This window comes from Talpa europaea, assembly GCF_964194135.1.
Source record: "Talpa europaea genome assembly, chromosome: 2".
Classification (NCBI taxonomy): domain Eukaryota; kingdom Metazoa; phylum Chordata; class Mammalia; order Eulipotyphla; family Talpidae; genus Talpa; species Talpa europaea.
In genome coordinates, this window is record NC_140068.1 from 10,237,417 (window position 1) to 10,358,962 (window position 121,546).

The 121,546-nt window shown below is 47.2% G+C and overlaps 1 protein-coding gene across 1 annotated transcript; it reads left to right on the forward strand.

Moving 5' to 3' along the window:
- Positions 1-12,956: 12,956 nt before the first annotated feature.
- Positions 12,957-103,409, forward strand: SNX9 (sorting nexin 9; the record flags this gene model as incomplete). Its single annotated transcript, XM_084228029.1, has 18 exons — positions 12,957-12,968; positions 48,534-48,620; positions 52,683-52,757; positions 54,179-54,304; positions 69,421-69,586; positions 70,702-70,852; positions 75,247-75,331; positions 77,533-77,658; positions 77,779-77,896; positions 86,315-86,445; positions 89,311-89,414; positions 90,571-90,674; positions 91,916-91,993; positions 97,061-97,137; positions 98,143-98,232; positions 100,348-100,462; positions 101,759-101,850; positions 103,362-103,409. 18 exons carry the CDS (start codon positions 12,957-12,959, stop codon positions 103,407-103,409), a joined length of 1,785 nt encoding a protein of 594 aa, XP_084084155.1.
- Positions 103,410-121,546: the final 18,137 nt, after the last annotated feature.

Here is a 121,546-nt window from a genome sequence, read left to right on the forward strand (position 1 = left end):
GCAGTTGTAGCAAATATTATGTATAGACACTTCAGAAGAAAAGTGGGAAAATGTTTCAATTAGTTGCATTAGAGTATGTGTGAATTTCATCTGTTTTTTTTTGTCCTTTGCTGGTATTTGCAGTTTATGACAATGAACAGGTATTGTGAGGCTCATTGCTGCCAGCTACAGAAAGTTTGGGTGGCAGGTGTGTGACACTGAAGTGGCAGAGATTCTGCTGCTGCAGGGGTAGCCATCAACTGATTGTTCGAGGCCCACCCACACAATGGAGAGTAATCTGCTTTATTCAAAATATAGTACTTTAAATGTTCATCTCATCTGAAAATATCTTCACAGCAACATCTAGACTAGTGTTTGACCAAACATCGAGGCACTGCATGCTAGCCAGGTGGACTTCAACATCATAGCACCCAACTGCTTGAGCCCAGGGCACATGCTGAAGTCCTGACAACCCAGGTGGCAGGGATGGGGGGAACATTCGGTCCCATGGTAAGCAGTGGTGCTTTGTACCCCATCAATGCTACTCACAGTGGTTTCCCCAGAAGCAGGAAGGGACACTAGGTGCTGCACAGCCTTAAAAGGGGGCAGTTGGCAGGCTTATGCTTATCAATAACAAAAAAATATGTATGTTTCCTTATCAAGGGACTGCATGCTCAGCAGCACACCCGGGGGAGCTGGAGAGAACATGAGTCAGGTCAGCATGGTTCTGTGACCAGCAGCTCCTGCACCCCCAATGTGCTTAGCTTCCTGCCTCTTCTATGTTAGGGACCTGCATCCAGTCCACCCAATCACCCGAGCAAGATGCCTGAGCTTCAACCTGGACCTTCCTTGAGTCTCACCCCCCACACCCAATCAGTGACCAAGATTTATCATCTCAAATGTCCATCCTCTTTGAATGGATGACCCAGATTTTCATCCTTTCTCACCTAGATTATGGCCTGAATCTCCAGTTGATCTGGTCTCCACATTTCCTTCTCAACCATCTGTCACCATCCTTAACATGCCCCAGAGCTGATTTTCAAAACAAACAAACACTACACCCCTGTTGTTGTGAGTCTGGCCCATGTGCCTGCCTTCATGTGGGTTCCCAGAGCGTGGAGCCAGGGAGCACCTGCCCCAAACTGCCAGGTGTAGGGGAAACTTGACACCGTGTTCTGGTGCATTGTGACAGACAGAGATGCCAGGATGCCCTGTATCCACCACAAATGGGGACTGGACTGTGACACCAATAAAAAAGTTGGGAAGTAGGCAATATTTTTTTTTAAAAAATTTTATACATACAAAACTGGGGTACAGGCCAGAGGTGCAGGGGGTAAGAGGATTCACCAGAGACAAAGTGGGGAGCAGAACAGGCAGCTCCACTGAAATACACTGCTGAGGGGAGCAGCAGGGAGTCAGGAGAGGTCTGCTGCGCCATGTGGGTCACCTCCCTGGCCGGGGATCGAACTCATGCTACAGAGGATGCGGAGAGCTTCATAGTGCTGTGCTTAACCCCTTGTGCCACCAGGGAGGCCCAGAAGTAGGCAATTTTAAATGAATCTGCTTTTCCCACCTAAGGAAGTAACATAAAACTTAGATTCACTCCATTTTGCTCAAAGCATTTTTTTGGATAAACATTCAATTTACAGTCCCTGCTGTATAGTCTATTGTCTAAATCAATGTTTATGTTACCAGTCTCTTCAAGTGTTCATTTTTCATGTGTTCATTTGCAAATATAGTCCATCATTCAGCAAAACTGTATTGAGTGTCTCCCCTGTCAGGCTCCAGGCCAGGCTCTGACTATACCCAGATGTGTAAAAAAAAGTCCACATCTTATAGTTTAACACAAACATCAGTTTTTCCTGGCCAAAGGCCTGGAGTTGGGCAAGGGTATGAGTGCCTGCCACAGGGGCACACCCATGCCACAGGGAGTGTGTGAGCTGAAAGCTGTTCTTTGGACATTTTATTGGAACTCCAAACACCAAAACAGGCAGTAAAAGTATGTTTATCTCTTTTTATCAGACTATTAAGAAAGATGAACAGCCAAAATAGTGTTGGCCTAAAGTTGTGCTTCTCTACAACTCCTCATCATTCTACCAAGGAAACTCAAAGGCATCTCTTTCCCTTGGCTGCTTCTTTCTGCTCTGCTTGGTAAATCCATCATCTCGGCTTTTTCCAGTCTCTTGATTTCCATCCCCCTATTTCTGCAATGCCACAGGTTACTGAGATGTTCTCTTCAACAGATGTAACAGTTACTCACACTCTCCAAAATATTTGATATTTGTGGAAAGAAGTGCATGTGTGGAACATAATTCCTTGGGTATAATTTGGGTTATACAATTTTTAGTGGAAAAAATAAAGAAAATATCCTAAAGCTTCTCTCAAAATACATGCTGATGTCCATCTGTACCCTCTCTCTACTGGTGAATCTTAAAATCAAGTGAAAATTGGTAGCTGGTAACAACCAAACTAACCCTCTGTTTGTTTAGGGGTAATAAGGAAGTGAATTGTTTAAATCAGTTAACAAACATTTATTTTCTTTCTGAAGCTTAAGCCAGATTGTCATGGCAATAGAACGTTTAGATGATCTGAAAACTGGGACAGCTGCATTTTTGGACACAATTTCCTCACATGGTAATCTAAACAAAATATCCCTTCTGGCTTCTTCACTGGCAAAGTCCAGTGCAGCGCAGGCAAAAATGCTATTCGTGATCACAACATTGAGTCCAGTTGTAGGAGATTAAATAGCTTCCCCAATGGAACCAGATCTAGTAGTTAATCAATCCCCTAGGGATCTGGTTCCATGGGTTGTTTCGACTACCTTCCACCACACCCTCGCGCACTCTCCTACTCGCCAGCCCTCACTCAGCGAGATGCATCCTTACTATTCTGCCTTCTTGGCCTCATCCTGTGCTTCTCCACTCTAAAAGAAGGCTCTTCCTTTCCTTACCATCAAAATAATTCCTCTCCATCCATAAAGACTGGAGCAGTTGTCAGCTCCTCCTGGAAACCCCCTGTACCATGCAAGCTCACAGTATTCCTTCTCCACCAAAGAACAAGGACTCTTCTTAAGCAGTCCAGGGAATAGGAGACCCTTTACTACTTCATCATCTTTAAATCTTGGCTATTACAATATCATTCTAACTGATCTTGCAGTCATGAATCACTTTCTTCTAAAAAGCATTCTTAGATTCACCAGAATTATTGTTGTAAAATAAATTTGATCTTGTTCCTCTCTTGTTTAAATCGTCACTTGTAAATTCTAGAATGACAAAAGATCTAAAACTCAGATATCAGAAACAAGGCATTCAGACCTCACTTCCACCTTATCACCTTTCCATAAACACATAGAAACATTGAAAAATATATAACTAAAATTGTGCATAGCTGAGTTCAAAAGCTCCAGGTGTTAGTAAGTCTGAAACGAGGTTTCAGATGTGGGGCGAGCAGGCAGGAATTAGAGGTGGATGTACACCAAAAATACTAGGGATGGGATCTGAACAGTCAAGTAAGATTAGGAGGTGTGTTTGGGGCCAATGTGAGGCCAGGAGCCACAGCTGAGATGCTTAAATAAGACCCTAGTTGAGCTTTCCTTTCATTAAAAGAAGCCTAAAAACTCTCCTTGCTTTCCCAAGAAAGCAACAATAAAATGCATCATGCCTAGAGTCCTGGGAGGTAAAACATCTGCCGTGAGATACTAAAGTTTCAAAGCTAGGCCATGCAAGAGTATGGAGTTGAAAATTACGATAACTTCATCGGGAGGGAGGAATTTCCAAGATAAACTTGTATGAAAATTATTCTCCAATTGGTGAAATCTCTAGTTACTGAAAAGAAAAAAAAAAAACTAAACTAAAGAAACAAGCTCACCAAACAAAAATCGTAAACCACAGGCAGAAACAACTCACCACAGATGCAATAAACAGAAACATTAACAAGAACTTGTAATGATAATACTAGAATTGGAAAGCAAAGATAACACAACAATGCTTAAAATTCTATTTTAAAAGATAGAAATCATCATCATCATCATCATCTAGAAAGATATGAAATCATCAAATTAAGACAGTGTGACCGGACAAGATCTGAATGGCTCTTCTAATGTTAAAGACAGTTTTTGAGATACAAAATTCAATCAGTCAGTTAATGGTCAAAGGAGAGAAAAACTTGGATCGTCCATAAATTTCTCAGAACTCCCAACATGGAGCAATAAAGAGATAGGAAGAGGGGGGAAGGGCAAAGAGACTCAGAAGATAAGCCATCCCCCAAGTCCATCAGTCAGCTTTCCCGCCTTTTGTGCTGGTTACTAAATCACCTCTCTACTTCACGTTCACCTTCTTTGCCAGCTCCATGAAAATGGATCTGGGCCCGTTGAATACTTTTCCTTTGCTAGACAGCTTGATGTTAAATGGCGTCAAAAGACAGCATGGGGAAATTTTGCAGAAGGGGAGCATTTTTCTTTTGGGGGGTGGTGCTGGCAGTTGGCATGGCATGCCCAGCCCGGAGCTCCTGGGTGGGAGCTGGCTCAGCACCAGGCTTCTGCATCTTCTCCAGAGCTTACACGGCCTGCTGCATCCCGAGGCCAGAAAGCTGCTAGATTATTAAATTATACATTTGGGTTTAGTCTCTTAAATACAGTGATTTTATACTCAAGCTGAAAGTTTATTCTGCTGCTCGTCTAACTGATTTTAAGTCTGCAAAAGTGACTTGCAAATATAAAATTCTTTGATTTCAATTAAAAACTTATAATAAAAAGGGAGCTTCCACATAGCATTAAAATGTTGGAAACTCTACCTCTTTAAGTAAATACTCTGTCTCTGTGCCATACCATGTAGGAAAGAAGTATGCTTTGACACCCCTCATTCCCCTGACCCACTTGGGATTTCCTACCGGCATCTGCACCACATGAAGCTCAGTGTCAGTCCTAACTGCAATCCCTCCAGAGTCTATCCCTTGGATATGTCACATCTTTTCCCTGTTCCATTATTTCTTAATCTTTAATTTCAAGCCTAACTTCCCTCTAGAGCCCTGGTCACCTTTCCAAATAGCTCCTGAGTGTTTCCATCCAGGTTTTCATTCTTAAGACACTGTCAGTTATACACGTGAAACCAATCTAAGGTATATCAATTATACCTTAATAAAATTATTTTAATTAAAGAGTCAGGTTTGACACAGCTGCCTGGGGGTGCTAAAGCCTGGAGGTGACTCCTCCTGGGGGTGGGGAGGAGGGGAAATAGGACAGATGAGGCTGCCTAGCCAAGGAGGAAACCTGATTATATGGTGGCTGAGGGATAAGACAAAAGCAGCCAAGCAATTATCTGACCTCGGGGTAGGAGGGGCTCTAGGAAGACCTAAGAGATGTCATGAGTCTGTCTGGTCCATATAGCCTCTGACATTCAAAAATGATACAGGGGTCCTCCCTGGTGGCACAAGGGGTTAAGGACAGCACTGTGAAGCTATCCGCAGCCTCTGCAGCATGAGTTTGATCCCCAGCCAGGGAGCTACCCACATGGTGCACCAGACCTCTCTGTCTTGCCTGCTGCTCCCCTCAGCAGTGCATTTCAGTGGATCTGCCTGTTCTGTTCCCCACTCCATCTCTGGTGAATCCTCTCGCCCTTTGCACCTCTGGCCTATACCCAGTTCCTGGTACAGGTTTGTCATCGCTGCTCCCCTACCCACTTGCTACCCTCACTTTTAGGTTGCTGGGCCATAGCCACTAAAATTTCTCTTTTCAAATACCATGTTGGTCCCAGTGATGCAGGAACTCAGCTGCAGAGGAAGGAAGTCTGATTTGGGGCTCCTCCCTATACCTCATTTCTATTAATGGTTTCATGCTTCTCTAGAAGAGTTAATGTGTAACCTGCCAAAAATAGTACTGGCACCCAGTGTGTGCCAAGAAAACGCCCGTCATGACCACTAACTAGCACAGGAGGCAGCGCTGCCTCAATGCTCCCTCTGCACAGCCAGAATGTGCTCAGAGCCCCAGGCGCTGCCTTCACCATGTCTCCTATGCTCACTGCCTGAAACATCTATGATGAAACAACACGTACAACATTTGAGGATTTCAGTCCATACACTGTGGGAGGGAGACAGTGTAGGAACAAGAGGATTGTGGGTTGATGGTTTCCAGAGCTGGATGAGGGGTACATGGAGGTTTATTTTATAATCCTATTCCCTTTTTTTAAAAAAAAAATATATATATATTTTTTTTATTTATTTATGCATACAAGAACTGGGGTGTAGGCCAGAGGTACAAGGGGTGAGAAGATTCACCAGAGACAGAGTGGGGAACAGAAAAGGCAGATCTACTGAAATACACTGCTGAGGGGAGTAGCGGGTAAGACAGAGGTCTGCTGTGCCATGTGGGTCAGTTCCCTGGGGCTAGAACTCAGGCTGCAGTGGCTGGTGATAGCTTGATAGCGCTGAGACTTTAACCCCTGCGCCAAAACCAGGGAGGCCCCAATCCTATTCCCTTTTGAATGTTTGAAATCCTCCATAGTAAAAATAATGCAATTAAATTCATTCACCTGGAAATTCAGTTCCTGAGGAGAATGAATTTCTCCATAATGAAAATAACAACAAAATATCATTCACATGGATTCTTTCCTTCTTGTCCCACTTTATAGACATTGAGAGCAAGAAGGTAGTTGGCCGGTGGCTGTGCCAAGGAGCCTGTCCTTGGTAGCACCCGCCTTGCAGGCTCAGCTCCTGACTTGTCATCACTCAATCATGGCTGAGCGCCAGCGGGGCCGATTCACACGACCCCAGCTCAAGGGAGGGATAGTTACTTCCAGATTTGATTTCTTCTCAAATGGAACCTGTACCTGCTGCAGGCCCGGGTCACTTGAGTCCTTTTGCCAGCAACTTCTCTCTCTCTAAGCAAGATAGGCAGAGTTCCTCCGAAGCTTGGAAGCAAAGTGTGTGGGTGTGTGTATGTGGGGGGGGGGTATGTCGGAGGGAGGGGAGGTAATCTTGCTCTGCATAGGTTTACTGGCATCTGGCCAAGAAAGTGTAAGCCTTCTGATAGCAGGCAAAAGCCAGGGGTACCCAGGAACCCCAAACTGTTAAGAGGGAAAGCCCATGTTGCCTATTTGAAGCCCACCTGTGAACATAAAAATAATCACACTGATGTGCCAAATATTTTTCATCCATGAGAGTTTCAGAGGGAATAGAAAGAAGGAGGAGTAGAGGAGAGAAGGGCTTTGAAATGCAGACTCCACATCAAAATCTGAAATCAACCACCCCCTGTATGCAAATAGGTGCTGGATGTGATGATAAAAGGCAAGAGTCTCAGCACGACAGCATTGTAGGAGATTTGTTATTGATCTGAAAACCACAATGAGAAAGTGGCCCCCAGGCTAAGCCCTGCACGTACATAATGAGTGGTAACTATTGAGGATCTATACTACTCTGGTAAAGATACTTTCACTGACTCTTCCCAATAAGCCTGAAGGCAGTATCACTAGAACTAAGAAAATTGAGACTCAAGATTAAGTAACCTGCTCAAATTCACACAGGTGGCAAAATAAGCTTTGAGCCAACGGTTGTCCAAGTGGAGTGCCACCTGGTCACCACTCAACACTCAGCAGTGGGTGGTCTTTTTGGTCAGAGGCCTGGGAAAGGGCAGGAACCCAAGAGTCAGAGACTGTAATTTGCAATGTCAGGTTCTAAGCTCTGGTGGCAGCAGCAAATGCCATGTGCTTGTGTTTAGCAAGTGCTGTCATTACATTGCCTTCCACGAAGAAGAAAGAGAGGGTGCTGTGTGCAGGCACGTGAGGTGGGACTTCATCCTTCAAAGTCAGTCTCAGCAGCCTGTGACATGAGCTAGCAAAATGGCCTTTGCTACACCCACTACCAGTCACACGTTTGTGTCCACTGCTGACTGTAAATGTGTCTCTGAGGACTTAGACCACAGTCTGTCCATAGCAGGTCAGAGAATGAAAGCAGTATCTTGGGGGGAAGTTTTAAAGGCCATCAGGGGTGCTGGAGGCTGAGTGCTCATGCTTAGCTCACCTTACATTCCAGATAAGTCATCTCCCCATTACTCCCTGTTCTCAAGCTCCCATCCCAGCCTTCCTTCTGGGGATCAGGGTTACCCAAAATGAGCAAATCATGCTAGTACAGAACCAAGATCAAACTGTCCCTGTGGCAGCCTGACCTTGCCTGCCCTCTGCTATCTGTGCCACCTCTGCTATCTGTGCCACCTCAGCAACCTGCAGCCTTTCCACCATTTTCTACCATCACTTTCCCAGTCCTGGACACTGTGGGACACTATGTCCCATTGGTATACATGGAATGTGTCTGCCAGACAGTGGAAACAGATGTGAGGTAGTCAAAATGGAACAATAATTAAAGCCAACCAATTAGCCAAAGCCAGCCAGCCAAAACAAACAACAAACCATACAGTTTCCGACATGACACTGACTACCGTACCACCACATCTGACCTGGCCTTTAGCGGACTCTGAGCTATCAGAAGATAAGAACAATCTAATTTTGACTTGTAACTGAAACAAGAATTATAATTAATATTTACTGAGTATTTATTTGCTATGTATAAAACATCGAGCCAAGTCCTTTGAGCTTATTCTCTCATTTAGCCCACCCAGCAAACCCAAGAGTCCACCCAGCAGAACCAGGAGGCAGGTATGATTATCCCATTTGCAATTCAAGGAATTGAGGTTGAGAGAGAGAACGTAATGTACCTGTGTGCACATGGTTGGTAAGTTACAGGGCCCACACAAGTAGGCCTGAACGTCTGAGCTCCTAAGGAAGAAAGAAGGAAAAAAGAGAGATGGAAAATGAGCCAGGGACTGGGTCTGGGTTTTACAGAACTACCAAAGTTGTATCTAAGACACGTCAAGATTTTAAAAGAAGAATTTTTAAAACTATCATTTCAAGGTGAAAAAAAAAATGAGTTCAGGGCTAGAACGCTTCCGAGTCAAACACTGAAATCATCATTAAGTTCTGCAGTTAAAACCAAGGGGCTTTATCTTGGTAAGTGTATTGTTACCAGACAAACCCAGGACAAGAGTTGGCGGCTACCCTTCCTATCTCCACCACCCGTGTCCCTAGGGGAGAGTTCCTAGAAATCCCCCTGCTGGGCTCTCCCAAGGCAGGATGAAAAGAACTGCGTCTTTGTTTTGCTCTGCCTACGGCCCTTCTTTCTTTTGAAAGTGCAATCTAGTCATAACCCAAAACAGTATAAAAGTCAGTCCATTTCCTCCCTCATCACTTGTGTTCTCACCCGGTGAGTAACAAGAGTCTCGCGCAGCAGAGGCAATAACGGCATTTGGTGTTTGCCAGGTTCAACGCCGGGGTTCTGCAGGCCACCCACATGACGGGGTGCAATCTCAGATGAAGCCTGTCAAGAGAAGGTGGTAGGTGGGGAGGAAGAGAGGGGCGTGGATGAGCGATCAAATGAAAGCAAAAGACCGCAAGACTGACCCCCAGCTTGGCCCAGAGCTCTTTAGGAAAACCCTGTGCGAGGGCAATTTCCAGTTTGAGGGAAACTGCTGTGCACCCAGCTGGGTTCGGTGAGGCGAGATGGAAGGATGTCATGTTCTTCTAGTCTTCCAGTGTGGGTGGGTGGCTCCTGCTCCCGTAACACAGGCGTTCTTGTCCTGTGGTTAACAACGATGGTCTTGGCTGTCACAAAACTACTGCCAAACCTCTCACCTAAAATATTTTTAGTTGAAAATGATGTGGTTTTGGAGGCTTTTGATAAGAGAAGTGGACACTTGTCCCTGAGCTGGTTAATTGTGTGGCCAAGTTTAAGACTGCTTGACTGGCCTTGCTTCTGTGCCTGTAAAGGAGGCCAGTAGCATTTTATAATCCAGTGTACTTGGTAATGGACAAAGGCCAACCAGTAACTGAAATGTACCTAAGAGACATGTGCTTCAATGATAAGTCACACCAAGGAGATTTGAATACAATTAAAATCTTTATTTATTACCTTTTAATCATGCATTGGGCACTACAGCTCCAGTAATTACTGCTAAATGCAGTGGCCTTCTTGTCACATACACCAGTCAAATCAATATTAATTCATGAAATACTTTCATATGAGGAATAACACCGCTGAAGTCTATTTTTTAAAAAAAAAAAAAAAATCTTGTTACTGAATAAGAAAACTTGGGCAAATTTTTCCATTCGTTGAGTAACAGTGAGTGACCGTGGTTTCCAAAAGCGGCTCACAGAATCTTATATGGTTCTTGAAAGTAGACTCAGGCAAATGCTATCTTGCTTAATTTGTGATTTGCACCTCCTCTCATGTGGCCCTTCATTTCACAAAGAACTAGTAGGAGCTTATCTGAGGGGTTGTGCTGGGAGCTAGTGAGAGACCTGGGCACTGAGCCCTCTCTCCTTGAAGCAGGCAAATGGCCCCTTGAACGAACTAAAACTGAGATAAGTTTCCAACGGTGAGGAGCCGGGACTGTGAGAACTGATAGCAACAGAACTTGACTTAGACTGAGGGCCTGGAAGACTCCGGTGGTGACAGTACTGCTGTGACTTTCAGGGGGGTTCTGGAGGACAGCTTTGAGACGAGTGTGGGGTCCATCCAAGCAGGGGACCCCCGAAGGCTGCACTGATCACATGATCTACTAGCTGGTTCTCTCCATCCTAAGTGTGACGTCCTGAGGAAGGAGGAACCAGGATGTTAGAAGTAAGTTCATTTGGTACGGAAAGGACTGGAAACCAGGCCCACCTGAGGATTGATTATACACTAGTGATTGCACTGCTGGGTCTGCTAAAACTATGTCATAGTGTCTTGAGGACCTCGATAATGTGTTAATAGGTCTGGATTTCACTTTGATTTAAATTTTTGTATTGATTTGCATTGACCATCCTGAGTTTGGTGAGCTCCTGTGACTTCTGAAGATGAAACCAGAGCTACAGAAGTTGATCAACCAGGAAAAACTTGGACTCTCTGACCTTCTAGCTTTCTTGGTGCCAGATGCTCAGGATGACTGGCTGCCCAGAACTTGTCGAACAAGCATGCGGAAGGGCCCAGGTTGCAAGCCTAAATACAGGCAGCTGGGCCCAGCCCTCAGCGTTAAAGGAATGTAGTAAACTCATTACTGTAGAATTATCGAGGTCAAATCCTAGCTTTTTTCTAATACTCACATGCTCTTAGCCAAAGTATTTATTAAAATGTGAACTCATTTTTAAGGTAAAGTAATATACATGGATTTTAAAATTCGGACAATAGAATCTGGTGATCAGGAATTTTTCAGGTATATACAATGTATTTTTATATATTTTTTCACATATGACTTGTACTATATAGTTTTTTCTTTTGTTTCGAATGCGTAGAACTGGGGTGTAGGCCAGATTATGGGTGGTGAGAGGATTCACCAGAAATAGAGTGGGGAGCAGAGCAGGCATATTTACTGAAATCCACTGCTGAGAGGAGCAGCTGGCAAGACAGGAGAGGTCTGCTGAGCCCTATGTGGGTCAGCTTCCGGCCTGAGGATGGAACTGTGATAGCTGTGATAGCTCTGACACTTAACCCCTAGGCCACCAGGGAGGCCCTACACAGTTTTTTTTTTTTAACCTTTATTAATAACTGTTAAAATACATCATTTTTTAATTAAATATATTGTATTTCACTTGTATGGATGCGTCATTTATTGAAACAGATCTATTAACAAACATATAGGTTGTTTTCCTGTTGGGGTTATTACAGAATAATGCTTTAGGGAACATCTTTGCTCACTTGCGCAAGTCTTTCAGCAGGATAAATTCCTAGAAGTAGAGCTGCTAGGTCCAAGGTTATGGTCATTTTCAAATTTCATATTACCAAATCGTTCAAATTATTTAAGTGAGGCTCGACTCCTTCATGCCTGTAAGCAGTGGACAAAAATGGTTTTCTCAGAGAATTCTTGTAAGGATTAATCGAGATTAAGGCGTGAAAAAGCCTAGCAGGCAGCAAGCTGGCTGTGCATGAATGTTAATCTCCAACTAGAAAGATAGCGCCTTATGAATATTACGATGACTATAGATTCAGCCAGGAGCTCGGCAAATACAAAAATTGATTATAGTGAAATTTCTAGCGGTCAAATAGGATATTTTCGAGAAGACACACGTTTGAATTAACTCTAAACACCGATCTCCTGCCTGATAAACTAGGTATGACGGTCCCTCTCTGGACACATAGTCCGGGCAGTAAAAACAAAAAACTCCAGACATCTAGCGATTAAGTTGTATCTCCTAATCGTGTCTTTCGTACTTGAAGGAAAATCCTGCAGCCCAGCTGAGACACTCACTGATGAATAAAACCCCCGTATCCGACTCTGAAGAAAATCCTTCGGACCCTCCCAGAGTGGAAGCCGGCAGAGGTCTCCTTTTCCACCTCGTGAAACCTGTGGTGTCCCCAAAAGCTCTGGGGGCCGGGGGGTGCTCTTCCAAGCCCGCAGCACGAAGGAGGTTCCCGGGGTGTCTCGGCGCGCCACCCCCCGGCGCCCGGGCCCAGGAGCCGGCGGCGGGCTGGGCGGCCATGGCTCCCCGGCGTCCCGCGCGTTGACGGGGCGCGCGCGCCGCCGCCGCCCCGGGTGCCGACCCCGCGCCGGGGGCGTCAGGCCGCGCCCTCAGCCCCGCCGGCGCGAGGCCCGCAGCCGCCGCGGACGGGCCCCGACGCGCCGGCCCGGCCGGCCCCTGCCCGCGGCGGCCCCGGGGGTCGTGACCCGCGCCCGCCCGAGGTCACCCCCGCGCCCGGCCGGGCGGCGGCGGGGGGGCCGGGCCGGGGCACCGGGCGCGCTTCCGCCGGCCCCGCGCGCGCCGCGGCCCATGGGCGGCCCGGCGGCGGGGGCGGGGGCGCAGCCGGGAGTTTCAGGAACTGGAGGCGCGGGCGGCGGCCGGAGTCGCCGAGCGCCCAGCGGCCGGGCCTGAGCGCCGACTCTCGGGCCGCGCCGCCGCCGTCGCCCTCGCCGCCCGCCCGCCCGCCCGGCCGAGCCGCCCGGCGCGGAGAGAAGCGGCGCCATGGCCACCAAGGTGAGCGGCGCGCGGCGGCCGGGGGTCCGCGGGCGGGCGGGAGGCCGGGGGCCGCCGGCGCCCCGCGCGGCCCAGACACCCCGGCGGGCGCGGGGCGCGGGGGCCGTTGCCCGAGTCGGGGGCGGGCGCGGGGGGGGAAGGTTCCCGCCGGCCCGGAGCTCGCTCGGCGGCGCCGCTGGGACCCCGCCGCCTCCCCGGCGTCCCGCCCCCGCCCGCCGGCCCGGCTCTCCCCGGCTCTCCCCGGCCCTCCCCGGCCCTCCCCGGCCCTCTCCGCTGCAGGCCGGAGGCAGGCGCCGCTCGGGCGCGCCGCGCTCCCGGCCGTTCCTCTCCAGTGTGGGCTTTGCCCCTCCGGGCGGCCCTTCCCCGCCTGAGGGGCGGCGGGAGCCGGCGGCCGGGGCGCGGGTGCGAGCGGAGGCCCGGCCGGCGACGTGGCGGAGCTCGGCGGCTGCCGGCCGGGCCCGGGGGCGCCGGGGCCTTGAGGGGCGCCTGGGCCTTGGGGTCCGCGGGCCCCTCTGCCAGCGCGACCTGCGCCCCCCGCCCCGCGCCCTCCCTCCCGGGGCTGCAGCGCGCGGCCGGGAACCCCCGCGGGCCCCCCGTGAGGGGAGGCGGCCCTGGCGCGTGGGAGCGCGCGGCGCAAGGTCCACTTGGTGGACATCGCACCTTCCATGTCTCGTCTGAAAGCTCCGGGCTTCCGTGGGGCGGGTGAAGCCCCAGTGTGGCGGTGGTCGTTGGGTTTGGTGGAGGAGAACTTCTGTTTGCGATGAGAAATTGGAAATCCCTGTGAAAGAGCAGGTCGTCTGAGTCTGTCTGTCGGGGGCAATGTTTATTTTTTTCAAAGGAGAGTCTCCTGGGAACCTGTTGTTACCGAAATAATTACCTTGTGCATGTATTATTGGCGAGCTCTTCTCGGTTTTATTAGATGTGCCAGCGCTGGCCACCTTTTTAACGCATCATTTTGTGTCGCTCTTTTAAAAATAAGTTAAGCCAGAGATTTCAAAGGAATTTGATTTGGAGGCTTGTTGCCAAACCGTCCAGAAATTACTAATAACTCGTCCTAGTTGACACTCATCTTGCAACCTTAAAGCTGTTTGTGGTAATTATCTATGGGGTGGTGGTTGGGGTGGCGGTGTTTTGCGCTCTGATGTACTGATGCATGTTTCACGTATTGTCCTTTAAGTGCGCAGCTTACCAGCTGGCTATAGTAGTGAAAATTTTATTTGATAGTTAAACCTGAACTCAGTTTTCCCATTAAATTGAAAAGGACAGTGGCTCTTGTACAATACTTGAGCTGCACGTGCCCTCACCACACTCAGCCTGGAGTGCGTGTCAGCACCTCGTTTATTCCGTCCCCCTCTCTAGGCTGGTCCAGCCTGGACTCAGGACTCGGTTTCTTTCGCAGTTCCAGTGACTATTGCACATGGGACTCATCTCCACATTTGTTTATTGTGACAGACCACTTCCTTTTCCTTTTTTTTTTTTTTTCTTTTTTAAGAGGAGAGCAAGGAAGCACTTACTTTGAAAGGATCCTTCCTGCGTTTTCTGGCTTTCCTACTTCCTAGTGGTTTCTTGTCAAACCAAACTCTCATAGTCTGCTTGTCCTCACTCAGTAAACTCGTCCTGGCTGTCTCCCTGCCCTTCCCACCCTTTGCCCTTACTTGCACCTGAGTTTGGGTTCTTTATTCTCTTTCTGTAATTGTGTAGGTGGGGAGAACGTGCTCAGGGAGGAAGACATCTGACTTTTCATAAAATTGCAGACTTACAGAGCATTTAGGCTCACTCTACGCACATGAGGGGCTGAGAAGGAAGCGTGGTCATCTGAGTATTCCAGGTGGTGCTGGCCCTGCCACTGAGTTGACCAGACAAGGACTCCAGTTCTCTCTGCGGTTTCTTATTCTTGTTCTCTTGCAGTTTGCTTTAATTAAAAAAACAAACACACTCCATTGGTATATTTACAATAGAAATAGTCTTTCAGAAGAAAAACTTTAATTAGATAATTCTTGCAGTTAGTAACTGTATATTTAAAAGGAATTATTTGCTTTTTTTTTTTTTAAGGGTTTTCCTCTGGAGAATGCTGGGTTCTGTTTTAAGTGCACAGGCCTTTCTCCTTTAGTAAATACAGCCAAAGGCTCCTGTAATAGAAGCCTCAGAAGGTTGTAGTTTAACAGTCATGGGGGGAACTTAAGGTTGTCTTATTTAAAAGATAAAATCTTGGGGAAGAAATTCTCCCCCACCCCCATATATAGCAAAGAGATATGAAGAAAATATGAATGGAAGTTAATCCAGAGCTATATAATTCAGCTGTGATTTCCCCATCACAGCTAACCTTTGATAACTAATTTGGATCCTTTCATGCTTACATAGTCACTTTTAGGCCTAATCATTATAACAAGATCCTAGTAGTCCCTGATGTTACTTTTTTTTTTCCTACCACCACCATCTAAAGTTATATATTTGTGTTACAGTGCCTAACTGGTTAAATTAAGTAGAGGTGGAATGTTGAAAATACTAGTAGGAAATAAATTCTGTTCCATGGTAAATGGTGAGAACAGTTTAGCAGGCCTACTTTATGTAAGCCTAGCCTGAGCAAAACCTCTTTATTTGAAAATAGAAATATCTCTCTAAAGGGCTGTAAGGATTAAAGTGGGTTTTGATAGGTGTTTGTTTGTTTTTCACCATTCCAGTTGAACAGTAATATTTTTTCAGATGTCTGAAATAGACTGGGCAGTATTTGAATAATCAAAAGTTCGATGACATTTCGAACATAAACTGATTTCTTATTAAAGAAGGAATAGAGCTAAAGAGCACAAAACTTTGTAGCATTTTCCCACTATGCTTGTTTTTATATTGACATCTCAAAATTATGTCAGTGTTACTTTGATTAGCCATTTATAATTTTATCAGGTTGCACAGGCTGTTGTTCCTTTCTTATGCTGTTCTGTGCCCTCTTCTCCCCCCCCCCCCTTCTTTTTACAGCTTCTCTCAGCTCCAAGCATCACTCCCCCTGAGGCCTTTCCCTTCTTCCTGAGCCTGGTGCAGGGTCACACCGCGCAGACATCCCGCGCAGACATCCCGCTGCCATTTTGCAGGGATCCATGAGGAGGGACTGTCCCCACAGCAGGCGGGCGTCCGGGAGGCTGGGCTAAGCGTGTTGCTCATCTTGGCGTCCTCAGTGGCCAGCACAGAGGCTTTTGATAAAGGATCCCTTCGCCTTTGGGGTTTTCTTGCCTCTCTTCCTTTAAAGACCAAGAAACTAGCCTTGTGAGATGAGTGTTAAGAAACCCTCTCCCACTGTGAGCTGTTGTTCTTGCACTTGTGCATTTTTTGTAAACATTTTTTTAAGTACACTTTGGGAAAGGCCCGGCTAGGCTATAGCACTGGCAGTGTTTTAAAATATAATAATTCCGTTTTACTGATTATCACATGGGAATACCAGGCTGATGTCTTAAAGAGCAAATTTCATACTGTGGAGACTTTCAAAAGAGGTCTCTTTAACCCCGGTGGGATTTTTCCGTTTATCGTTTGGTTAATGATTTCTAACTTAATTGCATTGTGATCAGAGAATCTGATTGTGCTAATACTATACCTGCAAGTTTGTCGACACTCACTTTGTACCTAGTGTGCAGTTCCCATAGTGTTCACCTGTGCACTGAAGGCTATATGTTCACACGTGTGTGTCTATATCCCCTAATTGGTGCGTGTGTGTTCTGCACATGTCCCTTATATTCACTTATTAATTATGCATAACTCTTATCTCCTCTGACTCACCTTTTGACAACTTGATGGAGAAGTTAAAATTGTGGATTTAAAAAATTTGGTTAATGTTCTTGCTCCCCACTCTGTCTCTGGTGAATCCTTTCGCCCCCGCACCTCTGTTCTACACCCCAATTATGCTACAAAATAAATAAATAAAAATAAACATGAAAAATTTGGTTGGCAATTAGTATTATCTTCCAGATTGATTGAACTTTTTATCATTACGAACTGACCCTCTTTATCTCTAGTCGTGTATTTTTTCTAAAAGGAATTTTGTCTAGGGCCTCCCTGGTGGCATAGGGGTTAAAGTCTCAGTGTTGTCAAGCTATCACCAGCCAGCGTGGCATGAGTTCCATCCCTGGCCAGGGAGCTAACCTACATGGTGCAGCAGACCTCTCTTGTTTGGCCTGCTGCTCCCCTCAACAGCATATTTCAGTAGATCTGCCTGTTCTGTTGCCTGCTGTCTCTGGTGAATCCTCTCACTCCCTCCCCTGCCCCCACATCTCTGGCCTGCATCCTAGTTCTTATATCATAAATAAGTTGAGTTGAATTTTTTTTTAAATAATAAATTTTATTTTTATATTCCCCATACAATTGCAACCCCCCCCATTCTGACCCCAATCCCTCCCCTCCCGCCCCCCCACCCCCCAAAAAGTGTCTCTGGTTCATAGTTTTTTGTTGATTTTGATTTTCACTTTCTTATAGTTATTCATTTTCCTGGTCCCTTATTTAAGTTTTCTAGATTCCTGCTATGAGTGAGACCATCCGGTATTTTTCTTTTCCTTTCTGGCTTATTTCGCTGAGCATGATCCCTTCTAGCGCCATCCATGTTGCTGCAAATTGCATGTGTTTATCTTTTTTGAATGCTGAGTAATATTCCATGGTATATATGTACCACATCTTCTTGATCCAGTCACCTATTTTTGGGCATTTGGGTTGTTTCCAAAGCTTAGCTATTGTAAACAGTGCTGCTATAAACATAGGGGTGCAGGTGTTCTTTGGAATTGATGTTTCTGTGTCCTTTGGGTAAATACCTAGGAATGGAATTGCTGTTATCAGGGAAATGCAAATCAAAACTACCATGAGATACCATCTTACACCAGTGAGAATGGCACATATTAAAAAAACTAGCAACAACAAATGTTGGCGAGGGTGTGGAGAAAAAGGAACTTTCCTGCACTGTTGGTGGGAGTGCAAACTGGTCCAACCACTATGGAGAGCTGTGTGGAGATTTCTGGACCTACTAAACATAGTTGAGTTGAATTTTACCTTTTTATCTAGTCTGCAATCTTTATGCTAGAGAGTTTTGTCTTTCAGCCGTGTTTACTAATGTTTTTGTCTTTCTGGCTACCATCTTTTAGATCAATTAGTCTCCTGCTCCTCCTCTTTATCTCACCTTTTTTTTTTTTTAACACTCTTAACTTTTTAGAAGATCTGTTTATATGACTTTAATCATCTCCCCCAATATAGTCAGTTCTTGTCCAGTATTTCATTTTTGTCTTTGCCACCACAAATTAGATATTTTGTTTCTATGTCTAAATATATATATTTTTAGTTTTAACCAAATTTTACCATCTCTTTGCTTATAATTCCTTCTTACATTTCAGTCCTTTCTGGGGTAATTTTCCTTCTGCCTTAAAATGAAGCCTGAAATTCCCATTCAGGAAGATTTGGTAAATCTCCTATGTGTGAAAATGTATTTTGCCCAGCCCTTGAAAGATATTTTCTAGTTATAATGGTCTAGGTTGATGGTATTTTTCTCTCAGCCTACTTATAGGTACTATGTCTCTGTTTTCTCCCAAGAATCTAACTCTGTAGTATGTTCCCTTCTAGGTGGTTTGCACCTTCCCTCTGTGCCCATTTTAAGACCTTCCCATGGTTTCATCTCAGTGCGCCCTTCTGTGGATTTCGTTTACACAGGTTGAGCAATAGGGAGTGTGTGTTCAGTCTGAAGATGGGTGTTTCAGCGATTTCTAGTAGAACTTTCTGTGGTGATGGAGAGGTCCTACATCTCCAAAGACTGAGATTGTAGCCACCTGCTGCATGTGGTTAAGGAGAACTAAAATGTGATTAGCAACTGAAGAACTATGTTTTAAAATTTTCATTTTTCTTTGAGTAGCTAAATGCAGCTAATGGCAACTGTATTGGGGGTGAAAGTCTAGAAAATTCCGAGACTATTATTTCATGATGGTGCCTTTTCCCGGAACTTTAATTAGGATGAAAAGATCCAACAGACACCTGACTTCCCAACTCTCATCCTACCATGTTTCCTTTAGACGTCATTCTGGGTCTTTTCTTCAGTTCTTACCTCCCATTTGCTGTTCTTTCTTTAGTCAGGCTTAGTCTGCTCTTGTATCCACTCAATTAATTTTCAAGTTTGTTTTTTTTTTAAGTTATTTCTTTCAGATGTGCTTGTTCATCCTTTGCAGTCTTTTGTTCTTTGCTCACATTTTTATAAGCATTTTAAACACTCATGGTTTGCCTCTTTTAATTCTAATATCTGAAGTCTGATTCAGCCCTCTGTTTTTGCTCATTCTCATGGTGCTTTGTTTTCTTTGGTGTGTTTTTTTTTCTGAGTTGCTGTTTCAGAAACACCATCAGTAGTTCTGTCACCAACTACCCCAGACTGTGTGCACCCCAGACCTGAGAAGGAAGAAACGCCCCACTCCTGCATGTCCCCACATTCTTTTCTTTCTTGTGGAACCTTCCTTCACTCACCTCGGGTGACAGCCTTTTCTGAATACTGACTCTGCTGTCCTCCTGATGTAGCACCACTTGTTGATAAAATGCTTCCTTCATGGAAACAACCTGTGGCTCGGAGTCTGGCTTTCTGAGCAGGAGTGACCCGGTTACGTCAGTAAAACTTTTGCACAACAGGTTTTTCTCTTTTATCTTTGTTTTGAGGTCCTTTGGCTTCCCAGCTTGTTGCTTAATACAAGCCTTGTGAGCACTGAAACACTCCAGGATTTGGAGGCTACTCCTGGGGTAGACATGTTTTTCTCCAGGGTTCTGCTTTTACTTCCCCTATGAGCTCTCTAGAGCCTTTCTTTTTGTGCTGACTCAGTGGTGTGTTTTAAAGAGTATTTATGTGAGTCTTTTGCTGTTAAAATTGTATTCACACTCCAGTGTTTCAGTCTGGTGATATTTCATTGTATTAGCCTGCCATGCTTTCCTGAGCAAAACCAAAATCAGTATTTTTATAATAGGCTGCAAAGTGAGGAAATAGAATATGGACACATAAAGTTTGTTAAATCTTTCTTTGGAGGGAAAAGGTGAAAAAGCAAAGTTATTAAGCATTTTAATTGAAACCAGTAAACAATCAGAAGCACAGATTCTGGGCATTTCATATTCCACTTGATATTTTTCTTCACACACCCCCCCCCATTTTGACCATTAAAAATGCAGGATGGGTTTAGTCCTTAATCATTTCTAGGTACTGCAAGTACAGTGCTTGAGGATATTATTCAGTATGACTCAGTTCTTCTAAGCTATTTTTAGTATCTGAAAATGGAGTTACCTAGTGTCATTACCTGCTGAGGTAGGATTTAAAAGTCACCTGTTTGTGGTTGTTCATTAAGTCTTAAGAACATAAACTTTAGGGATGAGGGCAGGAAATGCAGCTTTAGTCTGGGAATCGTTACCATTGTTATTCACAAATTCCTTCATTTGAACTTATTTTGAGCTCAGTGCCAGCTTTTCTGCCCCTAGGGATAAGGTGTGGGAGGCGGAGGCCTAGAGGGCAGCTTGGAACGGTGGGTGGGTCCTTAAGGTGAAACTTCCCAGGGCTGGGCCTCCTGCTGCCGCCTTTGGACCAGCATAGCTTTCAGAGGAGCTAAATATTGAAATGTCTGTTTCCCCCCCAAATTCATGAATTTTAACCTTTATTCCATCACATTAGTCACTTTAAAAACACAATACATCTTGGCAATCTTCAAGTCATACTGTTTAGGAGGGTCCCTGGTATTCAGGTTGGCAGACCTTTCAGTTGCTCTTGTGTGCCTCCTATGTGTGGAGCAGGATAAAATTGGAATCCTCCCTGGGAGAGTTAACATTAAAGAGCTATTTAAAATATACCAGTTAATTGCAAGTTTAAATGTGTTTTCTAATGCCAGTCCCTGACAAAGCTGGAAAATGGAGATGTGTGTTCACAGAGGCTGTCCTCTCCCAGCCACTGCACCTGGGGACTTTAACCTGTTTTGTGTTTCTCCAGATTTTGAAAAACAAATATTTATTGCATTTATAATAAGGGAAAAAAACAGATGATTGGGTTTTTTTAATTTATTTAAAAACTTAGTCATTAGCCAGACCTCTAGAGCAGATTCTTAAATTTATCCATATTCTGTTTTAAATTATACTAAGATGAAAAAAATGTTTTAAATTATTGCTTATAAATAGTAAGTGGTGCTCCAATAGCAAAATGCTAATGTATAGAAATCCCTCTGCTAGGAGGTGCAGTAAAAGAAAGCAAGTGTAAATAAAAAAAAAAATAAAAAGATAGGCAGAATAGGTTTCTTTTGCTTGAAACCAAAATAGCCTTATTTTGCATAATAAAAATCATTATGTTAAAAAAAAACTTCATAAAATTCCTACAAACTTTTTGACTATCCAACACTGAGCCTGGAGTTCTTAAAAATTGCTGCTTGTAAATACATTGTCCTTTTAGCCGCCACTGCACACTTTACCTGAAGGAAAGGCAGCCAGTCCTCTGCGCAGCCAGTCCTCTGCCTGGGTCGTCTTCTCTGTACTCAGCCACCTTCGTTAGGTTTCAGAGTCCAGAACTGAATATTGAGACGTCAGTCTTTGCGTTTGCGAGTCAGACTCACTCACCAGAGGTGCAGTGTATCCAGTGTGCTTATAAGCAAAAAGACTATAGACAATAGCGGCCTAGGGTGGAATCCTCAGTTACAGTAGATACACTAGGTGGATTGTCTTAATCATTTAAAGCCAAGATGATGTAAAAAAAATATTTAAATTTTGATAGCACTTAAAGCTACTCTGTTCCAGTTTTTACTACTACATTGTACCTGTAATGCTGCAGTTTAAAACCCACCCCCATCCCTTTTTCACATTCTGTTAGGTTTTATTTACGTGCATCAAATTTTGTTGATGTGGTCCATTTGTTTACAAGACGATACAACTTGGGGAGTGTCCAGCTTTATACCTCAACATGCACGCGCCTCCCTCGCCCTCTACCAAAGCTCCACACTGCTCATGCTCTAGCACTTCACCCCCTTTCTTTCAACCCTCATTCCCCTTTTTGATAAGTGAAACCGTCTTCTGCCCTTTCTGAGGTTTGTATAAACTGTTGCTTGTATTGGGCCCCTGCTGAAGCGGTCAGGATGCCTGATGGTCGTGTGGCCTGAGCTTTGGGCATTAACAGTAGGTAGAGCTTCTGGACCCTCGCTGCAGCAGAGTCACCCACAGGGGCTTGTCAGGTCATGGACGGCCGGGCTCTGAGGAGGTGGGGACATTTCCACCAATTCCCAGGTGATGCTGATACTGCTTCATCTGCCAGGGAAGATGGAAAGAGAAAAGTCAGCACCTGGGTTCTGTCCATGGCTCCTCTCTAAACTCTGCAGACTGTAGTGTTGGGGGGAGGGGGGGTTACAAAGTACGCTGTATGCAGTGAGTACTTGTTTCTTGCTTAAAAGACTCTTAGAAGAGGGCCTCCCTGGTGGCGCAGCAGTTGAGCGCTGGGCTACGAAGCTGCCCACGGCCTCTGCAGCACCGGTTCGATCCCCAGCCACCAGCGAGGGTCCCACATGGCGCACAGACCTCTCCTGCCGTACCCTCTGCTCCCCTCCTCAGTATACTTCGTCAGTCTGCCTGTTCTGCTCCCCACTCTGGCTCTGGTGAATTCTCTCACCCTTCCGTGCTTCTGACTGTACCCAGTGCTTGTATAAATAAATAAATCTTAAAAAAAAAAAAGACTCTTAGAAGAATAAAACCGTGATCAAGAGATGCTGAAAATCCAAAGATTAGTACAGCATTCTCAAATAAAGGCTGTTTGGCTTCTTATCAGTTTGTCATCTCAGTAACTCTTCAGTGTGGCGTTACTGGTCACCTGTTTGTGTGCACAGTGGCTTCGGCTCTACAAAAGTCTGAGATCACAGGGTGGTAAGGTAGGTTCTGCGCTTGCTCACTGCCTTCCTGGTTGCTTTTTAGGCAGCTTGAAGTCGTGCTGTACAGCTTTGCATGTCATTACATTTCACAACAGTCAGTTCAGATTTATTTGCTCCTTATAATGTGCTTCTAAAGTGGTTGTATAATCAGAACAATTTTTAATTTACAGGGGGGATTACTGTGTAAAAGAAATTGATTTTTAATTTATAATTCAGATAATGATATTTGTGTAAATTCAGGTTATCTTCATCTCATTTGTAAGGTTGGTACCTATGCCTGTGACAAATTTGAATTTTGTCAATTTCAAATTGGACACCTCAGAGAAGTAAAATGACAAATATTTGTTAAAGCCAGAGAAAAGAAGAGTTCCTCAAGGAGAAAAAGCTATCTTTGAATAATTGATTGGTCTAGGGCTCATCCTTCTGAAGGCAAAAAAAAATAGGTCTGAGATTAAGAAGCCATCCATGTGCTGTCAGTAATAAGCACTGCATGTCTAAATAAGGGTAATACAGACAAATAGGAAATCCTTGTGGGCCTTTACACCTTTCAAAGTCTTTTTGTTGGATCCAAAAGCAGCATGTGCTGTTAGTTATAGAAGGAACACGTTTGTCTTTCCCTGCCTGTGGTTAACATTACAAATTATTATGCATTAATATCAAGGAATATTTCTGGGAAATGTTAAATATGCTGCCAAAAATAAAAAACTCCATTTTCATTCAACAGTCCCTCCTAAAACTTGCAAATGCTGTAAGTGAACAATGCAGTTTCCTATTCAGGAAGAATTGACAACCTGATGGAGGAAACAGACACTATGACCTTTGTGAGACTCCACATGTTAGGGGTGCTGCTCTGATGTGAGTCCCTCTATTTTTTGCATTCACTGTCACTGGAAACTTGAGTAAAAATGATTTTATGTCAGTCAAGAAGCCACAGTTTGGGGCCTCCCTGGTGGCTCACGGGGTTAAGCACAGCACTATGAAGCAATCCGCAGCCTCTGCAGCACAAGTTCTATCCCCAGCTGGCCAGGGAGCAATCCACATGGCGCAGCAGACCTCTCCTGTCTCGCCTGCTGCTGCCCTCAGCAGTGTGTTTCAGTCAATCTGCCTGTTCTGTTCCCCACTCTGTCTCTGGTGAATTCTGTCACCCCCACATCTCTGGCCTGTACCCCAGTTCTTATATGCATAAATAAATCTTTTTTTAAAAATGCTTAAAAAAAAGCCACAGGTGGAAAATTTTAGGTAAAAATACTAATTTCATTCTCAGACATACATTAGTCCTGTGTAGAAAAGGATCATTCCTCTTCTTGGGTAGGGTGGTGAGTGGTGTTACATAAGGGAGGTTTGGTTTGAGGCCTCTCTGAAAGAGTTCTTTTATTAGAGGGAATGTCCTTGCATCAAGATAGGACATTTTAAAGACAGCATAAATTTCCATTCTCCCTAGTTGTGATCTAAAACTTTATCATGGACTGGTGACGCTAAACCACTTCGGGAACAGGTGAGCAGCACTTGCGGTGCAGATGGCCTATTTCTGTCTTTTATCTAATTCTAAATCCCCAGGGCCGTGGTCATAGTGTTTTGGGATGATTAAATGGATCTGCTCCTTCAACTTCCAGTTTAGCAGTTTAGTTAAAATGTCTGGAGCTTTTGATGTGCCTGCTTGGAAATAAGTTTATGCTAGATTAGGGATTCCCAGCTGGTGGGCTTTCAGGGCAGTCTTTAAATCTATTATAAATGAACACACTTTGTTAGACTGTGTTTCCTTTTCTCATTTGCAACACTGTCTTTAAAATGTGTATAAATTATCTTACTAATAAAATATAGCTACATTTGAAAATGCTTTTCACTTCATCATGCCTTTTTGCTGTTAATTTCTCAGTGAATTGGACTTTTGCATGATTACTGTGTGCAGGGCCACGTCTGTACCGAATTAATTTTGAGGTTGGTGGCATTTCTTTGACTCAAGTAGGTCTGTAAAATTCCACTTCATTTATTAGTTTTGTATTTCCTTTCAATTTTACATGTAGAAGAGAGATTCTGTCGTGTTTCCATTTAGAGATGCAGGGAAGGTAGATCTGTGTTGTGTGACCATGAAGTTGCTGTGTCCCGTTGCAGAGAGGGGGCTTACGTCCCAGGCAGACACGACTCTTTTACTTTGGAAAGTTACCTAATGCTTTAGTTTCCCCGTCTGTAAACTACAAGCAAGAGTAGGAAGTGGGGGCATGTCCCATTGCACAGTCCAGGTGGAGAAAGATGCAGAACGAATAGAACTTTATTTTTCTGCAATAACTTACTACTTATATCCCCACCCTAGTAGGCAGTCGCACTAGAGTCTGTTCACAGGCCTGCTCTCCCAGGGAGGCATATAACCTGTGGGTGAGGATGTGTACAAAATGCACGGCCTTGGGGTTCCTCATCTTTGAACTCACCTCCCTCTCCCACAGCACGGAGGTGTGGCTCCACACGTTTAGATGTGCCCCCGCCACTTGGTGCTGTGCTGTGGTGGTGGCGCCCTCTCCCCAAAACCCCTACATCTCTGTCCTGACACAGACCTGCGATGTAGGGTCGACCTTGAAGATGTTGGGGCCGGGACAAGTCTGCTGACTGTCCTGGGAGGTGATGTATGTCCCTTTCTGCCTCTTATTTGTCGAAAGTTTGTTAAACCCGGTTTCCCAAATCTGGGTGTCTGGCCAGTTGAGTTCGACTCTTTGCCATTGCCTCTGTGTGCCTTGTTAATTCTGGTACATTAACTTTTCATACATCAAAACAAGATAAAAAGTTGTTGGAGGTATAGAGGACAAACATGCCAGCGAAACCAGAAAGCACGTTTGCTCCTAGTAGATGCGTGACGACTGCTCTACCAGGTGGAGCGTATGTGACCAGTCCCCAGCAGCACCCCCACCGCATGCTCTCGGGGCTCCGTGTTGGTTTGTTGCTTCTGGAAACTGTCAGCACCCATGCTGGGCCTGAAGCAGTGGGGGCATGAGGAGCACAGCATTGGCGGTGAGGATTTAAAATCCCTGCCCTCAAGCAGGTGGTTTGATAGAGAGTGCGTGGAATGTGTGCACACATGGAAGAACAGAAATGTGACTCCCAAATTAAAAATTAAGGGCCTCCTCGGTGGCACAGCGGTTGAGCGCTGAGTTGTGAAGCTGCCTGCAGCCTCTGTAGCACCAGTTCGATCCCCGACCACTGGGTGAGGGTCCCACATGGTGCGCAGACCTCTCCTGCCACCTGCTGCTCCCCTCAGCAGTGTATTTCGTCAGTCTGTCTGTTTTGCTCTCTGCTCTGGCTCTGGTGAATTGTCTCACCCTCCTGCGGTTCTGACTGTATCCGTGCTTGTATAACTAAATAAATAAATGTTAAAAATAAATAAATAAATAAATGCTTTCTCAAAATTAAAAATTAAAAATAAATAAAACCCTGCTTTCAGACAGAAATCCCTGCTCTCCTGCACCTCACATTCTAGGGGAGAGAGGGCAATAAACAACATCAGTAAGGAGAAAGATACGGCTGGGAAGGAGAAGATGTGGTGGTATGTGAACGTGGGTGCGTGACAAGCACACAGTGTTAGATGGGATGGCCCAGGAGGCCTCTGAGAGGTGGCCCTCAAGTGATGACCTGCAGGGAGGGAGCGAGCTGGACTTTGGTGTTCAGGGAAAGGGCATCGCCCTTGGGTGGGGGGAGCAGCACCTGAACCTTGGAGGAAGCCCAGGGCCAGGTGGCCTCAAGGGGGGCCTGGGTGGGTGCACTGAGTGACACCTGAGACCTTTGTAGGTGGGGTCTTGACAGACCTAAAGGAGGGACATTTTCTTTAAAGGGGGGAGCTTGTGTTTATTGACCAAAGCTGACTGCAGGGAGTTGATATTCTGTTCACTTTTATATTGGGCTGAAGTCTTATTTCATCCCAGTAAAACTTAATTGTATCTAATTAAAGTCACTTTAGCATGATCCTGTGTTCCACTAGCCAGTCAGTGAGAGCCCTGCAGAAGTTTGCTGTTCTTCTCCAAATGGCTATGGCCTGGTCCAGTCAGTCAGTGCAAAGTAGTCTCAAATGCAGTTTTAATAATCTCTAACATGTAGGATTTTTTATTCTATCTGATGGAAATTTTCATATCTTGTTTACTGGTTCTACTAAAAGTAAATAGATACACCTGTCAGCTCACCTGCCCCTCAGCTGTGGCATGGCTGCCCAGCTGGCATCTCTATTGACTGATGTGCACTCAGACAGTAAGTAAAACATTTCCAGACTCTCAGATTTTACACAAATATAAAATATAACTAATACAACTGACTGTTTTTCTCTTCTAATTGGAATCTGCTGGCTAAAGCAGTTTCTTGTGTAAACTTTCCGAAGCTTCAGCAGTTCTGAGAGCAGAGTGTAAGAAAGCAATTGACACAACTGAGAATTGGGCTAGAATATTCTTCTGAGCTTAAGAGAAGTGTGTCAGGACCCTGGCGTAGGACTGTGAGATGCAGTAAATTGTTATTCTTTCTCCAGTTCCATGAAGTGATTCTTTAATGTGAAGTATATTACTGAAATGCCATGAGTTTTATGAAAATGCCATGTCTGAGTTTTTAAGCTATCCAAGCAGTTTGGCATGTTTAATTTTAATTTTAAATTTTTATTTACAAAAATTCCAAGCATAAAGATCCGAGCAGGTCAGTACCATGCAACCCTCTGTACCTTGGCCTCGACACCACCAACTCCTGGCCGATTTTTCTTCTTGCCTTCCTCCCCCATATCCCTTAGCCTCAGTGTTTTAAAGCAAATGACAGACTTCTTTCATGACACATATTTCAGTATATGACCAAAGGTAAAGACTTAGATAAAACACATGATTCCTGTTATCACGCTTAAAAATCAAGGCTACATCCTAATATCTTGGTAAATCCAGTCTGATGAGCTGCGTTGTAAACGGCGCTTGTAAACTAGGCATTTGCTGTGTTTATGTTGCTTGATAGGCAGTAGGGCAAGGTCCATGTCATCCGGCCAAGCCCGCTGCGGAGGCGGCGATACGGGCACTGGCTGCGGGGGTTGACTCGCCAGCGTGAACTTAAAGTAGGTTTTGCTCTGGGTCGTTGACCGTCCCCGACATGCCCAGAGTTTCAGGGCGTGTGTGTTGCTGTCCTCCCGTCAGCTCGCTGCGCTTGGCAGGGTCCTCGGGAGACAAGGCCCTTGGAAGCCTTTCTGTGCGCTTAGGTGAGCTGGCAAGACAAAAATGCTTAGAAGCAGATTGAGACGAGGGTCAGAGGTGACAAGTGACCTGCCTTTCACCTCCTGGTGCCGGTGGTTGAGTCAAAAGCTGGTGAAAATGAAGATTGAAAAGGAAATACTGCGACCCTCATTTTAACTTAAAATATATAAATGTATGTTTTCTCACCGTTGCTTTGGTAGAAAACTAAGATGTTTCTTGGCATCGCCCCCCGAGCGCTCTGAGCTCTCTCTCCCGGCGCGGTGTGCCGTAGAGCTTGCCTGGGCTTTCCGTCCTGGGTTTCTTCTGAAGAGCTGAAAAGCTGAAAACCAAGTCACAGCGCTGAGAGGATAGAGCCCCAGATTTAGAGAAAGTTATCGCACCCCATTTGTCTTAACTGTTGTCTCAACTACGCTCACTCTGACAGTGAACTGCTTAGCAGCTTGTTTTCATCAGGCCTCCTCAGGCGTCTCCCTTGTCTCCTTAGGAGCAGCTACTCTTCTGTCACGCGCTTGCCTCGCCAGCTTCCGCGGTGACCCGAAGCCGGGCTCTAGCGGGAAGTGCACGGGCCGCCCCGGCGCGCCTGGATCAGCTGGGGGCCTTGCATCGCCCCTGTTTCCAGGGACCGGCCCACTAATGTGCGCGGGTCGACACAGAGCTTGGGGACCCTGGTGCGGTGCCCGCGGCTTCCCCTGTCCTGCCATTTTACTTTCGCCTGTGCTTGGTGCTTTTTATAACTTGCAGCCGGAGTAACTAGGTTTACTCGAGAGCCCGTAAAGACGTAACGACAAATAGTCTCTCTCTCAGGTGTTTCGTGGTTTTAGAAAACAGCTGTGGGAGACCATAGTCAGTAGAAAAACCTAAGTGGCAACTCAGGCAGGCTGGGCGCCCACCCCCAGCACCCTGATCTGCTCCCTGCACCCCAGGACGCTCCCCCCCCTTCCGTTGTAAGGGTTCCCTTTCCCGTGAGCATCTGGGGCTCTTCCTTGCTCCTTCCCTCCTGGCGTGGTGGACATGCAGCAGCTGTCTTCCGAGGGCCGACTGAGAGCCTCCAGGCCGCCGGGCAGGCCCAGGCTTCACCACCAGACTGCGTTGTGGTCCCAGCGGCTCTGCACCTCGGCTCGTGGCCCTCTGCAGTGAGTCACTCTGCCTCTGTGATGTGCCAGAGCCTCTCCTGCCCCTTTTCTAGAGGACGTTAAACTCACTATAAATGGGGGATAGTCCTCAAATAAAGGATATAAACAGAGGTCACCCTCCACTCAAGTGCTCATTGCTCCGCCCCTGAGCAGCCCCGAACTGGGCTAGACCCCGGAGTAGGACTGGGGCCACCTCTCCTGGCTCTGGGGGAAGAGGAGCTTAGGACTAGCCGGGCATCCCTCAGAGGAAAGGAGAAGGCGTGGCCGCTCTGAGCACTCAGTGTGGGTTCCCGCAAGTCTGGGGGCTGAGACAAGTGTGACCTTGAAAGGATTTGGCATCTTGGAGTGGGGGGAGGGGCTAGATTCTTAGGGTAGAGTTAGATTATGGAGTGTTTTTAATGCCAGGGAAATGAATTTGAACTTTCTCCTAGGTACAAGTTCTAGATGTGTGACTGGAGGCCTGTGTTGTCCTGAATCGCTCACAGCTGTGTGGAGCTGGCTGTCGGGAGGACAGGTGGTGGCAGGGGACCAGTTAAGGGGCCAGGATGTGGTCAGCACTGGCGTGACGGCGTGACTGCGGCGCAGGCGTGGGGCCACAGAACTGGGTTAACATTCCAGCTGCTCCATTTGTTGCTCCTTCTGCCTCAAGTCGGGTCACTCAATGCATGTAGCTTCCATCAACTTAGGGTTGTTTTGAAAACTAAGCAGTGACATAGTCTGTGAAGGGCCTCCCCTAGAGGTGGCCAGTCCCACTCCACTGTCTTCCCTTTTCATAGTGTTTGTTGGTTTGCAGGAGGGCTTACCTGGAGGCTGGCGAATTTGGGCGGAGGGCCCTTTCCTGCTGAATAGCAGGTGTCTACGCGCCCCCCTCCCTTCACCCTGCCCCCAAACAGCTTCTCTGGCTCCATGAATCCCTGGTTTTGTGTTCTTTTCTGATCCCTTGGTTGCTGTTTGGTCTTATATCTTCATTTCTACCCATAAGATTCACTCTTCTGTTTTTAATGTAATAGACTTTAAGTTCGTGCTTCAAATTCTATTTTATTTTGCTGACAATTTTCTTAGGCAGTTTTGTTTCACATCTTTAGCCTTACAGTTGTGATGCTGTAAAACCAGTTCTATGCGAGTTTTTACTAGCTGTATGAGTCCAGAAGAGCAACTGCCCTGAAGAGGACCCGCTGATAAGAGTAAATCATAGTTAAGAGTACTGACTTGCGTCCAAGTCCCGGCTTAAAAGAGGTACCATATTCTCCAGGTGTCTCTGGTGATGACTTTAAGGAGAAACATCACTTGAGCAGCTTAAATTTGAAGACCTGTACAGCTCATTAAGTGTAGTAGGTCTTTACTAGAATATAAAATATTCTCATTCTTTCAGTAGACCAAAAGGGACTTTGCTAGTCGTCTAGCGTAACCCTGTTATTCTTCATGTGTGAAAGCCTAAAAAATAAATACCCATTGTCTTTTACCTTATACAGTAAATCTCTGGGTTTGGTGGGGTCCTGAGTGATGAAGAATTATACTTTCAGGGTAATCTTTTTTTCAAAACCAGGAAAATGTCTAATACAAAAGAAGAACCTTGAAAGGTGGGCAGGCATAGTCCTTTTTTATGCTAACTGAAAAAAAAGGTGTCTGAAGTTTTCATTCACTCAGTCATTGAGCTTCTGGCAGAGAGGACAGGGAGGAGCTCCTGGGAGAAGACTGAGGCCAGGACACCTGCTGAGAGGGGCCACTTCCCACTGTGCGTCCAGGAAGGCAGGATGGCAGCTGCACCACATGTCCCACATCTTCTTTTTCTGGTTTTGGTCGTGCTTGCTTCCTTAATTTATTTTTCAGTATATTCATAGGTTATGTAGTATATTTATATATAAATAAAACATCTTTTCTCCCCCTCCTAAATGCTAGGATATTTGCAGGACACGGCAGGGAAGGCCTGCAAAAAATGAGCATTCATTTAAACACTCCTTCCATAGGTGTACGCAAGTGTACAGTGTGTGCTCTGACTGTGCTTGTGTTTTCACACTAGACTCTCAGATCCCTGGAGCTGGGCCTCTGTACTTGCTGCCCCCCCCCCACCCCTGCCCCAAGCCTGTCCTTCATAGGCTAGCCCTGTGCTCAATGACCTCCCAAAGCGATTTTCCTTGACCACCGTATTTAAAGTGGCCCTCCCCCGCCCATTTCTCCTCACGTCACCAATTTTTCTGTTGCACCACCGCTCCACCTGGAGCAGCCTGTGGTAGTAACCACCTGTGTGTCTCCCCCACCCCCACCCCCGCAACATACCGATGGTGTCCAGTCAGCAGCTCTAGCAATCATGAGGATGTGGTGTTACAACTGCCGGTGACACCATTAAGCAGAAAAACCTCTAGGATATTGGGGAGAAGGGCAATTCTTCCCCAAAGGCATGGTAGAGATTTAGAAAAGTATAATTAAGAAATGTTTGGGGCAAACATTGGCATTTTGCAAGAACCTGAGATCTGTGACCACCTATTAAAGGTATTGGTGCTTTTGAGTCTTTTAGTGGGTGCAGTAAACCTAGAATTAGAATGAACAAAGTTTTCATCTCAAGAAAATAGTACTTCTGTAGTTTCAAAACTGAAATAGTGAAATTAAACTTACTTGGAAATGGCAGTGAATGCACCAGCTGGACTGTGAGCACCTGCTGGGTGGCCGCTGCCGCGTGTGGGGTCGCTGGGCCCACGGTCTGCTCTGTCACACCTCTGGGCCAGGCGCTGCACTGGGGCATGGAGCAGGAGCTGAGTGTCCGAGCCCGCGCGCCACAGCAGAACACGCAGAAGTGACCCAGTGTGAATCCAGCGACTGGGGACTTCTGGCAGCCCTTGGAGGGCCAGTGACAGATTCAGGGATTAGAGACTGTGTCCCACAAGGGAAATCTACACAGACACTTGAATGATGACCTGGATTTTGTCAAGTGAAGACAGGGATGTTCAGATTGGGGGTTCATCAGGACACAGATGGCAGGCGCCCTTGGCAGGGTGTCATCCAGGGACACCTGTGGGTGAGGAGGGCACAGACCTGGGGCATCACTGGTAATCATGGGGGCCTGTCTCCAAAACAGCCCAAGAAAGGGAAGAAGAAAACCAGAGGAGCCTGGGAAGCGTTTGAAGACGAGGAAGTGGGCAGGACAGCAGGTGGTGTGCGGCCAGGGCACAAGCTGGGTGAGGGCGCAGCAGGGTCTGTGTGGCTGAGCTGGAAGGCTGGGAACCCAGGCAGAGGCGTCCCACCGCAGGAGGGCGGGAGGTGGGCCAGGCCTACCCCGAGCACCGCAGGCGGAGAGGGACAACCTGGGAGGGGCAGCACGTGTGGACGGTTAAGATGTGAATTTCTCACATGAAGAGAAAGCATGAGCCAAAGGAGTATTTGGGGTTGAAGGGGGACTTTTTTCCTTTATGATAAAGATGTGATAGACATGCGTGCTTTTAATGCTAGTGGGAAGGAGCGAGCAGACATGTGTGAAGCCTCGTTAGAGAGCCTGCGTGTCTTCCTTGCGCTGGGGGCGATGCCTGCAGGGGAGACGCCGGAGCCTGTGCAGTGGGTCCTGAGCTGGGTTCTCGGAGTCTCCCCCTCCCCCCTTCCGGTCCTCTCTCCCTCTCATTTTTGAAGTTGGAGCCAAGGTCATGTGCTGACATGTAACACCCCAAAAGTGCCCTAAAGCAAACATTTGACAGTGTGTTCTTAGTGTTAAACTCATCACATCTGCTCTGTGATCTTTGCTACTGAGTTTGAAGTATTTGGCTTTCTCTAAGCTCCTGGCAGGCCCTTGGAGAGTGTCTTCATTTCTCCGGCTTCTCTCACTGCAGCGCTGCTTCCCCGCTCTAGGCTCCAGGAGGCTGTTTCACGGGAGGAGGAAAGTGCTGTCAGAGCCATTCATTTATTCCCCACAATTACGCATTTTAATGTGTTTGTATGGTCTGTTTTTAATTGTGAAATATACATAACATAAAATTTACCATTTTAAATGGCTGAATTTTAATTTTTAGATTGAAATGTTAACTTCTGTGACGTGAATACCTTCAGTGTTGTGGAACCACCACCTCTATTTCCAGAGCTTTTTCATCCTCTCAGATAGAAACTCAGTGTTGTTCAACAGTAGCTTCCCCCTCCCCCCCCCGCCCGCTGCCTCTTTTGCTTCCTGTCTCTATGAAATTACCTATTTGAGGTGCCTCGTCTAAGCGGAGTCAGCAGTGCTTGCCCGTCCGCATCTGGCTCACTTCACGGGGTGTCTTCTGAGCACGCCCACATCCCGGCTGTGTCGTTCCCTCCGGCCTCCTCACGCCTGAGCTGCGGCTCCTGTGCACTTCATGTGTTCCTCTGTTGACGGGCACTTGGGTGCTTTCGCTTCTGACGACTGTGAATAATTGCCCTATTGTTGAATTGCCTTGTTTATTTTGTAATGTTTATTATAATAAGTAATGTTGAATGTTAACCTTATCACAGATGATAGAATTAGTAGATACTGGGTCAGTTTCCACCGATTCCTTCTCTCCTCCTTGGGATCTGTTTCCCTGCCTGGTGAATTTTTTGGGGTTTTTTTTGTTTTGTTTTGTTTCTTTGTTTTTAAAGATTTATTAATGCATGCAAGAACTGGGCTGTAGGCCAGAGGTGTACCGGGTGAAAGGATTTACCAAAGACAGAGTGGAGAGCAGAACAGGCAGATCCACTGAAATACACTGCTGAGGGGAGCAGCGGGCAAGACAGGAGAGGTCTGCTGTGCCATGTGGGTCACCTCCCTGCCCGGGGATGGAACTCCTATTGCAGAGGCTGCGGATAGCTTCATAGTGCTGTGTCTTAACCCCTTGCACCACCAGGGAGGACCCCCTGCCCGGTGAATTTGGATTGGATCCAAAGTGAATTTTACCTTTTTGGGGTGCTGGATAATTGTGTAGTTTTCAAAAACATTCTTAAACTGTGTTCTGGTATATAATTAAGTTACTGGGAAACAGTCTGATCCCTTTGAAGTTTACCTTTTAAGTTTTGTAAAGTGAGATCAGATCACCGTTTCTGGCTGCTTTCTGCCCCCTGCTGAGGGGACACCTGTCTGCCTAACTGCTCAGTGCCCTGAGCCACCAGCTTTCCCACTGCAGCCACCCACCCGGCACCTCTGAGCCCCTCCCTGAGGCCCTGCTCCTCCGTCCTGGGCTGTTGCCCTGTGTGCACATGCTGGTCAGTTCTCTGCCAGAGATAGGGGAAGAGCCCTCTGCTCATCTGCCCGAGTTTCTGCACAGTTCTTTCTTCTTTCACACTCAGCCCGTGAACTCTGGCAGTTTTGGCCTCCCCTCTTCCGTCCTCAGAGCAGAGCGTTGACCTGCGGTGCCTGGGTTTTGCCTAACCACGTGGCCTGCAGGGAGCTGTGCCAGTGCTGGGTACCCCACACCCCACCCCTGCCAAGGAGGACTCTGGATCATTGCTGCCCAGCTCCTAGGAGCGGTCCCTGCACATACTCCCTTCAGGGTTTGAGTTGTTTAAGTTGGGAGGGCAGATCCAGTGTCCGATAGTCCTTCTCTGACGTTGGAGTTTGACCTGCCTCCCTGTTTCTCCCTGCGTCACGTCAAGTCAAGTCAGCCAGGCATTCAGGGAGCTGAACCTTGGCCCCAGTAGGCCAGGATTGGTACAGGCCTGGCTGGCAGGCAGTGATTCTGCCCTGGGGACGAGACCGTCTCCATGCTTCACCCTGGCTCCGTGTGGTTCCAGCACCCCAGGGGGATTGCCTCTGCTGTAGTGCCTGCTCTTTCATTCTTTTACTTTTAAGGCCTCTGTCTCTTTTTACTTGAAGTACATGTCGTATAGGATATAGTCAGGGTCTTGCTTTTTTATCAGGTCAGCAACCCCTGTCTTTTAATTGGCGTGTTTAGACTACTTACATTTAATATAATTTTTTTTTAAATATTTATTTATTTATTAATTTATACAAGCACTGGGTACAGTCAGAAGCGCGGGAGGGTGAGAGAATTCACAAGAGCCAGAGCAGGGAGCAGAGCAGGCAGAAGGACCGAAGTACACTGCTGAGGGGAGCAACAGGTGGCAGGAGAGGTCCGCGAGCCATGTGGGACCCTCCTCCGGTGGCCGGGGAGCAGCCGGGTATCGAACCAGCGCTGCAGAGGCTGCAGACAGCTTTGCAACCCAGCGCTCAACTGCTGCGCCACCGGGGAGGCCCCATTTAATATAATTTTTGATTTGATTTGGTTCAAGGGAGCTATGTTGCTATTTATTATTTATTTGCCCCATCTATTCTTTTTCATTTCCTTCTCCATTTCAGATTTTTTAAGAGTACTCCTTTTTATCTTTACCATGGACTTGCTGCATACATACACATATAAATAGATGTTTCTTTGTGTCTTGACTGCTCTCAGTTCACGGTGCACATCTGTGTCTTAACAAGCTCTAACTTCAAATAATCTCATAGCACTTCACATGGAAGAGCTCCGCGACCGCATGCTTCCCTGTCTCCCTCCTGTCCTTTGTGCTGGCTTTGCTATCTTATTTCTCAGTATTACAAACCCCACAATGTGCTGTTGTTACTCTTGTTTTAAAAGTCAGTTATCTTTTCCAAGTTGGCTATCTTTTAAGGAAATTAAACTGAGAATATTTAATAATGCCCACATTTTACCATTTCTGATATTTTTCTTTTGTGTAGATTTAGGATTTCACATAGTATTATTGTCTTTTTGGTTAAAGACCTTCCTTTGACATTTCCTGTAGTATTGGTTTGCTGGTGACAAATTCTCAGCTTTTGTCTGAAATGTTTATCTCATCATTTTTGCTTTTTTTTTTTTTTTGCCTTCTGCTGAGCCTCTCTGCTAGGCTTCTTCTCCAGGGTAGAAAACTGGACCCAACATGATTTGTCCCCTTCCTGCAGGGTTCACTCTCCTCGTTCTTTGTCCAGTTTTCTAGCTGCATTTGGTACAAGAGTGAGTCTGAAGCCAGTGGAGATGTTCTGGTCTTTGATTTTTTTTTTTTAAAGATTTATTTTATTTATTTGTACATGCACTGGGTACAGTCAGAAGCGTGGGAGGGTGAGAGAATTCGCCAGAGCGGGGAGCAGAGCAGGCAGAAGGACCGAAGTCCACTGCTGAGGGGAGCAGCGGGCGGCAGGAGAGGTCTGCGCGCCATGTGGGACCCTCCTCTGGTGGCCGGGGAGCAGCCGGGGATCGAACCAGCGCTGCAGAGGCTGCGGGCAGCTTCGCAACCCAGCGCTCAACCGCTGCGCCACTGGGGAGGCCCTGGTCTTTGATTTTGATTAATTTTGATGTATCCTTGTTTAATAGTCTTTCTCATGTTTCACCACCCCCCCCCCTTTTTTTTTTTTTTTTTTTGGTTCCGCCTCTTAATAGTGTTATAAGGCCTTCAGTGGGTTCTGGTTATACTAGGAAAATGATACTGAGGTGCTTGGGCACACGTTTTTGCCACTTTGCACACAGTTTCAGTTTGTCCCCAACGCCTCCCAGTAGCGGTGGAGACTGCACCACCTCGGGTCATCTGCCTGTACCTTTTCTCAGCCTACAAGTGGACCCTCGAGAATCTTTGTGGTGTTTGAGAAATATGAACGGCCTCTGTGTCTGTGAGGAACTTACAGTGCTGACTATAATATTTTGATAGATTCCTTTGCAAGGACTGTGTCTAACATTCAGGAGGCAGCGCGGGTTTTCCCCTCAGTGGAATTGTTGGAATGCTCAGTGCACAGTCATCAGGGTAGCAGAGTGGAGTAGTACTTGCTGGTGAGCACTAGCATAAGACAAAGGAGACTAATTGCTGAAATGGGCATTTATTTGGGGGACAGTTTAATCTGAAGGTTTTAACTTCATGGTGAAAATAAATATTTTATGGTAACATTTTGAAAACCATGCTAATCATATTAAAGAACTGGATGAAAATGTGGAAAGTCTTTAACTTGCCCGTGGCTGTTGACATTTGTGGCCTTAAAGTACTAAAAATAAAGTTTTGTCATTCTCTTTCTCAACTCACCGTATATTTCAGGGTTTGATTTCTTTTTTTTTTTCTCAGTAAGCAGAGTACATTTGAGACAATGTTATTTATATTTCTCCCCAAAAATCCCAAGGGGCTTTTGGGAACGCACAGTGTGTCTGTAGACAGGCTGCCTCCTGCTTGTGGCCGTTGCTCTCAAGAACATGGTGTGATTTATGGCAAGACTTTCTTTACTAAGACTCTTCAAGCTTTGGATATCTTTGCTGCTTTGTATTTTGGGGTGTTTTTATTTTCTCCTTGTTGCTGTTGGGAATATCCCCCAAATGTATTTTTTATCAAGTTACTGTTTACAAAGAAATTACTGATTTTTGCCATTTTATTTTGAAATTGGCCTCCTAATTAAATTTTCGTTATTCTAATATTTTTTGCAAATGATTGGGGTTGAGAGGTTCCTCGAGGACCACCATCAGCGCTGCTGGATCTCCCCCACCTATACACACATTCTGATGGGGGCAGCGGGTGTCTGGTTGACGGCCTCAGATGGGTCTTTCTCACATCATCTGGTGAAGTCACAGACTCTAGAGCCACCTTTATGGGAATATGTGCCCCCGTACTCAGCTCTTTCCCTTGAGGCTAGTTCCAGAACTCGTGCTGGGCTGGAGCAAGGATATGACTTGGTGCCAGTGTGTGGCTCCTGGGAGTAGACACACTGTGAGTGGCCCTGAGGTCTCAGGCCCTTGGTGCAGGCCGCTGCTCTGTATGATTCATGTTCCTTCAGTTGTCACTCGGGTCACGGAACACTCGCAGCTGCCCTTGTCTTACTCTTGAGGAATGTGAGCTGAGACTTAAGAAATCCAGCCTAGTTTATGTGGCTGGCAAAACAGCAGTGTGGACAGTTGAACTCTGTGGTCTGATTCCAAAGCCATAATCACTGAGTTGCCACATTTTCTGCCCCTTTCGGGTGGGGCAGGGCAGAGGGGGGCACTGGAAAACATTTTCAGTACAGTGACCGGGAGGAGTGTGTAGGTTCTCTGCTGGGTTTGGTGCTGTTTGCTTTTAAACTTTGCTAGCTCTCTTCTACAGTGCACATGTCATTTTACAGTCAGGAGAAAGAGCAAAGATACTTTAATTGAGGGTGAGGGTGAGGTTGTTTTCTTAACCACAGCTAAGTAGCTTTCCTGTGCTTTGCCCTGGAGGTTGAATACTGGACTAGTGACCTGCAGCTGTGATAGAGCCAGGGAGAGGCCTGATAGCAGGAGTCCAAGGTCAAGTTGAGCAGGACTTACCAGTGTGGCTGTGGCTCTACCTGGCTGTGTGGGTGTTTGCATGTCAGCCGTTCACCAGGCAGTGCTTTTGCTTGTTGTGGTAAAGCATGTTTGTGTGTTCATGTACAAGAAAATAGTCTTCTGAGTGGGAGCTCAAGAGTGTTTGGCCTTTAAGACCTCAAGACCCTGGCTGCCTTCAGTCGCCTTCCGAGACCCACTCTGGAGCATGTGTGCTGTATCAGCTGCACCCAGGGGAGCATCTAGTCAGTGTGGCCTTTGCACAGGCCTGAGCTCCCCAGGTAGACCTTCAATAGGGCACTTTCAGTTTGTAGTTTCTTTTCTGGGCAGTAGGTTCATGTTAAAAACAACACCACTAAAAAGTTACAGAAGAGGTGGGTGACACTGAAACTTCCTCCCCTGTCCCTTCCACCCCTCGCTGCTCATCCTCTGTCCTCGGAGGCCGGTGTGTCCATTTCTTTCATACCCTTAGAGATGTGCAGTGCGTGTCCAAACAGTGCCTTTGCCTTTTCTGTAAACAAGTTGTGTACTTTGCTCTATTTTCTCATTTAATAAATATACACTAGAGATAACTCCACATCCAAAAAAACATAAGCAGATCCTCAGTCCTTTTTTTGCTGGATCCTGGTAGTGTTTTATGGGGTACCCCGTGCACAGCCCGTCCAGCGGCGGGGCCCCCCGGCTGCTTGCTGCAGTGGACAGTGCCGCGGGGGTGCCTGGCCGGTGGCGCCCGGCCAATGTGTGTGTGTTTCCGGATCCTGCACGTGAGACCTCTGAGTCAGACCGCGCGTCTGTGACGTGACGGCGTCGCACGCTCCTCTCCCTCGGGGGCCTCAGCCCGCGCCCTCACTAACATGATGCTCTTGTCAGAGGTTTGGCTTTTGCTCTGGCCCCAGAGCTGAAAAATGCATTTGTTTGGTCTTATAAGAAAACTGGTCACTTTTAAGAAGAATTTTTTTTTTCTTTTTCCTATTGATTTGTGTGAGCTCTTCATTGGTTATGGGAACCAGCCTTTAGTCTGTGGTACGCGCTCCAGGTGTTTCTCCCAGGTGGCCGCGACAGCGTCCTTCAGTGTTCAGAGCTCCAACTCTCTCAAATATCAGAATCTGCTTTTCTTTTTTCTTTTTTTTTTTCATTTTACTCAGAATCCAAGTACGGTCTCGACATAGCAAAGGGATTAAGTGTCTTAACTCACAGGTCCTCTGCTTGCCCTCTCTCCCCCTCACCCAGGCTTCTTCTTGGGTTTCATATTTGCTTGTTAGAGAAAATGGGTCCTGTAATTCTCCTGTATCTGGGTTTCTTACTGTGTCCACATTGTGCACTTTAATATATGCCTTTGTATTTCCTGTAAATGGCGCTATGCTCTAGAGGGTGAAGAAGATTCCTTTTTTTTTTTTTTTTTTCAAATGTATTTCTCACCTGCCCTGGTGTTTCATCAGAAGGCAAATATCATCAGCTTGTCTTTTGACTGCACTGTGCTTCCTAGATGCATTACATGTTTGGGGTTGAAAAAGATATTTCAATTTTATCATTCCTTTTTTATGGAATGATACTAGCTGTTCCCAAGGTTTACACATGCTTTTGCACATTGCAGAGTTACCTCCTTTTTAAAGGCTAAATAATATTCCATTGTATGTATAAGCCATGTTTCTTTATCCATTTATCTGTCAAAGGACAGTTGGGTTGTTTCCACCTCTTGGCTCTGTGGCTGGTCTGTGGCTGGTGCTACAGTGGACAGGGACGTGCTTCTAGCACCTCACAGCCCTGGTTTTAGTTCTTTTAGCTAAATATCCAGAGGCGGGTTTACTGGCTCATGTGGTAGATCTATTTTTTGTTTTTTTAAGAAACCTCCATTCTGTTTTCCATAGTAGCTGCCTCTTTTTACATAAGCTGCAATGTTTTTATAAAGACACACTTGAAATTTTTAAGAGGGTACATTTATTGATTGAATTTTGGTGTGAGCCTTGTTTTTGCAGTTTTTAAATCCAGTTACATACATTACGTTGCATTTAATAATTCTTTTTCCTTTAGTTGGTGAGTTATAGAGGATATATAAAGTATTAGTTTTTAAGGAGTTTACAACTTAATGAGTTGATATATGTATATATTGCAGATGATTCCACAATAAATTTAGTTAACATTCATCCCACACATAGTGGTTTTTTTTTTTTTTTTGTCCCTTGTGCTGAAAATGCCTTAATAGCTCCTCTCTCAGCAGCTTTCAGATGTGTAGGACGGTGTTGTCAGGTACAGTCATGATGCTCTGCAGTAGATTCCCAGAATTTGGTTCACCTTCCAACCGGAGGCTTGTGCCTTTGGGCGCTCCTCAGCCATTTCCCAACCTCTGCAACCACCACTCTGTCTTGTGTTCCTGTGCATTTGGGTTTTTTAGATTCCACATCTGAGTGATGTCATACAGTGCTTGTCTCCCTCTGTCTCATATTTCACTTAGAATGTCCTGTGTGTACAGTCTGTTTTGGGTTAGTCATTCCTTAACTTTGAACATGTTCCAAAACTTTACTTTTTTTCTTTACTGCCCCCACCCCCACGTTTTATATTTTTAATGTCTCGTTTTACATATACACGTTATGTGTATCCCTTGACTAATTGTGGCTTTAATTTTACTACTCTGGGGCCTCCCTGGTGGCTCAAGGGGTTAAGCACCACACTATGAAGCAATCCGCAGCCACTGCAGCACGAGTTCGATCCGCGGCCAGCCAGGGAGCAACCCACATGGCGCAGCAGACCTCTCCTGACTCGCCCCTGCTCCCCTCAGCAGTGTATTTCTGTCGGTCTGCCTGTTCTGCTCCCCACTCTGTCTCTGGTGAATCCTCTCACCCCCCTGCATATCTGGCCTGTACCCCAGCTCTTGTATGCATAAATATATGAATCTATTAAAAAATTTTACTACTCTGTTTTTTAATCTTCACGTTTGCTTTATAAGTGATTGATCCACCACTTTTCCTGTGAAATTTTCCAGGGAGATTTTTGTCTTTAGTGTGTTTTTTTGCTAGTGCCATCACTTTTCAGTGTCAACAAGTCTCTTGAACATTTCTTACAAGGCCATTTTATGTTTGTTAGTTGACTCTGATTAATCTCTTCAGTTCTGAACATACTTAACCTTGCCAGACACAGAATTCTTATTTGGAAGTTTTCCCTTCAGCACTCAGTATGTCCCCCCACTCTTCTGGCCTTGGACATTTCTGTTGAAAAATCTGCTGGAACCGTATTAACTTTCCTTTGTGTGTGCATAGCTGCTGTTAACAGCCTCTCTTTAATTTTTGCCACTAAAATGACAATGTGTCTTGATGTGGCTCTCTTATTTAGTACTGGGCTTCCTGGATCTGGGTGTCGGTTTCCTTGCCCAGCTTGGGGGGAAGCTTTTGGCCATATTTCCTCAAATAATGTTTCTGACCTTGTCTCTCTCCTCCTTATGAGACCCCTATAACAGAGCAAGTATTAGTCCTCTCAGTGTCATCCAAGAGATCTCTTAAGGTATCTTCTCTCTTCTTATTTTTTTTCATTTTGTTGCTCTGGGTGAGTTCTGTTGCTTTATTTATTTTTACCTTATGCTGAATTTATTCCCAGGCCCTAAGTTTTTCTTTCTTCAGTTTCTTTGGGAATCTTTTTCTGCTGTAGACCTTCTCTCCTGGTCTGGGAACCACCTGCTCTTTTTCAGTGAGGATCTTCTCCGGGTGGCAGCAAGAGCTCACGTAGGAGTTCACCTGACTGTGAACTCTGTAAGCTCCGTGATATCCCTTAGGGCTGTGTTCACCTAGATGTTTTCAGTGACCGGAGAATCTACATCTCAATGCTTAAGGTCAGCACTGCTCTCTGCATCTTCAAGTCTGTACTGTAAAAATCCAGCCCCTGTTTGGGCCGCCAGCCCTGCATTTGCCTGGAAACACCTGCCAATGCTACCACTGTCACGGGGAGCAGCATGCGCTGCATGTGGGTGGCATCCCTCAGAGGCTTGGGGGTTTCTTGGCTGTGCATGCCCTTCATGACTAACACACACCTTCATGGGTGCTCTACCACAAAGATTTGAACTTCTTGATTTGTATGACACTCCTACAGTTTGCAGGTGAGGTGAGTGGGAACCCCTCTCAGAGATGACCTAAGGGGAGGCGGAGTGTTGGCTGCTGAGTTCAGTTGCTTGTCTCCCGGCCCACTTAGCCTGCTCCTCTGCTCACTCAGGCTGCTGTTGGGCCCCGAGTTGTAGTTTTCGAACCTGTCATTGTATCCTTCAGTTCTTTTAACTTCTTTTTGGGTCTTCCTTAAATTTTATAGCTCATCTGTATGCATTTCTCTTGAGTTCAGTAAGCATCTTTATAACCTTTACTCTGACTCCTTCATCCGGTAGTTTGCTTCTGTTCATTTCTCTGCAGTCTTTCAGGCATTTTATCTTGCTCTTCCCTTTGGGACATGTTCCTTCTCCCCAATTTGCCTGATTCTCAGCGCTTGCTTCTGTGTGCTACTAGTCAGCTCTATTACCTCTCCTGATCTCGTGGGAATGGCCTTGTGTAGGTGCTGCTCTGTAGTATCAGGGACTGCTGTGACCACCTGATTGGTGTTCCAGGTGCATCACCTGCCTGGGCTGCACCCACCCTCCTACTCTGTCAGGGTCACAGTGAGTGGGTGTCAAGGCACACAACTGTGGTGTGCAGGTGGCTGGTGCTGTGGGCCTGTGCCAGCTGCTGCCCCTGTGCAGTAGGTGTGTTGAGCTGCACGCCCATGCCAGCTGCTACTGAGCAAGTTGAGGTGTGGCAGTGAGGCTGGCAGTGCTGGCGGGGTTGGGTGGAGCTCTCAGCACAGTTCTCTGACAGTCCCTAGTTGCCTGGGGGTGGGGGTTTGGAGGAGATTTCTAAATGACACCCAGCCAACGGCATTGGAAAGCTGCCAAGATGGCACCCACCAGGGTTTTGGACTGGGGTCACCCCCAATGCCTACCTCCCAGGCGGACTCTGTAGAGTACTAAATGACTTTCCTTTGCTTCTGATTTGTCTGCTTTTCAGACTACTGTTACTGTGCTAGGTGCCTGGGTGAGTGAGTCTGCGCTGGCCCTTTAAGGGTGGATTCTCTGTTCCCTCTACTAAAATTCTTCTGGGGTTTCCACCAGCTCTCAGCACCAGAACTCTAGGGGCTCACTCTGCTGTGCAGAATAAAAAAGATGGAGGTGCTGCAAGTAGGATACCACCCTCACCTCCCCGAGGAAAAGTTCCACACCTTTTTATCTCTGTCTCTACTACCCAGCTGGGAGCTTTTATCGTTGGTTGTGGGGTCTCTGATTTTCTGGTCTCCCTTCTTGTAAATTATTCCGCATGTAGTTATAGATTTGTTACCCATGATAGGGGGCGAGTTCGGGTGTCTCCGGTGCCTCCATCTTGAGCCAAACTCCAAAGAAACTTCTAATCTACAACTTGATTAATTAGTGGTACAGTTTGTAAAGGGGACTTTTCAAACTTTACCTTTTTCTTAACTATTGTCCAAAATGAAATGGTTCCATGGTATCCTATAATAGTGACGAGTTTTATCATTATGAACTCAGGGAATTAAACATTTGGGGTATTACAGTCCTTACCTTTACTGGTGCTCACGTTGTCCCACATTTGCACAGCAAGTTCATCTGCAGGATGGAGTCCATGTATGTCCTTTGGATGCACCCCTGGAGGGTATGAGTTTGGTGCAACCATGGGAGGTTTTGCAAGTGTCTTTGAGACCTGGGAGGAAAGGATGTTCCAGTTCCATCTTGTGTGTTATTTATAGTTCTGTTGCTTTTTTCCATCCTGACACCTGAAATCAGACATTTCTCTAAGTAATCTGTTTCTTTTGAATAAAAAGTGCTATGTGAGATTACAATTTGGGCACTAGATGTGGGTTTGTTGCTGTTGTTTATTTTAATGTAAATATTTGTGCCATCCTGGAATTTATGTTGGTGGAAGGCGTGAGGTAGGGATTCATTTTTATTTCCAGATAGCTACTCATTTATTCCAAAGCAATACAAAGTCACCTTTATCATACATACTACATTTCTTTGTATTTGGGATTTGTGAACTTCCCACTTTTCTAGTCTCTGCTTGTTTCTTTTTGGTGAAAAAATTTCTCTTTTCCATATGTCCAAATCAAGTTCAGGGTCAATTGCCCTGTTTCAGAAAAATAATGCTGTTCATATTTTTCTTAGAGTCTTGTTTATATGTGAGTTTTCCATCTGAAAATATGGGGAGTTTCTTCATATGACTAAGTTTTTGTTGCATGATAAGCTACCTCCAACTTAGTGACTTAATACATATTCTTTCTTTTCATTCTTTGGGTAGTTCTTGCCATCTGGAAGGCCCAGCTGAGCTAGAGGCCTTGGGTGACATCATGTTGGGGTCTCGCCTTGTCCAGCTCAGATGGCCAGGCTAGGATGGTGGTCTTACATCTGCAGAGGCTAAACCAGGTTGTGCAGTGGTGGAGGTGGTCGTGATGGAGAGGCAGGGCAGACCCAGGGGTGACTCAGTGTCGTTGCTTGTATTGCATTTGCTGTTAAAGTTGTTGGCCAAAGCAAGCACAACAACAAACCCAGAGTCCAGAGGTGGGAAGATAGCTTTCGTTTCTTACTGAGAGCAAAGTCACATGAAAGGGTGTTTATGTAGGGGTAGGAAGATCTGTTTTGGCCATTGTGCAAACAATTTACCATTCTCCCCAGTTTTTCCAGGTTTCTGTGTCTTTCAGGAATGTTTTAAAATTTGTTCGAGATAGGTCTTTTGCATCTCTTTATTCCTAGATATTTTATCTTTTGCTGATACTGTAAATGTGTCTGATCCCCCTCCCCTCCCCCCATTTTAATTTAGAATTCTTGAGCAGGTACATATCTACACAGCAAAAACTAAAACGACAGGACAAATATATACTAAGAAAGCCACTCCTGCTTCTGTATTCCATTCGTTTTTGTCTCCCATCTGTATAGGTAACCATTTTAAGAATGATTTACTCAACTAGCATTTCTTTATGGAAATGCTGGCAAACATAAAAGAAATACTCTTCTACTTAGGGGAGTCTAGTGTCCTCTATGCACTGTGTTCCCATTTGCTTTCCTTATTTAATGCTATATCAGTCACGTTAATACAGTCGTTCTTAAGAAATTGTTCTTATTGTTTCATTGCTACGTAGTGGTGACAGACATCGCTAGGCAAGCGGTTCCCTGTCAGCAGACACGGGTTGTCTGTCATCTGTTTCTGTTGCAAACAGAGCCATAGTAAGTGCCTGTAACCAGGAGGTGGTGCAGCCACAGAGTGGACTCCGAAAATGAGATTTCTGGGTCAAGGGATAAATATATTAAGACTGAGGGCCTCCCCGGTGGCGCAGCAGTTGAGCGCTGGGTTGCGAAGCTGCCCGCAGCCTCTGCGGCGCCGGTTCGATCCCCGGCTGCTCCCCGGCCACTGGAGGAGGGTCCCACATGGCGCGCAGACCTCTCCTGCCGCCCGCTGCTCCCCTCAGCAGTGTACTTCAGTCCTTCTGCCTGTTCTGCTCCCCGCTCTGGCTCTGGTGAATTCTCTCACCCTCCCGCGCTTCTGACTGTACCCAGTGCATGTATAAAAAAACAAACAAACAAACAAACAAATAAATAAAAAACATGCCTCTATTAAAAAAAAAAGACTTTAAAAAAATAAAATAAAATAAATAAATATATTAAGACTGAGCTAGCAGGGCCTTCCAAGTGGCACAGCGGTTGAGCGCTGGGTTGCGAAGCTGCCCGCAGCCTCCGCGGCGCCGGTTCCATCCCCAGCTGCTCCCCAGCCACTGGAGGAGGGTCCCACATGGCGCGCAGACCTCTCCTGCCGCCCGCTGCTCCCCTCAGCAGTGTACTTGGGTCCTTTTGCCTGCTCTGCTCCCTGCTCTGGCTCTGGTGAATTCTCTCACCCTCCCGCACTTCTGACTGTACCCAGTGCTTGTATAAATAAATAAATAAATCTTAAAAAAAAAAAAAAAAAAAAAGACTGAGCTAGCATTTCTCACCAGATTGGTGAAAGTCACAAACTTGGGTGATTTTTTCTTTTTGTGAAGCTGTAAGAGGAACCATTGCTTTTTCCTTTCTGTTGCTGGTAGAGGTTTAAGTGGTACAGTCCCTGTGGGAGGGAATCTGGCAGCATCTGCCAAATTAAGTGTCTGTAGGATTAAGTTTCTGTAGGAAATTGAGCATTTTTTGCACATGTTTGAGTCATTTATATGTTTTCTGTTGGGCTGCTTGTCTTTTTTCTTGAATTCAAGCAGCTCTTTTATATACTAGAAAGGTTAACCTTTGTGATATGAGATGCAAAGATTCTTTTTTTTTTTTTTTTTAAGATTTATTTATTTATTTATACAAGCACTGGGTATAGTCAGAAGCACGGTAAGGTGAGAGAATTCACCAGAGCCAGAGCGGGGAACAGAACAGGCAGACCAACGAAATACACTGCCAAGGGGAGCAGCTGGAGCAGCAGGAGAGGTCTGTGGCGTCATGTGGAATACTTGCTGGCAGCCGGGGATTGAACTGGCACTGTAGAAGCTGTAGGCAGCTTCGCAGCCCAGAGCTCAACCGCTGCGCCACCAGGGGAGGCCCAAAGATTCTTATTATTAAACTTTTATATAACTTTTTACCTAGTCATCTTAGAAAGCAAAGTATAGCCTGCCACATGTTTTGTACATGTTTTATTTGAAGGCATCCAAACCTGTTTGTTTACACTTTGTCTGTGGTGCTTTTACACTGCAGGAGCAGAGACAGACTTTGTGGCCTGCTAACCGTAAGGTATATACTGATGACCCTTTACAGAAAAAGAAAAATCACCTCAATTTATTTTTTTTATTATGTTTTTTATTTTATCTATTTTTTACATTGTTCTTCATTTTTGTACAATGTGTGCTTTCTCATCTCGGTCATAGTCTCTGTGGAATTCCCATCACCATTTCACCCGTGAACCATCATCATAGTCCCCTGTGCTCTTCCAACCCCTCTTTTGATCCTACTCCCTTCTCCCCGCCCTGCAGAATGTCTCTGTCAACCTCAGTTTAATGGAGCCACATCCAAGTGTTTTGTGTGATGCAGCCATTTTGCCTTGGCTTAAAGAAGAAAAATCCAAGTAACTTGGTGCGTGTGAGTGTGCGTGTGTGTGTGTGTGTGTGTGTGCACGCGCGCTTATGAAGCAGCGGGCAGAGCCGACTTCTGCATGGGTGGTATCAGGAGGATCTGTTTGGCACGTTACCCTGGAAATGGTAACATTATGTGTGGTGTGACCAGTTTGATGACTCCACACCAAATAATTGTCAAAATGCCCTTTGTCTGATGGTTCTTTTTTTTTTTTTATTTCATTTACTTATACAAGCACTTGGGTACAGTCTATCCTATGGTTCTTAATTATACTTCATAAAGGGGCTTGGGTCTGGTGAGTTCAGGAAGAAAATTTCTTAAAATCATCCCAGTCTCTAGAGACTTACAGCATGACCTCAGCGCAGAGAACCTCCTTGCTCCAAGGCCTTCCTAGAAGTGTGCCTGCTGGTGGGATGGGGAGGGAGGAGCAGTGTGGGACCAGAAGGATGGGTGGGTGAGGGAGAGGGTTAGTGTGGACATGTATGGTACCTTTTGATTCTTCCTCCCTTTTCAATGGTATTCTTTCAAGTTATTCTAAATATTTCTTGGAAGTTTATGTACTTATACTCAGTGATGTTCTTTTTACATTTCTATTTGTCTTAGAAATTTCCCAGACGGAGGAATTTGACAAATTCCTTCATTAACAAATTAACACATTTTCAAAGTGCATCTTATTTCAGGGTAAGGAAATCAACCTATTTTAGGAAAAACATTTTTAAAGAACATATCAATTTCATTGGTAGTGAAAACTTTGCAAAAAAAAGTTTTCAGTCATTCTCATTGACTGCCACCGATTCTCTGCAGAAATTTCTTCTGTTGGGAAAAGATCTTTTGCCACAGCTACTCACATGAGCTGATATGTCTTTCAGGGGATCTGTTGCCCCTTCTCCCAGAACAGCCACGACCGTGTCGGGAAGCATCGTCCGTACAGCGCATTTACAAAGCAGACTGTGGGATGGAGCGGGGGGGGGGGGGTGGATTTTCTGCTGTGATGCTCACGTGTGTAACTTTCTCTTTCTTTTTCACTCCCAACAGGCTCGGGTTATGTATGATTTTGCTGCTGAACCTGGAAATAATGAACTGACAGTTAATGAAGGAGAAATCATCACAATCACAAATCCGGTAAGGGAATCATGTTTAAATCTAATGGTTTCTTCTTTTTCTTTTTCTTTTTTTTTTTAAAGATTTATTTATTTATTTATTTATACAAGCACTGGGTACAGTCAGAAGCATGGGAGGGTGAGAGAATTCACCAGAGCCAGAGCCGGGAGCAGAACAGGCAGAAGGACCGAAGTACACTGCTGAGGGGAGCAGCGGGCGGCAGGAGAGGTCTGAGCACCATGTGGGACCCTCGCCGGCGGCAGGGGATCAAACTGGCACTACAGAGGCTGCGGGCAGCTTCGCTGCCCAGCACCTAACCCCTGCACCACCAGGGGAGGCCCCTCTAATGGTTTCTTAAAGGCTTGTTTTTAAGATTTTACTTCTTAAGTCAGTCGTTCAAACCCACATGAATTTCCTATTCCTTATGAAGTATTCATGATAGAGTAAAAATCTCATGTGAATATGAAAAAGTTAAGCCCCTGAAAGATGGCTGGATGTGGCTCCACCAGGCAGAAATGGGAAGAACGACATCCCAGCAGACCCTGGATACGGAGACAGAAGGGGTATTTCTGAGGAGTCTTGGCTACTGTGTGCTGGTGGTGTGAGCGGTAGTCTGGCTGAGTGCTCTGCCAGTGCAACTTCTTTCCTGTATTTTCCCTGTCTCCTCTGGAAAGTAGGTGTTTTTAATGCCTGTGTTACAAGTGAGGGTAATGAGACTTGGGGGGGGGGGGGTGAGGTAACTTGCCCGACATTACCCTGCTGGTAAGTGACAGAGCAAGGATTCAAAGACATATCCATTTGGCCTCTACTGCTGCGTTTTCTTCTCTGCTGAGAAGACAGCACGTAAACAAGTGTCCCAGGGGCATGGGATATGTCTGTACAGGAGACCGGCTAAGAGAATTGGCTCTTGGAGCCAGTCACAGGACCGAGGGCCAAGTGATTGGTTGGATCTCATCTGTGATGTGGTCATTTCATCTAAGGGCTCTGCTCAGCTTTTATTGTTGCTTTTGTTTTGGGGAGGTGACATGCCAAGGCCTGCACTTCAGGATTACTCCAGTAAAAGTGTGGAATGAATTGGTGTGCCTAGAGTCTAGAGACGTGGCCTGGGTGGACCAGTAGGGTTTGAGGATGGATGCAGAAACCTTAGTGGAGTCAGAGCCAGGGTTGGGGCTTGATTAGTGTTGGTGGGAAAAGCAACCAGGGTCCTGAGGTTTTTGGCCTTTGCACCCAAGAGAATGGTGGCTGGATTAAGGTGGGTCAGGAGAGCTTCTGGAAAGATAAAGTAAGCTTATTTTTAGATATGTAGAGTTTAAAGAATTGCAAATAATTAACCCTACCACATAGTTTTGGCATCAGTTTAAAAATGGAAAGGCAAAGCTGGAGACGAGGGCTGGAGAGAGACTGGTTTTCCGGTCGTCTTAAGAGTAATAAACTCGTGAAGAGAGTTTATAGGGAGGCGGAGAGACAGCAGGAAAAGGAAGGAGGCCCAGTTCTGCACAGGTGTTCCCACAGGGCAGCCCAGAGAGCAAGAGAGGATTATCCTAATCTTGACAGTATGTTTAAAACCTGTTTTGTATGTATGTACTAGACACAAAAAGAATTATTGGGTAATTCTTTTATGTTATGTAAAAAAATAACAAAAAGTGTATGGCATTTTAGATAATATGCCAACTAGATTCTATTTTTTTTTTTTTAAGATTTGTTTATTTATTTATTTATACAAGCACTGGGTACAGTCAGAAGCGCGGAAGGGTGAGAGAATTCACCAGAGCCAGAGCGGGGAGCAAAACAGGCAGAAGGACCGAAGTACACTGCTGAGGGGAGCAGCGGGCGGCAGGAGAGGTCTGCACGCCACAACTAGATTGTATTTTTAATCACAGGAGAGATTAAAGATTCTTTTATCTTCTCACCTACATTTTTATTCATTTATTTTTTAAATGATTTATTTATTTATGCATACAAGAACTGGGTACAGGCCAGAGGTGTGGCAGGAAGAAGAGTCACCAGAGACAGAGTGGGGAACAGAACAGGCAGATTGACTGAAATATACTGCTGAGGGGAGCAGGGGGGAGAGTCAGGAGAGTAGGTTCCTGGCTGGGGATTGAACTTGTGCTGCAGTGGCTGCTGATAGCTTCATAGGTTCTGTCTTAACCCCTTGTGCCACCAGGGAGGCCCTCATCTACCTTTTTAGATGAAGAAGTCTTCTTTATTTCCTGGTCAAATAATTTGTCTTTAAATTGCTAAGATAAAAATGGACAGAGATGTGGCTTAAAGTGATTTTTAAAGAGAGCATGTTATCCAAATTAAGGTAGTTACCACCTAAGTAGGGCATGGCTTACACAGTTAGACTGTTACAGGGCAGGGAGAGGGGCACCCTAGAGCCCCCAAACCTGCCTGCTCTAAATAGGTTCTGTCATCTGCCATATCAACACAAAACAAATGGGACTTTACTAATTGTTTGCAATTAGTAAACAATACAGGAAAGGCAAAGAATATAGTTTTTAAGTCAAGCACTCAAAGTGACCTGTCCCCTCATGGGTAAAAGTCCACCCAAATGGGATTGGTCCAGAGCAAGGCCCCAAAGCCTGCCACAAGTCTAAAGCACCTTTCAGTGGGACCCACAGAAAAGGATCAGAAACAACCAGTTAAGTCTGGGAGGAAAAAAGCAAAATCAAGATAAAAGCTGCTATTGTTATCCTCCCTGCGGTCTCCCACCCACATCTGTGTCACCCAGTCCCCAACCAAAAGGCAAGCACAGTTTCTTCACATGTCTTTCTGCTCCATGTGCCTCCTCCAGGCCTCCTTCTGTCTCTCCATCCTGCTTCCTTCCTTCCTCAGCCTCTTCTACAGCTTCTTCTCTTCTCTTTAGCTCTACCCTCCTTTGGGTGGGGCAGGGAAACTGGAACCTCCCCCTTTCCTGGGGACCACCCTGTTATAAGACAACTCTTACTGTTTCAGGGGGGACATAGGACTTTGCTGAGATAAAAGCTTGAAAAAAGGGGGATCCTGGGCCTCCCCGGTGGTGCAGCAGTTGAGCGCTGGGTTGTGAAGCTGCCCGCGGCCTCTACAGCGCTGGTTCGATCCCCGGCTGCTCCCCAGCCACCGGAGGAGGGTCCCACATGGCGCGCAGACCTCTCCTGCCGCCCGCTGCTCCCCTCAGCAGTGTACTTCGGTCCTTCTGCCTGCTCTGCTCCCCACTCTGGCTCTGGTGAATTCTCTCACCCTCCCGCGCTTCTGACTGTACCCAGTGGTTGTATAAATAAATAAAAATAAATCTTTAAAAAAAAGAAAAGGTGGGGGGATCCTGGTGTGCAGTGTTTTATTACTTCATTTGTTAGTAGTATTTATCCAGGAAGAACTAAGGAACCATAGACCAGTTAGTCTTTTTTTTTTCCCCCCTGTATGACAGATAATCCCAAAGAATAAATCAAATAGCTGTTGTCCTTGCTCAGGAATCTGCAGGCCAGCAGGGGCTGACCTGGGCACACGCTGTCGGCTGTCACCTGCTCACTGGGGGTGAGGGGTCCCCATGACCTTGCTCACCTGTGTGGCACTGCTTGGCATTGGCTGGCTTTGGAGAGGGTGATGGGGCGGGGGCCTTGTCTCTGTCATCATGTGGCAACCCAGATCTCTTCACATAGCAGCTCTTTTGGATAAAGAGTGAGCTGCAGTGTGCTCACTGAGGCCTGGCTCTGCACTCACTGTGTCACGCCACCTCGTTCTGATGGCCATAGAAGTCACAGAGGGCCAGGCAGGCCCTAGTGGCGGTCCCACCACGTGAGGACCAGAGCCGCACTCCACTCCATCACCCACAGCAGGCCAGTAAGTAGACGATGCAGAATGAAGCCTCTAATGGGCTGGTTTTCTATCTTTGATCCCTTTTTTTTTTTCCTCTTGATTTATGGTTTATCTTGTTTTTAGATACCATTTTCTGGAGTAAAGAGAAAGTTTAAAAATGTTTAATTTTGAAGAGTATTAGCTCTATAGGAAAAAAAGAAGGCATAACAATTGTTATACAATTCCTAACAAAATTTCTGTGAAATTTCCATCTCTAATCTTTTCCCTTTTTTTAAACTTTATTAGGACGTTGGTGGGGGATGGCTGGAAGGAAGAAACAGCAGGGGAGAGCGAGGACTTGTTCCCACGGACTATGTTGAAGTAAGAGCTGTCATTTATTCTTTTTTTATATATATAAAGATTTATTTTATGTATGCATGCAAGAGCTGGGGTGTAGACAAGAGGTGGGGGGCATGGAAGAGGAGGTTCCCCAGAGACAGAGTAGGGAGCAGAACAGGTGGATCTACTGAAATACACTGCTGAGGGGAGCAGTGGGAGAGTCAGGAGAGGTCTGCTGCGCCATGTGGGTCAGTTCCCTGGCTGGGTCGAAATCCTGCTGCTGTGACTGGCAATAGCTTCATATTACTGACACTACCCTTTGTGCCACCAGGGAGGCCCAGAGCTGTCATTTATTAACGTTGGTCTTTGTCGAGCACCTTTTCATGAATTATCAATTTCCAAGGGCAGAGTAGAAAATAGCAACTTTGAAAAAAAATCCATTGTAAAAGTAATACATGCTAGTTGCAAAATGCATTCAAGTAGAACTAAGAACTGAAAGATACCCTGAAGACCTGAGCTCCAAAGAGAGAAACCAGATATTGAAATTAGCAACTTTCAGTGAAAGTCCTATTTTCCGCTCCTTTACATTGTGTGGTAGCTATTGCCTATAATACTATTTACCATAGCATTGATTCACAAAATTTAAATAGATGTTTTTTAAGTAAACTTCTTTGTCTTGTAACTGATTTAGGACATATGTCCCATTCCCTTAAAACAGAAGGGTCTTGAATGAGCTGCTGAGGGTGGTTGGGATTAAGCTCTGTTCTCTGCCAGGGCTGCAGAGCTCCCCGCTGGGACACACCCCTCCGCTGACAAAAGCCTCCTGGTGCCCCCTGCTGATGGTTTGCAGGTCACTCAAAACGGGGTGCTGGACACTCAACTTACCCATTCTCCCCTGATAAAAAGGAACAAAGATTGTAAACAACAACAAAAAAAAATCAACAAGCTAAGGTTGCCTGGTGCCCTGTGAGCCCACCCAGTTGGAGGAGATGGAGAATAAAGGTGCCTTTGTGCCCCGAGGGATGTTTCCCTGACCGCAGGTGGGGCAGGTGGTCTCTGTTCCTGATTAAGAGTTGGGGTGGGGGTTTTGAGCCCCCCTGGAGAATCTACTAAGACAGTAGACAGTCCTCAGAAACCCGCTGCACCCACCTTCTCCGCAGCCCCAGAGGCCCCAGACCACAAGTTCCAGGTTTGTGTCATCAGATCTGTGCGCTCATGATTCTAAAAATTGACGAGAATGAGAAAAACCAGAAGACTTAAGTTAAAATTGGCATTGGCATTTGTTGCATTTTCTAGAATTCTGCTTATTTAGAGAAAGGGATAGTAAGTACAAATGTTCCTGGTTTGCTTCCTTTTTAGACTATAAACTCCCTGTTCCTAACAGATGACAATTCTTGCTTGTCCTTAGGCAACTCTGAAACAATGCATATCTATAAAACTAATTGTGGTCCTTCTACTAACAGATTTTGCCCAGTGATGGAAAAGATCAGTTTTCGTGTGGAAACTCAGTGGCTGACCAAGCTTTCCTCGATTCCCTCTCAGCAAGTGCAGCACAGGCCAATTCATCAGCTGCCAACAGTAATAACCAGGTCAGTCTGACCTCATCCCACTGGATGGGCCGGGGTCTTGAGGGTGAGGTACGCTGCAGAAGCTTGTGATATGGGTTAGCTGCTGCCATTCCCAAGGTGTAAGCAGAGTCGCTGGCAGCTATTTGCTTGGCATTCCTGGGGTGTTAACAGTGAACTCACCTGTTTTCCGCTAGTGATGGTGGTTAAAGTGGATCATAAACCAGAAGGCAGGGTGAACACAGTCCCCAGAAGTGGCCAATACCTCAGACTGGTGTGGAATGGAAAGACAGGCCCTGCTGCTCAGCTAGCAGTCGTACTGAAAGGACACAGTGTCTGACCCTGGCAGGTGACTCTCAGCTGAGCTGCCTCATCCTAGAAAGGCAGCTCATGCCATCGTGGCTGCTGACCCGTGCTCAGCTCCTGGTGATATTACTGTGCTGCTTCTAGGAAGTGTAGGGCAATGGGATCGTTTGAAAAAATACTTGAAATTTTGCAGTAACTTTGATAGTGGCTGAGCCAGTTTGAGTGATGGAGCAAATCAGGTAGTGCTTGGTGGCCATCTAGAGTTCAGGGCCAGCAGCAGAGCTGAGAAGACAGCCATCAGAGTGCCATTGCGGCCTCATCTTCAGAAGCAAAAGAGCTTTATGAAATGTTATTTCTTGATACTTTTTTTTTAAAGATTTTATTTACTTATGCATACAAGAACTGGGGTACAGACCAGAGGTATGGAGGGTGAGAGGATTCACCAGAGACAGAGTGGGGAACAGAACAGGCTGATGTACTGAAATACACTGCTGAGGGGAGCAGCAGGCGAGTCAGGAGAGGTCTGCTGCGCCATATAGGATGCTCCCTGGCCGGCCGGGCATCAAACTTGTGCTGCAGTGGCTGCAGATAGCTTCATAGGTTGCGCCTTAACTCCTTGTGCCACCACGGAGGCCTACTTATATTTTTTAACATTATACGAAGACTAGTTGTCACACCACTTCTAACTGTGGGCTTACAGGATGATTGTATCATCACTGTCCAAGAGAGCTTGTCATATATTAAGTGAGATTGTGTACATTTTTAAATAGCTTGTTGTGTCCTGTGTGTATGAAATTCAGAGGCAAGGCCATCACCACCATCATGCATTCCCTGTGGTGTGTTACTTGAGCCCAGGTCAGGGACGTGAAGGGCTCCGGATGGAAGGTGAAAAAATGGCCAGACCCCGTGTGGGCTCTCCCAGGGAGTCTCAGGCTGAGCACTGCTGGCCTGGGCCAATACATGCCCGCTGAAGGCTGCAGGGTGTTTGCCCAGTGCAGGGGTTACAGGACAAGGCGGGTGTCCCTGGCCCAAGCGCCCCCGAGGTTGTGACAGCCCAGAAGGCTCAGCTGTCCCCAGGGAGCAAAATCAGCCCAGTTCACTAGGAAACGTCAGGGAGGGGGGCACAGGGGGCTTGCACTTGGCGAAAAACAGTTCAGCAAGAGGGAATGATAATGAGGGTCACATCGTGAAGTAAGGAAAGGAAACAGAAGATGGCAATCTCGTTTTATTTGAATTCCCAGTCACTGTTTCCACAGTTACCTCAGGATGGGCTGAAGCCCTTGAGCTGCGGGCGCTGTGTCTCCCTCCCACGCGCGTCTCACTCCCTGCCAAAGCGCCGCCATCCACGGTCCTCAAATGCAGTGATGGAAGCAGTGTAAAACTAGGTCTTCTTTGGGGTTAATCAGAAGATAATATAGTCAGCTCTTTTTAAGTTGGAGATCACTAATTCAGTCTGACACTAAATCTGATTAGATCCGTTGAAAGCAAAGAAAAAATGAAATGAGAAGCAGCAAAATACAGACTGCATGAACATAATTGATTCGAGCTTACTTTTCATTTGCCATCTATGCTGTCTATTATCTGGGATACAGGAATGGCCTAAACAGGCCAAAATTGTGATAAGGGAGATACCACAGAAGATGTCGTGGGTGAGGACCCAGACAGCCATTATTAGTGGGTGGCTTTGAACGTTTTGGCTATCAGGTTTGCCCATTCTCTGCTCTCCGAAAGTCAATAAGAAAATACTGTTTTGTTCCACGGATCTGCCTCCTGGGCTTCTCTGATTCTTCTAGCATCTTGTTCTCTCCCAGAGGACAATTTTATTTTGAAGGCAAGTTTGCCAGAGGAGCCGCCTGTCCCCCATCAGGCTTGGCAGGTGCACCTTGGGGTTGTCCGTCCCTCCTGCCCCTCCCACCCCGCAGCAGCCCTGTGCCTGTGTCTGTTACTCTGTTCAGCGCCGGTGAGTTCAGATGTGGCCCGCTCCCTAGGCAGGCGAGTTGCTTTCTGACACTCGTGGCTTTCCTTAAACTTATGTCTTTTAAAAAAGATCTCTACAAATTCCTGCAGAACTCCTTAAATAACTTATTTTGAACCTGCTATTTTTCAATTTATCTGAGCCTTTTTATTTTAAGTCTATACTCCTTTACAGAGTAATTCTTCATTAATAAACTTATAATTTAATATGTAAGAGAATACTTCCTTTTCTTTTTCTTAAAACTCATTTTAGGCTGCCTGTGGTCCCTCCTGGTTCTAGCTTCTGAGCCATCACAGGCAAGTGCAGTCACTGGTATGGAGACGGGGTCGGTAACATTCATCAGGGTGCCCCGCCAGGAAGTTTTTCTTCCTCAGTAGTATATGAGGGGCCCCTTTATCTGTAGGCTAGAATTGTTAATGTCAGAGGAAGAGATTGCATTGTTCTTTAAATGTAAAAACAGCTTAGTTTGGAAAATGATAACGCTGTTTATTTTTTTTAAACACTGGAGAAAATACAGACAATGCTTTTTTCATAACCTTTGACTAGGGGAGGTCTTTCTTAGCACAGCACAGTGTCTAGCAGCCATTAAAGAAAGAATGAACACACGGAAGTCAAAAAGTAATATTAATATAGGAAAGCTATTTCTAACCTGTCACAGATAAGAAGCTAATTCTGTTCGTGTATAAAGAATTCTCGCAAATCTATAGGGAAAAGGTAACTGAAGAAGAAATGGGCAGAGGTTCTGAACAGGTTTTTATGAAAAAGAAGCAGCCAGTAAATATAGGAAAATGCTCATTTTGAGACTTCTGTTAAATTTGCAGAGGATTAAAATGTTTTAATACCTAATGTATGGTCCAGTAGGCCTCCTGATATGAAGCTCCCAAAGGATACATTGAAGCTTTGGGAGGACAGTTTGATGATCACCTGCTGGTGTCCCAACACTTCTACCTTTACGGTGTCAGTCTGCTCCGGAGCGCAGGCTGGACCCCGTGCCATTCCAAGTGCTTTTAGGAGGAGGCGGGAAGATTTAGATGTCAGGTCCAGACTCTCATGTTTGTTGGTTTTTTTTTTTTAAAGATTTATTTATGCATGCAAGAACTGGGGTATAGGTCAGAGGTGTGGGGTGGTGGGAACAGGCAGACTGACTGCAATACACTGCTGAGGGGAGCAGCGGGCAAGACAGGACAGGTCTGCTACACCCTGTGGGCTGCTCCCTGGGCGGGGATCGAACTTGAGCTGTGGTGGCTGTGGACAGCGTCATAGGTTGCTCCTCAACCCCCTGTGCCACCAGGGAGACCCTCGTTTTTGTTTTTTTTTTTTAAGGCACGCCAATGTGGGCAATGTTTTTCTTTCCTGTGTTTATTTATTTTTAAAAGATTTATTTTATTTTATTTTTTATTTTATTTATTTATACAAGCACTGGGTACAATCAGAAGCGCGGGAGGGTGAGAGAATTCACCAGAGCCAGAGCAGGGAGCAGAGCAGGCAGAAGGACCGAAGTACACTGCTGAGGGGAGCAGCGGGCGGCAGGAGAGGTCTGTGCGCCATGTGGGACCCTCCTCTGGTGGTGGCCGGGGAGCAGCCGGGGATCAAACCGGCGTTGCAGAGGCTGCGGGCAGCTTCGCAACCCAGCACTCAACCGCTGCGCCACCGGGGAGGCCCTCTTTCCTGTGTTTAAACACACACACCCCACAGGTGCGGGCTGTGTAGCAGATTCACTGAAAGACACCCTAAAAGCGGAATCTAATCTGTATTCCTCTTCAAATGCAGATTTTAAGTTGGCTGAGGAGAGGTTTGGAAGAATTGTTTGTTGGGTTTTTTTTTTTTTTTAACATCAGTGTTTTTGTACAATATTTGATTTCTCCTCTTGGGTGTTGCCCCCATAAAATTCCTACCACCAGTTCACCCATGCACCATCACCATAATCCCTTGTGCTCTTCCCTCCCATTTTGCTCCCTTTCCCTCCCTTCCTGTGCTGAATGTCTCCAAGTTACAGTTGCCTGCTAGCTTTGTCTTTTTTTCGCTGATCTCTTGTTTGGTTCCCCTGTGTTCCTCCAGTAAGTGAAACCATCTGATATTTGTCTTTTTCCTTCTGACTTATTTCACTGAGCATAATCCCTTACAGCTCCATCCATGTTGCTGGAACGGCATGAGTTTATCTTTTCTGATGGCCGAATAGTAATCCATTGTGTGTATACACATCATCTTCTTGATCCAGTCATTTTTGGGCATTTAGGTTGTTTCCATATTTTGGCTATTATAAATAGTGCCGCTATGAATGTGGGAGTGTAGGTTTCCTTTAGAATTAATATCTTAGTGTCCTTTGGGTAGATTCCTTGGAGTGGAACTGCTGGGTCATTTAGTAGCCCCATTTTTAGTGTTCTGAGGGTCCTCCACATAGGTTCTCCATAGTGACTGGTGGTTTGCATTCCCACCAGTGGTCGAGGCTCCTTTTTTGCCACATCGTCACCAGCATTTGTTGCCAATAGTTTTTTTAATGTGGGACATTCTTACTGGTGTGAGATGGTATCTCATTGTGGTTTTAATTTGCATTTTCCTGATTATAAGCGATGTTGAGCATTTTTTCATGTGCCTGTTGGCCGTCTGCATTTCCTCAGAGTCATTTTTAATGGCTAATATTAGTCTAATATTAGTTTCATTATTAGTTATTTATCAGATATTTTACAATTTCAGGAGCATTTCATGTTAGTGACTGGGCAGCCAGCGTAACTTTATCAGCTGATGGAAATGAGTCTCAGAAGTCACTAGAAGACACTTGTTGGTAGTTGTCCTAATTTGCTTTTACCCACTTGTGAATATTTAAATTGTATCGTTTCCTTGATTCTAAAAATATCAGGAGAGAACTTTGAGAAAAACTCTTGGATGAAAGCCTCTTTGGAGTATTTCTTTTAGAGAAATTAATAGAAAGTTTTTGCTTGTATATTTTATTTTTTTAAAGATTTATTTATTTATGCATACAAGAACTGGGGTACAGGCCAGAGGTGTGGGGGGAGAGAGGATTCCCCAGAGACGGAGTGGGGAACAGAACAGGCATATTGACTGAAATGCACTGCTGAAGGGAGCAGCGGGCGAGTCAGGAGAGGTCTACCCGCGCCATGTGGGAAGCCCCCAGGCCTGGGATCGAACTCGTGCTTCAGAGGCAGCGGACAGCCTCATAGGTTACGTCTTAACCCCTTGCGCCACCAGGGAGGCCCTGCTTATACATTTTAAAGAATATTAATGGGGATTAAACTTAAATTACAATTTTATAAACCCATGTTTTATCTGAAGGTCTTTCACTTCTTTTGTCTTCTTTAAACACTGGAAAGATATACACACTTAGAATAAACTGCTTCTCTTCCTGTTGACATTCTTGTTGCTTATTATCACACTATACCCCCTTCCTCTCAACTCTCTGCTTTTCTCTTTACAGCTTCTAACCCCTCAGCGTATTGGTGTCATGGGGAGGATGGAAGCTTTGGGGTCAGACCCAGCTTTGCCAGCTTGGCTCTATTGCATAGAGTTGTTGGAAGATGAGCGCCCCCCCCCCCCCCCACCAAAGTGATGTTGGATACATGGAAGACATTTACTAAAGCTTTCCCTTTTTTTTGCTCACCTGTTCCTTCTGCAAGGGCTGTTCTCAGTCCCCATCCCTTGTTTGTTCCAGTCTTTCTGCCTCTTTTACCCTCTACAGCTGTGTTGATCATTTCCTCATAAATTGCTCTCATCTTGACATTTATTTCCAGCTTGCTGCACAGCCCTGTCTGCCTGCCGCCTCTGTAAGTCCCTCACCCTTCCGAAGCTCCCATTTCTGTTTCCCTGAGATGTCACTCCTCAACCCTCTTGTTGGTCCTGTCAAGACCCTAATCAAGCACCTTTGTGAGCCCAGCAGTGCCTCAGCCCTGACGCCTGGTCCAGACCTCTCCTGGCTTCCTGCCTCAGACCTTGGCCTGTGGGGAACTCGGGCCCAGTGAGGAACTTGCTCCTGCCTCAACCACTCACTGTAGTTACCTCATGCACCACTGCCTCTAAATAAGACATTAAGTGTGTCGGCCCTCAGCAGAAATGTTAGCAGCTCCCCTGTTGCCTCCTGAAACAGGTGCCTGACTACATGTAACAAGAAAGCTCTCCCGGGCAGTCACTGCCCATCAGAAACAGGGCAGATGCCTTGTGTAGAAATGCACCCGGTTGTGAGCTGGGCCAGGCCCTGTGCCCGCTCGGCCAAGTGTCCCCACCTCAGCCCTGCTTGTGCCCAGGCTCTCTGCCACCTCCCATCCTTTGTGCCTTTTGCTCTCCTTCATCTTTCAGAAGCCTGCCATCCTCAGGACTCAGCTCAAGTAGCACGTCCTATAGGAAGCCCTTTTGTTTTGCCTTCTCCCCTTCTCTCTCTTGACTCTCATGGCACCATTTGTGACTTACCACAGATTCTGTTACTTTATGTATAAACTCATAAGCTTGGTCAGAAGCAGTGTTTCTGTCTTTTTTCTGTTCCCACAACCTATAGGCCTTGCACCACTGTGCTAGAAGGCTCTGCACAGGCCTGAATACGTGTTTTTGTTTGTTTTTTCTGAATATGTTTATGTTCGCTCATAAATGCCTTAAGAAATGTTCATGATGTGACCTGTTCTGAGATTCACAGCTTTCAGCCTGAGCCCTCATCCTGCCACCTACCGGGATGCTCACAAAAATAATTCAGTTTTCCTATAGAAAAATCTCCAGGATTGTTCATTATTTTAGCAATTTGGATATGTTAAGCAGGTGCTCCAAATTAAATGGTTATTTAGGGTAATATCTTTTTATTTAGAGACTTCCAATGTTATGTTTATTTGATGAAGTTTTTATTGGTTCAGGGATGAGGGAGGAAGGCAATAATTTTACATTATAACTACATTTTGCTTTTTATCTCAAAAGTCCATTTTGTAGTCCATTTAAAAGTAAATCCACAGAAAAAACTTCTACAAACATATATATGGCCAGTAACATCATAAACGTCATGATTGTTGAGATTTCTTCACAAAACCCTCAGTGCTGGGTTAGAGCACTCTGCTGGAGGCTGATTAGGGTGGGGTGGACACTTGCATTAAGGACAGCCCCAGACTGAGCATGCAGGCCTGGCACTGGCCCTCACTGTCTGGATGCCTCTGGGCCTCCTGAACCTTTCAGAAATGCTGCTGGTGAATTGTTTAGGGTGCTTTGTTGTTTGTTTTGTCTAACTGGAAACAATCGATCAGAACAAAGGTTTTGTTTTGTATTTTCACCTTAAAGCTGGTACGCTGAAGGACTGCATATCAGAGGGCTCCATCAAGGCCAGCTGTCAGGCACATCTTAGAGCTCTCTGGAAGCAAATTGTGACATCATTCTGTTTGGTGTTTTAAGACTTTGTTTTAACAAAATAAGGGAACTCTTTAACCTAACACAGGCAGTACCCATTTTTTAAAGGCAAATGATGTTATTTTAGTATTCTTAATTTAAGAAATAAATACTTGGAAATGGCACCTACCTGTGAATTGAGAATGTGAACTAACAAAAGATTTGTTAGGCTGTTTGGACATAATCGACTACAAATGCATTCAGGCTGTTCTTGCAAGCTGGCTTTATTTTAGAAGGAGGGACACATTTTGTGTTTCTATCCATGGTTTTCTGAAGTCAGTAGGAGTTTGTATGTAGAATTGGATACTGTCCTCTGAGCAAAATATCTATTAGAAAATAGAAACGTTTACATATTCTCCTGTATTTTCAACTGGCATGGTTGTGAATTTTACAAAGAATTGTATGCCCTCTGTAGGCTCTTTCAAAAAAAGGAGTTAAATCCTAGTCAGAAACTGAAATATTCTTGTGTATGGAAGTCACTATGTGCTTTCTCTTCCCACTTCCTAACATAAATGGTAAATTGTTATTTAAGAGTCTTGTGAATGAGAAATGTCAGATAAAGGCTTTGGTGTCTCTTTATGCAGATGAACTGTAGAAAAAAACAATCACCACCATAATCTCAGCCTTTCCAAAAATAAGCTAACTTTCCATTTATTTTTGTTGTATACCCCTGGGAAATGTCTTGCCCTGGAAGTTTCTATTTACTAAATTTCTTCCTCCTACAGGAGACCGTTGTTAGGCTGTAGTGGTATGATGTACCTGGGTTAAATGACGATGTAATGAACAGCTATAGAATGTGACTGAGACACGGCGAGGATTTTCTTATGGGACAATAAAGGTAGGCCCTCGAATGCTTACAGGCCTGCTCCCCAAGATGATGGGGCCACAGCAGGTAGTGAGGCCGGGATTGGGGACTCCTTTCCCCATAGGCTTATCATCTGGGCCCACGGTGAACTTTGGGCACCCTCTGCAAGGAGCCAGTTGGGCACAGCCACTGCTCACCAGGATCTTCTGGGCATTTTTGTACTTTGCTGGTTTGGCAGAAAGCCACCTACATGAGCTATGTTCTCTCCCACTAGTTCTCAAGCTTAGATCACCCACTAAAGTCCAGTGGAGTCTTCTCGTACCCGGGGCGGTCATTCTCCTGACCTGTGCAGTGAAAGGTGTTCTTAGGCCACGCCTGGTCTCCTGGGACACCTGGAAATTGGTTGCATTGATGACGACAATCTTGTCCAGATGAGCCCTCCCAGGTCTCCCTGCACTTTTGTTGCTACCTGTTGCCAGACTATGAGTTTAGTTCTTATATATTTAGGTCCCCCATGAATGTCACCTAAGAAGCAGAATACAACAAAAAAACAAAATCTAACAAGACCAGAAGCTGTCATCTTTGTGCTCAGCAGTTGTAGCTATTGTTCTTACTTTCTTTAAAAATAATTAAAATGAAACAACATTATTATAGAAGCATTTCATAGGCACTGTAGTAAATTATAAAATTCAGACTAGCAAAAAAAAAAAAAAAAAGCTACACATTCCCACCATCCACTACTGTTTACACCTTGGTGTATATTTTCTTTGCACACATATCTACATGATGTTACAGTCACAGAAAATTACATATTGTGTAGTATATGCTGTCTGTAACCTTTACATCCCACAAAATATCCAAACATTAAAATTCCCCCAGCTGGCCCCAGGATGTCCTTTACAGCTTGTCTGTGAACGTGCCCAGTTGAGGAGCAAGCTTCACACGTGATTCTGGCCCGCGGAAGTTGCCTCCCCCACCACCCCCACCATGGGCCCTGCTGTTTCTTAATTCTGGCCCAGCTAGTTGTCCTGTGGAGTACCTGTCTGCTGGCTCATTTGGTTTGCCTTGTCGTCTTGTTTAAGTTGTTTTCTGTACTTCGTATAGATGGGAGTTACAGCCTAAAGCCTGGAAGGATTCTGACTAAACCCCTGGGCGGGCAGGACTGTGTCACAGGCCACATTGCTATTCCGTGCTGTGACAGCTGGCCAGCACGCCCTCAGGGCAGGTCAGAGACAGTCTTCCTGTTTCCATTGTGTAGGTTGTGTTTTTTTCCCTTGTGGGCTGTCTGGTATTAGCTTATATACTGTTAATCATTCATGTACTGGTTAGCCACCACTCATCCTTGACAGATGAGTGATGCCGTTTCTTTAACATTTACTGTGCTGGCTTCCTTCTGTGTAGTGGTGTTTCCCTTCTTCAGCTGGAGCCAGCGAGTTGCCTTGAAATCAGTTTCAGCTAGAATTTCTAGATGTCTAACTCTTCCCTTTGTCAGCTTTCAAAGTAAGGTGTTTTAATAGCCACACCAAATAGTGACAAAGTTGTTGTCTTTTTGCTATTATTTTGGGCCCATGGATTTACATTGATTAAATATATTCCAGCCCACTCTATTGTTTGTTTGGTTTGTTAATGCTTAACGTTGTCACCCCTTGGAAGCTCCTTCCTGGTTCTCACCAGTTTTTAAGTGCATTCTTATTCTTAATACTGCCAGCTCTATCATTTGTGTCGTTATGGGGTCCACTTCAATCAATTTATTTTTTAAAATAAATCTATTTATTAGGTCATAATTTCCTGTTCTTTTCCTGCTTGGTGTTTTCTTATTAGATGCCAAACATTGTGTTTATACCTAGATATTTTTTATTAACGTAAATATGTCTGAGCTTTGTTTGACATGCAGTTACTTGGAAACAGTTTACTCCTTTCAGATCTTTTCTTAAAGCTTTTTAAGATGGGACTAGAACAACATTTAGTGCCAACCCTCACATTTAGGCACAACCCTTTGTCAAGCCCAGTGCCCTATGAATTCAGACTTTCCATTCGGGATGGCCGGGGCCTCCGCACTTGCCCTGGGTAGCTGCTGCGCATGTGCACACTGCAGAGCTTCCTGAGGTCGCTGGAGTGCTTCTTGCAGCCTGCCCTGCCCATCTCTGCCCGTGACCCCCAGCTCTGTCGCCTTGATTCACAGAGGTCACTGGTCTTTGAGTGGATTCCCCATCCCTGATCTGTGGCCTGGCCGGTTTCTCCAGAAGGGATCAGGTCCTTCAAAGTCAAGTTTAATTGTATCTCTAAGATGCCCCCACTTGAGGAGAGCATTATACCTGAAATGTGCATTCTCTGGGCGCTGCATCCACCGTGTGCGTTGTGGGGCCCCGCTGGTGACTGGAGGCAGGATGGCTGCCTGCAGAGATGCGTGCTGGAACTTGAGGCCTGGAAATGGGGCTGCAGGGTTGTCCTAACCACAGTCGATGGGCTTCACAGGTGTTGGTGCTCTGCGCTCTCAGCACCCAGGCTCTGAAGGTGGGGGTTGGGGGCAGGCAGGACATCTCACTCCGGCTTCTCCGCCTGGACCAGGTCACTTTGCTCAGCTCCTCTGGGCTCTCTGACATGTCTGGTGGCTTTGAAAGTAAAAGATACAACAGTTTAATGTTTTTAAAAGGTCACCTGTGTTCTTCCTCTTGCATTTCTTTCACTGCACGAAGTTTGTTCCTTTCCTTCCATGTCGCTTGTCTTTAGGGATTCAGAGCCCCAGTTGTGGCAGCACTGGCCGAGTGTCCCCACAGATGACCCCCCCGCCTGGCACTGGGGCTTTGCTTTTTTGCATGTCGTTTTGAGTGGCATGCTGGAATTTTCTGGGGAGTTTGGCTCTGCCTGCCATGAGTTTGCTATATCTAGTTCAAAGCTCTGGTGCTTTCTTTTTCCTTTCTCCATTTACTGAGCAGCCTTTTTGTCTTAAGGTGGATGTTTTGGCTCAGGCTGGTTGTGTCGAGAGTCTCAGCCAGTCACCACCTTCTTCAGCTTCTCCTTCTCCTCCTTCCTCCATAAATAAGGTAAAATTCACACTTAAATTCAAAAGGAAACATTTCAAGCCCCTCAAAGTAACCTTTTTCCCCCCGGAGCTGGTGGTTTCGGGGGAAGTCCTGACCACAGCTTTCCTAGGCCCCGCTGACATACAAGGTGGGGCAGATGGGAACTGGTGAGTGCTTGGGACTTATACCTCAGAGTCGTTTTGCTTGAGACCTTCCCTGGGACTCATGGATGGATCTGTTCCTGGGCCGAGAGGTCTGATGGAGGGTTTTCACCAGGAGGGGTGAAAACCCCTCCTGGGGTTTGGCACCACAGGGGGATCAGGAGGGGTTTGGCACCACAGGGGGAGGGGAGAGGATCATGACAGTGCTTGGCGGGAGGCAGAGAGGCCTAGTGAAGGGGCAGACTGGATCCCGCGTGAGCCGCTGCCCACAGCTGAGGAGCAGTAGGGATCCCTGGGCCTGAGAGTGGAGACAGCGGAGGGTCAGGAAGGCAATTCTGGGGTGCAGTCTGTTCCCAGCAGTGGGGCTCAGGAGGAGCCAGGCTTTCCACGTCAGCAGAGTCCCTTGCACAGGAGGTGCCACTGCACATGGCGGGGAGACCTGTCTGTCTTCTTTCCCATTCTTCCACGCATGTGCAGGAAGCAGATCTTTTGCTGGAATAGAAAATAAGTGCCTGTTACCACCTCTCCCACTGAAAGTTTCTGTTAGCATGACCTGGCCTTGCAACCATTTGGAAAGGTAACTCTGTACCATGAACTAGTAGCTGTAGCATTCAGATGGGGATTTACTCAAAGAACTGTCGGCCTTCGTTCTTTGTATCCTAGATGAGTCCCCCTGTAATAACCTCTATGACGGCTTACTGTGCTCCGAGGATGGTGTTAAGTGCTTTATGTGCGATACATCGTTGAATCCTTGCAAAACCTTTACGAGGACATCAGTTATTGTGCTCGCTTTATAAGGGTGGAAATGTAAAGAGAAGGCGTAAACTGCCGGAGTTCATAGTTAATCAGTGGTAAGCTGGGATTCAAATCCAGTAGTCAGCTCTGGGGCCTGCGTTCTTAATCGCTGTACCCACTCAAGGTTGACTTAAGTCAACTCCTATAGCTCACACAGGGGAAAATGTCCTTAGCCTCGTCCCCTAAGACCCCAATTTGCATATTTGTAAGGGGACAGCTTTCCCGTGGCTCTCATCTCAGGAGTACCAACCCCTGCCTACCCCCTCCTGGCCAGTCTGTGGTCTCCAGGCTTTCCCGCAGGTGCACGCCAGCCTCTTACTGACGACTCACCTTAGGCTGTGAGCCCTCCCGGTGGGAACATTTTAGTAAGTCTTATGATTTAAGGCCAGTGTAATTCATCTGACCTGCTGAGCATAGGGTAATTTTTCAATTCAGCTAAATCACCAGTGTGCTGAGCATATTTTGTCCCTCCTAACCTTAAGGAGCATTTCATTTACTGAGAGTGGGGGCTAGGGGGGAGTCGTGCATCATCAGCTAGGTCTGGTGCGGGCAGATTAAAATGCGTTTGTAGCAGAGACCCAAGCGCATGTGCTTGGGGGTGTATTAAGTTAAGACTTAGCTGAGCACTTACTGCATGCTGGACCCATTCATGGACATCGTTCAAGGTCACTGGTGGCCTTGATGGACACGGCCCTTCTCGTGCCCTAATGGAGTTTCAAAGACAGCATATAGATAGACAGTCTGGTTTTGGGGTTTCCCAACATTTTGTTAAAAGTTCAAGCATCAAAATGTTATTGAATTTCATAAAGAACAACCTGGGTTATGCTACTAACACTGCTTCATCACGCACCTGTCTACCTGTGCCTCTCTGTATGTTCAACTTTTCTACATAAGCTGATGCTGCTTTTGTCACTTGGAAGTCGTTATTAAGACTCTGCTTGTGTCAGGTGCTGGAAATGATTTGCTCTGTGACCACAGCAGGTTATTTTCATAGAACACTCTAGTCAGCATACATGAGGGAAATACAGTTTACCTCTTGGTAAAATGATGTGAAGGTTAGATGTCTGACAAAAAAGAAAGTGTATTTCATAAGAATGAGGCAGAACATATTTAACCAATTTTTTTTATTTTTTATTATTTTTTTTAAAAGAGAGCGCCCTTTTAAAAAAAAAAAAGATTTATTCATTTATACAAGCACTGGGTACAGTCAGAAGCACGGGAGGGTGTGAGGATTCACCAGAGCCAGAGCGGGGAACAGAACAGGCAGAGTGATGAAATACACTGCTGAGGAGAGTAGTGGGCACAACAGGAGAGGTCTGCGTGCCATGTGGAACCCTTACCGGTGGCCAGGGATCGAACCGGCGCTGCAGAGGCTGCGGGCAGCTTCATAGCCCAGGGCTCAACTGCTGCACCACCAGAGGAGGCCCTTAACCAATTTTTTTAAAATGTTGAGTCCTTACCACTTTATATGAGGCATTTCCTCCCAGACCAGAGCCCCCAGTGGGACAGGAAGTGACAGTTCAGGTGATGAGGAGGGTGGCTTTGCAGATAGAGTATGATGTGAGGAAGGTGAGTATGGGGCAAGTCTGGAAGACTGAAGTTTGAAGCACAAAGTCAGTGGGGAGCGTTGAGAATGGAGAACGTAATGGAGGGAAGACAGGGTCTTTGTTGATGGACTGAGGAACTTGGGGTTTATTCCATGGGCCGCGAGGTCTGGTGGGGGGGCTCTGATTGCATGGAGTTGATAGTCTCAAGAGGGATTTGGCACCATAAAGGGAAGGAAGAGAAACGAATGGCAACACCGCGCCCCAGAGCAGAGGGAGGGGAGGGTGGAGGAAAGCAGGGCCTGAAGCCTCACACAGGAGCAGAGTGGGCAGCATCTGGGCAGGTGCAGTTGAAGGGACCCAGAGGGCGCCTGGGATTGAACGCAGTAATGTCAGAGGCCAAAGTGTAGGAAGGGTGTGTTCATAGAGAGGCAGAACATGTGAGCTGGTTGCTACTTATAGAGGAAGGTCCCCAGAGGTTGGCAAAAGGAGGGCTAAAGAGCCAGTGATAAAAGCCACAGAGATTTCCAGTTGGTCAGGTTTGTGAAGATTTGCCAGCAGGATGCATATTGAAGCAAGATAGAGGAAATGTTCCAGGGGTAGGGGGTGAGGGAGGGCAGCAAAGGTACGTTTTATTCTGTCAGGACTTTTTTTAAATGAAAATGTGCTTTTTCAAATAAAAATTAAAACCTAATTTAAAGCATAATGGGTTGCTGTGAACCAGGTAAAATGAATGACAGATCCTTGGTATCTGCTCATATCCTCTGAAAACCGTGTTAAGTGGGGAACGGAGATGACTTGGGGGTCCCCAGCAGAGCCAGGCGGGTCAGGCCAGTCCAGGAGGCAGGCACCGGGCACCGCAGTGGGCGTGAGGCCCTCGTGGGGCTGACGGGGGGGCTTGGAAGGCAATTCCTCCGGGAAGGGGGCAGGAAGGAGTGTGATAATTTGTTGCTGGTTTTAAACTTCCCGGCAAGCTTGGCAAAATGTAAGCACCAATCGTCTGCGTGTTCATAAAATTTTATTACTTAAATTTAAGTCCTTTTAAGTTGCTGCCAACTTCTTGACACCTCATTGTATTTAATTGTTATGTGATTCCTAGAGAATTGAGTGATATTTTCTAGAAGTCACAAATACTTTCTCTCCCTTTACCCCTGACAATAGGTCAGCGGTGGCAACGACCCCTGGTCAGCGTGGAATGCTGCCAAGTCTGGAAACTGGGACAGCACAGACGCCTGGGGAGCCAGGCCGGAGGGGGCCGCTGCCCAGCGGAACACGTCCAACAACTGGGACGCTGCCTTTGGTCACCCCCAGGCCTACCAAGGACCAGGTGGGGACAGACTCTCCTGAGAGGGGGCCCTTAGAGACCAGGGCAGGTTCTCTCAGAGGACACGCTCATGCTGTCATTCTCACACAGCAGACCTCCCTTCCTGCATCCCCGCCTCAGCGCTCCATCAGGGAACCACAGACGTTCAGGGACGAGTCAGACCATGGAGGGCCGGAGGGCAGCATTCCTGGCTGGGCCACAGTGCAGGGAGATTGGACCAGCTCGATTTTAACATCGTCCTCCCACTTTAAACCTTAGCAGTAACGTGCATCTGTGTAAAACCTGAGGCCCCAGAAATTTGATTAGAGATCAAATGTGGTTCTTCACCCGTTGGCCCCGTGACCTCTGAATTAGCTGCCTTTCCTTTTCCTCAACTCCCTGCCTGTCTCCAGAGCTAGTCATAGAAAAACCTAGGCAGAGGAGCAACGTAGAGAAGGGGAAACAATTCAGAAATGAAGAAAGGTATTAATGTCTGTTCTGAAATTGAATATGAAGATAGAGGTCTATCCATTATTTCTTACTTTTCATGTTCCCTGTGTGAACGTTGTGCCAGGAACTGAAAGTGCCAAATGGCATGAATCGCAGGCAGGAGCCACAGAGGCCCCAGTGCCAGGCTCCCACTTGCAGGCCGAGGACCAGGAGTCACGGGCACAAGGCCTGGAGAGACCTGGCGCGGCCGAGGGAAGGCCCCAGCCCAAGCCTTTTGAATGCTCCCTGCTCCTTTTTCGTTCTGGCATCTGCCTCTCAGCATCTCCCGGGTGGCTCTGTCAGAAACCACAGGGCTCTTTCCAGGCCATCGTTGGGATGAGCCCGAGGCGCAGAGCACGGAAGAGGAGGCAGCGAGGGCAGCCGGCAGCTCCCCCCTCCTCTGTCCCCCATGCCCTTCCCCACCTGCTCCCAGTGCTTTAAAGTCCCTTTTCATGGCTCTGGCACCCCTGCCGCCCTCCCCGGTCTCTGTGAAAGGCCGTCTCATGTGCTGTTTGGGGGCGCGCTCTTCTCGTCCACATCGTGCTGCTCCCTTGGCCCCATTTATTTTTTAAATTGTCAGCCCCGCCAGCAGTCGTCAGAAAACAAGCCACTGCTCTTCTTTACCTGATGCCCTTCTGTGCCCTCTCCAGCGACCGGCGACGACGATGACTGGGACGAAGACTGGGACGACCCCAAGTCACCCTCTCCCTACTTCAAGGACTCGGAGTCAGCCGAGGCGGGCGGCATCCAGCGGGGGAACAGCCGGGCCGGCACCTCGTCCATGAAGCTGCCGCTGAACAAGTGCGTTGGAAGGAGTGGGCTGGGCCCGGGGCGGGAGCAGGTGCCAGTCCCAGGGGCAGTTGGCGTTTTCTCCTTTCAGTCATCCATCAAGTTTTAGATGTGATTTGATCATTTTTATTTGGATCTTGGCTTGGAAGCTGTTTTTTCCCCATCTTAAAGTGAAATACTTGTTGTCTTTAATGAGCTGCCAAATGGTTTTTGTTATTTTTACCTTTATCGACTCCATGACTTGTTAAGGTTTCATGGCTGAAATCACAGGAAAGCTGGAAATCACAGGAAAGCTGGTGGTGATGGGGCGGTGGTGCAGGTGTTGGCAGTGGTGGTGCTGTGGGAATAGTGATGGAGGCGGCGCTAACTCTCTTTCAAGTGTCTTTGTGTTTATTGGGCTCTTTCCAGGTGCCAGGCGGTTTATATGCTTTCTCATGTGACTTCATGTCCCTTCGTGGTAGCTGCAATCTCTGTTTACTGTGGGGAAAAAACCCAAAACCCAGAACTGCCCGAGCTCACGCAGGTGTTGTCGGGCTCAAGCCCAGGCCCTGTTCCCCTGGCTCCGCAGCTGTGCTGCTGTGCTTAAGACTTTGTTTCCACTTAGATTTAAAATTGTCTTTAACAGTACTTGCAGATACCAGGGTGTTTTTAATAGCACTTAGAGATAACTGGGTAACAGGACAGCCCAAGGGAGGGGGGTGGCTAGTGTGGGCAGAGCCCTTCGGGCTCCTGGGTGGAGAGTCTCAGTAAGTCTGTGGTTTGTACCAGTGTAGCTTCAGGGAGATATTACCAATATTTATGACTTGCTTAAGAATCTTCCAATTCTTTTCTTTCAGTAGTTGCATTAAAATCACTAATACTTGTTCTTAGTGTTCCAAGTTCCTGATACAAAGCAGATATCAAACAATGTTAATCTGTGTCTGGAAAAAACCTCCAAACACCATGTTTGCTCAAGCTATAGGCCGGGATCTACGCGCACGTCAGCTGAGCAGCAGCACCGGTGACTCAGTGGGTCCCTTTCCGCTCCATGCTTTTCCAGCCTCTCTCTCCACTTCCTTCCATTATGTGTGCTCATGTTCAGTTGGACCTATAATAAAATTAATAGTCACCTTTGACGGTGTCCTTTTTCTTAGAGATTTGAAGTTCTCAATATGCAAGTATGTAACCCTCAGTTCTTTAAACCTCGATACAAAGTATATTTAAATCCCATTGAAATGTAACACACCTCGGGCCTCCCTCCTGGTGTAAGACAGCAACCTATTAAGCTGTGGGCAGCCACTGTAGCACAAGTTCAATCCCCAGCCAGGGAGCTACCCACATAGTGCAGCAGACCTTTCTTGACTTGCCCGCTGCTCCCCTCAGCAGTGTATTTCAGTCAGTCTGCTTGTTCTGTTCCCCACTCTGTCTCTGGTGAATCCTCTCACCGCCCCCCCCCAACACACCTCTGGCCTGTACCCCAGTTCTTGTATGCATAAATAAATAAATTTAAAAAAAAAAGTAACACACCTCTTAGCCCCAGTGTGAAAAGAGGAAGTAGAGACAAGAAAGTGACCTGCGTTTTCAAAGCTGTGTGGTAAGGTTCAGAGGTGCCAGGCCTCAGGCTCAGTGGCCTGTGCTTAACTGCTTCACTTGGGGGGAGTTGCATGACCTGTTTGAACCTTATTTTCCTCATCTCTACAGTGAATGGGTTGGCTCTAATAAAGAATTCTTTCTGCTACAAAACTTCAGTGCAAATTGAAGTCAAATCAGAGCAGTGCTAACAGCTGTACCTCTAAGGCCTCCTCCTCGTGGTGCTGGGAGCCACTCAAACACCCGTGTGTTTTAATTCCACTCTAGCCTAAGGTAGAAGTGACTCACACTTATAATAGTTGTAAAAAAAAAATTTAAAGTGTTGACATTTTTCAGCAGTTAATCCATTTTCTATGACAGCTGATTTCCAGTTACCAAGTAGAAGCCATTTACTGGAAATGAGATCAGAAATTGAAGCATTGCAAGACTCCACCTTGATAATACCCAGAGAATCACTAAATCGCATTGCTCTTCAGTTTTTGTTCAGTGAGTGCCTCATCAACCCTGGAGTTTGCTGTGGTCTGGGGGACACCTCAGAAGTGCAAGACCTGACCTCTGCTCAGCTCACAGGCCAGTGGAGGCCATGTCAGCTTAGGAAAGCCCCATGTTTTTCCTTGACCTCAAGCGTTTTCTTTTTTTAAAGATTATTTATGCATACAAGAACTGGGGTGTAGACCAGAAGTCGGGGGGTGGTGAGAGGATTCAACAGAGACAGAGTGGGGAACAAAACAGGCAGATCTACTGAAATACACTGCTGGAGAAGCAGCAGGCGAGACAGAGAGGTCTGCTCCACGTGGGTCAGCTCCCTAGCTGGGGATCAAACTCATGCTGCAGTGGCTATGGATAGCTTCATAGTGCTGACACTTAACCCCTTGCACCACCAGGGAGGCCCCTTCAGCATTTTCAACCAGAGTTGTAGGCTTGTTAACAAAAGGATTCCAGGGCCTCCCCGGTGGCGCAGCGGTTGAGCACTGGGTTGCGAAGCTGCCCGCAGCCTCTGCAGCGCCGGTTCGATCCCCGGCTGCTCCCCGGCCACTGGAGGAGGGTCCCACATGGCGCGCAGACCCCTCCTGCCGCCCGCTGCTCCCCTCAGCAGTGTACTTCGGTCCTTCTGCCTGCTCTGCTCCCCGCTCTGGCTCTGGTGAATTCTCTCACCCTCCCGCGCTTCTGACTGTGCCCAGTGCATGTATAAACAAAACAAAAAACAAACAAACAAATAAATAAATAAAAGCATGCCTCTATTAAAAAAAAAAAAAAAAAAGGATTCCAGGTTAGCGCACTCGAGAAGCCTGTAGGATATTCCCATCATTCCTCTGGGTCCTGGATCCTTATGAAGGTGTATCTAGCTGCTGTTTGTGCTGTGGGAATGTCAGCAAAGCATGGGAAATTGTGTAGAAATATCTGCTGCAAGTGTTAAAGCAGCACAGACGGGGTTCTCTCCCAGGCTGGAGGAATACTAACAAGGAGACAATGGCTTAACTAGAAGGCATCTTCCGAGTCCCCGCTGGGCTCCTCATAAATCTTTCATTTACTTCCCTTATCGCCTTAAAAGGTACATCATATTGGTCCTGCTCTTCATATAAGGAGACTGAGCTTTTGAGATCACGTAGCTATTAAAATATGTTGAGAATTGGAGTTCAAGGTTGTCCGCTTCAAGACTCATGTTTGTATTCACAGTGTTATAAAGAAAGCAGGTGAGGGAAGTCCATCAAGAACAAAGGAAGAGAAATGGGCTTCTGAGAGTGTGACATTGGCCTTTAAATGAGTAGATGAATGAAATTGGAAGTAATGTAGCAGGGTTTGGGTTTTTTGGTAGAAAAAGGATTTTTCTTTCTTTTTTTTTTTAAAAAAAAGTATTTATTTATTTATACAAGCACTGGGTACAGTCAGAAGTGTGGGAGGGTGAGAGGATTCACCAGAGCGGGGAACAGAACAGGCAGACTGACGAAATACACTGCTGAGGGGAGCAGCAGGTGCAGCAGGAGAGATCTGCACGCCATGTGGGACCCTCGCAGGTGGCCGGGGGTCGACCAGCGCTGCAGAGGCAGCGGGCAGCTTCGCAACCCAGCGCTCAACCGTTGTGCCACCAGGAAGGCCAGGATTTGTTTTTCTATTTTAGGTTCTTTGCTTTCTAAAATGCTCCTTTTCTATCAAGAAAAATACTGAAACCCAAATCTTATTTATTATAAGTAGCTCTTGGGATGGCTACCTGCTTATTCCAGCTTTTCTCCAATTTTGTTTCCTTTGCTTGTAGATTTGATTTCTAGAGGTGGCCAGGCTTATTTATAATCCTTTGGGTCACTTTACTAAGGAGACTGGTTTTATTTTGTGTCTCATCATCTGGTTCTGACAGCAGTTCCGAAAGATACTGGCTCCAGGGCTGTGGACACTGGTGTTTCTCTGGCTCAGTGTGGCCTCTGGGAGGGACATGTTGAGCAGCAGCTTAATTTGGACACAGATGTGGCATGTGATGGCCACCCAGGGGTCTGCTTGAGTCAATTTGCTTGATACTTTCTCTTCTCGTGAACAGAGGTCATTTGTTTTGTTCTACTCTTCACACTCTGTGGGGTGATGGTGTTTCAGGTACAGTTAAGCAAAGAGAGCACATAAATATCAAACATTCTGGAGTTAAACTGTCCTCTTACCAGGCAAGCTTAATTAAGTGACTAATTGGCCACTGAACAATCTGATTACACTAGGTTTCATTTACCAGAGTGTCCTAGTTCTCCTACAGGTGAAAGAGAGAACAAGGTGAAAACTATTAAGTAAATGTGGAGGTGACAGAATTCTTACAAGGAAAATAAGACTCGCTCACAAACATTTATCTTCATGATTAGGTTCCCTGGATTCGCAAAACCTGGAACGGAGCAGTATTTGTTGGCCAAGCAGCTAGCAAAACCCAAAGAGAGAATTCCCATCATGGTAAGTTTTGTCATTTTAATTTGTTTGCTTTGTTCCTTATCAAGCTTTTTTAAAATACCTTAAAACTAAAAGGGTTATCAGTCATTTGGAAAGTGTTTTTAAACATAGTTAATGCTCCAAATAACTGACAGTGGGTGTTAGTATTTTAAGAGAACTGAAGAGCATAAATTACTGCCTGTCATTGTATCACCTAGGTATTCTGTATTTTTATCGTCCTCACTATTAGTAACTGAACCATATTATATATTCTTTTAATAAATTTCTCCTCTAAAGCGTCATAAAGTACCTTTTATATGCTGGTGTTCTATCAGCCCCATATATTTAGCTAATAAACCCAATTCGAATGTTGAGGTTTCTGCCCTGGCAGAGGACATGCACGCTGTCAGAACGCGAGTTCTCCACTGTGTTGGTGGTAATTGGTCTGTCTTCCAGTTAAGCCAGGTGTCAGGTCGTGATAAGGAGCAGCAAATAAAGCTGGGAGTTAATGACTCCATCAAGAGTATCTGACATAATGCAGGCTCTTTGGTTTCTCCCAAATTTTTATTATTGATGGCTTATCTAAGTGCTACCCAGCTGTATGCTCCCAGATGAAAATCTAGAGGAGAGAACTGTGGCTATCTCCTGACTCTTGACATGACCCTGAAACTGTCAGATGAGGGCAGAAGCCTTGAGTGTGGTCGCCTTGGACTCAGACAAGAAGGAAACATCTAATCCCTGGGTCCTGGGGAACTTGATAAAATTGCAGGAATGATAGTGAATGTTTATTACTTATTCCTGCATTTCCTACATCTTTGAAAAGCTTGAAATCCTAGAAACTTCCAGACAGAGCAACATCCCTCTTTGCCCCTGTTCCCTCAAAGCAAATTTGGGAAAATTATCTTAAGTGGTTAAAGATAATTTTTTTTCCAGACTTAAAAATAATAGTGGACAGGGCCTCCCCGGTGGCGGTTGAGCGCTGAGTTGCGAAGCTGCCCGCAGCCTCTGCAGCGCCGGTTCGATCCTGGCTGCTCCCCGGCCACCGGAGGAGGGTCCCACATGGTGTGCAGACCTCTCCTGCCACCCGCTGCTCCCCTCAGCAGTGTACTTCGTCACTCTGCCTGTTCTGCTCTCCTCTCTGGCTCTGGTGAATTCTCTCACCCTCCCGCGCTTCTGACTATACCCAGTACTTGTATAAATAAATAAATAAATCTTAAAAAAATAATAATAATAGTAGTAGACATATATCATTGTTCTTTTCATTCAATTTAAAACACCACAGAATCAAAAGCCGTGACCCTGCCCCTTGGATCCTCTGAGGTATCTTGTCTCGGGTGTGAGAGTGGCGGGGGGCACAGAGCTAAAGGAACCTGTAGTTTAAGTTTGAGATAAAGCTGGGCCTATGTGCCCTATGGGCTTATTTCATGGAAGAGAAAACTGAGGAAAGTTGCTGAGTCCTCAAAAAACCAAGAGAAAGCAGAGATCTGGTTCTTAGCTGCTGAGGCACAGTAACCCTTCCCGCTGATGGGATTGTGGGCCTGTGGCTGTCAGGTCCCATGAATCAGCTTCTTCTCTTGGTTCCAGACCCTGGAGGAAGTTCCCCAGAGCTGCCGCCTCCTAAAGATTACTGCCTCTGCAGCTTTAAGAGCATGTTCTGGACCTGGGCTCCCTTCCTGGGAGGCCACAGTAGCTCCATTTCTAGTCCTCAGCATTAAAATTCTCTGGGCTCCAGTTACCTTCCTGACCTACTGATCCCCAGACTTTCATAGACTGCTCCTCCTCCCTGCCTTCCACCTTTAAAAATAATTAGGACCAAGTGTACAGAAAATGAAGGGTGTTTACAAAGTTGGGAGGCATTGTTGAGACATCTAAGAGTGTAATTTTGTATTTCACAAAACTATAGCTCCATGATAGTTGGAATTTTTTAAAAACTAACCCTTCATTATAATTAAGACAACCAGACTAGAAAGAGGAACTGTGTTGCAAGTAGCACTCCCCCAGAGGGAGCAAGCAAGCAGGCCTCCCCTTCACAGGCCACACTGCCCCACGGGTAGCGTTTGCTCTGTGACTGTCACCGCAGCAGAACAGAGTGTATGTATAACTTGTCCAAGAAGAGCAAAGCACTTCTCTTTATTTCTGGAAAGAATCATTCGATTACTTCACATCAATTCTATTTACTGTTTCTCCATGTAACAAAAATTCTTTCTCCCTGGAATGTTGTGCAGATTGGAGATTATGGCCCAATGTGGGTTTATCCTGCCTCTACGTTTGATTGTTTAGTAGCAGATCCCAAGAAAGGCTCCAAAATGTATGGTCTGAAGAGCTACATTGAGTATCAGTTAACACCCACTGTGAGTATCCAAGTTACCAAAAACAGAATCATGCTTGTGTCACGAGTTAAAATTTGCATTTTTCTTCTTTTTCTGTAACTGGCCTTGATAACTTTCTCTTTTTTTCCCCTTAATTCATAGAACACTAATCGATCCGTAAACCACAGGTATAAGCACTTTGACTGGTTGTATGAGCGTCTCCTGGTTAAGTTTGGGTCAGCCATTCCAATCCCTTCTCTTCCGGATAAGCAAGTCACAGGTGAGTGTGTGATGCTGGACTTGAGATGACGAGTAAAGAGACTCCCGTTGATTGTGGTGTGTCCTGATGTTTATCAGTGGTAGCACCTTCCCTGCTTCCAAGGGCTGGATGTATGGCTGGATCTAACTCCATATTGTGCGTGTATTCAGAAGTTAACCTTAGCACCTTGCAAGAACGTTACGTAAAATTTTATATCAGTGTTCTTGTATACATATCTTGAACTCTAGAGAAGCCATTATAATTTTATCACTGCACCCTCTCCTATAAAAGAAATGTGACTTTTTAAAATGTGCATAAATGCCTGAGAAAATAGGACTGCTCCAAATAGCCTAAAATGGCAATAAAGATGTGCATCCCAAATGATGCCAATGGGCATGTTGTCTTGCTGTGTGGTTTTCAGAGAAGTGTTTAAATGCTGGCCTGCCGTGGGAGCCTCAGCTCTCTGAGTGTTCTGCGGAAGTGTGAGGTTTCTACTCAGTTATTTTGGTTCTATTGATAGCTAAAAGTTTTTCGTGCATCACCGGCTAATAAATACGAAAAACCTTCTCTGTTTTCTTATTTAAAGTGCCTGCACTCTCCTGCCCCTGGTAACCTTGTAAATAATCCACACTGCTTCTGTAATAGCACTTTGTAATACACTTGGCAGGTACTTGTTTCTCTATCTGGAGAACTGTCCCTGATTTTTTTTATCTCCAACCTAGTCAAGAACCTGAAATTAGTACTCAGGACTCAATATGTTTGTCTTGGAATAAAACTTTGTAAAGAAGCTGAGCTTTACTAAAAAGTAGAAAGAGTTCAATATGCATAGCTAAAAAATTTTCAGATACTGAAGCTAGTATGTGTAGAAAGGGAAGGATCGAAGGTGAGAGTCAGGTCATCTTTAAGTCACAGGTCAGAGCTGCAGTGCCCCTAAGAGAGCGGGAAGAGACGGAAACGCTCAGCTGGGCACGGAGAGAAGGAAGGTGGAACGGGCCAAGGGAAGGTTTTCCCCAAGGTCAGGGAGGATCAGGGAGGGTTTAATCCTCACTCAGCAAGACTTGATTCGCATGCATGGTCTCTGCTCTGGCCACTGAAGGAGACGCTGTCACGTGTGAGATGTGGACCGACTGATCTCTAGCAGGAATTAGGAACCTCAGAATAAGAACATCATTCTCCTTAACACTTTAATTCATATTTTTAGTCTATGTTTATTTTGAAAACTTCAAAAACCTGAAGTCATCATAGCAGAATGGAGAGTAGTGGGGCTGCTTCGTCGTCTGTTGTGGGTCATGAGTGGAGCCGACCGCAGGCAGGGCGACCACTGCTCCTGCCTTCCTGCAGTCGCTCCCGTCTGTCATTCTCCCTGCTTTAAGTCACAGCTTGCTTTTTTTTCCTTTAAGATTTATTTATGCATACAACAACTGGGGTACAGGCCAGAAGTGTCGGGGGTGAAAGGATTCACCAGAGACAGTAGGGAACAGGACAGGCGGATCTACTGAAATACACTGCTGAGGGGAGCAGCGGGTGAGACAGGAGAGGTCTGCTGTGCCATGTGGGTTGCTTCCCGGCCAGGGATTGAACTCATGCTGCAGAGGCTGTGGACAGCTTCATAGGTTACGTCCTAACCCCCTGTGCCATGAGGGAGGCCCGCAGCTTGCTTTTTAAAATGTAGATTTCTTTCCATGAAAACGTGTATGCCGCTACTCTCCATATTTTCAAATTGCAGTCTGTTTCCTGAATTTTGGGTTTCTTTAGCGACTTGGCTGGCACAGCACATGTTCCATGGTGTTCACACACGTGCCTGGATGAGCCTTCCCTAGGTTATGGGGTTTCTCACATCTCTCAGGTTTTAATACCTTGTTCATTCTGAACCAAATAACTCAGGGCTTTTAAAGCATCATAGAGCCGCACTTCTCCTGTAGAACGTTGTTGGGCTTTTTTGATTTTTTAAGTTGAGCCTAAAGCTAGGGCGATGTCACAGAAAAGCAAGAAAGCAGCAGCCCCTCAGTCTAAAGAAAGTCGAGCTTTGATTCACTGACTGGGACATGTGCCGAGGAAGCCACCCAGCACAGAGGCCACTTTATCCCCCGCTCTTGTTGGCCTCCTGCTCTGGTGCCACAGATGATTATTATATAAACGCCCACTCACTTGAATCCTGGAGCTGGCAGCACAAGAATCCCAAGTAGGTGATGTCATGACATGACTGTGGACTTGATAATCAATCCATGAAAATCTTACAGTCAGTGTTGTTTATTCATAGATTTTGTTCTTTATGCAATAATTTTGAATGACTCTAGTTTTATTCCTGGGTGAAAACCAGGAATTGGTAAGAACCTAAGTGAGGTTCACTGAAAACAGGGAAATGAAAACCCCACCTCCCCCCACTTTCCAAACTCTCTGGAGCCTTGCAAAAATCCAAAATCTGAAGTCAGTCTGGAAATCTCCTGTTTCAGAAAATTTCAGGACTAAAATCATTAATTTGTATTAAATTGTAGGTTATAACTTTTGGCACAATTCGCTTGTTCATCATGGGGACAAGTATAACCTCAGCCCATGCTGACTCATTGGGTGTTTTCTGTGCAGCAGGTAGGTCATCTTCTTCCCAGGGGACAAACTGGGCATAGCCAGCGCTTATTTAGTACTTAGTCTCTGCCTCTACACGTGCAGAGGAAAGTGCGTTCCCACACAGCCTTGTGTGACCCAGCATGCTGACCAGTACCGTGTCACAGGTGTGCCTTTTGGCATGTGATACTCTTATTAAAAGAAATGTGTGCTTATTTGTACTCACAATTTCTAAAGGAAATTTCAGGTGGTTTCTTTTAAATTTATTTTGAAACTTACATACAGTAAATCTACTCCTTAAGTGAACAGTGCTAAGAGTTTGACAGCTTCCTCTGCAGTGTCTTGTCACCCCCGCTGAGTTCAGGATACAGAAGCTCCATCACCTCCCAGAACTCCCTGTGCTGACACTTTACAATCAGCTCCCTGCCCCCATTGTGACCCAGGGCAGCTATGATCTTTTTCTCTATACTTTTGCCTTCCAGGATATCACTGTAAATGAAAGTTATAGTGCGTGGTCTTTCGAGTCTGGCTTCTTAGCATGATGAGTTTTTAGAGTCCTGCACCTGTGGTTTCACACGTCCTTCCTTTTACTGCTGAGGCTTTCAGTGATTAGAGTATACCATGTGTGCTTGTGCTTTCAGTCGTTGCAGGACAGTCAGGTTTCCAGTTTTGAACAATTAAAAAGAAAGATCCTATAAACTTTGACATGTGCGTTTTTGTATGAACAAAATTTTTATGGGTTGACACCTAGGAGTGGAGTGACTGGGTCATATGGTGGGTGTATAAACATTCATTTGATGTTTAAGAAATTGTCGGACTTATCCACAGAGGCTGGACCACTTTGGAGTCCCCACCAGCCGTAGATGAGTGTCAGGGACTGCCCATCCTTACTTATATTGTTGATGTGTTAGTTTTCTTTATTCCAACAAGTCTCAAAGGTATTTAGTATTATCTTGTCTTGGTTTTAATTTGCATTTCCCTAATAACCCGTGGCATCAAGCATATTTTCATTTGCTAATTTTTATCTACATATTTTCTGACCATTTTGTATTAGATTTTTTTTTATTGAATTTTGAGAATTCTTTATATATTCTGGAAATAAGTACTCTGTTCAGTAATGTGATTTGCCCATCATTTGTCCCAAGTGTGGCCTGTCTTTCTCTTAACAGATTTGTACATCTGTTGTCAGAATTTTATTGGGGCGTTCTGTTGTAGATGATGTAATTTGTTTAATTTCTGTTTTCCAGTTGTTTGTTGCATCTAGAGATAAAATTGATTTTTGTGTATTTACCTTGTAACTTCACTAAACTTAGAAGTTCCAGGAGCATAGTAGCCCAAATATGTCTGATGTTCTTCATATCTCCCTGTAATTTGGATAATTTTTTTTAGATTTATTTATGCATACAAGATCTAGGGTACAGGCCAGAGATGCGGGGGGGTGAGAGGATTCACCAGAGACAATGGGGAATAGAACAGGCAGATTGACCGAAGTAAGCTGCTGAGAGGAGCAGCGGGCGAGACAGGAGAGGCCTGCTGCGCCATGCGGGTTGCTCCCTGGCAGGCTGGGGATCGAACTCATGCTGCAGAGGCTGCGGATTGCTTCATAGTGCAGTGCTTAATCCCTTGCGCCACCAGGGAGGCCCAAATTTGGATAATTTTTTTAAAAATTTACTTATTTATGCATACAAGAACTGGTGTACAGGCCAGAGGTGCAGGGGGTGAGAGGATTCACCAGAGACAGAGTGGGGAAAAGAACAGGTGGACCCACTAAAATACAGTGCTGAGGGGAGGAGCAGACGAGACAGGAGAGATCTGCTGCACCATGTGGGTCAGCTCCTGTGCCACTAGGAAGGCCCCAAGGGGTAATTTCTTTTTATCCTGAAGGACTTCCTTTGATATTTCTTGTAATGCATGTCTACTGTCAATGAATTCTCTCATGTATTTGTCTGGGAGTGCCTTTATTTTTGAAGGATAAGCTTACTGGTGGTAGAATTCATGACCGATAGCTTTTCTTGCAGCCTGACTAATAGTTTTTCCATTGCCTTCTGAACTCTATTGCATCAGATGACAAATCAGTCTATTCTGTGGTCACACACATGTATTGTACACACCCCGCTGTAGATGATGAGCTGTTCTCACTCGGCCGTATTCAAGATTTTCATTTTGTTTTTCTTCTTTCTGCAGTTTGGTTCTGTTGTATCTTGGTGTGGGTATCTCTGTATTTATCCTACTTGGGATTTATTGAGCTTCTTGGAAGTATATATTAAAATTTTCCATTAAATTTGGAACATTTTCTCCCATTATTTCCTCAAATATTTTTTCTCTCTCTCTTTGTGTTTGGGAACTCCCATTACAAATCCGGCATACTTGGTGTTTTCTGAGGCTCTGCTCATTCTCACCCCCCTTCACTCCCGTTCTCTAGATTAGATCATTTCTATTGCTGTAGCTTCAGATTTACTTACTATTTCTTCAGCCATCTTGAATCTGCTATTGACCCTTACAGTGAATTTTTAATTTCAATTACTGGATTTTCAACCCCAGAATTTCCATTTATTTTTATAAGATTCATTTTAGGACCTCCCCGGTGGCGCAGCGGTTGAGCACTGGGCTGTGAAAGCTGCCTGCAGCCTCTGCAGCGCTGGTTCAATCCCTGGCCGCCGGGTGAGGGTCCCACATGGTGTGCAGACCTCTCCTGCTGCGCCTGCTGCTCCCCTCAGCAGTGTCCTCCATCTGTCTGCCTGTTCTGCTGCCCGCTCTGGTTCTGGTGAATTCTCTCACCCTCCTGCCCTTCTGACTATACCCAGTGCTTGTGTAAATAAATAAAATAAATCTTTAAAAAAAAAAAAAAAGACTCATTTTTATTTATTTACGCATACAAGAACTGGGGTTTAGGGCCTCCCTGGTAGCGCAGGGGGTTACGTGTCAGCACTGTGAAGCAATCCACAGCTACTGCAGCACGAGTTCAATCCCCAACCAGGGAGGTGACCCACATGGTGCAGCATGTCTCGCCTACTGCTCCCCTCAGCACTGTATTTCAGTGGATCCACCTGTTCTGTTCCCCACTCTGTCTCCGGTGAATCCTCTCACCCCCCACCCCACAAACACACACCTCTGACCTGTATCCCAGTTCTTGTATGTATAAATAAATACTTCTTTAAAAAAAAAAAAAAAAGACCTGGGCTGTGTGCCAGAGGTGCACTGGATGAGACGATTCACCCTTTCCCTCCCCCACAGAATAGGAAGATCTACTGAAATAGAAGATCTGCTGAGGGAAGCAATGGGCAAGACAGGAGAGGTCTGCTAAGCAATGTGGGTAGCTCCCTGGCCGGGGATTGAACTCATGCTGCAGTGGCTACCAATAGCTTCGTAGTGCTGAGACTTAACCCTTGCACCACAAGGAGGCTCCCATTTGATTTTTTAATATCTAACTTCTGTCTCCTTGATGGCTTAGGGGTTAAGTCTCAGCACTATCACAGCTATGGCCTGATAGCTGTGTCTTTGGTGGATCCTCTCACCCGCCCACAATCTCTGGCCTACACCCCAGTTCTTATATGCAAAATAAGTAACTTCTGTCTTCTTCTTGAGAATCTGTATTTGTTAATGCCTTGTCTTATTTTTAATTTTTTTTTTAAAGATTCATTTATTTATGCATACAAGAGCTGGGGAACAGACCAGAGATGCAGGAGGTGAGAGGATTCACCAGAGACAGTGGGGAACAGAACAGGCAGACGAACCAAAATACACTGCTGAGGGGAGCAGCGGGCGAGACAGGAGAGGTCTCCCTCACCATGTGGGTTGCTCCCTGACCAACCAGGGATCAAATCAAACTCGTGCTGCAGAGGCTGCAGATTCCTTCATAGTACGGTGCTTAACCCCTTGCGCCACCAGGGAGGCCCCTTATTTTTAATTTTTTTAAACATGGCTTGCTTTAGTTCTTGGAACATGTTTCTAAAAACTGCTATGGGGCCTCCCTGGTGGCACAAGGGGTTAAGACGCAACCTATGAAGCTATCCGCAGCCACTGCAGCATGAGTTCAATCCCCGGCTGGCACAGCAGACCTCTCCTGTCTTGCCCACTGCTCCCCTCAGCAGTGTATTTCAGTCAGTCTGCCTGTTCTGCTCCCCACTCTGTTTCTGGTGAATCCTCTCACCCACCACACCTCTGGCCTGTACCCCAGTTCTTATATGCATAAACAAACAAATCTTTATAAATAAAAGCTGCTTTGTTTTTGTCTGCTAAGTGCAACATCTGTGGATACTTACAGATAGTGCCTGTTGACTGCTTTTTTCTCCTCTCAGTATTGGCCATTTCTTCATTTTTTGTTGAAATTTAGACATTTTAGAGAAAATGTTTTAGCATCTCTGGAGTCTGATTTTTCTTCTCTGAAGGTCGACATTTCTGTTTCTTGTCTGTTAAACAAGCTGCCTGCCTAAATCACAGAAGTCTGTCTCCCCTGAGCTCAGTTATGTCTGTCTGTCTGTTTTTAAGTTTGGCTTCCTTAAGCCCACCCCTTGTCTGAGTTAGAGGATGTGCTCACCCACCTCAAACCATGAAAGCTTTGTCCTCTACAGTGGTTCAGTGCATGGATAGGGCGTGTATTCCAAGCTCATGTCATTTTCAGCTTATCCTTGGCTTTTTCTTTCAGGGGTCCCCTTTTGTGTTCCCCTTGAATGTGTGTTTGCAGCCTGAGTTGGCTAGGAGCATGTGGCTGACTTGGACCCTACGCACAGTCCCCTGCCCCCAGTGTTTCTGCACACAGTCTCAGCGGGCAGGTCTCTGGCTCCACCTGTATTGGCTGATGGAGCCTGTGAGCCCCCCATCCTCTCACCCCTGGGTTGTTACTGTCATCACAATGAGGGGGCTTCCCCCCTCTCTTCAGAGCAGGGAGCTGACTACCTCGCCACGGAAGCCGCAGCTTCCGTGTTGGGCAAGTAGAGGGAGGGGAGACACAGGGGCTGCGGAAGGGAGAAGGGAGCAGCCCCTAGAGCAGGACAGCAAAGATCGCCACTGCTCTTTCCTGAAGTCCAGAGTTTGTTACTTTAGTGATCATCTCCGTTGGCTATAGCCAGAACTGCCATCTTTGACGACCTTTGAACTGATGGTGATTGTTGTTTGATTGGGCTGAAAAAATTCTCAGTATTCACATGTTTGGTATGTCAGGCTTATTTGACTGATTTTCTACTTTGTAACTGGAAATACCACTCATTAAGCTCGGTTTCAGGATGATTGTAAGTTCAGCAGCTTTCATCATTGTATTCATGAAAAAGCTGCTTTTTCTGTTTTCAGATTTAGCTTAAAAAACAAAATGGAGGGCGTCCCCTGGTGGCGCAGCGGTTGAGCGCTGGGCTGCGAGGCTGCCCGTGGCCTCTGCAGCGCCGGTTCATTCCCCAGCCAAAGGCGAGGGTCCCACAAAAAAAAAAAAAAAAAAGGACAGAAAAAGTACAGTCCTGAATTGCCTTTCATAAACACTAAATTTAAAATTTATATATTTGAGATTCTATTACATTTAGACACATAAATAACAAAATTCCATGCACTTTATAAGAGTTACTTTTTAGATTTCATTTTATTCTTTCTAGCTTATAGGACTTCATATGGTCACACAGGAATTGATCTAATGTTATTTTTTTTTAATGTTATTTTATAAGAAAGTTTTTCATATTGAGAGAAGATTTACTTTTAAATTTGTCGAGTGTTTTAAAGGACCTTTGAAGAACCCTTTTTGAGATTATGAATATTCTGGTCACGGTCACAAGGTTTGTTAATTTGTTATATTAGAGTTCCAATGCTATTGTCTCTCTCTCTGGATCATGATGCATAACGGTGCCAGCAGTTCACTCTGACACGGCTGTACTCAAATGGGCATGTCTCCTGCAGGTCGCTTTGAAGAAGAGTTTATCAAAATGCGCATGGAGAGACTGCAGGCTTGGATGAACAGGATGTGCCGTCATCCAGTGATCTCAGAAAGCGAGGTTTTCCAGCAATTTCTAAATTTCCGAGATGAAAAGGTACAGTATTTGATGATGATAGTCTTAGAGGATATTGAGAATTGCTTCATTCACACCAATTTTTTACCTGAAAGGAGCTTACGTTATGTTGGTTAGTCGGTGGTTTCACATTTCCTCCAAAGACTGCAAAGGGGTGGGACCTTAAATCCCAACCGTGGCAAACTGATCGTGAGGATAACAGAACCGCTTTCCAGAATGGATGCCCAGGGGTGGGCTGGCTAGGTCAGCAGAGAAATATGATAAGATGAGGAATTTTTTCCTAGATGCTTTCAAAAGCAGGACAGACTCCAAACTCCACAGGAGATTATCAATGTGAAATGGGCAACAGAGCAAATATTCTCCGGCCCTCACATTTGAGCTGACAGCATGATACTGTCATAGAAGGAGAAGTACAGTTGGAATTCCACCATCCTTCTCAAAACCCAGTTGTTTTCCCAGAACTGTGAGTCTAAAGAATGCGGGCCTCTGTACCCATCCCCACGGTTCATCTTTCTGATGTTCGTCTGTTCTATTTTTGAAAATCAAGAAAAAAAGGGCTACTTGACATCTCACTGTCTTTGTTGGAAATAGTTCTCTCTCTCAATAAACTTTTCAATGACTCTTCATTGTATCTTTTTATTCCCTAGACATGTTTTCTCCGTCACTTCTCTCATAACAAGTATTGCATATTCTAGAAAATAATCTAAAGAATAAAAATGCAGGTTAGCTCAGATGCCAACAGCAGATGTGAAGTAAGTTATGATGCTAGAAAAATGTCATGAAAATATTTTTATATTTAATCATATAATAGAATATTATAGTCTAGTTGGAACTTTCAAGTAGAGATTGACTTACTAAAATCCTTTGCAATAGTTTTCCCTCATTAAAGTAGACATATTTATAACAGGAAGTCTTAAATGTTAGAGCTTCTGTGGGTATTCGTAGAATACAAGCATCTGGGCCTTATTTTCAGTGTCTGCTTAATTCCAGAAGTGGCAGGCTCACGTGGATGTGCTGTGGGTATTAGTGATACTGGGGAACTGGGGTCTCTCCCTGTGAATGTATGTATTGTGGCCTTGCAGGATGCACTAGAAAACTAGATCGTTTTACTGGTGAGAGGTGACATCCAGGCACAGTGTGCCATACAGCATTATAGTTGTGACACTAGGTTCAACGCGAGATTGCTGAAAATAAATCTTGTGACTTTGCTTTTAGAAAAGCCTCCTGGGACCCTCTCCAAGACTTTTGCCTTACTGGTTACAACAGGACTTTTATAAGGGCTTTCTTGATTATTCCACCATAAACTTGATTTACAACACACTCTTAAGTGTTGTGTACTATGAAAATGTTATTAAAAATAGTAAATCTAGAATTGGTGTTTTGATATAAGAGAAGAAAGTATTCAGCACCAGGTACTGGAGTTCTGGCCTCAGCTCTGTTTCTATCTCTGATCTTGGCCAAAATGTTGTGTTGTTTTTTTTTTTCAAAGATTTATTTATGCATATAAGAGCTGGAGTACAGGCTAGAGGTGTGGGGGAGGGTGTGTGTGAGAGGATTCACCAGAGACAGAGTGGGGAACAGAATAGGCGGATTGACTGAAATACACTGCTGAGGGGAGCAGTGGACGAGACAGGAGAGGTCTGCTGCACGACGTGGGTCATCTCCTTGCCTGGGGATCAAACTCATGCTGCGGTAGCTGTGGACAGCTGTATAGTGCTGCAACTTAACACCTTGCACCACCAGGGAGGCCCCTCGGCCAAAGTGTTTTAATTTCTTTGGGTCACAGTGTCCTCACCAAATGAAAGGCTAAACAGTCATTTGCACTAGCGAAAAATATCAAATTTCTAGGAATAAATTCAAGAGAACGTACAAAAGGGTACATGTAAAAGTATAAAACATTGTTGAGAGAAATCAAAGCCCAAAATAAATTTTCCTATACTACCGATACGTGTCACATGTAGAACATCAAAGTGTAAGAAGGGCCAGTTGACTCTTGAAAAAAGAATAAAGTAGGAGGAGGACTCTATGGGAAGCCAAGCCTCATTCTGAGCTGAAGTTTAGAGGCCCGTGCTGGTGAAGGGGGGCGAGCAGACCGGGCACTCGGCCTCTGTTAGAGACGGCGCCTAGCGTGGTGGGGAAGGAAGGTCTTAACCCGTGCCGGGTCGCCTGGGTGGCACTGCTGGGGGAATGAGCTGTGCTACCACCTCACGTCTGTTCTTACTCTGCTATTGGGTTATGTTTTTAAAAATCACCTTATCTGTTAAAAGACGTACAGTGAAGTATTTTCAGGTGAAGTAATAAACCTGAGATTTCCATTAAGATAAGCAAGAGAAAAAAACAGGGTGGAGGAAAGTAGATAAAACAAGATTGGCAAAATGGTGATAATTGGTGGAGTCTGTGGGAAGGATGCTGGGAATGCTTAACTCTCCCCTTTCTCGGGGTGGGGGTGGGGGAGCCTGTGAGGATGTGTTTGCTGTGCGCACTCAGATGCGCTTCTGTTCCTGCGTCTGTTATGTGCATCCCTTTCATTGTTACGTGCATTGTGTGTGTTATATGCAATACAGTTATTTTAGTAGCTCATAATTTTAGTTCCTCTGTTATAGTTCATAAAAGTCTCCACCTTTTTTCAGAAAACAGCCTAAAAATTTGAGGCATTTTGTCAAATTTCATACACGTGTCTGTGTTGGTTGGCATTGGAAGGGAAGTGTGAGCACCTCGCTCCGGAGCATCCGTGGGCAGAGTTCACGGACTGAGGCTGCATTTGATATCCAGAGACCTGGGGGAGGGACCTTCCTGGAAATGAGAACAAGAATGATGTTCCAGGTTTGGGGGAATGTAGGGGAACCTTTTGACTCTGCTCAAAGGTGATAATGTTCCCATTCACAGGAATGGAAAACTGGCAAGAGGAAGGCTGAGAAGGATGAGCTGGTGGGCGTGATGGTGTTTTCTACCATGGAACCAGAGGCACCTGACTTGGACTTAATAGAAATGTAAGAGCTACTGCCGAGCTTTCCTCCTCACGCGTGGCAGCTCCCTCGCTGCCAGGCTCGCCAGTGTGACTTCAGAGTCTGACAGAGACCCGAGTCTCCTGAGAGAGCAGGGTTTTTAGTCAGACGACAGCATCTTTCTACCAAATTGCCAGGTTAAGCTTGATTCCTTAAAGTCGGTGATATTATACGTGACACAGTGGTTAGGAACCATCTCCCCAAAAGTGTGATAAAATAGAGTGGCACAGAGCCAGCTAATAAATACCATGCCGCGTCCTTCCAGTTAATACCACATTTTGTCCCACCAGGCAGAAGTTGCTTGGAACCCCGTCGCCTTGAAGGAAACCCTCCTAACCTGTTTGTTGACCTTTCTTGTCTTGTTATTTTTATATTTTTTAATGTAGACTTGGCTGGAAACTTGGAGTCATTCCTTTTCTATATAAGGACTAAGAATTTTTTTAAAAAAGCTTTTTCATAACCTAAAATAATTGATTCCACCTTTTCAAAAATGCAGATAGAGAAAAGCCCCACTGTTTTCCAGCTACCCAGAGAGAAAATCAGTGTTAATATTTGCCTCATCTTACAGTCTCCCAAGCCCTCCTCCGTGCATACATCTCAAAAGAAAAATTGTTTGTTTAAACATAAATGACCTCACTCTGTGCGTTTTGTATTATAATCTGATTTTGAGTTTGAACAGAATATTGTGGGGGTTTCTGCCGGTCAGCAGTGCTCCTCAGCCCATGGGGTCTGGCCTGCTCCCTGTCCCTGGGGCATGGGCCCAGGGCCCTCTCTCAGCCCTGAAGGTGCTTCTAGAAGCAAGGAGCGTGTGAGCCGCCCCCATCACGTCCTGTTGCTGCTTTGTAGAGTCCATGGTAGCGCTCACAATTTAATTTCTCCAAAGATAATTCAAGAAATGATGACTTGACTTACTTTAGAATAATTTTAGTTAAAATTCACAAGGGAAGGGAAGCAGAGTTAAAATATAAACAGCAGATTTTTAAGTCATTCTTTAAAAGCCTGAATCAAGCCTGTTTTAGAGACCGGTTTAGGTAGAGACCAGGGGCCTGTGATGTTTCTGGAGTGACCTTCCCCCTCTTCACCTGACACTGGCCATTGGGTGGCAGAGTCGAGGACTTGGCTTCTTGTGCTTGGCCCACAGAGAGCAGAAGTGTGACGCCGTGGGGAAGTTCACCAGGGCCATGGACGACGGAGTGAAGGAGCTGCTGACAGTTGGGCAGGAGCACTGGAAGCGCTGCACGGGCCGTAAGCGCCGTCCTGCGGGCCCTGGGGCAGGGCTGGAAGGGGGTGTGCACCCCAGTGAGCAGAACTAAGGTCAGACCCCTTTGATGAGCCTCATTCTCAACCTGTGAAGCGCTGGGAAACTGGCTCCAACAAGACCGGCCAAGAACTCAGAGCACCATGGCCACGCGCTTAGAGACGTGGGGTTTGTGACCTACAGGAAACTGGTCTTCTCTGCATGTTGGAGTGTGTACGGTCATGTGTCATCCCGTGATTCTGCTTTTTAGTTTCTATCCATTTGGTAGGATGTACATTGACCCAAATCCTGATTTTTAGGGAAGCCGGTATAGTTGTGATAGACAACTTGTAAGACAGGTCACACTAGGTGCCCTGTTGGGGGCAGCGGAGTTTCCTGTCACCTTCTGCCCCAGGCCCCACGTCCCAGCACCACGTGTCCTTCCTCCGTCCCTCTGGATGCTGTCGTCCTGCTGATCCGCATCCCCTGTGCTCCCAGGACCCTGCAGCTCTGTTGTCACCAGCCCAGGATAGAAGCACAGTCCAGGGTCCAGCTGTGAGACTAAGGTTACCACATGGGGCCTATCCCCTGGGCCCAGAGGCCACAATACCACTAGGGTAGCCCTTAAAGATCACTAAGTTGACCTTAATATACAGATGGGCATACCAGAATCCCTCCTCCTTGGCCCTGTGAAATCTACTGCCATGTTTTCTCTTTCAGTTTATTTTGAGCTACATGATTTTGTAGTCATTTGTACATATGTAATAGAGTGGGGGGAGCAGCATCCCTGGGATCAGAAGGGTCTGGACCACTGGTTTTTAACCAGGTGACCCTCCCAGAGCAAGTCATTTATTTTCCTGACCCATAAAATGGAGCTGGCTCACCTGCCCCTTGACAGGGCTGTGTGGGGGTCAGGGGCATGTGGGGTTCAGGGGCGTATGGGGGTCCAGGGCCGTGTGTGGAGGGGGCTCACATTGACTGAACTACATGGTGGCATCTTCTCAGTGGTGAGTGGGGAATAGCAGTGACGCTCAATCATAGCGTTCACCATGAGAGATCAACTAACTAAAAATGGAAAAAATTCTGTTAAAATATTAATTTTTAAAAACTAATCATTTCATTAAAAGATATAGACTATTTCGAATCCATTCAAACCCTCTCTCATTATAAAACTGACCACTTTAGAAGCCCGGTGAACCCCGTTGCGTTGGCTCAAGGACTGGTCACAGCATCTTCCTTTTCTCTCCAGCATTGCCCAAGGAGTATCAGAAGATCGGGAAGGCCTTGCAGAGCCTGGCAACCGTGTTCAGCTCCAGTGGGTATCAAGGTAGGTGATGGGGGTTGTCCTCGGGCCTCCGGTGTCGGGCGCAGGCTCGCGCCCTCCTCAGGCTCCTGCAGACCCTGTGGCTGCAGCCAAGCACCCTGGTCTTGGGCTGGATTGGCTGAGCCGCTCCCCTCAGGGCCCTCACAACGAGAAAACCGGAGGGTGGTTAGGGCGCAGGCTTTCTCGTTAGTGCTCTTGGTGCCCACGCACAACTCTTGTGTTTCAACAAAGCAGGCAGCTGTTTTGATAGGTAACACTCTGCCCTTGCTTTCATCTCTCTGCCAAACTCGAGTCAAGCCTTCCTGTTACCAAGGGCAGATTTCATCAAGGTCATTTGCAGGAAAAACTATTTGACTAAGTCACAAATTTATTTATTGTCTTGGTCCTGCTTTTTTTGTTGCAGAAACATTGGCTCACAACACTGTGTATGATTTAGGGGGATGGGTTCACACCTCCTCAGATGTGGGTGAACACCACTCCCCCCAAGGCACCTGTAGCCTCCACCGCAGGCCCCGGGCCCCTTCCTCCTCTGTCCTCGGGTCACACCCGCCATCCCCTCCAGTGGCCTCAGTTTGCAGTCTGATTTCTAGGGTTTGTTTTGGTTCAGTTTCATCTGTTCTTCATTTTGGTTCTCCCTATTTCCCTAGGAGGGGAACCATTCAGCATAACTTGTAATTCTTTTCAGCTCAACCCACATTGTATTTCTACTTGTGTTTTTTTGGGGTTTTTTTTTTGGGGGGGGGGTTAAGATTTATTTATTTATTTATACAAGCACTGGGTACCGTCAGAAGCGGGGAGGGTGAGAGAATTCACCAGAGCCAGAGCGGGGAGCAGAGCAGGCAGAAGGACCGAAGTACACTACTGAGGGGAGCAGCGGGCGGCAGGAGAGGTCTGAGAGCCCTGTGGGACCCTCGCCGGTGGCTGGTGGTCGAACCGGCGCTGCAAAGGCTGTGGGCAGCTTTGCAGCCCAGCGCTCAGCCGCTGCGCCACCAGGGGAGGCCCTCTACTTGTGTTTTATCTAGCTCGTGTGTTTACACTGACAGCAGTGGTGAGGACAAGTTAGCTGTTTTCCTTTACATGTTACTTTATATTTGCTTAATTTGGTGTATGAAGCAGGTGGGAAGTAAAAGTATTTGCCAGGCAAGTGGCATCTATTAAGTTTATGTCCTGTCACTTAAGACATGATAGAATTGGTGCTTTCACATGGTGTTTACCCTGATGGCCAAGAAAGGTAGGTCTTTGGATGTGAGCATCTACTTTCAGGAATAAGAAATTAGCAAGTGCCTTTGCCAGGGCCCACGGGCGGCTGGTGGGCGTACCCGGACTGGAGCGTGCCTGTCGCCTAGGTCTGGGTCAGCTCGGGGCGTCCTTCCAGCTTTGTGGTTCCAAAGTGTCTGAACAGAACAGGAGCGTTTGTTTGGGAGATGCTGGAAAAACATCTGCTTGGTCACGATGACATCCTCACAGTCAAAACTCACCTGAATCCCCGCCTCCTTTAAGCCTTTCCTAAGAGAGTGCTGCCTGTTTCTCAGCTCTGCCCTCCTTCTTAGCCCAGGACATCTCTGGGGAGAACCAGCTCTGCATTTGGGGCTCTGCCAGGTCCTGCTCCCTCATGCCAGCCACATGCACCCTGGAAAAGCCCAGTCAGGTGCTTCCTTGTCCCAGCAGAGCCTCTGCCACTCCTCCATGCCCTCGGATCAGCAGTTTGCCTTGGGTAAAGAGCCACCCCTTTCTGAATTTAGTCTATTTGGACTTTTTCATTGCTACAGTGTTTCAGTGACTTAAGGAAAAGTGTGACTCTTTAGTTTATTTGATATTTTCTTATTATGATGAGAGCAGCAGTCTCTTGCAGTCACCCACATCCTAACTGGAAGTAGAACTCCTCCAAGATGACATTTTTAAGCCCAGCAATTATCCATCCCGTAATTTCAGTTTGTTTCTAGATTATAATGGACGTACCCAGATTCATGGTCTGTCATCACTTGAAGCCACATATGAAGTAGAATCTATGCAGACCTAGAGCATGGAATTTTAAAGTTACAGTTCATTTGTTCTGGTTGGTGGTAGAAGAGCTAGGGGTGTCACTTGCTGTCACTAAACATGATATTAATAGAGGGTGCAGGTAATTGACCTCCAAAGCTTGGGAACAAAGACAGTTGGCAGTCTGGATAATGGTTCCTAAAGAAGTTCCTTTATGACTTGATACTGTAAATAAATCTTCTCCTTTGTTATATTACTCATTCTTTTTAAAATATAGTAAAAAAAAATATATACTTTCAAAATGATCAGGTTTTCCACAAAAGACTTTGAATAGCCAAAACAGTCCAAAACAGAACAAAAACAGAAGTGCCATGCCTCCTGACTTCAAACTTGATTACTAAGCTATAGTAATCAAAGCACTATGATATTGGAATAAAAATAGACACACAGATCAAGGTGGGTGACTACAAGAGACTGCTGCTCTCATCATAAGAAAATATCAAATATACTAAAGAGTCACAATTTTCCTTACGTCACTGAAGCACTGTCGGAATGAAAAAGTCCAAATAGAATCAAAATCCCAGAAATATAACCATACATACATGGGCAACTAATTTGTGACAAAGGAATCCAGAGTATACAATGTAGAAAGGAAAGCCTTTTCAACAAATGGTGCTCGGAAAACTGGACAGCCACACCAGAAAGAATGAAACTAGCTCAAGAATGAAACTTGGGGCCTCCCCTGGTGGCGCAGGTGGTTGAGCGCCGCACTGTGAAGCTATCCGCAGCCTCTGCAGCACAGCCGGCCGGCAAAGGTCCCACATGGCGTGGCAGACCTCTCCTTTAGCACCCGCTGCTCCCCTCAGGCAAGGTATTTCATCAGTCAGCCTGTTCTGTTCCCCACTCTGTCTCTGGTGAATCTTCTCACCCTCCTGCACATCTGGCCTGTACCCTGGTTCTTGTGTAAATGAATGAATAAATCTTTAAAAAATAATAATAATAAATAATTAAAAATCTTGATTTAAAGACCACTTAGTCCCCAGCAGCCACCTTCAAGGAAGTGAAGGTCCGCAGTGAGAGCTGTGTCAGTTTCCTGCCAGGTGTGCCTGCGTCTGAGGCTGGGCGGCAGCTGCGTTCCCAGATCATGCATATGGTGGGGACCGCCCCAGGACCAGTTAACCAAGCTTTTCATAGCCCGATTACAATGGAAATAATGCAGTCACTAAACATTTGTAATTGCTTGTCTATGGGGAAGTAAGACTTCTGATTATGTCTTGTTAGTATTCGAGATAATTACTAGAACAGAAATCTAAATCAGATTTTTTTTAATCCCTGAAAAGCAAAAAAACACCCACAACTTAATACTTAATATGAAGACATAATCACATAAAGAGAAATTTATTTTAGTGTAAAAAAATGTATTTTGACTAAGCCCCTAGCAGCAGATACCTTAAGGTCAAAAAGACTGCAGAAAATGTTTTCAGAAAACATATAATTAGCAATATAATAGTAGTATTGACATTAATAAGCAAATATGTAATATGTTAGTTACCATTGTTAATGACTAAGATTTTTTAAATAAAAGAGATAACCATAAAAAGCAGTTTTAAAATATATTCAGAATAACCCTCTAGTCCTAAATTTGAATTGGAAATGTTAATATGAGCTCATCGTGTATCTTCCTTTTCTGAAAATAACAGTTAGCCTTGCTCTGTTCATTGAAAAGGCCTAGTGCCAATTATCCAATTCATTAACATCACCCACATACATGGTGATTTCTAAACAGCTTGTTCCACCAAAGTGAACCAGATCTTGCATAACAAAAGAACAATTTGAAGAGCCTTCTACTGGCCAATGAAGAGAAGATTTCAGCATTTGTGATAATAATAGTTGCTGTAGAACGATGTTTAAATCTAGGCTTACAAATGATACTTTTTTTAAAAAGCTGAACTCATTTACCTTTGGAAGATGGTAGGGGATCAACTCATTATTGTGAAAACTATAAAGAGAAAAAGGGGGCCTCCCCAGTGGTGCATCGGTTGAGCGCTGGGTTGTGAAGCTGCCCGCAGCCTCTGCAGCGCCGGTTCTATCCCCAGCTGCTCCCCGGGCCAACGGAGGAGGGTCCCGCATGGTGCGCAGACCTCTCCTGCCGCCCGCTGCTCCCCTCAGCAGTGTACTCGGCCCTTCTGCCTGCTCTGCTCCCCGCCCTGGCTCTGGTGAATTCTCTCACCCTCCTGCGCTTCTGACTGTACCCAGTGCTTGTATGTATCAATCAATCAATCTTTAAAAAAAAAAGAGAGAAAAAGGTCAAGTTTTTAATTTGCTTCTCCTATTCCAGCTGTAATACAAGGTAACTAAAAAGTTGATAAAGGAGCATTTTTCTTTATAGAAATACTTCAGCTAAAAAAGGAAAGATAGAAGCAGAATAGAATAGCCCCTCTTGGCAAACCCACAGTAAAATAAAGGATGTTGATGATGAGCATGCAAAATAGAAGCAACTGGAACTTGTGTCCTGTGGGTAAGATCAAGCCTGTAGTCACAACAACCCATGTGCAGAGAAGGCGGAGGGCTGCGTTGCCACCTGCAGAGATGCAGTCAGCCACGCCACACACCGGGCACCAAGGAAAAAGACCTGGTTTGTTTGACAACCCCAAAAAGAAATGTGCAAGTGAAGCAGGGAATGAGGGGGGACAGCACCTCCCTGCAGGCCAGGAGTCAGTTGGCACAGTGCCACGGGGCGGTCCTGCCTCCTGACCCGCAGTCAAATGGAGGGGAGACGCTGGGACGCCGCGCACCCTGCCAGGATGAGCTGTGTCAGAGTGCTATCTTGTCTTCGTTTGGATATTGGGATTGTCCTTATTTTACGGAGTCCTGATCCGTTCGGTTACATTTATGTCATGTGACCAGTGAAGCGGGCAGTGAAGAGTAGGCAGTTGTCTGGGAGCTGTTCATTTGGGAACTGAGGTGATGGGTAAATGGTGTTCATATTACTATCTCTAGTGTTCAAAAGTTTGAAATTTTCTATAATGTGTGTGTGAATGAAAAAACATAAAACCTGCCCCCCACTGATAGAACTGTAATGCCTTTCAGGTGAAACAGACCTCAACGATGCCATCACAGAAGCAGGAAAGACTTACGAAGAAATAGCCAGTCTTGTGGCAGAGCAGGTACCAACAGAACCACGCAGTGCTGGATAAGATTTTATGCCATCTGATCTACATATTATTTAAAATCTGTCTTAAGACAAACCTTCCAAAGGGCTATTCTCTTTCTGTCCTAGGGATGCCTCTTAACCGTGTTTGGTAACAGTGTTTCTTGGGTTAAAGTGATGGGTAAACTGGTCATCAAGAAATCTAAATTAGTACCTTCAAGTGTCGGGGTCTCGAGTCTGTTCTTGGTCATCAGGGATTCGCACGCACAGGAAAGGGCCACTCACATCCCATTTGGACCATCAGCCTCTCGCGTCCATCCATGAAGTGGGGTCAGTAGGACCCAATGTGAGCATCTCAGGAGCTCTGCCACCTCCCTCCCGCCAGGGGGCACTTTTGTGGGCATCCTCAGGGACCCGCTCCCAACCCTTCCACAAAGATGAGTTTGTTGAGAGGAATAACCTTGTGCCCAGACCCCTAAATTAAAACACTTTTTCAGATGAAGGTGGTACGCGTGTGCCGGCCACCAGTGCACACACTTGTGTGGTCCCTGACCGCTCTCCCGATACTCGTGATGGGAAACATGAGTTTTTACAACTGTAACATAGTCATTATAAGTCTTAATTTCACAAAAATGGAACATTTATAAGTTTCCACATTAAATGATTGCTGAAGTTTTAATAATGATTTTATATTTTGTGCTGAAATGCAGGTTTTTTATTTATAACCTCGTTTGCTTATATGTAAACATAGTGTCGACTGGTTTTTCCCCCTGTAATGTTATATTTCAGGCCACTCCAACATAACCACTTTTACCAGTTGACCTAAAAATTGTCTGCTGTTTTGTCACTTTCTTGTCATTTTCTTTGCAGCCTATGACTGAGAATCTTGAGCATTATTTTCTTTTAAGAAAAGTAGGCTGAACTGTTAACACTGAACCCCTTAATGTAGTGCCTGGAAGATCTGGCTAACCCACACCACACATGACACTGTTGGGACTCACCAGCCTGTGTCTTGTTGCAGCCCAAGAAGGACCTGCACTTCCTGATGGAGTGCAATCATGAGTACAAAGGCTTCCTCGGCTGCTTCCCCGACATCATCGGCACTCACAAGGTAATGTGACCCGACAAGTTGTGGAGACCCAGGCCAGCCGGGTGGCCTGCGGCCTCGCTCCCTGCATTCCCCTCTAGGAGCTGAGCTTCCTTGACAAGTCAGCCCATGTGGCTGGTTTTCCATTTCTTTTATTCTATCAAAGGGGTATTTTGAGAGGGCCAGAAATATGAAGAAGATCCCCTTATGCCTGTAATTAGATCCCGTGTCAAGCACAGTAGTAGTAGTAGTAGTAGCACATTCTCAGCACAGGAAATGTGTAACTATCGGAGGTGATTGACATTAACAGTAGTGGTGGGGCTGGAAAGTCCAGATGCTAGTAGGAGTGGTGCTCTCACTCCTCAGACCTGTAAGCTGCTGGGGCGAGTCCTCGAGTCCTTCCCTGGCAAGAGGAACTAAGATGTCCCACCCTGAGCCTAGGGAGTGGCTTCCGAATTAGAATGAAAATGGTCAATTTTGTGTTTGTATTAATAAAAAGAACTATAATTTCCTTTATGCAGATAGTTTTATCACAGATTGGCTGAAGGTGTCATTTTGATTCTAGATAAATTTTCTCATTTAAAGTCTACATACTACTGGGGCCTCCCCGGTGGCGCAGTGGTTGAGCGCTGGGTTGCGAAACTGCGTGCGGCCTCTGCGGCGCCGGTTCGATCCCCGGCTGCTCCCCGGCCAACAGAGGAGGGTCCCACATGGCGCGCAGACCTCTCCTGCCGCCCGCTGCTCCCCTCAGCAGTGTACTTCGGTCCTTCTGCCTGCTCTGCTCCCCGCTCTGGCTCTGGTGAATTCTCTCACCCTCCCTCCCGCACTTCTGACTGTACCCAGTGCATGTATAAACAAAACAAGCAAACAAACCAGCAAACAAATAAATAAAGCATGCCTCTATTAAAAAAAAAAAAAATTAAAGTCTACATACTACTCCAGGACTGTGGGTGCTCGGTTAGTGGCGGCGCGCTGTGGCGTTATCGGGAGAATCCACACAGGACAGGCTGGTGCTCCCTTCGGTCCTGGCAAGTGACCCTTTCTAGCATCAGCTTCCCGTGAAAGTGTCGCAAAGGGCAGCTTCTTGCACCACAGGTGACGTCTGAGAAGGCCGAGGACATTTCTTAGCCACACCCCACCAGAGGACCTTAGGCTATTTTCGACCTTAGCATTCGTGAATACGTGATGGGCACGCAGGCAGCTCTCTAAGATGGTGATTTCCTTTCCTGTGGACGTATACCCAAAAGCGGAATTAGTGGGAGAGCAGAGCTTAAACATTCTCAGCACAGGAAATGTGTAACTATCGGAGGTGATTGACATTAACAAAACTTACCGTGGTGATCATTTTAGTACATGTGTATATGTAATGACTTCTCCACACAACGCTGGCCGTGTATCACATCTCTGTGATGTACACCTTAAAATAATGCAGTGTGATGTCAGTTTACCTCAGTAAAACTGGGGGGAAATGAAATTAGTAAAATTAAAATCTCAGTTTAAAAAATTCTCAGAACAGTTAGCTTGTGGGGGGTTTTGCCAGCCGTGAGTTCTCGGCATGGAGCCTAATTTACGCATGAGGATAGAGATTTTCTCTCCAGGCAGCTCTAGATCGAGAGAGATGTGATGATACTGGAGTTGGAGGGGCGCCTGGCAGCTTGCACAGCCACTTCATCTCAGTGGGAACTGTAAATCGAGCCAGTGCTTCTCACGGAAATGCTAGTGAGCCGCGGGGCCTCCTGTCGGCACGAGGAGCCGGCCTCATAAAACACTCCGTTCTCTGACGAAGGAGACGGTGCTGGACTGCCCGGCCCAGGGACATTCTCAGGCTGCTCGTGCCAGGTCTCCTGCAGGCTGCCTTCCCATGGGGAATGTTTTGTAATATTACAAAATCCGTGTGCCACTGGCTTCGGTTCTGCTGTAGCATGAGCCGTACATCTGGCCTCCTGTCCTCCTGTGACTGGCTCGGCTCCCACGGCTGAAAGGAAGCCACACACTGGTGCCTTCCTATGCTCCTGCTTTGGGGGACATTTTCCTGTTGGGTAGCGGTCAGTTATAGAATGCGTTAGCGTGGTGTTTTAAACTGGTGCCTACAGCTGTCAGGTTGGCTTTGTTAACACAGTCATGTCTTATATTTCACAGGGAGCGATAGAAAAGGTGAAAGAAAGTGATAAGCTGGTCGCGGCTAGTAAGATCACCCCACAGGACAAGCAGAACATGGTGAAGCGAGTGGGCACCATGTCTTACGCTCTGCAAGGTGAGGCGGGCTCATGTCTAACTGTGGGTTGTCTTTCCCCAGAAGAGCAGGAAGGCCTGGATTTTCCTTGCTGGAGTGAAATCCAAACATGACCAACAGTTTGGTAAATGGAAAAAAATAAAATAAATAGTTCAGTAAGTTGGAGCTGATGGAGCACAAACTCACAAGCCGTTGGCTGGCGCTGACAGGAGCCTGCTCTTCCACACGCCCCAGTGTGACTGCGCAGCAGCCTGGAGACACCTGTGCTTGGCTGTCATTTCTTAGAAGTCCCTTTCCTTTGTGGCCTCAGCACGAGCACCAGTCATCCTGCTGTGTGCAACCCCCCAGCCCTGCATTGAGCACAGAGGGGCATCCTTGCTGCCCCAGCACCTGCAGATGGAGGGGCTTTGAGGCCACGTTCTCAAGGTGTGTTAGGAGAAGGGGGAGGGGTGCTGTGCGAGTCTCTGGCAGGAAGGGGCCACAAACGGATTTTCCCGGCCAGTGACTGAGGGTGAGGGAGATGTTCCGACACGGATGGAAGCCCGCAGAAAGGTGGGCCCGGCCACTCACCTTGGAGATAAACACTTGAAAGTTATGGGGCTCACCTGTCATTGTTAGGACCTTGAAAGCTGAGCAGAAGAATCTAGACTTTGTGTGGGTGTTAAGAGACCATTAAAAAGTTTGTGGGGGCAAACAGCCGTGCTCAGGGTCTGACAGTGCGGCGGGTTGGCGGGGCAGAGGGCCCGGCAGCCGCTGCAGCTGTGCTCTGGAGGCCTGTGAGGAGGCTCTGCCTCCAGGAGAGAAAGAGGCCAGGCACGTTGGCAAATGAGAAGCTGCGAATAGTTCAAGCAGCTTAAGTAAAACTCAGAAGTGAGCGCTTTCTGGGCAGATGGGCCCACAGTGCTTTCTAGGCCTGAAGCATAAGGGAGAGGCAGGTGAGGGGATGGGAGAGCTGTAAGAAGGGCCTCCCCCCTGTCACAGGCACCTCGAGACGCCTTTGTGGCCATGCTGGGCCTGGTCCTGCACCAAGTCCTCAGAGAGCACGACTGATCCCTCTCCTGCCTGGGCCGTCCTGTCTGAGCAGTCGGCCGCGTTCTGGCGTTAGGCCTCCTTGTAGCTGACGTATAGTCAAGGAAAATCATCAGTTTCCTGGAAAGTGGTGTTTGCCGTTAAGCGTTCAGATGGTTCCTCCAGTCTCTGTGGTGATTTGCCAAGAGCTGCCCCCCCCCACTCCGGAGCGGGTGAGGCCCAGCTGTGGCTGGGGCTCCCCCAGAGCAGGGGCCGCGGGACTGCTGACAGCGCCTTGTTTGGTTGCAGCGGAAATGAATCACTTCCACACCAACCGCATCTATGACTACAACAGCGTCATCCGCCTCTACCTGGAGCAGCAGGTGCAGTTCTACGAGACGGTGAGTCGGGGCAGGAGGACTCGGGGTCACTTTCTGTCACCATGAGAAGTTAATCTGATTGTAGCCAAAAGAGGGAAAAGACTGAACAGGCTTGTTTTTTAATCTCTTTGAATTGCATCTATCTTGGCTTTCGCTTAGTTTTGAAAGGCTTTCTTTTGAAGAAGGGGTCTCAGATGATGGCTTTGAGACCCCGGAAGTCCTTACTGTGCGATTCTGCCCCCCACCCCCACCCCAGCCTCCCTGCACCAGGGACACTGGTGAATAGGGTGAGGTCACCCCACTGCCCGAGCTGCTCAGCTGGGGATGGCGCCTGGCACCACTCAGCACCCCAGCGCCGTGTGGGGGAGTAAGGCTCCACAGTGCAGGGGGGACAGAAAGGAGCGAGAGGGAAGGCATGTGTGGGCCTTAAACATTTTCTTTCAGAAAACAGTAATGAAGTGTAAACCCTGGTGCCCCTGTGAGGTCATTTTGCCATTCACTAGCATGTAGTTGCACCTGCCTTGTCAGCGGAGCCCCCGCATCTGAAGACAAGCTCAGGGTGCAGCGGGCCATTGTTCTGCCGTCTCCTGCTGCTCCCCAGGTGGTGCTCTGCCAGCGCCCGGCAGTGCAGTTGGCAAGCCCAGAATCTCACGCCCGCGTGTCGTTCCTGGGCTGGACGTTCCTCCCACTGCAGAGCCTGGGGGTGGGGGGGCAATGATGTGCTTGATGCCTGTGGAGGACGGGGGGAGCAGCCCACTCTGGGGGCGCCTTTCCACAAAGCCGCCTCCCCACGCGGTGCCCTCCCTCCCCACACCCCACCCCCGGCTACAGCCCACCCTTGCCCAGTGCTCACCAGTGCCATTGTCTGGCTGCTCACAGTGTCGCCACCTCAGCAGGTCACATTGTTCTCTGTGACAGAACATTCTAGGGCAGCTCATGAGATGCTGATGCTGTGGACTTGTCAGATAACTCAGCCCAGGCAAGGTTTATTGGCGACATGGTGATTCGGGATACAAAGTCCCGTTTGTTGTCACTGTCTTTGCTAGACCTGACAGGTTATGGAGAAGTGACCACTCCGTTGTTGAAATGGAAATGTCTGTGTGCGGAGCACACACTGAGAGCCGGACACGTCTGGACACCTCCCCGATAGGGTCCAGGGTGTTGGAGGCATCCGCGCCTCCAAGAGTGGGGGCAGCGTGGGGGGGTGCGGCACACAGGCTTTAGCTTTCCAGTGGGGGTGGGGGCTTCCACACCATGGGCGGCAGGCGGGCAGGTGCCCCAGAGGGCAGGGGACTCTCAGCAAGGGTGAAACCCCATGCACGCGACTCCCTGGGCCAGGGGGTTAGCGGGCCCCCTGCAGCACCAGGCGGGATGTGGAGGCCTCCCTGGAAGCCATGTGGCTGCTGGGTGGGGCCAGACTGGGAGCGAAAGCCAGTGAAAGTGTTTGAGATGCTTCGCTCATGTGAGTGGAAGTGCTAGAATACCGGCCAGTCGCAAGGAGGTGCTTTCTCAAAACTTTGTTTTCTCACCAGATTGCCGAAAAGCTGAGGCAGGCCCTCGGCCGCTTCCCGGTCATGTAGAACCACCTCGAACATGAAGAAAACTCCCAAGTGCTTCTTTCTGACTCGGGGCGATGCGGTTAACTTTTTTACCCCTTTACAAGCAACACAGAAAAGAAAACCAAAAAGAGCTGCAAGAAAACTGCATTTACTTTAATAAGCAGCCCAAGGCCCCGGTTCTTGGGGACGGCCTTTGTTCTCACGGCCGGCCGTTGTTCAGGCCAGGGAGGCGCTCTCTATTTTTGGAAAGTAGTTATCAGAACTTTGAATGGAAAATGAGGGGTTTCCCCACTGATATTTTACATAAAATTATAATTTATAAGTTATCCACTTCTTCCGGTTCTTACCCAAGGTCAGATAATTACTAATTGCTTCTTAAAGATAGGACCTATGCCAGAATAAAAAGTATGTATGTTTGTATATTTTTATAACTCTTCGTTCCTCTGGGCTCCTGCCTGCGCGGGAGCATCTGCCTTCTTCCCCTGACCTGTTTCGGGCTCAAGGGCTGTCTCCTCAGGAGAGCGGGTCGGAGGCCGCCCTCCCTGGGCCGCCTTCCTGCCCCAGGCCCCGGGGCGCCGCGGGCGCGTGTCCTCTCCTGCCCTCGCGGCTGCGCACCGGGAGGGCGGCCTCGACACGGAGGACGATGGCCACGTCTCACAGGCCCTGACTCCACTCCGGGGTGGAGGCTGCCTGCGCTGGGGGCCGCTCGCTGCTCCTGAGTGTCTTGCGCTTGGGTCAGAATGAGAAACGCTGCGGAGAGCGGCCGCTGGGCCAAAGGGGCAAACAGCTCAGTGAACCGGTTTGGGGCTGGTGAACACCCCCAGGGCTTTTAAGAGACAGGTCAGAGGGCCCCTCTTCTGCTGGTATCTCCCACTTGAGGCCCAGTTGTGCTGAGCAGACCAGCTCGTGAGCTCTTCAGCTAACGGCGTGAAGCAGAACCTTCTCGACAGCCCTGAGCTCGCCCTGGCCCCGCAGCTCCGTCTCCTCCCCCGGGGCCCCGTCCCACAGTTGCCTTACAACAGGAGCCCTCGCCGCTTTGGTCCTTCTCACCTGTGCGGGCCAGCGAAATAAAGTGAAACCAAAAAATGAAGAGGAAATCAGATGAACATGAATATGGGAACTTCCTGTTCTTCAATATCACGGGTTTTTGTTAATGTTTTATAAGTAATTTTCCCGACGTGATTTTTCTTTTATAAAATCTCATAAAACACCGTTTATGATACAGCCATTTAATATATGTACAAATTGTAAAGAATATGTATAAAATGTTTTACACAAATATAAGCATGTAGACGCCAACGTATAAATAAATTGTTAAAAAACTGTACAGTAAATTCTCAAAACACTTTTCAAAACGCTTTTTGGTGTTTTTGTGTGTGTGATTTTTTTTTGGGGGGGGGGTGGCGGGTGAGGAGAGGGTTGACTACTAGCTGTTAAAAATAGCCCAGGCGATAAATTTCCCCCCAAACTTTTTTCTCCTGACATGAGTTAACCACTCTAGTCCTTAAGTGAGAGAGTTCAGTTCTGGAAGCACATTGCCGTCACCTGGAGAGCGATAAGAAGTGAAACTTGATCCCAGGGCTGCATCTGGAGGCTCTCCGAAGCGGTCAGACCCACAGGATGCAGGTGTGGGTAGATGTCCTTACGTGATACCATTCTCGATATACTGTAGCTCGAATCCTGTGGCATAAAAGTCATCATGTTGGGCCTCCCTGGTGGCGCAGGGGTTAAAGTCTCAGTGCTGCAAAGCTCTTGCCAGCCACGGTGGCCTGAGTTTGATCCCCAGCCAGGGAGCTGACCCACTTGACGCAGCAGTCCTCGCCTGCCCCGCCCGCTGCTCCCCTCAGCAGCGTATTTCAGTAGATCTGCCTGTTCTGCTCCCATCTCTGGTGAATCATCTCACCGCCCCCGCCCCCACCTCTGGCCAGTACCCCAGTTCTTGTATGCATAAATAAAATCTTTTTTAAAAAAGTCATGTTAGGGCCTCCCCAGTGGCGCAGCGGTTGAGCGCTGGGTTGCGCAGCTGCCCACGGCCTCTGCAGCACCAGTTCGATCCCCAGCTGCTCCCCGGCCACCGGAGGAGGGTCCCGCATGGTGCGCAGACCTCTCCTGCCGCCCGCTGCTCCCCTCAGCAGTGTACTTCGGTCCTTCTGCCTGCTCTGCTCCCCACTCTGGCTCTGGTGAATCCTTTCACCCTCCCGCGCTTCTGACTGTACCCAGTGCTTGTATAAATAATAAATAAATAAATCTTAAAAAAAAAAAGTCATGTTAGGTGATAATGGAAAAAAAAGATACATTCTTTACATACAGTATTCACAGCAAAATAAATGCTCATGGTCAGTCCTGGCCTCTGGCTGGTCAGGGATGCATCTGTTTATAACAACCTCTTCCACTCACATTCCTCACCTTCCTTCCTGAAGGGTCCGGGAGCCAGGGGGTAGCAGTTTTCATTGATCTTCACCTCAGGTGGAGAGGCCCTAAGGGGTGGCTGTGCCCTGGGGGGCAGGAAGCAGATGGAGCTTGGAGACTCCCACAGGAATTCAAGGCCTCCCCAGGGGTTTTGCTAGCTTGGCAGGAACCTTTCTGCTCTCAGGGTGCAGCGGGTCATTCCCCAGCCCACCTGTGTTCTGGGCTAGACAAACAAGTAGGTATCAGGTCTGTAGACCAGCAGGCCAAAACTCAATGACGTATGTGTGAAGAATGTGCATGCTTGTAAATTCTGAATAATAGAGCAGGCCAGGAGTATTTATCCTGCACTTAGGGAACACGGTCCTCAAGGAAGGGGAGGGGACTTGATAGGGCAGACTAGAAGGGGTGACCTCATCCTCATGTGGAGAGTTAAAATAACCTCAGAGGGTTCGTGGAGAAACCCACACCTGCATGGGGCCCTCCACACCACATCCTTCCAGGTCGTCAAGGATTATGTCTTCAGTTAGGAAAAGGGCGCACGCAGAGAATAAGCTCTTCAGTTAGGGCAGGGCACAGACTCCGGCCAGGACAGAAGCTTCTCAGCCTCAAGGGATTTCATTGCTCTTGGCTCAAAATTCTCTTCCTGCCAGATCGGGGCGTCTGGAGACACATTCTGAAACTCTTGGTGTGTCTTATTTGGCGCTTTCCCCACGTGCACATCACAGACTTGAACGTATGAAAACACTGAAAAAGCACACGTGACGGGGATGTCTTAGAGCATGACAAAACAGTACTCGCGAGAGTCAACAGACCCGCCTGCCACGGGGTCTTCAGGCACCACCGGAGCAGGGACTCCCGGGGCAGACGCTCTGCCACTTACTGTGCTGGCTGAGCTGCCGCAGGCTCGCTCTTTGTTCTCGTGTTTGTTGTGTCTCGCGTGGATCCATACTCAGTGTTATGCTTCCAACAGCCCCATTGCTTGATCTGCTAAAAAAAATACTGTGTTTTTTCAGTTGCTGCAACTTCTTATTTCATTCCTGTTTTGTCCCACACTCCCTGAGAAATTGTCGTGGGCACAGTGGGAGGTGGGTCTCCTGTTTCTAGAGCTGTGCTGCAAATACTGATGGTCTCTGTTAGTCAGCAGCTGAGAGAAACCCACTTTCGCCAGATACATTTGTCAGCCACATGGCAGACGAACAAGATCTCTCAGAGAGAACATGAAGTCAGAGGTGGCATAGCCTCAGAGAAGCGCACTGGGCTGGGCGAGAAGGTTGGAGGCCTGTGGACAGCAAGTGCTCCCGGGACCCTGCGTGCCTGAGAGCAAGTCACAGCCCTCCCTGGCCTTTCTACTGCACCATGATTGCCTGGGCAGGAAATGACGTGGAAAAACTTTAAGTAATGTGTGACTGTCCCTAAGGCAGCAGGAAACCTTACGCTGAAAGTACAAGTCTGATTGTCCGGACACCTGCTCTCTGTGGCTCTTGTGACCCAGTCAGCAAAGGAGGGCTTTGGAGGAAAGGTAGAAAGGACACAGGCCTGTGTGTGCTCTGAGCTGAGAGCACGTGGAGGCCTGCTCTTCCTCTTGCCCGTCTGAGCTCCCCTCCCCCGTCTGTTTGTCCAGCTCTGGTGCTGGTGGAGGGTGGCAGACAGACCTCTATTGTCAGCCTCTATTTTGAGAGTAAATAAGGTTAAAACTGCAGTGGATGGGAATACCCCAGGTGTGTTTATAATGTAAGTTAATAATGAGGGGAAAAAAACAAAATGCTAAATGAATTGATCACCAGCCAAGGAAGTAGCTGGCTTCATAGCTAGTTGCACAATTCACTGGGTTTAATGTGACTCATTTTTTTTTAAAGATTTATTCACGCATAGAAGAACTGGGGTACAGGCCAGAGGTGCGGGGGTTGAGAGGGCTCACCATGTGGGTCAGGTCCCTGGTTGGGGATCAAATTCATGCTGCAAAGGCTGCAGGTAGCTTCACAGTGCTGTGCTTAACACCTTGCGCCATCAGGGAGGCCCTCATTTTTAAAAGATTTTTTTTTTTTATTTATGTATACAAGAACTGGGGTATGGGCCAGAGTTGCTGGGGCTGAGAGGGCTCACCAGAGACAGAGTGGGGAGCAGAACAGGCAGACTGACTGAAATACACTGCTGAGGGGAGCAGCGGGGACAGGAAAGGTCTGCCATGCCATGTGGGTAGCTCCCTGGCTGGTAATGAAACTTGTGCTGCAGTGATTGCAATAGCTTCACAGTGCTGAGACTTTAACCCTTGTGCCACTAGGGAGGCCCCTCAACGTGACTCATTATTTCAATGCTCTTTATTTAATGTAAATAAATAAAGTAAAAGATTTCTGTTTTGTTTATGTGCTCTATGGGTAAACAAATAACATGAGAATTTTCTGTTTATAGAGGAATTACAGCACAAGTGCAGGGGGATGACAGAGCATCACCCTTACGCAAGGATTAAGGCATCACTGATTGCAGTGTGGAGGCCAAGCAGACAGATACCTCCTGGGGAGACACCCCCACCCCCACCCAGGAGGCAGAATCTGCTGGAGCTTCTGTGTGCAACCCCCAGGCCAATCCGACAAAGGAACTTGCTAGATGACACCGCAGGGACTTGCAGAGCAAAACCCACCCTGTGGAAGCTGCTGGGCCTACAGCCTTGTTATTTCAAGATACATCGCATGGTTGGGGTTGGTTGGGGGAAGATGCAAGGGTTGTTAAAGGGGTCTAAGACATGTGTCAGTCACATTGTCGAAGCACTGGCTGGTTTACACACTGTGAAAGCTACGTTTATGAGAAAATTGAAAACCTGAACACTGAAGTAAGTTAGTGTGAGTGTTTAGAAAAGTGGCATCTGTCTACCGGGTTTTGCAATTTCTCCGGTGACCTTAAGGATTCAGAGTTAAGGGGGCCTCCCTGGTGGCGCAGGGGGTTGGGCACCGCACTGTGAAGCAATCTGAAGCCTCTGCAGCAGGAGTTCCAGCCCCCAGTGGGCCAGGGAGTGGCCCACATGGCACAGCAGACCTCTCCGGCCTCACCTGCTGCTGCTGCTTCCTCTCACCTCCCGCATCTGTGGCCTGTACCCCAGCTCTTATATGCATAAATAGGTGCGTCTTGTAAAAAAAAACTTAAAAAAAAAGGGATTCAGCGTTAGGGAGAGGAGAGCAAAAAAATTAAATTCATGGGATGGATGAGTTGATGAATGGATGAGTTGATGAATGAGTTGAGACTACCTTTTTTCCCCAAAGATTTATTTATGCATACAAGAACTGGGGTGTAGGCCAGAGGAGCCAGGGGGTGGGGAGGCGGTGAGAGGATTCACCAGAGACAGAGCGGGGAGCAGAACAGGCAGACTGACTGAAACACACTGCTGAGGGGAGCAGCTGGGGGACAGGAGAGGTCTGCTGCGCCATGTGGGCTGCTCCCTGGCGGGGGATTAAACTCATGCCGCAGGGCTAGAGACAGCTTGGTAGCACTGAGACTTTAACCCCTGTGCCACCAAGGAGGCCAAGAATATTACCTTAATTTTTTTTTTTTTATAGAGGCATGTTTTTATTTATTTATTATATTTGTTTGTTTGTTTTGTTTATACATGCACTGGGTACAGTCAGAAGCGCAGGAGGGTGAGAGAATTCACCAGAGCCAGAGCAGGGAGCAGAGCAGGCAGAAGGACCGAAGTACACTGCTGAGGGGAGCAGCGGGCGGCAGGAGAGGTCTGTGCACCATGTGGGACCCTCCGCCCGTGGCCGGGGAGCAGCCGGGGATCGAACCGGCGCCGCAGAGGCCGCGGGCAGCTTCGCAACCCAGCGCTCAACCGCTGCGCCACCGGGGAGGCCCACCTTAATTTTTTTTTTAATTTTTAAGGTTTTGCCTTAAATATTCAGTGTTTGTTAATATCTGATAAAATGTGTGTGAAAACATACTTTGAAAAGTTAAGACGTTTCATTTCAAAATAGACCAGCACTCTGAAAGCCAGCCAGCCAGGACACATGGAGCTCAGGAAACATGTTGTATGGCTTTGATTTGCTTTTGCCAGGATTTATGCTGGTCATATTTTCTCAGCGACCCACAAAGGGGGCTGTGGTCTGATCAAAGGATATTTTCTCACTTCTGGTTGTATTTAAACGAAAACTCTTATGAGGGTATAAAATTAAATCATAATTAGTTGTACTCTAATCATGACTCCCTCTTTTTTTTTAAAGATTTATTTATTTATGCATACAAGAGCTGGCACAGGCCAGATGCGGGGGGTGAGAGGATCCACCAGAGACAGAGTGGGGAACAGAACAGGTGGATTGACTGAAATACACTGCTGAGGGGAGCAGCGGGGAGACAGGAGAGGTCTGCCTCGCCATGTGGGTTTCTCCCTGGCCAGGTGGGGATCAAACTCATGCTGCAGAGGCTGTGGATTGCTTCATAGTGTGGTGCTTAACCCCTTGCGCCAGCAGGGAGGCCCTAATGACTCCCTCTTAAGGGGACTACATGAATCAGAACCAGAAGATCCTGTGTATCATCACCCTAATTATGCTCCACGTGAGCCAGAGCCTCCTGGGGCACCGTGTTCTGCACACTCACCGTGTTTCCAGCAGCGGGCCTGGGAGCCAACCCAGGGGAAGAGACTCGTGTGATCAGGCAGCAGAAAACACCGACCTGGAGTGTTGTACCCGGAGAGGCCAAGGGGAGGAAGCCTTGTCTCCACGTTCATCACATGACCTCAACAATCTGCGTCTAACTAGGGTCAAGCGAGAAGGCAAGCCCTGTCCACGCTCCATCGCTCTCCTTAGGAGCAGCCGTGACCTCCGTGTGGCTAATTCCGAAGGACCAGTCCTGGGATCCCCCTAACCGCTCCCCACCCCGGGCCCTCCAAAGCCTTTTGCGTCATTGGCCACCATCTGGGACACGGCAGCTGCCCCTTGGCTTCCCACCTCCTCCCCCTTGGCGGCTCAGCTCAGCGCGCCCTGGGCCCAGGCAGCACTTGCCCTTCCCACCAACTCTCAGCCCTGGTCAGCCAGCTGACCCTTCAGTGCCATCCGACTGCTGACAGCGCCGGCATTCACAGCTCTCCCGACCTCGCCCTTCTCCAGACCCGCGTACCCCGCAAGCTGCTCAACACCTGCGCCTGGATCGCCCTAGGCAGCTCAAGGGGACCACGCCCGACCTGCCCGCCTACCTGGCACGGCACCGTGCCAAGCTCAGCTGACCTGTCCTTCCCGCGGCTCTGGCCACAAGCATGGGGTTGTCCAAACTGTCTTTTTTTTCATACCCATCTGTTTAACAGCAAATCCTGCCAGCCCATCCTTCAAAATTCGACCCCAACGCTGACACTTTTCTCCATCCTTCTGCGCACCCCCTCCCAGTCCAGGCACCACCAGCAACACCCAGCAGCGGTCACTTTCTCTCCAGCTCACTGACCCCCCCCAGCCCCTGCGCTGGGGCCATAGCGGTCAGAGCTGGCCCAGGAAAGCATCACCCAAGCACGTCACTGCCAGGTGCCCCACGCAAGGTGCCCGCAGTAGCCCACAGTGGTGAGTGGCGGCCCCTCCGCTGCTCTGTCCCTGCCCTGCTTGCCCCCGCTGGGGCTGGAGCACTCCGGGTCTTTGGGGTCTGGCACTGGCTGTTCCTTCCCTCCGAGAGCCACATGGCTCGTTCTCCTTAGCGCGTCATCACTCAAATGTCCCTTCTCAATGAGACCTTCGGTGACAGCCCCATGCCCCATTTAAGATTGCTCCCCACCCGCCACTGCCCCTTCTTGCTTGCTGCGTCCTCCACGCGCTGTTACGGATTTTATGTGTCCGCTGTTCCCTCGGTGGCGGGGGGTCCTGGTTTGTGGCTGTATATTGAGAACCATGCCTGGCTTACAGAATGTGATCGATAAATCTTTGTCGCACAAACCCATCAGCGAGAAGAATCACTGCCGTGGACAACCCGAAGTGGCTCTGACCCCTCCGCTCCCGAGCATGGGCGGCCCCTTGGGGGCCTACGGTGTATGAGCTACTGTTCTCGGCACTGGGGACGAGTACTATTGATACCGGAATTGTCAGGCCTAGTCTCCCAGCCAGGGTCGGATTCCAGGCTGCAGGGGCAGCGCTGAGCCCCAGCCGCCAGACCCCCCACGGGTTGGTGTCTCACGAAGCCTCAGCAGGAACTTCCCAGACGCTCAGGCAAGCAAGCGAGAAGAGGCAGTTTGTTTAGAAAAAGTTTATTGAGGAGAAGAAGAGCAGAAATAAAGTGGGACTCCCAGGCCAGGGAACCAGGCCTGGGAGGGTCAAGGAAGCCAAAGTAGAGTCGTGTCTTAGGGAATATAGACCGTCTTTCCCTCATTATTCTAAAGCTGCCCCAGTCTCTTTGTGATTGGTTAGTTCCCGTCTCTCTCACTTAATTTGCTACTGAGGGGGGATCTTCACATTCCTTATCTAACAGGTTTCTCTTTCCCCATTAGTTGCATCTTTATCTTTATGGCCCAGTCCTCTGGATGGGCATCCCTGCATTGACGTTAAACAGCTGCCCTTCTAAGTTGTCCATAAATTAAACCACTCTCCAGTTCTCCAATCTCCGCCTCCCTTTACCACCTGAAGGAAACCAGGACCAGGTTAACAATGTTGTCCTTGGTCCTGGCATGTTGGTTTTTCCTAATGGAATGGGTTACTTTCCCTTGCTTGTCCTTATCTCTGAAGCCTCCCTAAATTTTTCAGAGGTCCCCTCCTGCACTGTCCCTAAAACTGTCTAATAACCCTAGCTTGCCCTGTCTCACTAGTGATACAGTGCGAGAGAGAGAGCCTGCTCAGGGGGCTTTTCGCAGAGGGAAGTGGGTGACAAGCTGGGAAAACCATGACACTAGGTGCTAAGGAGCAAAGCAAAGCAGGGAAGGAGAGCTGAAAGGCTGGCGGGTATTTCAGCAGCCCGTGTTGCGATGGAGTGGGTGGGTTTCTTAGGCCCCCCTGAGGATGGATTCCGCGGACTTTCCCGTTCAGCAGGACATGGCCAGGTCTGCATCTCACCGGAACGAAGGACATCCTTAAAGGTCACTGTCTGTGAAGTTCCTGTGGAATTTACAAGGGTGGGGGCTGGTTGGGCTGATATTCCGTAACTGACCGTCCTCGCTCCCCCACCTCAGATTCCTGGAACTTCCATGTCTGGCTGAGGAATCCTTAGTCACCCCTCCCGCCGCCTCTGGTTCTGGACCATGTGAGAACTTCCACCGTAAATGTTTCTACTCCGGGCCCCAGCGCCAGGGCTGTCCTAACACAGCACCAGAGATCAGAGTGGCTGAAATGTCAGACACTTCTTTCTCCTAGCTCTGGAGTTTGGAAGCCCAAAACCTCGGTGCCAGCAGATCTGGTTTCTTGGAGGCCCCTCGCCCTGGTCCAGAGACGGCCATCTCCTCCCGGTGTCCTCTGTGGGTTCCTTCTGTGCGGTGTCTCCTCATGTAAGGACGCCAGTCATCCTGGGTTCGAGTCCACCCATGGGCTCTGGGTTAAAAGGAAAGACCAGGGCCTCCCCGGTGGCGCAGCGGTTGAGCCCTGGGTTGCGAAGCTGCCCGCAGCCTCTGCGGCGCTGGTTCGATCCCCGGCTGCTCCCCGGCCACCGGAGGAGGGTCCCACATGGCGCACAGACCTCTCCTGCCGCCCGCTGCTCCCCTCAGCAGTGTACTTCGGTCCTTCTGCCTGCTCTGCTCCCCGCTCTGGCTCTGGTGAATTCTCTCACCCTCCTGCGCTTCTGACTGTACCCAGTGCTTGTATAAACAAAACAAACAAACAAACCAGCAAACAAATAAATAAAGCATGCCTCTATTAAAAAAAAAAAAGAAACATTTGAAAAAAAAAATAAAATGAAAGACCAATTTTAACTTAGTTATCTCTTGAAAGGCCTCTCTCCAAAAATAGTCACAGGCAGAGGGGCTGGGGTTTAGGACTTTCACGTATGAATTGGGGAACCCAAATGCACAACAGGGTGGATGACAGGTGGAGGAAATTTAGACAGGGAGGTGCAGGAAGGCTTCCTTAATAGGATAGTTGAAAGAATGAGCACGCAGCATCCCAGGTGCAAAGGCCCAAGCGGGCCTCGGGGAAGCCCAGGGAGAATGATCTGCTGGGCTGAGCAGAGCGGAGGCAGCAACGGTGGGTTGGGGAGCGAAGGAGCCAGGGAGATACCTTCTGCCCAGTATGGCTGATGTTGGGGGGCAGGAGAGAGGTGACCAGTTCCAGGCTCCAGATTGCAGACCAGGTGGGATGGTGGGCACCGGGAGTGCTGCAGGGAGGTGGGGGGGTGGGAGGGGAGCGGCGGCGGGGGATGGGGAAGCCTTCATTCCCCCAGGACTGGAGCCTGGCTCCTGGCTGAGGGAAGCCGCCTGCCAAGGTGATCCCCAGCTTGAAGGCGAGGACTAGTTTGACATGTTTACTACACCTCCGGGGGCCACCCCCCCCCCCACAAGTCCCCAGGAATCAGCAGGGCCTACATCAAAGTTCAACTTCACCCTCCTCCCTCCTGCTCCAAGTTGGGTCCCAGGCTCCCCCCACCCCTGCCACCTCCGCGCACCTCCTGCAGGCAGAGTCTAGCTCACAGGGATCCAGAGAGAAGAGAGAAGTCGGATGTACTTTTTAAGATCGAGCCCAGCCTGTTGCAAAATTTTGCAAAGGGGAATAAGAGCTGCTGGGCTGAAGGTGCCTCTTGCTCTGTTGGTGTACGTTGGAGAAACATCAGATGAGGATTCCCAGGCCCAGGCCTTCTCCTCCTCTCAACTCTCACCCCTCCCGTCACTAATTACTGGGAACTCCATGGGGCCGAGTTCTCCTGCTCCCCCTTGTCCCAGCCCTGTCCCTGCACTTTCTTATTTGTCCACATTTCCATCCTCCCTCTGGTGCCCCCACCTGCACTTGGGGTTTCATTTCTCACCTAGAGTCAGGACACTTCCCTCCGCATCAGCATCTCTATAGGGGAGCAAATCTGCTGCCCCCAGAGGGTCTTTGGCAAGAAACTGCTTTCATGGGAGGGGCTCAGAAGGCTCCTGGAAGCTGCTTTGATGTTTATCTGTAAAAGTCTCTGTCAGGGCCTCTCCCAGGAAGCCCTAATCGCTTCATCTCTTTGCAAGGAGAAGGCAAAACTTTAATCTGCCTTCCCTTTTGTTCCTTAAAGATTTATTTTTATTTGTTTATTGATGCATACAAGAACAGGGGTATAGGCCAGAGGCACAGGTGGGTGGGGAGGATTCACCAGAGACAGAGTGGGGTGCAAAACCCACATGTGGGCAGACCTCTCCTGCCTCGCCCGCTGCTCCCCTCAGCAGTGGAGCTGCCTGTTCTGCTCCCCACTCTGTCTCTGGTGAATCCTCTCACCCCCTGCACCTCTGGCCTGTACCCCAGCTCTTCTACACAAAAATAAAAAAAGGGAGAGAGAGAAGAGGAGAAAGGATGAGTTTCCCAATTAAGCACCCAAATTACCCACCAGCTCGTGGCTAAATGCCCGGCCAAACAGGGTCTACCAGGAAAGAAGCCACCAAGGCCTGAAACCTCAAGTCTGAGGCAACCAAAGGAAAGGGGTCTCAAGCAGGTGGTGTCACAGAGCAGCCCCGATATAAAACGGGGTGCCTGGCTGTGGGTCCTCACTCGCGCGCTTAAAAGGGACTTAGGAATACTCCACTGCAGGCACACACAAAAGGTTAATAAAAGGTTTATTTACAAAGGAAAAGGAAATAAGGAAAATGTACAACTCAGCGAGAAAATAGGGAAATAAAGTCTTTAATGCGTCCTACCCGATCCGATGACCTGGAAACCCAAAGGCACTCTCAGAGCTGGCCGAGCGCTGGGAGCTGGCCGAGAGCCAAAAGGGTCCCCCCAAAGCCCATGTGTCTGGTTTTATATCCAACCTGGCTGCTTAACCCCACCCTCAGGTCCCAGCTACCTTCCCTTTGGTGGTGACGGGATGTGTCTTTCCCAGTGTCCTGATGGCTTTGGTCTGGAGTGGGGGTGGCGTCCACAAAGCCCGCATGGGATTAGCTCAGGACAGCCTTTTCCCCCCTCACAGTCGCAGGAAGCTGGGACAGAAGGAGCAAAATCAAAGCACAAGCCCAGGTAACGGCTGCCACTTTCTCTCACCCACCTGTGCCCCTTGCGTCTCCTCCACAGCCCCCAAGTCCCTGGTGCACCCATAGCTAAGAGGCAAGCGGGCCCTTTTCCACCTGTCTCTCCAGAGCCCACCTGCTCCTGGGCTTTATCACCTGGGCGCTCAGCTCTGCCTCTGGTTCTCAGGGGCTAGTCCAAGGCGGCTTCAGGTAAACGGGGCCGGGAGCACGGCGCCTCCTCTTCGTTGGAGGTGCTGTCACAGGGCGGTGCAGGCAGCCCAGCTCAGAAGGCCTCCACTCCCCCGTGCCTGCTGCCTCTTGGTTGTGTTTCTCCCAGACAGGCTCCTGCATTTCTTCCCTAAGTCTTGGCAAATTGAATTTTTCTTTTTGCCCAACCCTCTAACAAAAACTGCCCTCTCAAAGATCAACGCTACCTTCTCACCAAACCAAGGCTCCTTCCCAAGTCCTCATTCCTGGAGACCTCAGCACCGCCCTCCCAAGTCAGCCTCCAGCCACCTCCACCCCTGCAGACAGCCGCTCCCCACTTCTCCTCTGAGCTTTCCAGTTGAGTGATCCTCATCTGAAACCCAGCAAAGCCCAGGCCCAGCCTGTTAGCATGCAACTGAGGGGACCCCAAACTACTAAGGGGCACACTCACTAAAAGGGCGTGCCAGCCCAGCCGCATGCACAAAGGCAAAGGAAGCAGACTCCCCATCCGTGTGCAATCAATACTTTCCCAGTAAAACTCCCACAATTACCATCCCCTCATGGGCAAACGCTCAGCCAAACAGGTTCGGCCCAAAGCAGGGCTGCTGGGGCCCAAAAGCCTGCCACAAGGCTAGGGCACCTTCTAACACAGGCTGGCCAGTAGCAAAAGAACATGGGAGAGTGTCAGGTGCAACAGAAATCACCCTGTACCCCTCGGGGTTCTTCAGGCTGGCAAATAAAGAGGCACTGGGCAGGTTGATAAGAGAAAAAGCCATATAGAGGGTGGATGACACCTGCTTCCCAGACACGGGGGAGAGAGTCGGGGTGGGAGGTTGGGGAAGAAAGGGACTTTTCAGTTAGGGAGTCGAGATGGAGAGACTCACACTTCAAAATAAGCCACACAATCCAACAAAATTCAGAATTAACCACATAATCCAACAAGAAGCCAAGACAACCACTGCCAAGGACCAGAGGCAGCAGCGTCCCCAAGAGCCTCTCCAGGGCTCTCCTGCCTGCCTCCTCCCCACCCCCTGACACACTTCGAGTCCCTTTATTCAGTATCCACCGGGCTCCTCCCAGCTGCCCCCTTGAGGAAGTCTGCGCAGGGCGTGCTGGGGCTTGTAACCCCAGGGCTCTCACAACCACTTTTCGAGGTCCTGATAGGCTCCACGGCCTGTTGGTGGAACTGGATTGAAGGTGGAGAGAATGGTTTCACTAATAGATCTATTTTCCCTTTTTCTTCCTCTTCGTTTCCTGATACTCTTTGTTATACGTTTGACTAATGTCTCCAGTCTTTTTCTTTTTTTTGGTTTGAATGACTAACTTTCTTCGAGCAATAGAGGGCTTTGCCGCGTTGGCTGTGCATGGACAAGGCCTCACACCGGAACCCCGGAAAAGACTGTCTCCTGAGGTCGCTCCCCCAGACCGTCTTTGCTACAGAAATGGTGACAAAAATGAAAAGGAGAAAGGGGAGGTCAGTGGGGTGACACGCTGGGTGGCTGCTCCTGGGCCTGGGCCCCAGCAGTTTAGCAACTGGGCAAAGCCACGCGACCTTACCATGACCTCGTGGTGGGGTCTGTGGTCCCCAGTCCCCGCTCTCTGGGACCTGCCTAACCCCTCCCGGTGGTTCCTGCTGCTGTGTGTCTTGGACTTGTTCTGTTGCCTTTGGGCCTCAGCCGCCCTGCTTGGGCCAAGCCTATTTGGCTGGGCATTTGTCCGCAAAGGGAGAGGTAATTTCTGGAGGTTGACTAGGAACCTGCGATTTGAAACCCTTTCTTCTCCCTCTATGCTCTGTGAACTTGCATAACAATGAAAGATCTCTCAGCACACTGAGACAGCTTTGTTTGCCTTTGTGCACTTATTTTTAGAACGTGCAATATGGGCTTTTCTCCTTAATTGTTGGGGGTCCCTGCTTCTCCAGTCTCTCCCATTGTCTAAATGCGAGGTTCCTCTTAGACCACCTGACACCGAAAACAGCTTTCCCTTCATTTCAAAGCTCTCCCCTATTACCCTTTCTGCTTTATTTTTTTTAAAGATTTATTTATTTATGCATACAAGAGCTGGGTATGGGCCAGAGATGCAGGAGGTGAGAGGATTCACCAGAGACAGTGGGTAACACAACAGGCAGATAGACCAAAGTACACTGCTAAGGGGAATAGCGGGCCAGCCGTGAGAGGTCTGCTGGGCCATGTGGGTTGCTCCCTGGCGGGCCGGGGATCGAACTCATGTTGCAGATTGCTTCATAGTGCGGTGCTCTGCTTTATTTTATTTTTTTAAAAAGATTTATTTATTCATTCATTCATTCATTTATTTATTTATGCAAGCACTGGGTACAGTCAGAAGCGCGGGAGGGTGAGAGAATTCACCGGAGCCAGAGCGGGGAGCAGAGCAGGCAGAAGGACCGAAGTACACTGCTGAGGGGAGCAGCCGGCGGCAGGAGAGGTCTGCGCGCCATGTGGGACCCTCCTCTGGTGGCCGGGGAGCAGCCGGGGATCGAACCGGCGCTGCGGAGGCCGCGGGCAGCTTCGCAACCCAGCGCTCAACCGCTGCGCCACTGGGGAGGCCCGCTTTATTATTTTTTTTTTTAAGATTTATTTATTGGGACTCCCTGGTGGTGCAGGGGGTTAAGCACAACACTAGGAAGCTATCCACAGCCACTGCAGCATGAGTTCGATCCCCAGGTGGGGAGCTACCTACATGGCCAGCAGACCTCTCCTGCCTCGCCTGCTGCTCCCCTCAGCAGTGTATTTCAGTCGATCTGCCTGTTCTGTTCCTGGCTCTGTCTCTGGTGAATCCTCTCACCCCTGCACCTCACCCCTGCACCTCTGGCCTGCACCCCAGATCTTGTATGCATAAATAAATAAATCTAAAAAAAAGGACTAGGTATTAAAGCTGGAAAACGTTAAAAAAAGATTTATTTATTGATGCATACAAGACTGGGGTGTAAGCCAGAGGTAGGGGGCGGGCGGTGAGAGGATTCACCAGAGACAGAATGGGGAACAGAACAGGCAGATCTACAGAAACCCACTGCTGAGGAGAGCAGCCAGGGAGGAAGGAGAGCTCTGCTGTGCCATGTGGGTCATCTCCCTGGCTTGTACGGGATGAACTTGTGCTGCAGTGGCTGGTGATAGCTTGATAGCTCTGTGTCTTTAACCCCTGCGCCACCAGGGAGGCCCCCACTCTCTCTGCTTTAACCATACATTGGACTCTCCAGCTCCACAGGTGCTGACTGATCACCCTCCAAATCTTGGCAGGTTGAGTTTCCTGCTCTGGCCTCCTTAGGGGCTGAGGGAGTTGGCCTTTCCTTACTTCCAACTCCTGTTCCCCTTCCCTCATAGGCTGTTCAGGGGCTCACAGCTCAGGAGTAAGAATGTTAGAGGAAAAGAATGTCCTGAGCTAATTCCATGCAGGCTTTGTGGACTCCACCCCCACTCCAGACCAAAGCCATCAAGACATTAAAAAAGACAAATCCTGTCACCACCAAAGGGAAGGTGGCTGGGACCTGAGGATGGAGTTAAGCAGCCAGGTTGGGTATAAAAACCAGACAAGTGGGCCTTGGGGGGCTCGCTCTCTCCCTCTCTCCTCGCCTTCTGGCTTCACGGCTCCTGGCTCGCGGCCAGCTCTCAGAGCGCCATTTGGGATTCCAGATGGGCGGATCGGGTAGGATGCATTTAAAACTTTGTCTCCCACTTTTCTCCCCGAGTTGTACATTTCCTCGTTTGCCCTTCCCTTGTAAATAAACCTTTTATGAACCTTTGGCGTGTGCCTGCAATAGAACATTGATAAGTCCTTTTAAGCGCGCGGGTGAGGACCCACAGTTAGGCACCCCGTTTTGTATCGGGGCTGCCCTATAACAGATTTAGTGTGCACAGAAAGAAAGGATACAAGTTCTCAATGAAACACTCACCCATCTCCTAGTGGGTAAAGGCCCAATCAAAGAGGGTTGGCCCAAAGCAGGCCCAAAAGCCTGCCCCAAATCTAAGGCACTTTCTGGTGGGGACCTGCAGGAAAGGGGCAGAAGGGGCCAGGCAAGACAAGAAAGGAGAAAAATCGAAGAAGAAATCAAGGTAACAGCTGCCATTGTCAGCCTCCCACATATCTCACTCACGTCTCTCCCAAGTCTCCTTCCATGTTCCCCAAGTCCCTGTTGTCAGGCCAAGGCCAGATGCAAGTGTGTCTTTCTGCTCCAAGGGCCTCCCTAAAATCTTCTAAGTCGTTTATCTCGCGGTGACTCAGCTCCACCCTTCACTAGGTGGGGCAGGGAAATGGAACCTCCCTTTTTTACACAGTTACTGTATCTGAGCTCACCTTTCCCTTGAAAGTCTCAAGATCTGTTCCTTTCTCCACCGTGGTGCCCGGGTGATAGACACACAATGGTGCTGCCAATATTGGAGGTTCCCTAAGCTATAAAGCTCAACTGCTGCTCTTCATTGCACAGGGTGCTGGTGGTACAGGGAAAGGCAGGAACGAGCAGATTGCAAATCTTAGAAAAGACTTGGTCCCCTCCCTAAGATCTTACCACTTTATTTGTGAAACAGGGCCAAGGGAGAAGTACAAATATATTGTAAAATTTTCTGAGATTTCTCTACCCCTCCTGCCAAGGTCTAGCAGACCAGAGAGCAGCTCCATCTTCAAGATCTCAAGTCAGAAAAGGCTTCACCCTGTAGCTATGCAGGAATCTGATGCCTGAAGGCAAAGTGTTTTTTCACCCCCACTGATACCTGAGGACCCAGATAAAGAGGGTTTAACAATAGGCACCCAGGCTTTGCAACTCTGCAGGGTGTGATTTGAAAAGGAGGAGATTAAGTCCTGAAGTGTGGCCCCCCCATCCCAACGCCCTCCTCCAGCATCAGCATATCTTTAGGTCAGGACAACTCAGAAGTAGAAACCTCCCCGGTCATGAATAATTGCATTCTTAATGCCAATGATTCACTGCTCCTACCTATATAAATTCAAATGTGTGTTTATTGGGACAGCTCTCACAGTAAAATCTGTCTGACTGCTGCCTGGGGTTCGAATCCTCACTTGATTATCTAATAAACTCCTTCTAACTTTCATTAATATTTTATTTCCAATTAACAGACTATAAAAACACTTCTCAAGCAACTTGAGCAAGATGGAGCACACCTGTCAGTCTGAGTGTATATAAACGCTATTATTTGGAACCTCAGTATCTTCAGGAAGGCTTCTGGAAGAAGTGAGCTTCGAGTTTATTTTTTTAGAAGATTTATTTATTTATGCATACAAGAACTGGGGAACAGGCCAGAGGTGTGTGTGTGTGGGGGGGGTGTGAGAGTGAGACACAGGGCAAGCTAGGAATTATGCAGTTTTAGGGACAGTGCAGGAGGGGACCTCTGAAGAATTTAGGGAGGCTTCAGAGATAAGGACAACCAAGGGAATGTAACCAATTCCACTAGGAAAAACAAACATCTCAGGACCAAGGACAACATTGTTAAAGCTGGTCCTGGTTTCCTTCAGA